This window comes from Cottoperca gobio, chromosome 18 (genome assembly GCF_900634415.1).
Source record: "Cottoperca gobio chromosome 18, fCotGob3.1, whole genome shotgun sequence".
Taxonomy (NCBI): domain Eukaryota; kingdom Metazoa; phylum Chordata; class Actinopteri; order Perciformes; family Bovichtidae; genus Cottoperca; species Cottoperca gobio.
In genome coordinates this window covers 8,908,785-9,032,070 of record NC_041372.1, presented here as the reverse complement: position 1 = coordinate 9,032,070, position 123,286 = coordinate 8,908,785, and the positions used below count along the sequence as shown (strand labels likewise).

Sequence of the window (123,286 nt, the reverse complement as noted above, 5' to 3'; positions counted from 1 at the left end):
CTCGAAACACCTGCAAGGGTTTCCTGAGCCTTGAAAAACACTCAGCTTGGTTCAGTAAACTAAATCACAAGTATGGGGAAGACTGCTGATCTGACTGCTGTCCAGAGGACCATCATTGACACCCTCCATCAGGAGGGTAAGACACAAAAAGAAATGTCTCAAAGAGCAAGCTGTTCACAGAGTGCAGTTTCAAAGCACATCCACAAAAAGTCTGTTGGAAGGGGGAAATGTGGCAGGAAACGCTGCACAACCAAGAGAGATGACCGCAGCCTTAACAGCATTGTGAAGAAGAGTCGCTTCCAGAATTTGGGGGAGCTTCAAAGACAGTGGACTGAAGCTGGAGTCCAGGTATCAAAAGCCACTGTTCACAGACGTGGAAATGGGCTACAATAGCCGTATTCCCATGGTCAAGCCACTTCTGAACTCAAGACAACGGAAGAAGCGTCTGACTTGGGCTATGGAAAAGAAGCACTGGACAGTTGCAGAGTGGTCCAAAGTCCTCTTTTCAGACGAAAGCAAGTTTTGTATTTCATTTGGAAGTCAAGGCGCCAGAGTCTGGAGAAAGGCTGGAGAGGAGCAAAATCCAAGTTGCTTGAAATCCAGTGTGAAGTTCCCACAGTCAGCGATGGTTTGGGGAGCCATGTCAGCTGCTGGTGTTGGTCAACTGTGTTTCATCAAGCCCAGAGTAAATGCAGCTGTGTACCAAGAGATTTTAGAGCACTACATGCTTCCGTCTGCTGAAAAGCTCTATGGAGATGAGGAATTCATTTTCCAGCATGATCTGGCACCTGCCCACAGTGCCAAAACCACCAGTAACTGGTGTACTGACCATGGCATTACTGTCCTCGATTGGCCTGCCAATTCCCGTGACCTGAACCCCATAGAGAATATGTGGGGTATTGTGAAGAAGAAGCTGAAAGACACCAGACCCAACAATGCTAATGAGCTAAAGGCCGCTATTGAAGCATCCTGGGCATCCATAACACCTCAGCAATGCCACAGGCTGATTGCCTCCATGCCACGCCGCATTGATGCAGTAATCCGTGCAAAAGGATTCCCAACCAAGTACTGAGTGCATTAATGGACATTTTCAAATGTTTGATTTTGTTTTGCTGTTATAAATCTTTTTTTTTTACTTGGTCTGAGGAACTATTCTAATTTTTTGAGATAGGATTTTTGAGTTTTCTTAAGCTGTAAGCCATAATCAGCAATATTAAAATAATAAAAGGCTTGCAATATTTCAGTTGATTTGTAATGAATCCAGAATGCATGACATTTTTGTTTTTTTAATTGCATTACAGAAAATAAAGAACTTTATCACAATATTCTAATTTTCTGAGACAGTCCTGTATATATATATATATGTGTATATATATATGTATATACATGTGTGTGTATATATATATGTGTGTATGTATATATATGTATGTGTGTATATATATGTGTGTATATATATGTGTATGCGTTAAGGTTTTGCTTCCTGCAAGCAGTTTGTTATTTTAAGCTTCATTTTGATGTAACACTACTGTTCTCCTTACAATACTCAGTAAAAATCAGTAACATCGGTGAGTGCCAGGTGCATTCATTTTACCATTTATTTTAGCATACTACATACACAATGTTCAATCGAACATTAGCATGCTAAAATAAATGGTAAAATAAATCAACATAACCAGGAAAACATGGGTGAGCATAGAAAGTCCAAGGCAGCTGAACTGGCCAACTCAGTAATGACCTGCACTGCCAGCAAGGAGAGGAAAACACAAGAAGGCCAAGCAAAGTAGACATACAGGAAGGGTCGTCACAACTAGGAAATGTTCTATTATATCTGAACTGTTGAGCAGGCAAGTGCCTTGTCCGGTAAGGTGGAAATGTGCACGATAAATGCAGTCCATTTACCAATAAAGCACACAGTCACTGAAAGACGTTTGTCAGGAGGTTTATTAATTTATTTACAAGCGTGTCTGTCACCAAGGCGGAGACTGTCTCAGATATACAACAGAGAAGAAAATGTATAAGGTGCATAAACAAATACTGATGCAGTCCCCCCACACAAAGCTAAGCTATGTACAGGAGGTTCACATTTACTAACATCAGACTCAGCTATAAGCCACACTGAGCCAACAGGGAATCCACATTTACTAAATACTTGTAGATGTAACTCCCCATATGTCCCTTTCTTCATGTTAACATGCTGACTACACTCTAGTTCACAGACTTGTGGGGTATCTGTTTGAAAACAGGAAGGGGATAGAACATATTTACATAGCGAGTAACAGTTGGCGCTGTATTTTGCATTGATTTCCAAACATTAGCAGTAACGCTACTTCTGTTAACAATCCCAATAAAGCAAATTAGCATCAACATGACAACGATCTTATCAGTAGAAAATAAAGCCATTTAAAAAGCAGCATAAAAATGTGACATTAATGAATGTTTGTGTGTGTGAAGTGGTCTGAAAATCAAAGTCACAGTCTTTCATTTAGCAGAACATATAGCAATTTGAGTTTCCTCTATTTCAGTCAGTGTAATGTTGATAGGTTTGAAATGTGCCTTGGAGGCATTTGGTGCAGACGGACTGATAACAGGAAGGGGATAGAACATATTTACATGAGCGAGCGGCAGTTGGCGCTGACAGATCCCAGGACTACAGTTAACCAGTGGCGTGATTAGAAGAGCTGGACCGAGGCTCTTGAATGAGGGAGAGTTAGCCACAGCGGTTGAGTTTCTTAGTTTTCCAACGATGAGTTTGAAATCTAAGGGCTGCCACGCCTCAACCTGACATTCCTGGTTTCTTAGTGCTAACACACGGGTGAGTCCTGCTACAGGCTAATGACAGCCATCAACATCACACTAAGGGGCTATTTAAAGAAGCATGACAACTCTATTAGCAAGATACTTCTGAAATAGCGCTTCATGGTTGGTTTGGTTAATTTTTCCAACCAGCAGGAAACAGACTTAGGTCTGGCCAACTGTGACCATATTTAGCATTTCCTTCACAACTATGCTACAAGCTGATCTCGTAGTTGTATTTCTATGAATACTGCGTATAAGCAGGAGCGAAATAATGGGATAATTTCTGTTCATATTAATACTCATAACATTTCAACAAAGAGTAAAACATTGACATATGACATGTCAACTTTACGCCTCCAGTACATGCAAAACATGTACTGGAAGTGTAAAATTTAACAGGTAGGTTCAAACAAAACATATTTCATAATTATTATTAAATAATTAACCCTTTTGTGTTTAAGAATGTCCTTAAACTAACTTTGTTAAAACAATGAATGGCATCTTTATTAATGATTTGAGACACTCTTATGTATAAGTCTCAAATTGTTTTTAATAAAAAGGTTTTCTCTGCAACTATACGGCTTTGCATAAATCAGGCGTCAACATGTCACACAGCCATACAGATCAACCTCCACAATTTTATAGAGTTAGGATGATCTTGAAAATAATTATACTACTTTAAATACCCCTTAGAGGATCTGAAATGTGACTCAGCTGGTGTGTGTTGCACTTTGTTTGCAGATGCTGATACCCATCTTTGTAGAGATGAGATTCTGTGTCGCGCTACAAAATCAACAAAAAAAACTTTAAATATATCAACATAAATAAACAAAGGGAAGCTAGTATTTTCTCTAAACATTTACAAATAAATACTTGGTTTTGACCTTTGACATTTTGAACCCACACTGTTACAGACTGCTGAAACAGATTTGAGTGAAAAAAGCAGAAGGCGGTTGCTTGAACAGAAAGTACAGTGGACAACACAAGTTGTACAATAAGCATGCTCAATGGTGAAACAGTTTAAAAAGGTTGCTACGTCTGTTTGTTGTGGTACTGACAGTATATTCAAAGCAGCAACTGGTTTTATTCATGCTTGTGTGTTCCTCAACACACTTATGTATGAACATTTTAAATAAATATATACACAATTTCTCAAAAAGAAAAAAAGAATAGAAAGTAAGACTGATGTGAAGGGTTGGGTGGTTTATGTGCCGGTCTTCTGCTCCCATTCCTGAAAAACAAACACAAATATCAGTTTTTCAGAATAGATACAATTGTCCTAATCAGCAGTATCATTACATGTTTATTAACATGTAAAATAAAATACAAATGTAATAAAATAATATAATATACAAAATGTATAATAAAAGGTCTATTTAAAAAGAATGTTTTTAACAAACAACATTTATAGTCTAATCTAGCATAAAGCCTTTAATTTAAATAAATGAAGAAAGACTAAACAAAACTTGTGTTGATGGTATATGTTTTTGCATGGTAAAAAGTAAATAAACAAATTCTTTAAAAGTTTTTTGTGTACTAAATATTCAAACTATCAACACCAACATACTTTTATTTTGTAAAGAAAAAGATAGAATTTCCTTAATTCTAGTTTCTGCTCTTTCTCCTCACCTCTTCATTACTGGCATTCTGAATCACAACATTACTGATATTCCTCATCCCCACTCCTTTTATGCTGTTCAATATAATCCTTTTTGTGAGCTACACAACGGTTTCCAAATCTACAGATCAAAGGTAGGAAAAGTAATTGTTTTAGAAGTACCAGGTCTATAATGTCCTGTTGTTTTTAGAACACAAGGACTTCAGTTATTGTTGTTTGTTTATTAACACCGTCAGCAGCAGCAGCAGTGTCTTTGACACACAGTTCATGGAGGCAATCGAGGTTCTTTGAACACTTTAGGCCACAACGTGTGTCAAACATCATACTCCTTGTCCAAGTCATAACAGTCAAATCTAAACACACAGACACGACACACATATTTTGAGATTTGTTGTGACTTCCACTTCTTATGGAAGTGACTCCATTCGCCAAAACATTATTATCATGAGATAGAAAAATCTCTGCTGAACACGTTGATTTAGATTTCATGTTGGTGGTGTCAAAAATGTGAGCGACTGAGCTAGTTAGGTAACTGCAACTTTCCCCTTCAGAAATTTCTTGTTTCAGTTAACATTGAGTTCAGTGCGGCAGTTGGTTGGAGTTACTGTCACTTTTAGGCTCCCCAAGTCAAACGTGTAAGTCCGTTTGATTCCATAGTTACATGTCTGCGATCGACACACATTTCCCTACGTTTATTACCTAAAATGATTTATGAAGAGTGAAAATTGTAAAGATTTTACAGGTCATGTCCATTGTAGCCGTGATGTCATCCACTCTAGCTCTGAAGATTATAAAATCTGAAACGGTCTGAAAATTTCAGGGAATGTAAACTGCAATATTTGGCAAAACCACTCTAGCTATCAAAATGACCTATTTAATCCAATAAAGTCCCAGTCTCTATAACCTTTTTTCTACGTTAAAGTTTGACAAATAGGTATGGCCCTGAAGTGGGATGGTTTTGAGCTTTGTCCCGAATCAGTCCGCACGTTTTGATGTGCATTTAATGTCAACGCGTCGCAACTAGTAGCACGGTGAAAATCCAAATAGAAGAATAAGAAAGGATAATAAGTATGCCGGATTTTAGGCTTTGCCAGGTACACATAACTATTATACGTTGCTAAAGCCCCTGTCCGCATTGTGAGCTCTGACCTTGGCCTTCCTGAGGACATGTCCCCGGACTGCTGAGGCCTTCTGGCCACCCTGCTGCCTCCGGATCAGTGAGGCACTGTTGACTGGCAGGGAGCAAGACTCTGTGTCGCTGGTGTCACAGCTGGAGAAGGGAGAAGACTCCTGGGTCCTTCGCAACATTGCCGGTGACTATACACACACACACAAAAACAAACACGCACACTAAATAGTTAATGGAGCCATAAGGTTTGTATCAAACAAGCAACATACAATTTCTGAACTGTGAAAGTATTAAAGCACCAAAGATTAACCATACAGGTGTTCCAACCTGGATTCCAGAGGAGCCATCTTTTGGTTCAATGGTGAGGCCCAGGGTGACCCCACCGCTCAGTGCTTTCTTCAGGCTCTCCTTCACCTCTGTCATCTCAAGTTCAAGGTTCACCCGCTCCTCCTCCCTCTGCCTGCAGTCGTCCTCCACCTTCTTTAGTCGCTCCGTCAGTGAGGCGTGTGAGCGTTTGCCTTATTAAGCAGGAGAGAGTAATTTCTCTGTGAATGTTTATCACTTTAGTAATCTTATACCTGCCAAGATGTAGAGAGGAGCATTTTTTTCCCAAAACACTTTACTTTCCTGCTACCTTTAATGACAAACTCTTATTACTCCTACCAGCAGCAGCTTCCACTGCAGTGCGCAGGTCTCTCCTGTCCTTCTTCAGCTGGGTCAGATGGTTCCTGATCTCCTGCCTCTTTTTTATCAGCTCTTCCTCCTTAGCCTGCAGCCGCTTGGCGTCAGCCTCCACACGGTTTTTCCCGTACTTACACTGCTCTGCATCTGCATAACAGAGATTGGGTGTGAAAAAGCTGGATCCAATAAGTTGAAGTCCTACAAGGCGTCCCATGAACAACAGTGGTAACCAAAGCTAGCACTTCTGCAGGCTGACAAGTTATCTCATTAATCACAGTGACTGTGGGTTTGCTGATGTTTCTTTCTGAGTTATTATATTTAAAAATATTTTTCCAGTTGACACATTTCAGTAGGATATGATGACTTTTTTACTACAGCTGTGTCATATTTCTTCTTTTTATTTAGTATTTCTTGAGTTTTAAATTGCAAATATGCAATCAAGCTGGTAAAACCATAGATTCTTAAAATGGTGGTATTTCGAACTTAATTGTTAAAGGTTTAACCTAAATAGATTCCACAAGGAATTCATTACTGGATTAGCATATGAATATAATGCCACTGAACCTCTGCTCTTAACTTTAAAGCTTTGTAATGTGGATGGTGCTTTGCCTATCTGAAAATAAGAGATTTTCTAGGACAAGACTAACACATGCAGGAAAAGGAGAGGATAGTCTTTATTATCTGACATTTTCCTGGATTCATCCATACTTTCTCTTTTTCAACACAACATAATTGTATTTGTACTATGTTGTTTATCCTGTACACACGACATCTATTGCACGTCTGTCCGTCCTGGGAGAGGGATCCCTCCTCAGTTGCTCTCCCTGAGGTTTCTTCCATTTTTCCCCCTTTAATTATGGGGTTTCTTTTAGGAAGCTTTTCCTTGTGTGATGCGAGGGTCTAAGGACAGAGGGTGTCGTAACCTGTACAGTCTTTAAAGCACACTGAGACAAATGTATAATTTGTGATATTGGGCTATATACGGTAAATACATTTGATTTGATTATCAGGGCACTGGTGCCCAGAAACCCATTGAGCTAACTGCCACAGCCTTAAGCAGTTATTCATTACACCAGAACAGTGCCTTCCCTTACTGGAAAATACACTGAGGGTAACCATTCAACATTTGTGTGTGTATGTGCATGCATGTGAGCTTTGCTTATGAGAAATCCCTTAAATCAAACCGCAGCTGAAATGTTCCAATTCCACTTATCTGACACTGGAAATATGAGAATTGTGTGTCATACTCCAACATGAGACATATTTGGTATTTCCATTCCGACATTTGGAGAAAGGACAAGCAACACAAGTGGTTACAACCCTCCTTGTTCACATATTAAGCTATCGCATCGGTTTGAACTGACTGGGAAAGGTGGACTATTAGCAGAAGTTATCATTTTATGATATTTTGATTTTGATTTTATAAGAAATTACAGAAACGTTAACTTTCTGTCTAACTTTTTACTTTGTATGTCGCTCTTCTGATACCGGTTTAGTGCCCAATGAAAAAAAAGTAAACTCTCTTTTGTTGCTACTTACTAGAGCTGTTGCGTTTCACAGAAGCTGTCCCATTTGTCCCATTGACTCCATTCTTCTTGGGTTGGTTCTTTGGCTCTGCCTTCTGTTTTGATGCCACTCCATTGGGCCCTGTTCCCTTCTTTCCCTTCAGCTGTTTGGAGAAAAACAAGATAGAGGGAGACTTTTCAAATATTGAAAATCAGTATCGAATCAGTAGCTCACACACTATAGCATACCTGTCAACCCTCCCGTATTTTTACTTCTCTGCCATTTAAATATTTTCCCGTTATTATCCCGTATTTTTAACCTTTCAAAAGAAAAAGAAAATAGGCCTAATTAATAAAAGTGTAAAGTGGCCTCCGGTAGAGCAGATGGTAGTATTATGTTTAACTTTAGCTGAAAAACGTTATCCGCCAGTAAACACACAGAAGAAGAAAACAGGAACAATAACACAGAAGACGAAAACATATGGATGAGAGTCACAGTGAACAGGAGATAGATGGAGACGCAGTTGTACCTGCCAAACAAGTTAAAACTTTATGTAAGTACCTGGCCAAATGGGAGGAGACCTTCCCTTATTTATTAAAAGCAGAGTGGGGCAAACTCTTGCTTTTTGTAAAGTGTGCCATTAAGATGTTAGTATCGCACACGACGGTATAAGCGATGTTCACCAGCAAGAAAAATCGTCCAAGCACAAGCACGCCAAGAGGCACAAAACATACACTGTCAATGACTTCATGTGTGACAAGAACTGTGTCGGAGGCAAACCAAGTGATCAAAGCTGAGGGAAAGGTGTCAATGCTTTGCGCTAAAAATAATATAGCCTTCAGCTTCTGCGTTGATTTCAGTCGCAGTGTAACGGACATGTTTCCCGACTCTGCCATCGCAAGGAAGTCCTCGTCGGGGGAAACAAAAGCCTCAACTCATCAATCATCAAATAAATTGATGATAATAACTCATCAATTAAAATACATAAATCTTATAAACATGTCTGTACAAGTAATACATACTTATAAACATGTATTTCCTGAATGTATATACCCGTCCCTTATGTGTTTACGTTTGCATTGGTGGCTGAGAGCTGTTAGAATATGGGCGGCAAAAAATGTCCCTTATTTTGAAATTCCAATGTTGACAGGTATGCACTATAGAGCTTCAATTTATTGCGCTATTGCATTATGTGACATTTCCAGTACAACTGCTCTTTACCAGACTAAAGTAGACACTGTGTAACGCCATCTTAGATAAACACTTAAAGCAGTGGCATTATACATCACGTGTGCTGGGGTATCTAAGTAGAGCTCAGCACCTGCCATATTAAGGTTGGATGTGCATGTACACTCCTTTTTAGACTTTTTAAATATCTTAGGAAATTTCACCACCGCCCCAAAAAATAATTTAAACCGTCCAGAAGTCTGTGTAAACCGTCAAAATGTGACTTTTACTTGGTTATTGTCATCTATAGTGGTTATTTGCAATAACGCAAAAATAAATTATAAATCAAATCAAATCAAATTCATTTGTATAGCCCAATATCACAAATTATACATTTGTCTCAGTGTGCTTTACAGACTGTACAGGTTAGGACACCCTCTGTCCTTAGACCCTCGCATCACACAAGGAAAAGCTTCCTAAAAGAAACCCCAAAATTAAAGGGGGAAAAATGGAAGAAACCTCAGGGAGAGCAACTGAGGAGGGATCCCTCTCCCAGGACGGACAGACGTGCAATAGATGTCGTGTGTAATATAGTTGTAATTATGTTATAGGGCTGCTAATAGCTAGTGTTAGGAAGTTACGGGTCATAATTCCCTCTGTAATACCTATTTTATATTGCTGTGAAAACATCTTCTTTAAACAACTTGTATTTATTGAAGAATCTCAGTTAACATTAGCTCCATTATCCACCTAAGACCTTTGCAAAAAAGTAATTACTGCAGCTTGAGGAACCTATCTTACATTTTAGCTTATAGAAAGTTGCTATGGCTAACATATTAGCAAACAGTTGCCAAAGGCCAATATTCATTCTCTTTTAGCTCTGTTTTGATCTCCACCAAGTCCTGATAAAATTCAAATAAACTCTTTAGCTGGTAAATGTCAAATATGTTCACCAGCTACTCTCTAACTGAGCGAGTCTGCTGTTTGGTACTGACCAGGTAGCGTATGGTGATTTTATCAGTTTTCTTTTTTGCTGAATTTTTGATTCTTGATTTTTTAAATTCTGTAATCATTGTATACAACATAAAATAGTTTTTTTAAGGAGGGGTTGTGTAACACTTTCTGTCTCGTATTTCTTTTTTTGCTTTATTATTTTGTCAGAAAGCAAAACCGGTGTATAAAATGTCTGGAGTACTAAACAGGTTGTGTTTGTGATGCCCTTAACCTGATTTGATTGCAATGATATGTGTGGCAATGGGCTTGTCTTGCTCAAAAGGATACAGTTATAGCAGGAAACTTAATAAAAATAATTATTCTAACCCAATTTATCCAAGCAACATTGGACTTTTAGGCTAGCAGTGCTGCCTGCAGTCTGTTGTACACCCAGTTGGATGAAAATCTACTTCTTATAGTGGAGTGGTAATTTGTGGTCTTAGAGGCGATGTTGCCACACGCAGCACACGCATCAAAGAGTTGGCGGGGAGGAGGCAGAGATCCACGTAACACAATGTGGAATTACACTATGTGGGACAACCACACACACACACAGTCTAAACATACACACAAGTACATATTCTGTACTCATACTGTACATATACTACACACTAAACAAAAATAAACGTAAGATCTGATCAAAACAAGTATTTCAGCTCAGAAGCCAATTGTTGTTGTATTTCAGCTATGAAATGGATATTAAATCAATATTCAGTATCAGCTCCTAAAATCTTGACTGGAAGTGCATGTTTCCAAAGACCGGATATGGGAATGATTTCAGGCTCAGTCAAGGGGATAATCTAATTACTAAGGACACAACCAGAGGGGGAACACGCTGATGAGAAAGAGATGTGGGCTTGTGGGTGGCCAACATCAACACTTTATCTATTGAGTCAAAGCATGCTCCTGCAGGAATAATCAGCAAAATTTCCTCTTTCACAATTTTAGTGAAGATATGCTCCTTAGCGATAATAAAGTATGTCATCATCAGGTGGACCCAAACATGACTCCAAATAAAGAAAATGTTGCTCTGCAGGCAACTATATTCTGACACGTTAAAAAGCTACAACTCTATAAAAAGGTAGAGTATATGACAATATTGTATTTACAGTAGTAGCCATCTAAAACTACCTCTCCCAGCTGGAGGCTCTTAGATGGTAGTTAGTTAGTAGTTGCTGGAACTTAGGTTGAGAATGGTTATTATTCACATTTTTAACATCATAAACCCTGATATATGATCACATTTCACTTTTCTGACTTTGAGGTAAAAAAATGTCTGACAGTATATCATGCTCCTGCTTTTATATCAGTATATCATGGTTATGTGTCACCTCTGAAACACTTATCTGACCATGTAATACCTTTTAACATTTTAGGCCTATCAGCTATAGTCCTACAAGTGTACACTGTGCTTTTAATGGAGAGGTAAAAAAAAATGTATTGCCTTTTCATGCAACTGAATGCAACTTAGACAGCCAACCTGGACAAACACACAATGAGTTTCATTTTGTGAAAGAAAAAAAACACCGGTATATCAAGATAAAGTAAAGTATAATAGCTGGCTGGAGGATGCCGCTCGGCGCAGGAGTGGGAGGTAATATAAATTACACACACCTTTACATTCTTGAAAATGGATTCATAGATAGTATTGTATACATACATAGTTTTAGATGGATAGTAAATAGTTGGTGGTGGTGGTCTGGTGGCTCGGCTTACAAATAGAACACCGGAAGGTTGTTAGTTCAATACCAGGGGCTTCCACCATTGTCCCCTTGAGCAAGGCACTTAACCCTGAGTTACTCCAGGGAGACTGTGAGACATTGAAATAACTACAGTGTAGTTAGTTCACTGTAAGTCTCTCTGGATAAGAGTGTCTGCTAAATGACATGTAATATAATTGACTAATAATATAATAATAGGCCTACATACACAGTATAGAATAACGTTCTCTGATTCTTCTTTGATATGTATGGCCATACAATTATATTTTCCATTAAAGAAAAATTACAATGTTTGTATATGCTGTCAGTTACAGTTCTTACAATGAAAGAAAATCCTAATCGGAAGGTCAGACTTAAAAAAAAATCGGACATTGGAATCAACCTAAAAAGGTCAAGTCATAATATTTTAGTGCTTCCATCAGAATCAAAGCACAGAGAAATATTGTTGTTAAAGGCCCTGTCACACATATCCATATGACAGAAACATATGCCGGCGCATACGAAAATGTCCAAAGAGTCCAAATACGTCCAACTTTTCATTGGATCGGAAAAGAGAACATATACAGATACGCATGTCTAACCTATTGATATCGTATGACTTACTTATACAAAATGTATCAGACGAATACCCAACAAATGCATAACGTATTCAAAAATATGGCGTATACAAAATATTGGCAATACGCTGGTTTACGTTGATATAAGGAAAGGCATAAGTAGTATTCGTTAAGAGCAGGCGGTGCTACGCTGGGGTACGTTGTTGAACGCTGATGTTTTGAGCATGTTCAAAATTACCGGACATACCCAGCGTGTGCTTCATATGATATGCAGACGCTACGTTACACATACGTGAAGACAGAATACGTACGTGAATATTTACCTACTTAAATACAGTACGTGAATACTTTCCTACGTAAATATAGTACGTAAATACCTATGTGACTATGTTAGAGGTACGTTAGATATAGGCTACGTCGGCTGACGGTGAATCCTACAGCCAATTTATTGATGTGTATGTGAGTGGATAACCTATTCCTACCCTATGTTAAGATTATGCCAGACGACGGAGTAACTTATTACCGTAATTTTCGGACTATAAGACGCACCTGAATATAAGCCGCAGAAGCTAAATTGACTGATTTGTACATATATAAGCCGCACTGGACTATAAGCCGCAGGTTTTTTAATATTTAATTACCATATGTAAGGGTTCGTGCACAGAGGGGATTCATTAATCCTCATCTTCGTCTTCTTCCTGCGTACTAAAACCACTAAAGTCCTCATCTTTGTGTCGGAAACGAACAGGCTCAGGGTGGCTTCGTCAGCAACTCTCCTTTCTCTTTCGATGTCGCTCTCAAAACCAACCAACTCCTCTTCATCACTGTCGGAATCGAACAGCCTCTGAAAGGCCTCAGCTGTGGCGGCGTCCTCCTCTTCATCACGCAGCATTCCAGCCTTTCGGAACCCGTTGGTGATCGTGGATGTTTTAACACTCCTCCACGCTGTCAGGATCCACTCGCAAACTTGAGCGAAAGTTGCTTTTCGCATGCGACCAGTTTTGGTAAATGATTTATCGCCACTAGTCTCGCTCTCGTAATATCCGTCTGTCTCTCGTACCACTCGCGGTTCCACTTTTACTTTTGCGCGCTCTTTTTCCGGCATCCGGTGGACTGTAACCTGTAAAATCCATAGATTTAGGAATTCCCCTAGTGGCCGTTAGCTGTAAAAATCCATAGATTAGCCGCACCGTTATATAAGCCGCAGGGTCGAAAAATGGGGAAAAAGTCGCGCCTTATAGTCCGGAAATTACGGTAAACGTGTTTCTACAGTACAGCTAGCGTTCAGCATTTTAGCCGTTCTCCAGCATCAGCATGACGTGACCCAAATGGCACTTTTCCAGCTCCGTTTGGCAGACGTTCTGTTACCTTTTAAATAAGTAAGTGATACGCTATCAATGTTTGACATACGTATAATAATTTGCTATGTATACGTCAGCTACAACACCGCTGTGGAAAAGTTGGACGTATTTGGACTCTGACACATTTTGAGCTAATTTTCATATACGCCGGTATATGTTTTTGACATACAGAACTGTGTGACAGGGCTGTATGTCTGGCGTGTTGTCTGCGTCCTTCAAACGATCACAATTTACCCTTAATTTATATCAACGTATTGCCGATATTTCGTATGCGCCGGCATACGTTTCTGTCATACGGATATGTGTGACAGGGCCTTAAGAACACTTTGTTTTTCAACAAATCCAATTTCCCATGAGTTAACACATCGGAAAAAGAAAAAAATTATAACTGAACATAATCTAATCATTAACTCTAAATTATACATTTAGATGTTGACAAGAAAAAAAAACTTAAAGTACACATTAATAAATGGTGAATTATAGACTGTTAAATTATAGGAAAACAGTAAGGGTTAAGGAGCAGAGAGTTATTCACCTGAGCAGAGGCTTTAGTTTTAGTATCAGCAGTGAGGAACTTAGAAGAGATTTTAGAAACAGGGGTTTTGTAGCGACTGGAAGAAGATGAAGTAGAAGAAGAGGAAGGCTTCATAGTATAGCGAGTGTCCAGCTTGGGCGAGGGCATGTTCTCATAGAGGTCAGAGTTCTCATAGTGCACCTCCTCCTTCAGCTGGCGCTTCCCTGTGCTGGGACTGGAGTACTGCACCTCTGGGTCCTTGGGTTAGCATGCAAGCAAGCAGAGAGAAGAGAGGAGGAGAGGAGAGATGAGAAGAGAGGAGAGGAGAGATGAGAAGAGAGGAGAGATGTGAGGAGAATTGAGGAGAGAGGAGAAGAGACATAATATATAACAGGAAGGAAATATCAAAGGAGAGATGATAGCAGTATAAAGCTAGTTACACTATTTTGACATAGCAAGGGTCATTGTAATATATGATATCATATAAAATGTGTAATTTTAACATGTAACAAATCATATTGCGGTGGGAGATATGGTGTTAAAGCAGTAAAAAAACACTCACGGACCACCTAACTCCCCAAATATCCAAAAACAATAGGCCGGCTTACCACTCCAACAGTATATTACAAATGACAGCCTAATAATGGCAGCTTTATGTGACCTTCTCTATATCGCTCATTTACACATTAAATAAACAATACAAATACAACTACGGATTCTATGCGTTCATATGCGATTTAAACGGTAAATGCTGATAGATTTTACACATTATATGAAACGTAAACTACATTTATTACTGAGTTTATGTCCGTACAGAGCCGCAACTTACCAACAGCAAGATTGTTTGCTACTGAGAGATACGCAAAATGCAAACTGTGAGGACGCCTTCGTCATGTGTTTCTTAAGTTCATCACGTTTTCTCTCAAAACATCCTGAAGGTTTCCCAAAGTAATCCTTGTGTTTACTCTCAAAATGTCGCTTGAGCTTGGCGGGTTTCATAGCCTCGTTCGCCAACGACTCGTAGCACAAAACACAGTGTGGATTGGGATCCCCTTCATCTCCAGTCCAAAACAATCCAGATTTGATGTAGCCGCTGTGATATTTTCTCTTCACTTTAGCGCTGGACTTTCCGCGTTCAAGCCGAGTTTCACAGCTTTCAGCCGGGTGGTAGTTGGACGGCGAACCGCTCTCCTGGGACTCAGTAACACAAAACCACTTGTTGTCGCTGCGGCTGAACCACTTGTAGCTGGTGAATCATCTGCATTAGGACGATGCACCTTCACTGTCGCGTCAGATCTTTGATTTCATTTTCTTTTAACTGACCCTGTCTTGAGCCATCATCCATTTTGCGGCTCAAATTGACCGCGCAGATAATTTATGACGTAAGATCGTAAAACTAACCTACGTAGCTACGCTACATCTATGCTACACTCAGGTCTATACTAGTCATTTTTAAACAGTTTGAGAAACACTTTAAAATGATTATATATTCATTTCAAATGTGACATTTTACCAATATACTCACAGACCACTAGCGGTCGCTCACGGACCACTTTGAAAAATATTGTGTTAAAGGAATATTCCAGTTTATTTCATCATGTCACATTTCCCATATATGTGGCCATTGTGACTCTCTGGATCATGCTAACTTTAAACTAACCACCTCCGTTGCAAAGATTCAGTCAAAATAGCCACATTTATGGTAAATAAGCTAGGTTAAAATAGATCAGCTTTTTCCTTCAAGATAATATTATGATTTTGCAGGGTATTTTTGTTATGATATATAATTGTTCTAACCTAATTTCAACTAGTATGGTCAAATGTATGCAGTCACTGTATTCAGTCTTTGTTTTTGAAAAGCAGACAGTCAAAGCTGTGACTCTGCTCTTATTTAAAACAACTGATGTAAACCGACCTTCTGTATGGTCATTAGTCAGCCGAGTCCAGCTGAACATATCTTTTTTAGAACTTTTTGCAAATGTTACTCAATGGAGCCACTATTGTTAAAATATGTGTCTAACAGGTGATTTTTTTGACTGGCAGCTCTGTCTGCTTTCCTGTGTGGGTCCAGGAAGTATTTTCTGGGACTGACAATGCCTTTTTCCTTCACTTTTCCTCAACTTGTAAAAAAAACTCTGTTTTCTGGTCATACAGGACTGTCTCAGAAAATTAGAATATTGTGATAAAGTTCTTTATTTTCTGTAATGCAATTAAAAAAACAAAAATGTCATGCATTCTGGATTCATTACAAATCAACTGAAATATTGCAAGCCTTTTATTATTTTAATATTGCTGATTATGGCTTACAGCTTAAGAAAACTCAAAAATCCTATCTCAAAAAATTAGAATAGTTCCTCAGACCAAGTAAAAAAAAAAGATTTATAACAGCAAAACAAAATCAAACATTTGAAAATGTCCATTAATGCACTCAGTACTTGGTTGGGAATCCTTTTGCACGGATTACTGCATCAATGCGGCGTGGCATGGAGGCAATCAGCCTGTGGCATTGCTGAGGTGTTATGGATGCCCAGGATGCTTCAATAGCGGCCTTTAGCTCATTAGCATTGTTGGGTCTGGTGTCTTTCAGCTTCTTCTTCACAATACCCCACATATTCTCTATGGGGTTCAGGTCAGGGGAATTGGCAGGCCAATCGAGGACAGTAATGCCATGGTCAGTACACCAGTTACTGGTGGTTTTGGCACTGTGGGCAGGTGCCAGATCATACTGGAAAATGAATTCCTCATCTCCATAGAGCTTTTCAGCAGACGGAAGCATGTAGTGCTCTAAAATCTCTTGGTACACAGCTGCATTTACTCTGGGCTTGATGAAACACAGTGGACCAACACCAGCAGCTGACATGGCTCCCCAAACCATCGCTGACTGTGGGAACTTCACACTGGATTTCAAGCAACTTGGATTTTGCTCCTCTCCAGCCTTTCTCCAGACTCTGGCGCCTTGACTTCCAAATGAAATACAAAACTTGCTTTCGTCTGAAAAGAGGACTTTGGACCACTCTGCAACTGTCCAGTGCTTCTTTTCCATAGCCCAAGTCAGACGCTTCTTCCGTTGTCTTGAGTTCAGAAGTGGCTTGACCATGGGAATACAGCTATTGTAGCCCATTTCCCGGACACGTCTGTGAACAGTGGCTTTTGATACCTGGACTCCAGCTTCAGTCCACTGTCTTTGAAGCTCCCCCAAATTCTGGAAGCGACTCTTCTTCACAATGCTGTTAAGGCTGCGGTCATCTCTCTTGGTTGTGCAGCGTTTCCTGCCACATTTCCCCCTTCCAACAGACTTTTTGTGGATGTGCTTTGAAACTGCACTCTGTGAACAGCTTGCTCTTTGAGACATTTCTTTTTGTGTCTTACCCTCCTGATGGAGGGTGTCAATGATGGTCCTCTGGACAGCAGTCAGATCAGCAGTCTTCCCCATACTTGTGATTTAGTTTACTGAACCAAGCTGAGTGTTTTTCAAGGCTCAGGAAACCCTTGCAGGTGTTTCGAGTTAATTAGACGATTCAAGTGATTCGTTGAACACCCTACTAGTATACTTTTTCATGATATTCTAATATTTAGAGATAGGATATTTGAGTTTTCTTAAGCTGTATGCCATAATCAGCAATATTAAAATAATAAAAGGCTTGCAATATTTCAGTTGATTTGTAATGAATCCAGAATGTATGACATTTTTGTTTTTTTTAATTGCATTACAGAAAATAAAGAACTTTATCACAATATTCTAATTTTCTGAGACAGTCCTGTAGGTCCAGAACAAGCTTCTCTGATTAATTACTATGAAGCAAACATGCATTGTGATGATAGATCAGTTATTGTAACATAAGCTGAATCCGATGCTGATGCAACTCATCTAGACAGAACATGATGTGGCCTTTGTTGTGCTCTTTTTCTCAGAAAGTTTATGTCATCAAACTTCCACTCCACACTGTCAAATTCACTTCTTTTTTGGAACTGACTTGTACATAATCTTAAAGTAAATATGTTAACAGATTGGTATATCATTAATATTGTTATATGACACATTAAGATTTATAATTTCTAAAGATAATATATGATGCACCAAAAAACAGTTAAAAATCTTAACTATCGTAAGTATCTTAATTACTTTTATGACATAAACCAACTTTATGTTAAAAAGTGCTCTTACCGTTCCGTTAATAGGCACATCATCATAGTGCAGAGCCATGCCAGTGGGGCAGGCATAGCTGTTGACTGGGTTGTCCAGGTACGGGTTAGGAGAGACAGCACGCTTACTGGTGAAACTGTGAGGAGAAAAAAAATATAAAAAATAGATATATTCACTCTAAATAATTGACATTTCTTGAAATACACTGTACATAGATAATAATCAGCGGTAGCATTTTGTTCAGTCGGCAGACACTTGCTCTACATTTAAGAGTAGGTTTAAGACTTTCCTCTTTGATAAAGTTCATAGATTGGGCTGGCTCAGGCTTGCCATGAACCAAGCCCCTGGTTATGCTGCTACAGGTTTAGACCATCGGGGGACTTACACCCAGCTCCTCTCTCTATCTGTATGCATTCATGTCCCATAAATGCATGTTACCTGGCATCCAGGGCATCATCCCCAGAGTTGTGTCTCTTCAAAGATTAAAGATTTTATTAAATAATCTAAGTTCCAGGCTCCTTCCTACAATACAACAGGCAGTATAATTAAGAAATAAAAAAATAAATATAGAAATTGAATAGTGCAAAAGACATAAATGGTGTAAGTAAAATGCAGGAATAAGTAAAATGTATACATATAGATTCTAATAAGATAAAACATAATATAACATTTTAAATACTGCACATTAAATTAAATAATATATACTGAAATAATATATAAATATGTGGATATGAGGAATCTTGTCTTGCAGGTTGCTATGTTTAATGATTGCTACTGGATTATGAATCGTGCTTGCACCTGTTGCTGTGTTATTGCCATGTTATTATTGTTGGCTAACAATAATGTATATGATAAAGATCGATCCAGGAGGGTGTTTGACATACTCCTGGATCGATCTTTATCATATACGTTGACATTTTTGTCTTATGGATTGTCTATGTCAGGGGTCGGGAACCTATGGCTCGTGAGCCATATATGGCTCTTTTGATGACGCGATATGGCTCGCAGACAATTTTGAGCTGACATTTTTTAACATGATTAACAAGTAATAAACAATTATACTGTGTCATTTTAGATCTCCCCTCTCCTTTCCTCCGCTCTGTCTCTGACTGCACAGCGCACACACGTGTGTGTGTGTGTGTGTGTGTGTGTATAGGTGTGTGTGTGTGTGTGTGTATGTGTATGTGTATAGGTGTGTGTGTGTAGGTGTAGGTGTGGGTGTAGGGGGCGGAGCTCCGCCGTCGCGAAACCGAGCAGAGGAGAAACTGCGCAAAGCAAGCAGTAGACCGGGGGGGTCAAACTCATTCACAGAGGGCCAACATTAAAAACTGGGACTACGTCGAGGGACAAACATGGTCCACATTTATTGAACAGGATACACATAAAGTGCAAAAAGATATGGAACATATTTAAGTCAACTGCAGACGGATTGCTGAGCAGTTCAGTTTTAATATGCTGCAAAGTCGGCAAATGCTCTCAGTTGATCAGCAGAATGCTGTCGGGAACACAGCGGTGGAGATGTTTGTCAGTGTTTGGAAACACGTAGTGACCAAAGTTTCCTTCTGCATCCGAGTCTCCCACAGGCAGCTTGGCATCATACATGTCCGTGATCACACGGCCCTGAAGCTGCAGGTTTAACAGTGAGATGCTTCGTTATGTCACACACACAGTCCGGCTCACATCGTCCCAGAGATCTGTGGTGTGTTTCCCTTTGCTTTCCAAAAACTTTCATTTCATTCACACATTTAGATTCTTCCTCAAATGTCTTTTCCCGTGGTTGTGCCATGCATTGATTTAATTACCAAAACCGGCGGGCCAGTTATGACAGACATATGATATTTTCTCGCTGGTCGGATATAATTGCCTTGAGTTTGACCCCCGTGCAGTAAACACTGACACGTGCACATAAATGACATAAATAACGTAAGAATTTAGTTTATTTACTAAAAGAGCACCTGTTCAATGAAACACTGATACCGCTATTAGTACTCGGAGACGTGTTATTCTTAAAAAATGCACGCATAAAGTTACATTCACATTTATATGGCTCTCAAGGAAATACATAAAAAAAATATTTGGCTTTTATGGCTCTCCCAGCCAAAAAGGTTCCCGACCCCTGGTCTATGTTGTAATTTTAATATGTTGTTTATTGTTTATTCTGTACACACGGCATCTATTGCATGACTGTCTGTCCTGGGAGAGGGATCCCTCCTCAGTTTCTCTCCTAGAGGTTTCATCCATTTTCCCCCGTTAATAGGGGTTTATTGGGAAGTTTTTCCTTGTATGTTGCAGGCAGTGGCGGGCTGTGCATTTCCCACCTAGGCCTTCAGTGATGTCCTACAGAGTCCTACCTGAATTATTCCACCTCTTAATACCATCATTATGACGCCATGGCTCTAACTATACATTTAGACAGAAACGCAGTATAACCGGGCGTTGCATCACCTTAACATAGTCAAGTACAACAGAGTTATATTAATATTTCCGAAGCATTTATAATCAATAAATCCGCATTTCCCTATTTTTGTTCACCCTTTCGTTGTGGGGCTCCGTTTCCCTGCGCACTTGTTCGTTGAGCTGTAGATCCACTCGGGTGTCCAAAGGTTTTCAAAAGCACCGTTGCTTGTAAGTGCCCAGCCGTGCTTTGGTGTCTCGTCGCTGCCTTGATTAGACAACTCAAGTTTCCAAACCCTGTGTGGCTCCAAACACCAAATCGATCAGTTGTAAATAGCAGGCATTCCCAGCAGTATAATTTGCAGTGCCTCTCGGAGGCTGTGAGCCAGGGGTACTGCTCGTAGTTAGTGATTTGAAAGTGGCGGACAAACCCTGTGATAGTCTCGCTAGCATCGGGGTTGGCTGTTCTCTTCTCACAATGTCTAGCTTTCTTGAAAAGTTCGTCTTGAAAATGGCGTTGTAATTATATCTGCGACCAAATCGATCTCTTGTCCTCCTTCAGCCATTGTGGGTTGAAAAAAAACAGCTTGTAGAAATCTAAATTGGCTCGTTCAAGTTCAGTTTGCTAGCTCTGCCTCTCAATAGTGCGTGTCCAATCAAAAGACGTGGACGTGCTGACGTTATCGTACGCCTGCTAGCTGGCCCCGGTGTCCCCAACTCGAAATCTGATAAGAGAAGGCCTTGCTGGCCCTGACGGCCCGCCACTGGTTGCAGGTGTCGTATGGTGTACACATTGTAAAGGCCCCTTAGGCAAATTTGTCATTTGTCATATAGGGCTATATAAATAAAATGTAATGGATTACAAAAAATGTGTGACCCTCACCAGAAGGACTGCTTGGCCAGCTGAATGACATTGGCGGTGGTCTCGACATCGATATAGTCGTAGTGCAGGGTGGCTGGGTCGGTGGTGGAGCCAGTCTCAGCCAATAAAATCCCCAACCAGCGACCCATCTCCTCAGAGGAGGAGGCCTGGTGGAAAAGGAAAGAGTTAAATTCTTATTGTTTCTTGCATCCTCAAGTTAAATTAAGACCTAAAATAACTTTCTGATAAGAATGCGGGACAGTTTGTACCTAGAACACTTTTGGTTTGTTGCAGGAACTGGCCACTTCTCACATTTGACCATCTATCAAAAACTTAGTAATGATATGGTTTTACAGGGAAAAGAAATGGAAGCAAATGTCTAGCAGAGGATGGCGTGCAAACTATGTGAGAAAATAGAATCAAAACAAACAGAATGGCAAATGGAGGATGTTCATATACACCAACACCATTAAACACACAGACACAAATCACTGGAGGGTGGAGGAGTCATTTTGCCACATGAGAACAACAAGAATATAGAGGAAAACATGATTGCGTTCGCTTGCACCAGTGCTTTAAATTATTCCCCAGCATTTCTGCTTCATTTAATGGTTGACAATGGAGTTCTAATAGCTGAATGTAACAAAAGAATACGGAATATAAACAGAATCAAATAGAGCATTTGATGGTTAACAGAATTCTTAGAACACAGCTCACCTCCAGTACAGCAACCTCCTGGCCGTTACGAAGCAGGCGGAAGGCAAAGGGGTGTTTGTGATCGAGGCCGGGACTGACCTCGCAGCCTCGAAGGGGCAGCGAGGCAATGTGGCTCTTTAGGTCATCACGGTCCTTATGGAGGAGCAGCTGGTTATCTTTCAGGCGGCACCAGCGCTCCCTCCATCGATTATTGGACAACACATTCAGGTAGCCTATCGAGCAAAACAAATACAGTGAGAAAAATAAAGTCATAAAGAACTAAACTGACTTTTTCACCCCCATCCAACCCCATTTATAATACTATTTATGGTTGCCGCTTTTTCAGCTGTCCAATGTATTTTTTTACAAGTCTACCTTTTCCTAACAGGATTCAAATGCAGTAAGTTCCAGGGAGGTTATGCATAAACATACTAAGAGTGATGTGGAAGACAAAAGCAGGTGGCACACATGTATTTCACAACAGCCTGTACAGGACATTGTTGTCTTCTTAAGTTCTTTTTTATTTCAAAGATTTAGTTCTAGAGTAGCCTCTAAAGGTGCGTTTGCTTCAAGAATATGTAGGTTTGTATATGGTAAATACAGAATTGTTCGCATTATCTTTGGAGTGAAGTCATATGAATACTTTGTCGGTTAACTTAACATCTTCTACATTAACAAGATGGTGAGATTTCAGTTTACCACGCTTCTCTAACTTTGTCTCATGCGGATTGAGTCTCAAACAGTTCGGTCTGTCAAATGCTCTGAAAGAATGTTGAAAGGATTTTTGTTTTACCATTTTGAGTTTGAGTAACTGTTACGTGTTGTCTCATGTGAGGCAGTTGTTTTTGTTTGAATAGGAGTTGCAAGTAAAAGAAGAAAATAAACAGAAACCACTTCTGTATTTTCGTATACAGTATATTGTATCTGTATTTCATTGTGGTGAAACAGATAAATAACTCAGCAACACTCGGGTAGTACATTCACACATATTTCATGAATTGATGAATACTGAAAAGGGTTGATGACAGACTGGTTATCCTCAGTACTGTTGAACTACTTTATTTCCAAATCAGTTTATTGTTGCTTGAATCTCTTACCACATGTGGGTACGTCTTCTTCTGCTGACGAGGTCTGCTCATCTGTGGACGGCTTCTTCTTACCCAGGCCGATGATCTTAGTGATCTTCTTCCCTGCTCCCTTCCCCACCGTCCCAGTCTTCTGCTCTGACTTTGAGTTCTTCTTGCCTTTTCCTTATAGAGGGAGAGAGAATAACTTTAAATGAAGGGCAAATAAGTAAAACACTGTAATGTCCTTCTTGAAGGTCTCCTGCATACTTAATGAGCTCTACTCTCATTATCTAAACATCTGAAATTACTAAGAGAGGGTTTTCATTTATGTTGATTCAATTATGCGTGGATGCTTTTGCAATACTGTAAGAATAAGAAAAGAAGAGAAAGAGCAACTGTAGGCTCTACAATAAACAATCATGAGTTCAGAATCAGTTGCATTCCATTTAATCAGACCCTTTTGGGTTCTAAAGCTCTTTATTGGTGAATTAGATTCAGTTTGCTATTCCAGCATTTTTTTTTCACATCGCTTTTTCCTCACTGGTATGGTGTGATAAATACCATGGCAACTGCCTTAATTAAATAGGAAAATGTCTGCACTCAAAATACAAAAAGTATACAATCACACAGAATGTGAAGGCAAGTCAAACCTTACTTATGGCCCTTACCCTGGCCCATGACTAATCCCGGTAAAGGCAATAGCTGAAGCCAAAAGCTTTTGTATTTAGAAAGATAGGCTCTCATATAGCATTGATGAAATGACCAGATTTATAGTATACGGAAACAAGGTAAACAATACCCACTCAGCAGCATTTCAGTAAAGTAGTGGAGCCAATGGAGCTTTTTACTTTATTACTATATAACTTATAACTGCTACATACTGAATAATGGTTGAATACTTTTCTACAGGTCATCCCTGGAGAACTAATCAACAATTTTATATGATTAAATTAAGCTCATCTGTGAGCTTGTGGCTGATCCAATTTCACATTCCCAATAGTTTCACAGCAATGATACATAAACATGACACAACCAAGTCCATGAATCACAGCTCTGTGCTGACTCAATAAAACCTCAACTGGATTTGGAAAATTAACTGCTAGTGGGAAATCTGTTTCAAACATTATGTTGGAAAAACAAACTAATATTTAAGAGGAAAAAAAGTAAGAATGTTAAATTTTAGTCGACAATCCAAATAACTGAGCAGACAAGTAAAATTAAATTTCACTCCAAGGAATTTTGCCTGCTGAGCAAACAAAAAGTATACAATTAGAGACTATTTCACGCATATCTCTTTGTTTCGGCATTGCCAAGTAAAACGAAAGTTACGGATGTAACCACGGTTCTATGAATCCTGGATGACTGCCAGAGGCAGTGTTTAACACTGGATATTTTCCATCTTGCGCATGCGCAGGTCGGGTATTCATATAAACAAAGTCATGTGTGACCTCGGATGACCCCGGTCAATGGTTAAGTTCCGGTGTCATCGACTAGATGAGTCCTACAGAATCTTCTTGCGAAATCACGAGATTCCGAGTAACTTAGAACTCTGGCGGTCATCCAGGATTTATATAACCGTAGTTACATCCGTAACTTTCGTTCTATTTCGAGAACTGCTGTCTGGTCTGACTAGGACAGTCCGCTGAGTAGGGCAGCTTTGCCGAAAAGCTCTCCTGGTTCCACTGGGACAGTACGAAGGGTCCTTCTACATGTCTCTGACAAGGGTGACTGCGCTGGCCAAACCTGGTGGCGAGTCTGAACCAAATTAGACATCAGGTGCCCAAGCTCCCTTGACATCATGGCAAATACCTGTAATGAAGCATCACTGAGGGTGGTGGAGAAAGCGCTGAAAGCATCATGTTGCAGGAGGATGAGAGGGCGAGCATGAGGTGGGAGAGGGAGTTAACAATACATCCCACGCGTGCATCAGAAAGCAGGTTATCAGTGATCCGACATTGGTGTCGAGGGCACATGGCATTTCGCTTCAGGCTTAATAGCTGGTCAGGGCAGAATTTTGCCGCATCCTGCATAGCTGCCAGGGTTCGGCCATCAATGTAAGACAGGAGAGAGACCTAGTGTCTCTCCAGCAAGCATGCAACTCCCTCGGATATTATCAGAGGGTAGAATAGAAAAGGTGGTGGGTGGTGGGTGCCGGAGTGCGCCTGAAGAAAGCACTAGCAGGCATGGATTCTGATTGCCATACATCCAGCTGCAGGCGAACCAGTGCCATGCAAATGCCCACTTGCAATGAGCTGAGGAACAGGAGCCAGGCCCGGAGGCACAGGAGGGCTCCTCCTCGTCCTGCTCATTAAATTGAGTTGCTAAAGCTGCCATTGAGACAATATCCTCCTCTGGGACCAAACCGACCATAGGTGGATTGGGTGCAGCAGCATTCTCTGTACCAGCACCAGAATGGAGAACCAGCTCTGAGGAGTGACTTCATCTGGGCCAGCTCAGCAGCTAACAGGTTCATCCTAGAAGACAGCTTGGAGCACCCACAGTCTCTGCGGTGCAACGCCTAGAATGGGTAGGATGGGCTGGCGTCATCTGCTCAGCACAATCCATGCACGGGTCCTCTGAGAGGCCCTCCCTCAGATGCTCGAGGCCAAGACAAGAAGGGCAAAGGGCATGGCCATCCTCCGGTTGAAGAGGAGCCATACAGATTTTAGAGCTAAATGTAGTGACAGCAGCAGATAAAACTCACCAGTTGCTGCGGGCTGCTATGTCAGTCTTGAGCGAGAGCACTGCTAAGAAAAAACAGGCCAGGAAGCAGTATATGCAGTGAGAGGGGAGCGTGGACGCTCTCTTCACTGGTACAGTCGTGGGTTAGCATGAGCGAGAGCACTCTGCTAATTTGTAGACAAACTAGGCCAGTAAACAGTATGTACAGTGAGAAGGGAGTGAGGACACTTTCTTCACTGGTGCAGTTGTGAGTTAGCGTGTACTATGCTAACTATAAAAACAGTAAATATTAGGCTATAGGATAAACTGTACAGCCTACAGTTTCTGTAGCGGTCCATCAGTTAGTTTGAGCGAGAGCACTCCACTAACTGCCAGGAAAAACAACAGTAATGGCAAATCATGCATACTGTAGCAGCTTACTTCTGTTAGCATCCTACCAAGTCAGCCTGAGCGAGAGCACTCTGCTAACCATGGAACATTCAAATTATAGAAAAGAATGTACAGTATCAGACAAATGTTTGGACACACCTTCTCATTCAATGAGAATGAAAAGGTGTGTCCAAACTTTTGAGTGGCACTGTACATTGTATAGCAAGCTTCTACTAGCGTCCCAACATGTTAGCCCAGGGGTCGGGAACCAATGGCTCGCAAGCCATATATTGCTCTTTCGATGAAGCCATATGGCTCGCAGAAGATTTTGAGCTCTGTTTCGCGAAGGGCGGGGCTTTGCTCCCGACACACAAACACATGTGCGCACTCACCTACAGTCAGAGACAGAGCGGAGGAAAGGAGAGGTGTGAACAAAATAATAATAATCCACACACGCATGCATGTCTAGTGTTAAGCACTGCCTCTGGCGGTCAATTGAAAATAATTCAAGAAACAATATTGATAATGTCCTACTCCTCATTCAAGTTAACTATAATCAAAAGAAGAATCTACAAAACTGATGTTAATTTCTAAGAAAATGTTACAGATTATGTGGTTATTGCTGCTGTAGACTCCTACCTTGGTCCTTGCAGTCGCTGTGTCCGTTCTCATGAGTGGCTTCACCATCGGAGCTTGGTCTGTCATATGATGCCTTCTGCCAGTAAGGAAGGAGAATGGATGCACAAAAGGTACAAAGTGAACAAAACTGCACTTTCCTAAAAGTATTTAATACACATAGCAGTCTAATTACATTGTTATGGCTGCGTTATATAATTACTGCTTTATTTAATTGCTTTTTGCTAATAAAAAGAATGGGGGGAAAAAGGATAAAATACTGCCAACATTGAATCAGCTATCGGAACCAAATCCTACTACAGAAATAGCCATTTATGGGAAACATAAGATTACAGCACTTCAGTGGATGGGTGTGTTTACCTTTTCCAGTTCGGGTTTGTGCACTGGTGACCCAGATCCAGCTCCATCCAAGTCTATACATCCATTAATACACACCTCTCTCATCACCTGAAAAACATAAAGAAATACAGCATTAGCTAATCAGGCTACCGTTAACATTAAACAAACGGAAAGTCCCCACTTGTACACATCGTGATCACCAGTTTAATATATACACTTGCGTGTCTAACTGGAACGGCGGAATGTTAGGTCCTAACCTGGATCAGAATACATGGGTGGAACCCTCATTTAAAGATACTAAAATATTTCATCACACCGTTGCCACATAATTAAGCAGCTCATTTCTTCAGCCTGGAAAGCATGCCTGGGGTAATGCAGGCCATATGTACGGTGAACTCCCTCCTCTCTCATATCCCATCATGCTACTGAATGGCAGCCAAGGGATCATAAAGCAATACAGACCATGCAGTATGAGGTAGAGAGTGTGCATGTAGGGTAGGAGTTGGTGGAGGGGTGGGGTGTCTGCTACACATATTAGACACCACAGAGTTTTACAATGTCTATGGAATCCTTATGCAATAAGCAGGGGTGAATGAGATCTGCAGGGCTCTGGACAGGGCGCCAGTGTGCACTGGCGTGACCATGTTGGACTTCAGATCTGGCAACCCAACATCAGATCTGCCAATCCTAGGCGTATGGTGGTGACAGCAGTGTGTGTAGATGAGCGTTGGGCAAGGGGAAATACGATTTCAGTCGTACCACTTTGTGCGCAAATCGGCTAATGCAAGCTCTGACACACATGCGCTTGCAGAGTACACACACACACACACACACACACACACACACACCATCTATGGCCGTGCAGAGCTCCTCAGCTCATTGGTTTTGGCTTGGAGGAAGCATAATTGGGTTTTGCGGGGGAAATGATGGACTGTGGCTCCATGGGTTTGGCTCAGAGAGCAGCTCAGAGGCCGGAGAGTGGAATAGACTGCAACATCATGTCTATCTTCTACTGGAAAGATAATTTGCCAGACTAGGGTGCTACGTAGGTCTGATGATGTACTACAAATCAAACTTGAGGAGGTAGTGGGACTTTGGGTGCTGAAACACTATTTTCAATTAAATAGGCTGGTGATTGACAGTTACTGCTGCATGCTTGAGGCATTGAAGTGGTTATTATACATATTCATGTCCCAAGACCCCACATTTTAAATTGTGTATGCTATAAAATTAGCTTGAAGCCTATATACACAAAACTTTAATGTATTCCAGTAACAGCAAATCTGCATTGTTTAAAAAAGTATTTTAGATATATTTGGCAAAACATCAAAAAACTCATTCAGTCTTTATAGTCAACCAATATTGAGAGCTTTAATCATGTGACTGCAAATAATATGGCTTTCTGTTAGAGGTTATTTTGATAAATTCCATAAGAATGCTCAAAAATCATTCTCCATGCTCTGTGGGCTTGAACCATTTGCCTTTGAATGAAAACTGATGGTCGTTCTTGAGTTATTGTAATTGCATCTTTATTGGTTTATTTTTCTAAGAATTCTGTCCATCATGGCTTACGTAATAAACCTGAATAACCAGGATCCTACAGTGCTCAGTGACATGTGGTTACCCCTCTGGGTTTCTGGCTCAGCGTGCATATATCAGGATCTGTAAAGTCCCCCTTGTAGAAATCTTCCTTTGGACAGATGTCTTTTTCTGTTTGGGGGATAAATATGTACAACTCCTGACCCACAAAACTTAAAAAATTGATCATGAGTGGGATTATTTTAAAGTTAAAACTGATTTTATAGAGGGATCAGTGAAGTAGTCATAAATTATATGGTGTTTGAGTGTGTTATTTTTGTAATACTAATGTATGGTTGTTTGTGATTTCTGCTGTACTGTATGCATTTTATTATTGAGTTTTTGTGTATCTTAAAAGTCCAACAAGGGACAGGCATTGGAAATGACATTAGACAATAAATGCTGCGCTATGTGGTATTGTTTATTGCTATATATGTGTCCCTATAACAATTAATATTAAATAAATACCGTGATTGGTAACAAATAAAGGATGGACATGTACTGGATAATAATGGTGCACTAGGGGTCACCGAAGAGGCGTTTGAAACCACACTTGAGCAGATAAACCAAACAATGAACATACAACTTACTTTCCCCAAAATTAGTGCAGAAAAAAAACAAGAAAAGAGAAGTTAGGAGGGGAGATATTACATCAGTCAGAGACAAAGAAAATTAAGTCATACTGTAGTAAATTAAAAAAAAGGAGATGAGGTTAAAGAAGATGGAAAGGGAGAAGAAGGGAGATAAATGCATACAGTACAATATTCAAAAAAAGGATTGGTAAGGTTTAGGAGAATGAAGGAATAAAACAATATGGACATAGGTATTCAATAAACACATCATTAGCAGACGTCTGGGAGAATCATTACTGTAACTAGCAGGCTATCTCAGCTTTCCCTTCCCACTTCTTTCTTCTCTTCCTTTCATTACTGTCTTTTTCCTTCTTTTTCTTCACCTTGCTTCATCTTCCCGCTCTTTACTCCTCACTCTTTACCAACTCTTCTTTCAGTCCCTCATCTACATTTACTAAATGCGATTTCACGTGGCTTCACTTTTGTCATGAGCAATTGGGTTTACATTCAACAAGTGTGGGCAACTACGTAAGAATGTTTTTTTTCCATTATTCGGTAATAAGGAATGAAAAATTACTATTATTGAAGTTGTATGCCTCTGGGTAGAAGATACATTGTGGAGAGGGAGATAAAAAATGTAAAAGCTGGAGAAAAACATTTTAAGAGACAAGAAAAAGTGAGGAGAATAATGAATTATGGTGTGACTACTAAAAAACCCAGTGGTCCTAGCAACACAATATCTGTGTCAAACACAGACACAAAGACACGCTACTACACACACCCTGAAAAAACGGACTGCCGTCGCTGTATATTTTCATGACTCTGGTTGCAGATACCTCTGCCCCGACCAGGTTACTAATAAATAAACAACTGCTAATTACCATGTGGAACAAACAATTGAATCAAGAAAGAAAACACAAACTGTTTGTTGACAGTAATAACAATAATAATAGCAATAGTTGAAATGAGAGAAAGACAAACGCAAACAATGCCAATAATAAGGTGTTTCCATAACAATGCCAATAATAAAGTGTTTCCATCATTGGTTTTGAGAGGCAAACTTGCGCCACATTTTATTGATTTTTTTTTTTAAAGACCCTTGTGAGTAATTAAAATAAAAAAATGTGTATCAAAGTGCGAGTCCAACATCCTGTTGCTAAAACTGCAGACTGAGTTGGCAGAGGCCATCAGACACAAATGATTACAAAAAACACCATTGCACAAATGGCTCTTAAAATAGCACATAGTCAAGGACAAATAAGGAATTTCAGGAGATTATCATGAGAGGGAAGAGGAGCAGATGTGAGGAGGAAGAGGGGGTTGTTGGGTTTCTTTTAAATCTAAAAACTCCTATGATTGAGATTGAAAGAGTCCAGAGGTGCTGGCACCCAGCTCACAACAAATGGACACAGGGGTTGAAAAGCAAAATACACCAGAGCTGGTGGGAGGGTGGGTTTGTTTTGCAGACTTGTCGAGCAGACAGAGGGAAAGATCAGGGAGTGAAAAAGAAGACGGGGGTGAGAGAAGCAGAGAAAAGTGTGATAGAAAGAGTGGGCTCAGAGGAAAACTACAAACCAAACATCTTCACATCCTAGAGAAACCAGCAGAACCACCAGTTCATTACAAACCACCGAGTCATACAATATCAGGAAAAGGCCCAACCTGAAGAACAAAAGCCAAGCTATTCTCATGCTGAGAGCTACACCCTTTATTATTTGATACAAGCAGCAAAATGTAAGTTACAGTGCATCTAATTTGACCTCATCCGAACAACATCTGAAATTAAACTTTCAGGCCGATCCCAGGAACTTAACCGAATGATTAAGAAACTGGCTAAGTGTCAAGTACCACTATGGTTAAATTAGTGACTTTTGAGTAATGTACAAAAAACGTGATGCAGTCATAGTTTTCAGTCACGTGACCAGGAAGGCTAACAATATGAAGTCCATAGAGCAACAATATAAGCCTGACAAATGTTCATCTTTTACAACCCACAAATGTTTAGATCACCAATCGAACGCTTAGAGGCCGGTCGCCATTTTAGAATGAAGCGCTCAGCGCTGCAGACACGGCAAATAACGTTTGTACCGAGTATAAACGAAAAATCACACACACAGTGTGTTAACAGTGTGGTAAAAGCAACACTGTCACTGCCCGCTGGCCAGGAGAACGTTCCCCTAGGGCTGGGAAATCACATGAAAACTATGAATTCTTCTAGTTTACAACACCACTGAATGAGATTTAACCAATTAGAACTAAGAATATTAATATTGTCTCAGAACTATTAAGCTGTTTAGAAATAATTAAAAGTAACTAAAATGTCCAACAATCTAACCAGGTTATGTTAACACCACTCTCTATGGTTAAATGGGTCTTAATGGTTAACTTAAAAATAATTTAAGAACTTGACAAAACAGACTCCACTTTTGACTGTAAATGTCACATCAGCAAATAAAGTCTGTTCAGTTGTCACAAAACTGTAAATGTTCAGCACTTTTTAGGGCTTCTCATCCATGTTGGTTCTTAGAATGTGCGTGCCCAGCAGGTGTTTTATTGTGCCTGTACATGGACATTTTTTAATTAAAAAAAAAAAAAAAAAACTTTTATATTTTTGGAAAGCTTAGAATCTCGTCTATTTTAATATGGAGATGAAAATCACAACAGCGGTACAATCAGCTCCTCAAACTAGCAAGCAAAATCAAAATCACAGCCAGACCCGTACCGTCGCCTCCTCCACCCAGTCAACATCACATGCCAGTGCACATCACTGGGAACAGCACGGCTGGACGGCTGAAGTGCAGGCGGTGTTGCGCAAAAACGCCAGTGAAGTGTGCCTCCTGTGATGTGGCTTTGTGCTTTGTAGCGGGGCGGGACTGCTACAATGCCTGGCATGTTGAAAACAACACTATATAGGTTGTCACACTACACAAACTAGGAATGTTCACTTTGTAAATAGTTTTTGTTAATTTTTCACATTTGCTGTGTTTATATATTCAATAAAACACAAAATATTTGTTCATACTTCACTTTCTCTGTGTCCATACAGTTAATATGGGTATATGTTAGGATAGCCCTGAGTGTCACCTTTCAGTAGAGCTTAAGATTATGCCTGTACGTTGAAGTGTTAAAAGGTTATGGACTTCTTACTCCAAGGTATGTGACCATGGTTATCAAAGGTCCTTTTGGGGTCTCCAAATGGTACAGTTTGGGAACGCCTGGTGTTACTCTTAGACAAACCTGTCTAATTAGTTAAGTTTTTATTCCTTCTTATCTGAAATTGGGTGGTGAACTTGATAACACTTCTATGTTCTATTGTGTATTTCAGCTCTGGACTACCAGCTATACCCATCTTCAGACATCTTTTTCAACAGCAAAACGTGTGTATTTTCTTTAAATTCAGTATATTCAGACCACTATTACTCAGTGCCAGAAGCACTTGGAGTGATTCTTCACTGTTTCGCAAGAACAATAAGAAAGTTATCTTTTGAATGAGACCAAATCATCATGCAGCTGTTGCAAATGGTTGAAGAGCAGCTTTCAATTTACTTTGGGTATGTCGTTTTTGGGTATTTTCGGGTAAATTCGCCCACTTCCTAAGAGGTTAAAGGTTCAGGTACACTGTCAAACATTTATCTGCTGCCCTGGTCCTGCTGGACACCGGGAAGCCTTTTTGACATTTTCCTGAATTCATCCATACTTTCTCTTTTTCAACACAACATCATTTCTGTCAAATGTTGTATTTGTACTATGTTGTTTATCCTGTACACACGACATCTATTGCACGTCTGTCTGTCCTGGGAGAGGGATCCCTCCTCAGTTGCTCTCCCTAAGGTTTCTTACATTTTTCCCCTTTTAATTATGGGGTTTCTTTTAGGAAGTTTTTCCTTGTGCGATGCGAGGGTCTAAGGACAAAGGGTGTCGTAACCTGTACAGTCTGTAAAACACACTGAGACAAATGTATAATTTGTGATATTGGGCTATATAAATACATTTGATTTGATAAAGACCAAGCAAGTCAACCTTGAGTGCAGATTTTTTGTCATGTGTTCAAATAGTTTTTTAAATTAAGCATTACCATGTTAAATAATGAACTGTCTGTTTGAGCACTGTCCTATTAAGCAGCATGCAACCACATCTCTCATCAGACTGCTGTTTTTCCTGCATTAATGCTATTTGGTAGGAAAAGTGGAAAGTATGTAATAGTGGTTTTGGGGTTCATTGCGTTACCTTAAGCCACTCCTCGGCTTGTTCTTTGCTCTGAACAGCCAGCACCAGCGCATCGGCCCCCTGGTGGAGGATCTTTAGTTCGTGCTTTTTCTTCTTGCCGTCTTTGGGGATGTGAGTGATGCTGCACCCTGACAAGGTCAGCTCCATCTGGGGGGCGTGGTCTTTGGAGGACTTGTAACACTGGAGGCAGAGAAAAGGGGCAAGGCTATGGGTAAGGTAACTGGATGAACCAAACATGATGTTGCTCTAATGTTTTCTCAGTCATCATTAGGCTTAGAACTTTTAAGCCATTTGCACACATGCATACATTCATAAGTATGCACATAGATCATCTGTGAGAACCCTCTAAAGCAGTGGTTCTTAAGGTGGGTTCGAGTCACTCTCAGGGGTTCAGCAGGGGTCTAGATTACAAATATTTAGTTGCTTAGTAAAAATACCGCTTCCATTTGAATTAAATCCGCTGTTTTCCGGCTCCATTTCTCCGCTGTGTTGTCTGTGTTTCTCCAGCGCTGTGTATGTGTATTCGCTCAAAACAAAGGCGCTGTTTCGCGGGCTTCCGGGAGAGCCGTAAGTGAAGTTACCATAATGAATCAATATTTGCTGTAAAGCGCAGAGTCTCAGTTTTCAGGAAACCATTGAATAGCGCAAACCATGACGTAGTTACGGTAATCCAAAGTTTCACTTGTGCAACGTGTCGTTTCAATCCCTTCATACTTACTATGTCGAGCAAAAAAAGAAAGTGGGTGGACGAATACGTACAATATGGATTCACGTGTATAAAGGTACGTGATGGGAGTCAGTGTCCTCAATGCCTGATTTGCAATGCCAAGTTGAGCAATTCTAGTCTAGCACCGGCAAAACTAAAGGAACACTTCCTAAAGCTGCATGGAGATGGGAAATACAAGAACACAACGCTCGCTGAATTCAAGGTCAAGAGAGCCAGATTCGATGAAAAGGCTACTCTGCCTGTTCTTGGCTTTGTACCCATCGACAAACCGATCCTCACAGCATCGTACGAAGTTGCGTACCTGATCGCAAAGCAGGGCAAACCACACACCATTGGTGAAACACTCGTAAAACTGTAAAAGCTGCGTTGAAGATGACGAATATCATGCTCGGAAAAGCTGCTGAAGATAAGTTATCCCAAATTCCTCTTTCAAATGACACTATCAGCAGCAGAATAGACAACATGAGCGATAACATCTTGGCTCAAGTAGTTGCAGATCTGATTTCAAGCCCAGCAAAATTCAGCCTCCAACTCGACGAGAACACCGACGTTTCCAATCTAAGCCAGCTTGTTGTATTCGTGCGAAAGACGACGTGATAAGATTTTTTATTTTGTAAGCCTCTTACAACAACAACCAAGGCAATCGATGTGAAGAAACTCGTGGATGACTTCTTCAGAGACAACGATCTTTCATGGAATATGGTTTCTGCAGTTTGTTCGGATGGAGCTCCAGCCATGCTGGGACGACACTCTGGTTTTGGAGCGCTGGTGAAATCCGATGCACACACATCATTGTTGCGCACTGTGTTCTGCACTGTTGGCAACAAAAACCTTGCCTCCAAAACTGGCAGAAGTAAAAATTGTAGTTGAATGTGTGAACTACGTGCGAAATAGTGCTATGAAGCACTGCAGCTTCAAAGAGCTGTATAAGGAAATGGGGTCTGAATTCGAGGTACTTCTGTACGATTCTAACGTTCGGTGGTTATCCCGGGGAAAGGTGCTGAATCGTGTTTTTGCCAAGCCCTGTTTTTGCGAGAGTACCAACATTGCCACGCAGATTGCTTCGAAAATTCTGAGTTCATTCTCATTTTGGCGTACATGGCCGATATTTTCGATGCTCTCAATCATGGAGTGAACATTATTGAAGCGGAAGAAAACCTGAAGGCGTTTAAAAAAAAGCTACCTTTATGGAAACGATGAACAGAGAATGATAACTTCGCAATCTTTCCCCTGCTGGACGACTGTGTAAGTAAGATCGAAGACGTGTCTGGAATTGGAGACATTTCTGTACCTGGGGAGCCGAAGCAAGCAATTGCCATGCACTTAGATGAGCTTGCAAAGTCTCTCGACGGATACTTCCCCACCAGAGAGTCATATCCAGCATGGGTGACACAGCCATTCACGTTTAGTGTTGCAACAGCAGATGTCAACGATGAATACCTCGACGAAATCATTGAACTTCAGCAGAGCCAGCTTCAACAGCAACTCTTCAGAACAACAACGCTCTCAACGTTTTGGTGTCACCAAATCGTACCATACCCTCTTATTGCTAAGCCCTTGAGATACTCACACCGTTTGTTACAACGTATCTTTGCGAGCAATCCTTTTCGAGGATGGTAGACATGAAAACTAAGAAAAGGAACAGACTTTGTTGCGAAAATGATATGAGAGTGGCACTTGCCAAGGTGAAGCCGCGCATTTCTGAACTTGTATCTGAAAGGCAACAGCAAAAGTCACATTGATTTGCAGTAAATATTCATTGAGTGAAATTCATGTTTTGTTGGTTTTGTTCTTTGAACACAGTGATTTTGTGTGCAACTGATGCATGGTTAATTTTGTGCACTAATATAAATATATGCCTATGTTTTGAAGAAATCATATTTTATTTTTCCAATTACGAAGGGTTCGGTGAATACACTGATGAAGCTTGCAGGGTTCAGTACCGCCCGTACCTTAATAAGGTTAAGAATCACTGCTCTAAAGTGTGCCTTGATGTGCTAACATGTACATAAGAGTCCCTCACCAGCAGTTTGTTATCTTTGATGACACATAGGAGTTTGGTCCACTGGCCAAAGCGCTTCTTACGCAGCAGGAATGCACAGATCCGAGCGTCCTTCACCAGATCCATGGATGCCTCTGCAGATGGCCACTGGTGACGCATCTTCAGGCCCTTCCCATCCTCCTCTTCTTCGTCGTACGACTCATAAGAGCTGCTCATGGCGTCCGAGTCATAGTCTGAGAGGGAGGTAGAGAAGGCAGAAGGAAATAGCTTACTGTTTTTCATATACTGCATTTTATTGTCAATCATTAAATTACAAGTAAACAAACTTAAGGGACAAAGAAGGCCAGGGAACTAAGGGGGTAGCTGGACGGGGAAGTCCGGGGAAGTCCGGGCAGGCCGGCGAGACAGTGCTGGAGGCCGGGGAGACGGGGCTGGAGGCTAGTGAAGCGGGCAGGACTGCTCTGGAGGCAGGCGGGGCCGCTCAGGAAGCCGGACTGGAGCCCCTCAGGAGGAAGCACTGGGGTCTGGAGAGGGTAAAACACTGGGGTCTGGAGAGGCGAAGGGAGCACTGGGGTCTGGAGAGGCAAAGAGAGCAATGGGGTCTGGAGAGGCAAAGGGAGCATTGGGGTCTGGAGAGGCGAAGGGAGCACAGGGGTCTCAAGAGTCGAGGGGAGCACAGGGGTCTCCGGCGGCAGCGGGGACTGGAGTCTGCAGAGGTCCGGCGGCAGCGGGTACTGGGGTCTACAGTGGCCCGGCAGAAAGAATGGGAGGCTGTCATAGCCTGGCAGCAGGAACGGGTGGCTGTCGCGGCCTGGCAGTAGGAACGGGGGCTGAGAGCAGACATGATGGTGGTTTGAATGGCCAGATCTCCTCCTCAGAGGCCTGGAAGCCCTCTTGACACTCAGAGGACCTCTAAGGCCCAGGCAAGTACCTAGAAATGGGTCAGGGGCTAGAGCAGGAGGAACGGCCGGCTAGCAAGCTAACAGGAAGGCAGACCGATTGCCAAGGTTGACAAAGTCCCTGATTTCCTCAGGCAGGAGACTCGTCAACCAGGGTTTCTCAGCCACCTTCCTGTGGGCCTTTTGAAGTAGTGCCTGTCGTTCCCACAAGTGGCTTCTTCCCATTTCCCAAAAAGACAGAATGTACCAGACATAAAAATCGTCGTCACAAACTGCTGGGTCCATACTTGGTCTGTTCGTACTGTTACGGTTAAGGACAGGGGAGGACCCAGACGCAGTAAACCAGACGATTTTAACAAAAACAGATACAAAAAGGTAAAAAGTTAAACTGAACAAAACCAACCAGGGAAGACACAAGGTAGCACGAAGGAAGCACAGGGAAGCACAGGGAAGCACAAGGAAGCACGAGGTAAGCACAAGGCAACAAGGATGACATCAACGTAACTTGGATGACGAACAGACAAGGAACAATGGGACAGAAAAGTATAGATAGACAGACACAAATCACAAGAACAAGACACAGTTGGGGGGGAAAAGGCAAAGACACAAGGGCAGGGTGAATCGATACAGGAGGATCAAATCAACAATCACAGAGGGAAAACATAAGGACAGGAAGTAAAACGAGACATGACACAAGGGGAAGGGAACATTTCAAAAATAAAACAGGAAACAGAAAACCAAGATCATGACAGTATTGCTATGAGTAAGTACATTATATACAGTAGTTGACTTGAATTGTAAATCAGTCTGCCACTCACTAGCAGTGATGTATTCAGGAGCCTTTCCAGGACTTAAAGGAACCGCTTCCTCATAGTATCCTTCTGGTAGAGAGGAGCTGGGCAGAGGAGGAGGGCCATTGTTTGGAGGCTACAGAGAGAACAGAAGCTTCCATTGATTAGTGCGAATTGAAGCACATAAAATAAAAATGACACTTCAATAGCTTTCATTATTTGAACTTCCATAAAACATTTCGCAAGCAAATAATTTTAATTTAAAAACATTTAATTTCATACAAGCAGACTAACATTTAATATCATCATATGCCCACAGGCTTGGGTAAATTACAATTTTGCAAATTACAGTTTGTCCTTACAGTTATTACAGTAAACATGCAGAAATATCCACCAAACATCCACCCATTCAGTCCTCCATCTGCATCTTCCACTGATGTCTATATTTTTTTTATGTTACAAAGCAGATTTTGGAATATACCACTGACTCATTTTTCAAAACTAAACCGAATTGAACTAACCGAAATAACTGAAGTTTGCCCTCCAGTATCCAAGCAGTGGTCTCAGCCCCACCTTTATCCAGCTGATGTGTTTGATGGTGATGGTGTGCTTTAATAATGTAGTTTATTGTTGTGGTGTTTGTAATTGTACGTCTTCTTTTTTTGGGGTTCACTGTATGTCTATATTAAATAATATGCATGACGTGATCCATCTTGGCCAGCACTATGCGCCATTTTGTCAAACAAACAAAAAGTAAATGCGATTTGAATAAATGACTGATTTCTAACCTTGCTTTATATGCACACATTTGACTCGCTGCAGCTAGCAAGCGACTTATGCTCCTAACTGAAACTGATCTCAAAACACACCAGATTTTCCCCAGATCCCTCTTTTTTTCTTCTCATTTTTGTATGTTCATGAAGTGCATTCATGAAAGCCTTGAAATAATCATGAATTTTTGCTGAAGTTTTATGTCACATATTTACCTTGTGAGGATGATACGTCTTTTGTTTTTTATTGTTTGTGCCCCATCTTCTCATTAATATAGTATTCAGTAGTGCTGATGTACTGCCTCAATATAGATTTTTTCCTTTATTTTTTGTTGGTGTTGTCAGCCGGTGGTATTGTTATTCTGCATGCATATGTTTATCCTTGTGTAATAATAATAATAATAATAATAATAATAAAAAAAACAAAAAAAACAATGGCTCCGTTCTAATCAAGTGCTGCAGTAGGACATGACAGTGTGAACGTGATCCAGCCATCATTTACTGTATTATTTACACACATGCTTTTCCTACTGTGACTCTTCAAAAAGTCATTAATTTTGTGTTTTGGTTTGTCCCAAGAAAAGACCATTTTTGATGTCCAGAAAAGTTGAAATAAGGATTTTTTTAATTAAGGCTTTTAAATCACTGTTTACAGGGGCCCATTGGAGTGTAGCAGTGACTATCAAAAGCAATGTTGCTTCTGGAGACCCATTACAAGTCAGTACCAGACAACCTCAAAGTGCATAAAATATTGTAAAGCTGTAAACACCTTATAAGACCTCTAAGTCTCTCTGAAAGGACCATGACCAAGCTGCAGCAGCTAAAGACGTTTTTCCTTTTATGGAAAACCCCTTTCATTTCTCTTTTTTTATTTTATTTACAGGTTGCATCACTGTTTTTCCGTTGCTGGTGGCCAGTTATAAAGGGGAGAAACTCCATAACTGTTATGAAACTCTGTGTTATATGGGCCAGTAGTTACAGTTGAACCAATTAGGCATCAGCGCTGCAGTGATGTCAGCATCCATTGCTGTAACAACGTGGAACATTCAGTTTGGCAGACATGCAGCCTCAATGGCTAACTTCTTCTGAGCGCAGAAAGTATGTGTCATGGCACCGTGACAGTGGACAGTCCAACATTACAGTCATTCTGTCATAATAAGGGCATGCAGTTGATAAATCTCTCTTTTTTCCATGTTAATTTTACAGTGTAAAACATGTGATTGGAAATAAGAGTCTGGAAACAACAACTTTCCCTGAGTAGCGGTTCCCCTCAGGACTGTCCAGAGTCCACTACTGTTTACTCTGTTGACCCATGACTGTTGTGCCAAGTTCGCCACGAATCACATTATTAAGTACATGGATGACACAACAGCAGTTGGCCTCTTCAGGGAGGACAAGGAGCTGGCTTACAGGGAGGAGGTGGAACTAGTGGACTGGTACAAAACCAACCATCTGTCCCTAAATGTCAACAAAACAAAGGAGATCATTCTTAACTACAGGAAGAACAGTCCAAATCACACTCCACTCAACATCAAGGGCACCACTGTGGAGCACATTTCCTCCCTCTTATCCTCACCACATTTTACGCTGGCAACATAGAGTGTACTTACCAGTTGCATCTCTATCTCGTATGGACATTGTAATGTAAACACTACTGTTATACTACTAACTATTTATCAGGAAGCATAGACGGGAATGATTGTTCTCTGCCATTCTTAGTAAGGTCCCACTCTATCAGGAGAGGAACACATATGTTCCGCTGCCTCATAGGCATCACCGAGCACATCCTCCAGATACTACAGGGTGGATGTGGCCACCCCTCATCCAGTGGCCGTGGTTCTCCGAGCCATCTGCTCCATCTTTGAGGTGGGTTAGGGTTGCTATAAGTCATCCTTTGTTAAGCACTGCCTCTGGTGGACAGTAAGGATGAAATAGAACAAAAGTTACAGATGTAACTTAATTTCTATGAATCCTTGATGAACACCATCCATCCATCCATCCATCGTCTACCGCTTATCCGGGGTCGGGTCGCGGGGGCAGTAGCTCCAGTAAGGAACCCCAAACTTCCCTTCTCCAGGCCACATCCGTCATCTCCAACTGGGGGATCCCGAGGCGTTCCCAGGCCAGTGAGGAGATATAATCTCTCCACCGAGTCCTGGGTATTCCCCGGGGTCTCTTCTCAGCTGGACGTGCCTGGAACACCTCCCTAGGGAGGCGGCCAGGTGGCATCCTTACTAGATGCTCGAACCACCTCAACTGGCTCCTTTCAACGCAAAGGAGCAGCGGCTCTACTCCGAGTCTCTCACGGATGGCTGAGCTTCTCACCCTATCTCTAAGGGAGACGCCAGCCACCCGTCTGAGAAAACCCATTTCGGCCGCTTGTACCTGTGATCTCGTTCTTTCGTTCATGACCCAGCCTTCATGACCATAGGTGAGGGTAGGAACGAAGATCGCCCGTAAGATCGAGAGCTTTGCCTTCTGGCTCAGCTCTCTTTTCGTCACAAAAGTAAAGTGAATGTAATACCGCCCCGGCTGCTCCAATTCTCCGGCCAATCTCTCGCTCTATCATGCCCTCACTCGCGAACAAGACCCCAAGGTACTTGAACTCCTTCACTTGGGGTAAGGGCTCATTCCCTACCCGGAGTAGACAATCCACCGGTTTCCTGCTGAGAGCCATGGCCTCAGATTTAGAGGTGCTGATCCTCATCCCAACTGCTTCACACTCGGCTGCGAACCGATCCAGTAACTGCTGAAGGTCACAGACCGATGACGCCATCAGGACCACATCATCTGCAAAGAGCAGCGATGAGATCCTCAGGCCACCGAACTGCAACCCCTCTCCTCCACGACTATGCCTCGATATCCTGTCCATGAAAATTACAAACAGAATTGGTGATAAAGCGCAGCCCTGGCGGATGCCAACATTCACGGGGAACGAGTCCGCCTTACTGCCGAGTATCCGGACACAACTCTCACTTTGGGCGTACTGGGATTGGATGGCCCTCTGTGTGACCCCCTCACCCCATAGTCCCACAGAACCTCCCACAGTATCACCCGGGATACTGTGGAAGGTGCTGCGGGAGTATGGGGTGAGGGAAACTTCAACTTATGACTGGCTTGATATCCTCAGAAAATACAAAACAGGAGAGGTTGCATGTGACCATGTTGTGAAATGTAGTCCCGGCATGACTCGGAATCTTGTGTTACCGACTCGCCGGAACTTATACCTGACCGGGGTCATCCGAGGTCCTACATGACTTTGTAGATATGAATACTCAAACTGCCCATACGCGACACAGAAGATATTTAGTGTTAAACACTGCCTCTGGCGGTCATCCAGGATTCATAGACATTCGTAACTTTTGTTTTATAGCCAGGATGTTAAACAGTGTAATTACATAAACCCTTTGTAAAAGAACATCCACAAGATCCTTACTTCTAAATTAAAAAAATCAAAAACCCATGAGCCTTAAACTTTAATGACTGAAAGGGCCACGAAATGATAAACATGAATTTCTACTGATGATAGTAAATGCTATTTGTGGTGTCAAATTATGTGTTATTTATGACACAATGATCGCAGTATTTAATAAATCATGATTTAGTATGTCGACCACCGATGTTTACATTGCCGCTACCGGAAACACCCGACGCCGTGTTCTGACGTCACAAGTAGAATACAGTCCACCAGTTGAATACACAGACAGCACGGAAGAAGCGGCAGACGTGGCGATGTCGGACTCTGGCTCGGATATTTCGACAGAATCGAGTGACAGTGAGTCGTCAATAGACTCGTTGCACCTTCAAGAAGAGGAGTTTATTGAAGAGGAGTTTAACGTGGTGGAAACAGAGCAGCTCGAGACACAGTATTCAAGATGGAGACACAGACAGGAGCGAACATGCGGATGATGGTGACGGTGATCCTGGATTTGGTGGGGATCCTGTGCGGCAACAGAACACAGACAGGTATATACATTTGACTATAGTTCATAGAACTTCTCAATATATAGTAAATACATCATAAAACTTAACAATATCCTCGATCATAAATAGATCGCAAGCTATCGATAGCTTGCTAGCGAGTCAAAAGCTTGGTTTCCTTGAATTGTTATGAACCCGACTAGTTGTCCGCAAATTGTTCGATCCCTAAATATTTAATTACTTCTCTACTTGGACACATCGACGTCTGTAAAGCTTGATAACTTGATTCTTTCTCGAAGTTTCTGCGGTTGAGGTTCTATCATTGTGTCTGATGTCAAACGTCATATATTACGAGGCTGTATATAAAGCATTAACTATTAGCTAAGAAACAGACCGGAGGACAGCGCTGTTTTATAAAGTATAGTCTGTATACTGACCGTCTCACCTATAGTGCTTATGAGCCTGTTGTCAAACACAGGCATATAAATAGTATGAAATTAAGATGACATTAATATTGGCCTTTTTTCTGGATATTGCATATTGTGTACATGTCCTTACCACGCTTTTTTTGTACATTTAGGTGTACGTGTGAAAACTGTACAATTATGGAAGCAATTGAAGAGCTGCTGCCAAGAAAAGGATGTCATGGAGGAATTCAATGAATGAAGGACATGGTGCAAACATAACCTGCATAACAGATCACCCAGGATTCAAATCAAAGTGTATGGATGTTTGGGTGTTGCAGACAGCTAAGACAGGTATGCGAAGAGGGACAGACAACAAGCAGGTGATCAGCCACGTAATGAGTAAGTTACTTGTGTGCACAAATGTGTAGAGCTCAGAAACTTTGTATTTATGGGGAGTCGAATGGTCACAGAATAAATAGATAAATAAGCAAATAAGGTTGAAGTGATTACCATTGACATGTATTATCTTGTATGTTACAGAATGTATCACTATATGGCATACCGCCAGCTGGTGAGATTCTGCTGGGGAATACTTGGTAAGAACCACAGAATGCCATCATGTGCCATTCAAAAGATCTCTGCTACGTTTCCATCTGACAACTACACGTCGTTCAGCACTTTATTAGAGTCAATAACAAAACACAATGTCAGTTCAGTGATTGAACCTGCTTCTATACAGCACAACAGCATCTCTCTTGTTTGGTTCTTCCACCGACTGCCGAGTGGAGATGGGACTTCGAAAGGTTCCTCATCAACATTGTCTTGGCACAAAGCACAAAGTCTCGGTCAAGAGTTCAGTAACATACTCTGAAAAAAAGACGTTTTATAATCAAGCATTATATATAATATGTATGTATGTATGTATGTATGCGTGTGTGTGTGTATGTATGTATGTATGTATGTATATGTGTGTGTATGTATATATATATATGTATATATATATATATACACATACATTTATTATGATGCTGACCTTTGGAACAACCAACTTGGATTGGAACTTGCAGTCCAGCTGACCTGACACGTGGTCGCGCCTGCATGGACTTGTGGTGTGTCCGTGGAGGGGGATCCGTCTGCACAGCAATTTCTTTCTGACATGTCTGAAATGTGCAAAACACAACTTTACCAATAAATCTTTCAAACCAGCTTGAAATTGTATTGCATGTTTATACATGTCTGCGTAAAGAAAATATCTAATAACATTCATAATGAAAGATGTGGTTGAATTGATTGAGAGAGCAATGATATCAAATTAAACAAATATATGAATTATGTACATGCATGTGGTGATTGTATTTTTAACACGTCATGTGCAGGTCTACTGGTACTACAACTGTAATGTACAGATGACGTACAGTCTGTATACTTACTGGTGTACACACAGCTTCCTCCCCAGTGTGGATGTCCAATAGATGGTCGCTGATCATACAGGTATCCTCAGTTCTGTCAGTGGCTTCATTCACCAATGTTTCAATACCTCTGTAATAATAGGGTGATAGTTAAAGTTAAATAGACTCACGCTTTTACTCAAACTACAGAATAAAATGGGGAAGCCTGTTATAAACATTGAATCTATACTTAATTAAGCTAATGAAGTGTAATTAGCTAAAGTTATTAATACTACAAACAATAATACACAGATATCGGCTAGGGCCTGGGGTAAACTCGTTACATACAGTAGGCCTAGACCGATTATGGCTTTATGCTTGAAACAATAAATACAGTAAACACGGCTTACCTTTGCTCTCTCCCTTTTGGCGAATGCATTTCGTCGTCTCTTTGGTGGAGGACTCTGCACCGGCGGAATTGGAGTGCTGGCTTGTGCTGGCTGGGGTCTCGGCAGTATTGTAGGCACAGCATCTGCGTTCATTTTTAAATTCTTTTTTAATCTCATTTCCTTGGCGAGCATAGTTTGTTCGAAACACGATCTCTCAAAGTGCTGCCCACAAATCACCGGTTTCATCGGCGCACTTGTCTTGTCCATAAACGATCGATTGTTGTCTATTCTTTCTCGTAATAATTGACAGCAGTCTTTGCTGGACGCTTCAACGCAGACAAACACTGGCGGCGGCTGTATTCTACTTGTGATGTCATTGCCCGAACATTGCCGAAGTGGATGCTCCCGGCGCAGCAATCAATTGTTGTTAGCAGAAGTCATTTTTATGCTATTATGATTGTGATTTATTACGAATACATCAATATTAAAAAAAATATATATATATGGCACATTTCACAATAGATATGCAACCTCTATCATATACCAAGCCCAATAACACTGACGAAATATCATTTCGTAGGCCCTTTAATGTAGCTAACCTAACTAAATTGTCATTTAAGGCATTTTTGGTTCACTGTGCCCAATGCAAAGTTGAGTTTCTTCTTCCTATATCTCTCGTCTTAGTCAATACATCTTCTCTCCTGCACTTCTGCTCCTTTTCATCATGGTCATGTTTCACTTTTTTCCTTTTTCTCCTTTGGGGGAAACACTGGTTCGGTGAACTAATTTCTTGGCAGGGGTATGCTGCCCTGCTAAACTCCAGCATTCTCCTCCCTACCCCAGCCCTAAAAACTAAAACTAAAAATCCCCAGGAAAGGAAACCAGAGGAAAAGAAAGGCAGAGAATTGAAAAGAACAAAAGCAATGCAATGCAAGGCACAATATCAGGTTTGAGAAGTGGATGTGAAAGTAGACCTGTTTGTTCTGGTGGAGGCGGATTGTTGATATGAGGTCTGCAACTTCATATCTCACATCACAATGACTTCCTTTCCAAGACTTTAAAGCAACACTACCATTAATAATCACGCAGATGCCAATTGTTTGGGTAAGCATTTTTTCCTGCGTGCAGCAGAATACATTACACTTCAGAGAAAGTGATCCCATTGCTCGGCTATTAAAAGCTAAGAGGCACTGGGGTGAGGAGAACATGTTTGCATACATGCACACTTGTATACAGACACATAAACACACAGTCTGACTTTTCCCTTTGCTTTTTCCTCGAAACGACAGCATGGCTCTATCACACAAGTGATCTGCAAATCAATTATGCTGCAACACTCTGAAACTAACAGGAGTTCACTTCAGTTACAATGTATACTGCCCCTCTGCTGATCTTTAACAGAAACTGCACTATGACTATCTTTATATGACAGTATCCAATCCAGTACCGATCAGAATTGGGTATCAGCAGTCAATCTTCACAAACTAGTTTCCATCATCTAATCCAAATTATATTATATTAGATGGATCTTTAATTATCCTTGTGGGAAAACATGGCCAACATAAACAGACACAGCTGACGATAACATAATAATTGTGTAATATAATAATAAAAGTGTCTTTACTGACAGATTTACAAGTTGAATAGAATATTTTGAACAACAAAAAAACAATCTGAATTTAAGTTTCACTTAAATTTCAATTTAATTGATCCTCTTTTACGCTGAACTCAATGGACAAGCGCTACAACAATGGAATTCTGTCTTTGCCAGGAAGCAACTGCTGCACTTTTTGCATTTTAGGTTCTGTCGCTTGCATGTTTGGTCTGACACCACAGTAAGACGATACAACATAAAGTATAGTAAAGTATTATGAAGTGTGACATGTAGCTGAATTATGTGGCACCTATTAGGGCTCAAACTTAAGACTGTATTTCATGCTCATGGTATTATCTCTTGTCCTAACAGCATACACAAGTCTAACAAGCTAGTCATAAGGCTATAGTTTTAGGTGACCAAACCATGATGTCAAATGAAAAGCTAGTACACTCTCAATCAGTGTGAATGAGTTTTGTAAACTATTTCTTCGATAGCCAGACTCACTCTGAAGTCATCAAGTCTTTTAATGGAAAATGGAACAGTTTATGTACTTGTATCTGCCTTCTTGAATTTTCTTGAGAATTATTCTTGTTAAAGTGCTGAAGGGAAAATAAAGAAAAACATATAAATAAAAAGTGCTAAAGGAACATTTCAAATTGGGACTCATTCATATTATTTATTTTTTTAATGAAACTAACCCACTAAAAGCAATTACATTAAGAGTTTCAAGGAAATTTTAATGCCATAGTCTGAAAGCTATTCCTTCCTTACAAGAATACATTTCTAGAGAAAGCACTGCAACAACCATAAGAACAGCAGCATTAACAGGTCATGTGCATGGATACATATCAGAAATATCAGAATTCCACAGTCATAATGTGTAATTAGGTAGTGGTAAAGGAGTCCTGACCTTGGTTTGGACTACTTTGAGTGGGAGGTATGTCTGCTGCTCCTGCCCTTCCCTAAAATGGGTGCCAAGTATCAATTTTTGACCTGCGTAGGAGGACTGGACCTGAATAAATGTTTCTGCTACGGTGCCAATGGGACACTGGAATGGATAAACTAAGCGGACACAGGAAAACCACTACCTTAGGAGTGGCTTTGGAAAGGGAAAACTGCCTTTTCAATGATTTTTGGGAATTTTCCGAATGTAGAAACACATGTGTTTCCAATTGCTGCCAATCCTGACCGATTTCTTACAATTTAATTGATGCAGAACAATGCTGAATAAAACCAGTCCAACTACTAACTGGTCAGTATTGTATTGGTGAATGACAACGTCAAAAAGAGAACTTTACATACCTAATGCATTTTTTAAATGTTTAGTTTGTAATATTGATGGCCAACAGAAGACAGATTACCCCACTAAGGATACACCCTAATACGTGAAAGTTATTTTGGGTGTTTAAGGGGCATAGACAATTATAAGCACATCCATGGCCTAGATGGGCCTTATATGGTCCTGGTTGAATAATCAGGAAGAAAGATGAATACCAAACTGGCCAAAAGTTGAAAAAGATTCAAACTGATGCCCATAATGTAACCCTTTAAGTATTGTTAGTATATTAATCATTCAAGCATTTCTACAGTACAACACATATACGCTCAATTACAAAACTGTGATCTTCAAGAAAGGTACATGCAGGTCCCTAACGGTTCCACAAAAGGCCACTTGGGAACTGGTGTTTGGGGGATATTTGGAGCTAGTGTACATTTTGGTAAGTAAATTACATTTCTGACAGTGAAATGTAAAATAATTTTTTCAGATTCTACATTCTATAGGTTCCTTTAATACCAAATTCCTTCATTTGTAGGACACTTTGCTGTCAATGACGCCTTTATAAACAGACCCTGTTACCTCAAGGTAAGGATTTTACTTATAACTTTATTTATCCTGAGGAGGGTTTTGCTGAAGCCTTTTCAATTTCCCAGCACCACCCTGCTTTACGGTTATACATAATTACATCTGGGAACAACACAGTTCAACCACAGTCTTCTACTGTTGGTCTCTGGTCACCTCTCTACTTGTACAACTGGAGGTTAAGTCGCATACTCAAAGTCACCTGGACTTATTTGACGGGGGATTACTTCTTCAATTTGCTTGACCTGCTACTCTAATTCCTAAATTACTGCCACACATACGTATCTATTCAAGCACAGTATCCATAAGTATGATCTTTGTCAAATCTTCAGCAAAACAGAAAGGCATAGAAGGGGCAGATGGGACAAAATGTGGAAAGATACCCATGTGCAAATACCCCTCCCCCATACATTCTTCAAAGCTTATGCATGAGGTCACGCTTAGACAACGAGTTATAAATTGATGCCAGACTATAGGAGAAGATAAAAGCACAAAGAGCAAACAGTATGTATACAATGCAGTATATGTACGTTTCCAGGTACTGTATATTATGGCCTATTATGGTCACTCATGTCGATGCCGCATGTATTGGGAAAAAGCAATTTTATGATGTCAGCTATTCATACACATTTCAGGAAAATCTTTGTTTATAAATCTGGGTTATCAGTTGGAATATTTAAGGGTCATTTGTGTTATAAATAAAATTAAAATAAATCCCATCTCTGCAGGAATCTAAGCCTAGTCCAAGCTCAAGATCTGCCAACCTCTGCAATACACATCCAAGTGTTCCACCTCTCTGTTTACATTATTACATTACAGGTCATTTAGCAGACTTACAGTGAACTTACAGGGACAGTCTCCCTGGACTGGGTCTCAGGGTTAAGCCAAACTCACAACCATCTGGCGTTGTATTTGGAAGTCGTACCACTGGACCACTAGGCCATCACCACCATACATGAACAACCCATGCTAGTGTTACCGGCGACGAAACAAAACGTCTCACAACTCTCATTTTAAACTAATTTCTTCACTTCCTGCCTTAGGCTGGCACGTTACATGTGTTTGTGATTTTTGAGGGACATCAGAGTGCTGTTATTGGCATATGTGCCAGCTTGCTGGCTGTACTGAAAAAATAACTGGAGAGGGAGATTGGGTTCAGTGTTTCCTGCATTTCTCTTACTTCACAATGAGGTATGTAAATATGGGTCAGCAGAAGTTGGTGGGAGCCGGTATGAGCTGTTAGTCCACAGCTTTGAAAATGCTTTGGAATTGAAGGTTCATATCTTAAATGAAACACGCCCATTGTACTAGAACTGAGAAAAACATCATATTAAGGGACTCATTCACCCACCCACAAACCCACCCCACACTACATCCACCCACCCACCTCCACTCCACACCCACTCACACACACAGCAATGATGTCCTTTTTGAGCCAATGGCAACTTATAGCAAGTTTATCTTCCAACAGTCAAATGTCCCACTCGGTACATATCTTGGTGAGTAATCTTTAATTACGGAAATACATTTATGGATTTTGATCTTCATGCAATCGCATAACCAATGTAGAAATATGGAGCTACAGAGGTACCGCAGAAATAGCTAAACTTTTTCCTCAGTGCTTTATTAAGTCACTGTGATCACATCATCAGGAAAAAAATCTTGGCATTGTAAAAAGCCTTTAAAAGCACTTGAGTGGGGGAAAAAGTTGTGAAATAGGTTTTCCATTCGTGGCCCAGTTTCTCAGTGGGGACTTTTTCCAAAGAGTGTTAGTATAAGTAGGCTGAAACAGTTCTGGCCATCATGATTAACCATGTTGAGGGCATGTATCACTTAGTTAAGTCCCACTGCTTAGCGCAGTTAAGACTTAATCAATCTCCAATTTGTCACTTATTTGGTTTACCCAATGACAAAGTGCGACCCATTTCAATACGATCTGTTAAACAACCTAATTTCCTGTCTCAAGTCAATGACACAATAGTACTGATGTCACTGACTGGTTTACTGTGGCTGAAAAAGCCACAAAGTAGGGGAACCCCACTGAGGAATTAAGTAAAACATGAACACAGATTATTTAGCAGCAAATGGAGACCAAAACATGCAACAAACTCCCAAAGGCAAATCATTCAAAAGCAGGACTGGTTCAACTGAAATTGTGTGATTCGGAGCCAACTGTTGCTGCACATTCAATCCGCAGCTTGACACAGCACAGTGACACATTTACTTGCTACAATGTGTTTCCCTTTCAGGCTAGAAAACATTTGGTTTGGCAAAATACAGCCGGCCTAGATTTATTCAACAAAGCTGCTGGTCTACGGCCACCAACATGGCAATGACTTGCAATGGGTAAAAGATTCTCTGAGAAGAATGTGTATTCAAATCACTCCAAACCACTAGCAACACCAAACAATATATAAGAGTGCATTTAGACTTTGTGAGTAGAGTATTGGCTACATTTGAATACAAAGCTTGAGCAGAGAGACATCTATTCTAGCAGATCTTCTAAAGGGCTTGGGGAGGAGGGGGTTGCCTGATTCAAAATGAGAAGGGGAGGAAATTAATTCCAAATGGGGCCCAGACTGCTACGGATAACGCAACCTGGCTATCCATCATATGAACACACTTCTGTACGCTGGTTGACTTGTGTAGCAAGGGAGGTTCTGTTTGGGGGAAGACGAGTGAGGAGAGTAGGAAGGGGTGGGGGGTGGCATCGCTCTCCAACATCAACACAGATGGAAATCATTTGTGTCTTAAGAGAACTGGTCCACGTTCACCTTTAGCAGGATTAGGGTTAGCTGAAGTAGAGCGTAGCACAGCCCATAGGATGCAACTGAGGATGTGATGGAATACTGACTTAAATGCAACTATTGCAGAAAGCATTATTGCTAAAAACAATTAGCAAAATCTCCAAACATTCGCTGGATGCAGCCTCTTAAATGTGAGGATTTGCTTCTTTTTTCTGGTGTGTGTGTGTGTGTGTGTGTGTGTGTATATATATATATATATATATACATATATACATATATACATATATATATATATATATACATATATACATATATATATATATATATATATATATATATATATACATATATACATATATACATATATATATATATATATATATATATATATATATATATATATATATATATATATATATACATATATACATATATACATATATATATATATATATATATATATATATATATACATACATATATATATATATATACATATATACATATACATATATATATATATATATATATATACATACATATATATATACATATATATATATATATATATATATATATCTCATTTTAAGTGGAATATTTTGGGGGATTTTGACTGGTCGGACAGCGGCCTCTACTCAAAGGCATCTATTGTGTTGCACTCAGTTGTTACATTACATTACATTACAGTTCATTTAGCTGACGCTTTTGCCCAAAGCGCAAACAATCATGACGATACAACTCCGAACAGCAAGAATCTTGCAAGTACATTAGCTTAGTATAGGTGCAAAACAATAGCTTCAAATAAGCCAAATAAAAGTGCAACATACAGAAACAACAGAATACAAATTCAACTATTAGCTATAAATAAGCCAAACAATATAAGTGCAACTGTTTTTTTTCCACTTGCCGAGGTGCAGTCGAAACAGGTGAGTTTTCAGTTTGCGACGGAAGGTGTGAAGCCTTTCTGCTATTCTAATATCAATGACGAGCTTGTTCCACCATTTTGGAGCCAGGATAGCAAACAGGCAGGTTTTGTTTGAGGGGAATCTGGGTCCCACTCGCAGTGAGGGAGTAGCAAACTGATTGGCCGATGCAGAGCGAAGTGAACACGCTGGGGTGTATGGTTTGACCATGGCCTGCTGGATGTAGGAAGGGGCTGATCCATTCACAGCTAGGTAGGCCAGCACCAGCGTTTTGAAGCAGATTGTTCTGTGTGAGAGTGAGTGAACGATCAAAATAAGAGAGCTTAAGAAATAAGTTGGAGCTGGGTTTGTCGAACTGTCGTTTCGGAAAGTTACAAAAATTGTTTCCAACCTCGAAAAGGGGTGTGTGTGGGGGGAACGGGGGTCCAATGGTATTCAATAATCTGACGAGTACTTTGAACTATACGGAAGCCATTTTCCATAAACTACAAGAAATGTCACATACTCCTGATGCTGCATTGTGTATTAAAACATATCACAATGGTAATTCCCTTGTTTTCATCTTGTGACAACATGAAGAATGAAAACTACAGAATAAACAACTAACCAGCAATCAACACTTTGTCAACTAATCAATACTTGAAAGATGCTTTCTTTTTTTCTGGTGAATGTAGTGACGCAGCTCCATTCTCCATCTGATATTGATTTGTTTGCTTCAATGCAGTTTAGTGGAAACACCCATAATTTACAGTTTATTTTTCTGGAATTTTGTTCAAACTACTTGACAGATGGATGGAAAACATTTATGTGGCTGAGGCAGTACGTTTGTTGATGACAGGAATGTATTTCATGCCAAAGATAAAAGTGCAATATTAGTGTAGCATAAATCTTGGATATGAAAAGAGACAGAAATAGAAAAGAGAGATTGTTCAAGTCACACTTAGTGCTCATTATGATGTAATTAAAGCCAGACTGTTTTTTGTGTGTTTTAATACATGTGTGTATGTGTTCAAGCGTGGCATTTGACACATTGTAAAATGGTGCAGTGATCCTTCCTTAGATCACTGAAGTGATTTATGAGTTGAGGGGTGTAATGTCTGTCTGTCTGTCTGTCTGTCTGTCTCAGGGGAAGACCAAACCAGACCAGATCGAACTTGATGAAACTGAAACAGGGCCCTATGGCTGTCTATTTGATTAGTGCTGGGCCTCCTGTTCCCTAATGACATTAGTGTGTGTGTGTGTGTGATGTCAATAACAAGTCTGCCCCTGGGAAACAAATCTGTGCGCTCAGTTAGTTCATACACATCATGTGTCTTTGTTTATTTTCAATAATAGTGAGGCTAACTAGTGTCACACATGTAACTAATACTAGCATGTCTTGAGCTAAATATCAGTTGACTGTCCTGAAGCAACACTGTCAAGGTATAGGAACACCAAAGCTGCTTTTACATGATCAGCAGTAAAACCCGCTCTGCGCTGCCTGTTCAGTTGTTTTCTAACGGAGAGAGCGGTGTCGCCCAACTAGGCAGAAGCGCTACCCTTGGCATGGCACACCATCAAGGTCAAAGTTGAAATAATTTGAATTTTGAGCGGTTAAACAGTGGTTATACAGCTGTTATCCCATTAGATAACAGCTGTATGAAGTGGTACAGGCAAGCAGGGTAACAATAGAAACTAGCTGACTTCACCGCTCTACCTTGCGGTGAGTGCAGAGAACATTTCCTATCATGTGAAGGCAGCTTAAGGATGTATTGCAATAATTACATTTCTTGAACAACAGGCAAATTGATCAAAACAACAAATCATGTGTTATTTTATAATGATATAAAAACAGCTAATGCATCTAAAATCATATATTTAGCTGGGATTTGGCTAACATCGCCTCTTAAAAATGTAAAATGTTATGCAATTTAAGTAATTTATGAAAATACAATAACATTGTGACAATACAATTTTTACATTTGCATTATAAATTCACAAGCCTACTCTAAACTAATTAGTTCATATATCAGTAATTACAATGGCTGCCACAGGTTTTGGGATGACATCATTGATTTCTAAAGCCGCAGGCCCTCAGTGTTGGTTTGGCTCCGCACTGAGCCTTGACGGGTCACAGACAGACTGTGGCCAAGGCCATCTCTTCCTCCTCCATACTCTTCCACCAGATCTCTTTTATTTTTTTACTTAAAGCATCTCATGCTTTATAAAATATTACATTCTGCTAATTAACTCCATTTGACCTGAGTAAACAGGGTTTGAGTGCTTCCAATCTGCACTCAATCTTGTTCTTTTTTGTTTCCTTTACTCCCTACCCTATTTACTCCTTTCTCTTTTGCAGTCTCCTCCCGTCTCATCCTTTTACACCATCTATCTTTTTGTCTATTGCCACAAGCTGAAATTTATACAACTTGAAGGAATGAGTGTGGAGAGAGGGAGTATAAGAGATTTCTTCTCTCTGCTTTGACAGCTTATCCAGAGGTCAGTGTGGAAATGTGATGAATGGTAATTTCAGAACAGACAGAGAGCAATAGAGAGACAAAGTGCTGTAAGAAAATAAAAGGCAGTAGCTGGGTATCCATCCAAGTATACGTATATATGAGACTAGTACTTCACTGCGCATTCACCAACTCAGTCAGTAACTTGGTGAGTAAAATTAAAAGTATATGGTTGGATGGATCGCAAACATGTTTCTACCCTATGTTATAGAAAACCATTTAGTTGCTGCTAGTTAGACCAACTAGGCTATTGAGCAGTTCAGTTTAGGGTTTCTAAACTGAACTGCTCAACAGCCTAGTTAGTTATCAACTGATCAGAATTGACCATTAAGAAAATAGTTTGACAAATTGATACCACTCACACATCTATCCACTAAATATGAAGCTACAACTTGCAGCCAGTCAGCACCTTGAGGTTATTTTATGGGGCTTCAACTATTGTCAATGAATCTGTTGATTATTTTTCCAATTATTCGATTTGTCTATTAAATAAAGGGCCCAAATGTCTCAAAAATGTGTTTGTTGTCTGGCCAACAGTGCTAAAGACAAGCAAATCTTCAAATTGGAGAAGGTGAAATCAGATAATAACTGGCAATTTAAAAAAAATGTAGGCTACATTTTCAAATGTTTAAAACGATTAATCAATTATTGAAATAGTTTTCAATTTCTGTCAAATAATCAACTAATCACTGCAGCGCTAGCTGTTTTTATATTCAGTTTTTCTATGGATTAAACTAACGAGAAATAACATGTCAATTAGGTGTATTTTCCAATATAGAGAATAGAGCCATGCTTGCAGTTTCCCCTCGTTTCTAGTCTTCCAGCTAAGCCAAGTTAATGGCTACCTATTTAAACAAAACTGAGAAACATGATTACAAATTTGAAATATGCGAAGTACTTTACTACACATTTCAGTCGGCACTCTTTGCTACAGAAGACTGTGAGATGCAGTTGAAAACTCTGTAAAAGCTAGAAAGTGGACCTTTGAGTTGAGATTTCTTTTCTTTTCTTTTTTTTTTCTTTTTTACACATACTGTTTGCAAGGTCAAGAATTAACTTCAATGCTCAGGTAATATACCTTAAACTTCCATACCTATCCCTATTGCCAAGTGAATTTATTTTCTCTGGTCACTGATGCTGACAACTTTGGGAGTTCTGATAGCTCAACTGGTCAAGCGGGCGAGTCCTTAGCAGGGGCACAGGTTTAATTCTGACCGGCCCTGTCTATCTTTGGCTCTACTATCTAATAAAAGGCAAAAAATTGCCCAAATAATCATCTTTAAGAAAGAAAAAAAACACTCTTGAGTAAATTCTAAAAATCTCTCTTTGCATTTTTCTGATTATAAAAGTGTGACTATGGAAAACATGGCTACAAAGACTAAGACTTAAAAACATGGCTACAAAGACAGGAACAAAAAGTAGATAGACCTCCTTCTTGAGTAGTTTTAAGGGAAAACCTCAGCTGAGATTTCCAGTCACACACTAGGGTCACTGGAGGAAGCTGGGCTGTGGACTGCTTCTCATTACAAACTGCACTGTAAGGCCACACACACACACGCACACACACACAGTAGAGATGTTACAGTCCTCACTGACTGTCAGGGTGATGAAAGGCGCTGTGAGAGACAGGACAACATATCGAAATGGCTTTGATATGTTTTCCAGTCTCACACAGCACCTTGCATCACTCTAGCCTTCCTACTGCTTAACAAGAGACTATAAAACACCCACAAACACATCGCACATAGCTTTCACGTCCTACTGTACTATTAAATCTGACATTTATATGGCTAAAAACCCCAGATGTGTGTTATAATTTGACCTTTGACCTAATGACCTTATACATAGTACTTAATTCTTGGGCTTGGTATTGAACCTCAACCTTTTTTGGTATTGAAACATGCCCGCATCACCAAGTATCAAAACATGTATCCAAATCTAGCATGAAATACTTGCTACATTTTTTACTCTTTTTTGATTAGATACTTTCTGATTTAAATCAGCTGCTTGTGTTGAGACAAGGAATGTCTGATCTGATATCATGGCTGATATTGAGCATATCGTCCAGAAGTGACCGATCCACATTGAAAAATACTCTCATATTTTCTTATAAATAACATAAGCATAAACATAATTTATTTAATAGAAGAAACAGAAGAAAGTGTTGTTGACAATGCTAATGGCACTAAAAGTTGATTCTAGCAACTTTGAGGATAGGGAGGGCCACAATAAATGTGTCCTCACGGCCAGAGGGCCACTTTGCACACCTCCCTCGCGGAGCTCCGACAGATTGATTTCTGGAAATTGACTCGCGTGCCACACAAAGTGAGGGCGAGGGCTGCCAGTTGCTAGACTCAAAACATTTCGAAAAAAATTCTAAAAAAACACACATTTTATTTAAATACAAACAGACTTAAGGCCCAACCCAATCTGTGGTCACACTATTAAAAAACTGCAGGATTTGACAAAAATAATCGTGATTCAAGGTCTAATTTCTAGCTTTTTATACAGACCATATAAGAGGACATTTGAAACTCGGCATGAAGGATTATGATGTTCCCTGTAGGACTAAATGTTGCCAGGTAACTCTTCAGCTTTTGAGAGAGGTATAGGTCATAGGTCATGGGGTCAGGATGAGGTCTTACTAGCCAGGGGTGAGGGATCTCTGGAAGGGGCATCTGAGGCGGGGTCGGCAGTCCACTGTGGATCTCTGACTTGAATGAAGGCTCTGTGAAAAAGGAGCAAGTTTCAGAAAATTAGAGAAAGTTCTTTACTAAAGTGTACATATACAGTATACATCTTTGGTAAAACGTAGTTTAACTTTCAGAGGTTGCACCTAGAGTTGGGTTGATCTGTGGTTTTGCCACGTCCGGTCCGGCTAAACCGGCATTTGTCATTATAACATGTTCTGGCAATTTAAAAAGAAGCCTTCATCAGCAAACTGTGCCAACTGCAACGGTGCATGTTGTCTTTGTTGACTAGAAAGTTCATGTGTTTTTTTGGGCTAACGAGACATACAGTATATCTCAAAAGTGAGTACACCCTTTAGATTTTTGCAAATATTCTGTTATATCCTTTCAGGGGATAACATTATCCTACTGAAACTTTGATATAACTTAAAGTAGTCAGTGTGCTGCTTGAATAACAGTATAGATTTATTGTCCTTTGAAAATTACTCAGTACACAGCTGTTAATGTCTAAACAGCTGGCAACAAAAGTGAGTACACCCCATAGTGAACATGTCCTAATTGTGCCCAATGATGTTGTTTTCCCGCCCTGGTGTCATGTGACTCGTTAGTGTTACAAGGATTCAGGTGTAAATGATAAGCAGGGCTGTTAAATTTGGTGTTTTGGGCACAATTCTCTCTGAATGCTGGACAACATGGCACCTCATGGCAAGGAACTCTCTGAGCGGCTGAAAAAAAGGATTATTGCGCTTCACAAAGATGGCCTTGGCTATAAGAAGATTGCCAACACCATGAAAATGAGTTGCAGCACAGTGGCTAAGATCATACAGCGGTTTTCCAGGACAGGTTCCACTCGGAACAGGCCTCGCCAGGGTCGACCAAAGAAGTTGAGTCCACGTGCTCAGCGTCATATCCAGAGGTTGGTTTCCAAAAATAGACGTGCGAGTGCTTCCAGCATTGCTGCAGAGGTTGCAGAAGTGGGATGTCAGCCTGTCAGTGCCCAGACCATACGCCGCACACTGCATCAAATCGGTTTGTATGGCCGTCGCCCCAGACAGAAGCCCCTTCTGAAACCGATGCATAAGAAAGCCCGCAAACAGTTTGCTGAAGACAATGAATCCAAGAACATGAGTTACTGGAACCATGTCCTGTGGTCTGATGAGACCAAAATAAACCTGTTTGGGTCAGATGGTGTCCGGCGTGTGTGGCGGCACCCTGGTGAGGAGTACCAAGACAAATGTGTTTTGCCTACAGTCAAGCATGGTGGTGGCAGCATCATGGTCTGGGGCTGCATGAGTGCTGCCGGCACTGGGGAGCTGCATTTCATTGAGGGACACATGAATTCCAATATATACTGTGACATCCTGCAGCAGAGCATGATCCCCTCTCTTCGGAAACTGGGCCGTAGGGCAGTTTTCCAACATGATAATGACCCTAAACACACCTCCAAGATGACAACGGCCTTGCTGAAGAAGCTGAAGGTTAAGGTGATGGACTGGCCAAGTATGTCTCCAGACCTAAACCCAATTGAGCACATGTGGGGCATCCTCAAGAGGAAGGTGGAGGAGTGCAAGGTGTCCAACATCCGTGCGCTCCGTGATGTCGTCGTGGAGGAGTGGAAGAAGATTCCAGAAGCAACCTGTGCAGCTCTGGTGAATTCCATGCCCAGGAGGGTTAAAGCAGTGCTAGATAACAATGGTGGTCACACAAAATATTGACACTTTGGGCACAATTTAGACATGTTCACTATGGGGTGTACTCACTTTTGTTGCCAGCTGTTTAGACATTAACAGCTGTGTACTGAGTAATTTTCAAAGGAGAATAAATCTATACTGTTATTCAAGCAGCACACTGACTACTTTAAGTTATATCAAAGTTTCAGTAGGATAATGTTATCCCCTGAAAGGATATAACAGAATATTTGCAAAAATCTAAAGGGTGTACTCACTTTTGAGATATACTGTATATAAAAACAAAGCTGCAAGCTCCAGCTGTATCCAAGCCACAAAATGTATATTATTAACCTCTCCTATTCAAATGTGGTTTAAGCTTGTACACCGCTTGTATTAACTTCAACAAATAAAACTACAATTGAAGGAAAGGGGGAGGAGGAAGGAGGGAAGGAAGGAAGTAAAGAAGGGAGGAAGGAGGGAAGGCAAGCAGGAAGGTAGGAAGGAAAATTGGATGGTAGGTAGGAAGGAAGAAAAGAGTGAACCCTCTCCAAAAGAAACCCACACTTGACACTTTTAAGGTGAACAACTACAGACCTGTCACCCTTCTTCCATTTCTTTCCAAAATACTTGAGCGTACGGTCTTTAAATCAACTCTCGATTTACCTTTACCAGAACAACCTTCTTGAAACCAATCTGGTTTCAAGGCAGGCCACTCAACTGAGACTGCCCTCCTTGCTGTCACTGAGGAACTAGAACTAGAGGAGCTAGAGCAGCCTCCCTTCCTCTTTTGTCAACCTTCTGGACCTTTCAGCTGTATTCGACACAGTGAACCTCCAGATCCTCCTTTACACCCTCTAAGAACTGGGAGTCTCAGGCTCTGCTCTCTCCCTGCTCAAATCCTACCTAAAGGATCGGACCTACAGGGTAACTTGGAGAGGGTAACTTGGAGAGGGTCTCCGTCGGACCCCTGTCAACTCACCACTGGGGTTCCTCAAGGCTTCGTCCTGGGTCCGCTCCTCTTTTCTCTGTACACCAATTCACTTGGCTCTGTCATTTACTCTCATGAATGGAGGAGGATACGTCCCCTACTGACCCAGAAGGTGACACAGGTTCTGGTCCAGGCTCTTGTCATCTCACACCTTAACTACTGCAACTCCCTCCAGGCTGGACTACCTACATGTGCCATTTGACCGCTACAGCTCATCCAGAATGCAGCAGCCCGTCTGGTCTTTAACCTACCCAAGTTCTCCCACACTACACTGCACCTCCGCTCCCTTCACTGGTTACCAGTGGCTGCCTGAATCTGCTTCAAGACTCTGGTGCTGGCCTACCGTGTTGTGAATGGATCAGGCCTTTTCTACATCCAGGCCATGTTCAAACCATACAGCCCAGCTTGCTCACTTCGCTCTGCATCGGCCAATCGGCTCGCTATTCCCTCACTGCGAATGGGATACCCCTCAAATAAAACCTGCCCGTTTGCTTTCCTGGCTCCAAAATGGTGGAACAAGCTCGTCATTGATATCAGAACAGCATAAAGTTATCACACCTTCCATCACAGGAATTATTTTGTATGTTGCACTTAAATTTGTTTGGCTTATTTGAAGCGATTGTACTGCACTTAAAATTATTTCACCTATTTGAAGCTAATGTAATTGCAAGATTCTTACCATTTGGAGTTACATCCTCATGATTGTTTGCACTTATTGTAAGTCGCTTTGGACAAAGGTGTCAGCTAAATGTAATGTACTTGCCAGCTCTAGGTATCTCCAAAATGTTTCTGAAGGGTTTTATTGTGCAGGGTAGCTTGTAATATCACCTTTATCTGAGAGGACTTTGTGGAGGATGTTGGAGAGGTGCATCTTTTTCTCTCGAACCCCTGCGCTCAGATACTCCCTGTCCAACAGGTCCAGGAACAGACGAAGCTCACACACCAGCTCCTCCATCGCTGCAGCACAAACACACACATAAACATTCACAATATATATTCAAAGATGCCATTTCACACATTGAAGACATTAATACATATTCTATAATATACACAACAACAATTGATAACTCATGAATAGGAGGAAGCATAAAAATATTTCTACAATAAAGTTCAACACGGCACAAGCAGGGCTGTGACGATCATGAACTTAAGGTAACAATTAATTGCAATTAACAAATAAATGTGTCTATTTCTGTTTATTGTAATGCTGTGCTGCTGTTTTTGGCTCTGCAACTTGACCTAAATCCATGTTGTTAAATTCTATGGCTGCTCATCGAAATATTGCGATCATTGGCCAAGGAATGTTAATTAATCTTCAAATAGTTTGCTGAAACCACATTTCATCTCTCTCTCTGCTACACAGATTCATTTTAAATAGCTTGTTCTAAAACTGTTTGGCTCACCCAATGTAACGGAAATGTGTAGACAGAATATGCAACAGGGAACACAAAGCCTGTGTGCTTCCAGACCGTGGTCGGGAAGCACAAGGGAGACTGTTTGCCTTGAGGGCCAGTTGATCCTTACTTCAGGGTTGCATATTGTTAACTTCACTGTTATATATTCTCTGCTCTGATTGCCAACACCAGTCTGCTCCAGTCAACCAAACAGTCAACACACAGTTGACTTTTTGTGATTATTTAAAATCGGTAAACTCACTATCAATGCATCTAGGGACACAGATTATTTTCTAGGTAACATTAACTGTTAGCCGTTAGTCGTTGGAGGTTGAAGCCAGAGACCATCAAGGGAAAAGCAAGAAATATACACAAATCTATTATAAATTGTATGCACGATGGTCAGATTAATATCAGGCAGTGGCTCGTCTGGCAGCAGAAGCCTCTGTATCTCTCAATTTACAGGTTCCATAAACTATATGAAGTGAATTGGGAACGTGAATATGAATCGTGTAGCCTAAATTGACCAGCATTTGACCAGTTTCGACCCCCTCAAAATAATCGGAATCTAAAATCATTAAGAACCTGTATTACTAAGAAAGAGCCGTGAAAAGTGAGTTATGAATATATATATAAAAATTTAAAAAACACTAGGTAGGGGAAACGGTGGAACAGTGGAACACGGTAACAATAATGGCATACCATTAGCCACTTTTTGACCTCGACGTCACTCAGATTTCTCTTGAGTTTTTTAAGGATTGGTAAATAAAATCCTACATCCAGAGTCTTACTAAACTTCTGACCACTTCCCTGGGAGAAAAGTTTCCTGACTTCAGAACTTTGGTTGAAGTGGCAATGCCAATTCAGTCTCCGGTGGATACGGTGTGGCAGCAGAGCGCTGCGTGTTAGCCTTCAGAACTAAATTAATACGACCATAACAAGTTGTCTGAAGCAAAGAAACAAAAACTACTTCTGTAAAATTGCATTGTTCATATTTGTCTGTTCAGGGAACAATGTTCGCAGTGTTTTTAGATGCCTCCACTGTCATTGCGGGGAAAATAATCTTTCATCTGCTTTGTGTGCGTTGACATGAAATATGACCACACAGTCGGTGTCTCTGTTCATCTTTGTTCTCCATACCCTTATAAATGCATAATCTAAAAGCTTGTTCTGTATATTAATTATTAAAAAAATGTAAATGAATGAACAGAAATGTAATGCTATTAAATATGCCTTATTATCATTAAAATCATTACGTTAATAATAGATTATGACGGACATTTTACGACCCTGTCCGTCAAAATTCTAACACAAGGAGCCGGTGGCAAGTAGAGACAACATGAGTTTTGAAGCCCTGAGACAATAGAAGGCAATCTAAAATATACTGAGAAGACGAGGTATTTGTGTGCAGTATTTGACTATGCTTTTGTCTATGCACCTCAGTGTTTCCCCTACCATTGTAGAACATTCTGAACATTTATTTTTGATTTATTTAACCTCTTTGATGTCAGGAATAGCTGACAGAGCTCCATTTTCTTTTCTAGCGATACCTTGAGTCACACTTATTTTACCCTGGCCCCAACTCTGGGCAGCTGGGGGATTTTAGGTTCAAGGATGACTTTGAGTGAAGTTGTTGAGGCAGGTTGAAAACCTGTCCAAACTTGGAAATTCACTGAACCAATGAGGTCAGGGAAGAGCTGGTTCAGTTTCTTGCTCAGGGACACTTTAGCAGGGGGATGCTCAAACATAAGGGCTTCAACTCCAACATTTAGCTGTAAAAGAGATCATGCTAGCAGGTGCTAGTTACGATTAATCGTATTCAGATTTCAAAGTTTGATTCATAACTCTACAGAATCTCATGGTAATAATATAATATTGTATCGTTACTATATTATCCATATTTGCATTAAGAGGGAGATTATTCATCCCAATTACTGTTGTGTAAAGTAATGAAAAACAGGGCCAGAAACAAGATCACTCAGTGAATTACAAAAGAGCAACAAAACAAGAACATTAAACAAATAAGTGAAGAAATGTATTCATTAAACTAAATTCTGACCAAAACAAAAAGGTGTAACATTCATTCGTACTAAAGGAACTAAATATAAGTCACAAACACAGTTTAGCACCAATTAATCAATTACTCTATAAACAGAAAATGCGTTGGTAACTATTTTGATTATTAAATTCAGTAATCTTTCACCATCCATCTGTTGTGAGGATTTGGTGCTTTTCTTTGTCTTTTGTGACAGTAAATTGATCATCTTTGGGTAATGGTCATCTGGTCTCTGGGAATTATTGAGGTTAATATTTCACTACAATTCTGTTATTTAGAGGCCAAATGATTGTTAAAATAATCAAGAAAGTAATCAGCACATCAATACATAATAAAAATAAATGCAAATTGCAGTCCAAACTGTTCAAAGCCAAAAAAAAAAAAAAAAAAAAGCACAGGCCATGATAACTACCAGTAAATCTGTAACTTGATCACACAAACAAATGTGAGTGCAACACCATACCTCAAAATATGTCATAGACACATGGGTTCCTTGAGGGCAGGCACACACCAGTATTTGGTGTATACGATGGGGCTGGTGTACTCAAGAGTTATGAGAGAAAATCTGTATCTTACTTCCGAGTAAACAAGTCACAAGTCCTTTTATCAAGAATTGTGCAGCTCCAATATTTAATCATAAATTGAGGTTCATTCCTCACGGACCCTATAGTCTAAAACTAACCAGCCCTCCACCCAAATGTTGGACTCATGTTAGGGATTAGAATGTACCAATAAGTCTTCTTGCTACTTTATGCCAGGTATCTGTGATGCTCTTATATCTTCTTCAAAACTTGTCATATTTCCCTCTGCCTATCGCACAGGCATCTACGGTTAACCAACAACAGGTGAGACTGCAGGTAGCTGCCACATGATTGAGAAGATTCATTCCAAAACTTTTCATCAGAGTATCTCAGTGTTATGAAAATTCATTCTGCCAGAGACATTATATAGGTTTCCAACCATAATTCAGCATCACAGCAGCAGGAGATGTTTTGGTACTGGACAGCAGCTTGGGCTGGATACACAGCCCACATTCACACATTCCTCCCATAATCTGATTATCCTACAGGAGAGAGAGGGAGGGAGTGAAAGCTAAACCAGCTATGAGAAAGAAATGTAAGGCTAAATGGAGTAAAAAGTGAGATAAAAAGAGTCAAAAAAAAGGTCAAGTTCATCGGTGGCGAGATAGTTAAGTTTTGCAACGAGCTACAAATGTATGTTTGCCAACTGGAGCGTGTCGCTCGGTGTTGGCTAACGCTAGTGGATCTAGCTACCAATATGTGGTGTACATTACTGTTGCCGCTGTTTTTTCATTTCAGTACGAGAATAGATGGAAGCTGTTTTCTGACTGGTGTACAGATCGAAACAGGGACCCAGTACGTTGCTCTGTGCTCTATCCTTGAGTTTCTGCAGTCTCTCCTAGACGGTGGCAGGTCTCCCGCTACTATTAGGGTGTATGTGGCTGCTATTCCTTGCAACATACTAAAGTTGACAACAACATAGTGGGGAGCCACAGGCTGGTATCCGTCTTCTTAAGGGAGCTCTGAGGTTGCGCCCCCCGAGGGCCCCAAGGGCTCCTACATGGGACCTGCCCCAGGTTTTGGACGCCCTATGTTTGCCTCCCTTTGAACCTTTGGAACAGGCAGAGCTGAGGTGGCCGTCGGCCAAGACTGCTTTTCTCCTTGCCATAATTTCAGCAAAGTGTGTAGGGGAGCTACAAACCTCGTCTGTGAACAATTCATGTTTAACCCTTTAACACCGAACGTGTCGTCGGCGACACGTTGCACAAGCGAAACTTTGAATTACCGTAATTACGTCGGGGTTTGCGATATCGAAAAAGTTTCAATGGTTTCTGAAAGCTGAGACTCTGCGCTTTACAGCATATTACGGCATATCACCTACGGCTCTCCCGGAAGCCCACGAAACAGCGCCTTTGTTTTGATTTCAAATGTAACATGTCAAATCTCTTATTCATGTACCATTGCAGCGTTTTTTGTTCACTAAACCACTAAACTCAAATTCCGCTTTTGTGTTTCTTTTCATTTTAAACTGTTATTACACTCTCATAACATGCAATAAATTGTAAATGACTGCTAGATATGGAAAGTTCCAGGTACTGTTGGAAAATGGGGAAAAGCACTTACTTACAGGACATTTTCTGACCTTTTTATAGTCAAAATAAGCAAAAAGGTCCAGGCGGAAATTTTGAGGCTTTATTTATTTATTTGGGCTTTTTCATGCCTTTATGATAGTGGGAAGTGCAAATGTAAAATGTGTGAATGAAATGAAAGTTTTTGGAAAGCAAAGGGAAAGACACTACAGATCTCTGGGACGAAAGTGACGATGTGAGCTGGACTGTTTGTGCGACATAACGAAGCATCTCACTGTTAAACCTCCAGCTTCAGGGCCGTGTGATCACGGACATGTATGATGCAGTGAGAGCTTTCTAAGCCGAGCTGCCTGTGAGACTCGGATGCAGCAAGGAAACTTTGGTCACTACGTGTTTCCAAACACTGACAAACCATCTCCACTGCTGTATTCCCGACCGCATTCTGCTAATCAACTGAGCGCATGTGCCGACTTTGCAGCTCAGAAATTTAAATTGAACTGCTCAGCAACCCGTTTGCAGTTGACTTTCCGGGCAGTCACTCACTCAAATCCCCATAGTGACTGTGTCTGCCCCACGACCACTGAAATTAATAAAATCTATGGTTAACAGAAGAGGAGTTATACATGAAAACCTAATTAAAATAAACACCACCGCTGCAAAAGTGCAACTAAATCAAAAAATTAAATGTGGGCTCTTAAACATCATATCTTTATCAACGAAAGCTGGATTGCTTAATGATTTATCCATTCATCCATCGTCTACCGCTTATCCGGGGTCGGGTCGCGGGGGCAGCAGCTCCAGTAAGGAACCCCAATCTTCCCTTCTCCGGGCCACATCCTCCAGCTTCGACTGGGGGATCCTGAGGCGTTCCCAGGCCAGTGAGGAGATATAATCTCGCCACCGAGTCCTGGGTCTTCCCCGGGGTCTCCTCCCAGCTGGACGTGCCTGGAACACCTCCCTTGGGAGGCGCCCAGGTGGCATCCTTACTAGATGCCCGAACCACCTCAACTGGCTCTACTTCTAGTCTCTCACGGATGGCTGAGCGTCTCACCCTATCTCTAAGGGAGACGCCAGACATTCGTCTGAGAAAACCCATTTAATGCTAAATGATTTAATATCAGATAATAATATATAATAATTTGTCTCACTGAAACCTGGCTGAGACATGAAGAATATGTCAGTCTAAATGAATCCACTCCACCTGGTCATTAATACTCACATTCCTCGAGGTACTGGCCGAGGAGGTGGAGTTGCGGCCATATTTGACTCAAACCTCTTGATCAATCCTAAACCTAAACTAAACTATAACTCTTTTGAAAGCCTTGTTCTTACGCTCTCAAACCCAACATGGAAAACAATAAAGCCAGTTTTATTTGTTACTGTGTACCGCCCTCCTGGTCCGTATTCTGAATTTCTATCTGATTTCTCAGAATTTTTATCAAGTTTAGTCCTTAAAACAGATAAATTAATTATTGTAGGTGACTTTAATATTCATGTGGATGTTGATAGTGATAGCCTTAATAATGCATTTATCTCAATATTAGATTCAATTGGGTTCAGTCAGAATGTACATGAACCAACTCACTGTTTAAACCACACTCTGGACCTTGTTCTGGGATATGGTGTTGAAATTGAAAGTTTATCAGTGTGTCCACATAATCCTCTTTTATCAGACCATTTTTTAATAACTTTTGAAGTCCTGTTACTGGATTATAAACCAGTAGGCAAAAGATCCTACGCCCGATGTCTATCTGAAAGTGCTGTGACTAAATTTAAGGAAGTGATTCCATCAGCACTTAATTCAATACCAGGACTCAATATCAATATAATGGAGGACTCCAATGCTAATTTTAGTCCCTCCCAAATTAATCATCTTGTTGATAGCGCTGCAGCCTCACTGCGAATAACACTCGACTGTCGCTACTCTAAAGACGAAGATCATAAAACAGAAAAAGAATGCTCCATGGCTTAAGTTGAGAAATCTTGAAAGTAAATGGCGTACCACTAAATTGGAAGAATCTCATTTAGTCTGATTAGATCATCTTAAAACCAGTGTTTCCCCCGCCAACTAAACCTAACCCTAACCTTCCCTTTCTCGCTAAGATCCTTGAGAAAGCAGTTGCAAAACAGTTATGTGATTTTTTACATCATAATAGTTTATTTGAGGTTTTTCAATCTGGATTTAGAGTTCATCATAGCACAGAGACGGCACTGGTGAAAGTTACCAATGCCCTTCTATTGGCATCAGACAGAGGACTTGTCTCTGTTCTTGTCTTGTTAGACCTCAGTGCTGCTTTCGACACTGTTGATCATGACATTCTACTACAGAGACTGGAACATTGTGTTGGCATATTAGGAACAGCACTAAGCTGGTTCAAGTCCTATTTATCTGAGCGATCTCAATTTGTACTCGTTAACGATAAATCCTCCATGACAGCCAAAGTCAGTCTTGGGTTCCGTAGGGTTCTGTACTTGGACCGATTCTATTCACCTTATATATGCTTCCTTTGGGCAATATTATAAGGAACCACTCTATAAACTTTCATTGTTATGCGGATGATACCCAATTATATCTATCAATTAAACCAGACGAACCCAATCAATTGGCTAAACTTCAAGCATGCCTTAAGGACATAACAACTTGGATGTCTAGCAACATTTTGATGTTAACCTCTTACCGTGTGGACGGCCCGCCGACGCGCCCACAGTGCATTTTCACAGAGGTTGTACAGTCCACCATGCCACATACTCTTAGCAAGCTTAGAGTCTCATCTATTTAGTGAGCAAAACACTTTTGGAGATCACATTCACAACAGCAAGTACAATAGGCATCTTACACTAGCAAGCAAACCCAAAATCTAAATAATAACTTTGAGCCAACTCACCTATGATGTCTCATAATAATCCTGTAATCAGTAATAATAAAATAAAAACCGGGATATCTCGTGCATTCAGCGCTGTTTAGACGCTTCTAAGATGCCGAACATTGAGCCAATCGGAGCTTCCATGCGTTATCTACAGTCAAAGAGCCAATGAGTGTCAACTTCATAAGGAAGTGCCAGCCCTCTTCTTTTGTTTACAGACGGAGCCAGCAGCAACTTTTAAGAGCTTAACTTTCAAACCTAAGAGTTTTAAATGTTGCTTTATATTTTACATAGATTGATTGTATAGATAATTTATACTTCATGTTACCTGCTTGGTTTTCTGACAGATACATATCACTTAAAAAGTCCAGTGCAATCGTTGGGATTAATTATACATATTTTATTATTTATAATATGTGTATTTATTTTGCAACTTAATCTGCTTTTGTTTAGTGGTGTATAGCTAAACTTGCTCTAACATTTTGTTTTGTTTTAGGGAAAAGGAGACAGAGGCAGAAGAAAGGAGAATAGGGAGAGGATGGACAGACTCTTCTCTGCTGGAGAAACTTGTTGACAAATGAAATGTAAATTAATTGAAATATATATATATATATATATATATATATATATATATATATATATATATATATATATATATATATATATAAATAAATATAAATATATAAAAAATGAATATATTGTGTATAAATGAAAATGATTCATTGATTTCAAGGTTCAAGAAGAATTTATGCTACATATGATCTATTAATTAGGAAATTACCTCAATTACCATCAATGAATGGAAATTAATGATCGAAAAATGATTGAATGATTATTATAAAACAATATAACAACATTTACAGTATATACAGATACAGTTTGCTCCGAAGGCTGCAGCCCCTGAATTGAGACACAGCTAGTCTTGTTGCTAACCCTAGTTAGACCTACTTATACTTCTAGGAATGATGGCCTTTTGGCAATCATCAAAATAACACCCAAGTTAGAACAAGCCAGAATGATCCTTTAGGGTCACCAAGTCATCTACAGTCATCAAACAATATTGCCTCAATAAGCAAAAATAAGAGCACACATAGCATCACCTCCATGGGGCTTTGGAAAACATCTTGAAACTTGACTTCACTGTCAGATGGAAGCATCATCAATCATGTCAACCAATCTGTCAGTCTCTATTTAAAGGAGAACAATTCCTCAAAGCATCCCCACTGTAAAGCTACTCTCTCACACACACCCTGGATCACTTTTACCATGCCTGTTTTTATATTATACAGAGAACAGTCAAGCTCTCTTTACTGCTCCATTTACTGTTTCACAGAGCTTTGTGCAACCTGTGCAATATTTTACCTCTACTGGGGTGGTCAAAAAACTGCGTGCGTGAGTGTGTGTGATTAAAACTTAAAACCTAAAGCAAGCTCTCTTAGATCACCTAAGACATGGAGGGAGAATGAAGTGGCATGGAGCGAGAAGGACCACTCCCATCTCTCTCCCTTTCTTTGTCATTCAACTCCCTGCTTTACTTACACTTTCTTTATTAGTTTACTCTTTTTGTCCATTGTACACACATTTGTGCATGCATATTTTGGACTGTGCAAATACATTTTTTTTTGATCAGTTGTCTGAAATTTGCAACTATGCGTGTAAATCCCTCAACCCACACCCACAAACCCACTAAAAACACCTAGACATGTAAGAGGGATGTTTCCACTGTGGAAAGGTATTCACACTTCCCGGAGCTCAAAACAAAAGGGGATTTCCTGGGTGAAGCGTGTGTGTGTGTGTTTGTGCCAAGCAACAGGATCATGTTTGGGTCTCGGAGAGAACTTCAGACCCTGTGGCTCCTTTGCTCTTGGTGCAAAAATGCTCAGCCAGGTTGGAGGGAGGAGAGTTTTCTACCTTCTTCCCAGAATACAGATGTGACTGAAAGCACACTGACAGACACTATCCCACTATGAGTGTGTGTGTGTGCGTTTCAGGTGTTTTTTTTTAACAAACAGCATCTTTAACACAAGCATTTGACAAGCTTTCAGGTCAGGATTTGTCGGCAAACACACGTACAAGGCTTAAGATACTTCGCCTCATAAATTAGGCATTAAATATCAGTGGTTCTACAGTAAAACACATGATGAAAGTAAATTCAGTTTATCTTGCTGTATAAAATGTGTCTTCCTAATTACAAACCATTATCATCACGAGTAGCCATGCTACTCTTGTCAGTCATCATCTGCTCTTAGTCAGTTTGCTTGGATAAGTGAGGGTTTACAAACATCATAAAAGGTCTAGGCCGGGATCACAAGCACACAATGCCAAAAGTAAACCAGATAATAATAATAATTATAGTTCACATAAAGAAAAAAGAATTCTGGCAGCATGGTGCCCCAATGCATTTTTGCTTATTTCAATATCACCACTTTGAGGCAAATCTCTACCATTCTTGTAACATGAAATTTGTCTGAATACAAATCTGTTAGTGGGTACGTATGTCCTTCACATTTCTCATGAACAGTTCATACGATCTACTTCACACTAGGCGGGTATATCGCTTGGGACCCAAGTACGTCCAGTGTACGAATCTGTTGCAATTTGGACACGCGACGAGTTCAATATTAATAAACGTGGAGCAAAGAAGTCCAAAATACAACTGGACTTTTCTACCCTGGAGTCAACAGGTGAAGAAAGCCTGCTGGAAGCAAAATTTTACCAGAATGTATTTCACCGGTGTATGCTCGAGTAAGTTAGCCGTGATGAAAAACACTGTATTCCTCCAATGTATGACTTGATACTAACTTATAACACTAATACCATCACCATCAGCTAAATAACTCCTCTAATTACATCCATCCTCTACTTTATAACCGTGAAACCATTGAAGCAAGCGACTAATACGCCTATTTGAAAATTACTTCAGCTAACAGTTGTTTCTGATGTCGAGTAAATGTCACTTGAGTGTGTTTTTCAGGGACGGATTTAGTGATTTGGGGTCAAACATTGTCTTCATTTTCTTTTCACCCTTTCTCTAACTGTTAATTTTTTTTTTCATTATTAATACTACGTAGTAAAAGTTCTGCATTAAAAAAAATATTAATTTTTTCAAGTGAAAAGTGAAAGAGAGGCATTGTCAGCACAATATAGGCATACAATTAGTTAATGTTTTTTCAAGGTGGAGCTTTCAATTCTAATATAATTCTGGAAAGTTGTTTGAGCATTTCTCAAGGAAGCTGCAAGCAGAAATACCACAAGCCAAGCATTCAGCCCGTTCTGAACAGGCTTTCAACAGCACTGCAATAGTACTAACAAAATATAGCACTCGACTCAATGGTCTGTTCAGACAGTTACTTTGGAATATAATTAGAAGCTGCAATTTGTTACAGTAAAGCTACAGAACATCTTAAAATCTCTTAAGAGGTGGACGGCCCGTATTGTATTTGGGACGCAGTAAACTCGCACCCTCATTTTTTTCATTATAATGTTACATTGTGAACAACAAATCTATGTTAAAATCGGCAAGAAAAGAGCTACTTAACGTTAGCAGTTAGGCCTTAGCAGCCGGTTGAGCGAGGTTCTTCAGAGTTGCTCTATGGCTCTATTCGGTAAAAATGTATCTTAGAAAAAAGGTAAATTCTAACATTATTATGATATGTTCATTGTCGTCTTGTAAAACATAATCTTTGGCATGAAACTTGAATAAATACAGTTTTCATAGTAATATAAAATAGATATTAGAGAGAATTTTGACCCGTTTAACCAGTACATGGCATTTATTCTTTTCTTTTTTTACTGTGATATCGAATTGGTATTGAGAGTCGTGGAGTTTCACTTGTATTGGTATCGACTATTAAACTTCTGGTATCATGACATCCCTAATGTAATGTGTCCATAGTCCAGCAAAATTTGAACTATGGCTGAAACAATTTGTCTATTAATAGATACATCGACCAACCTTTTTAGGATGACTTAAAAGCATCTAATTGTCTAAAAGGCTAAATATTCTATTCTATACAAAAGGCCTTATGTTAGGGTACGCTTCATCTGCACTGCTGGTGAAAAGCTGTGAAAATCATGCAATTTTCCAGTCATAAATGTTTCATAAAAGGTTTGTAAAGCCTTGACTATGAGGAGTGAGGGAGAGTTGTGTATACATCAGAGGATGGGCGATGCTGCGATTAGTTTATGATGAAAGACAAGCTGTCTCACTCTCTCCCCATTTCTCAGGTCTGTAATTATGAGGTTTTTGTGTTTTCTTCTTCCCATTGGACATGCCAAGCTAATATCACAAAGCAAGGCTGACTGCTATTGAACAGTACAGGTGGTTACCGTACAAGCAGATGTTTCCCTGACCGCAAATACACATCTGCAAAACCCTGATCTGAAGAAAGAGGGGGGAGATGAAAGGGTTAGAGATGAAGGGATAGGGTGCAGTGTTGACAGAGGTTTACAGAAGATAGAGAAGGAGGCAAAATAGGGGAAAGAGGGGCTTCTCAAATAGCAAGCTAAAGAGGAGAGCGATGATGCTTCCTTTGGTATCTCTTTTAAACAGATAATTAGAGGGTGCTCAGCTAAAAACCACAGACCAAGAAAAGGGAGATGGAGTAAAAGGGAGGAAGGGAACTGTATAGAAACTCTAGCTTTGGGATTTTATCTTCTGGTGGTAATAAAGGACATGTGGTTTCCTTGATTGGACTGGGAATGGTAGATGCCTGGGTGTGAGAAATAAGTGTCACATTGTACAGAACTTTTTCTAGTTTATATTTTACTGCTTAACCTCTTAAGGAGGCGGGGGAACCCAAAAATACCTACAAATGACATACCCAAAGTAAATTGAAAGCTGATCTTCAACCATTTGCACCAGCAGCATGATTTTGGTCTCATTCAAATGATAACTCTTATTGTTCTTGCAAAACATTGAAGAATCACTCCAAATGCTTCTGGCACTGAGTAATAGTGGTCTGAATATACTAAACTTGAAGAAAATAAACTCCGCCTGAAGTTTGTTGTTGAAAATGATGCCTGAAGATGGGTATAGGTGGTAGGTATAAACTGGAAAACACAATATAGCACCAAGTGTTACCAAGTTCAGGTTAAAACTTCAGATAAGGGATAAAAACTTAACTTATTAGACAGGTTTTTCTAAGAGTAACACCAGGCGTTCACAAGCATTTGGAGATATTATAATATTTATTGATAAAAAGGCCATAAACCATAACTATTGGCCTTTACTATAAACAACTATTATATACCCAATATTCCCTGTCAGTAGTAATGACACAAAGTAAGTGAAGTATAAACAATTTTTCTTTTTAATATTTTTGTATTTATTTTGTAATTAATAAATAAAATTATGAAAAAATAATAACATTTGTAAATATAAAACCAAGCTTGTCACATGTCTAAAGCTCCAGCAGTTATTGGCTACACGATATGTTAGTCACCAGGAGACTGGGCTGCTGCTGGCTCCATTTGTAAACAAAAGAAGAGGGCTGAAGAAGGCTCATTGGCTCTTGATTGCTGTAGAAAACGCATGGAAGCTCCCATTGGCTCAAATGAAGTGTCAATCGAAAGGTTAGAGTTCGGCATCCCGTTACAAAATAGCTCTAATGGCTTGCTACATGCCGTTTTTATCGATTATCATCGCGAAAATAAACACATCGACCAGCTGATTTCAAAGACTGCAACAGCTGTTCATGGGCTTTTATCAATGTTCAAGATAGATATTTTTTTAATCACATACCAAATTGTCTATCCAATGCATCTAACACCAGCCTATGTAAGCATATACACCAATGAGAAAGCCTGAGATGTGCAGGGAGGAGTCAATCTTAGCCCAGGCAGAATATAACTGGCTTAACACTTGTCTTCTGCTTTAATGGCTGTAGCATTTTAAATTTAGATGCTCAAAGTGTGTCCATTTGTCCAGAGCTAAGCCTTTCCTTTGTTGTAATTGTAGTCTCTATGGCAGGACCTTCCTTAATCTGAGAGGCCGCTTGCTGGGTTAACCCCCCACTTACTCCACATCACCCCCGCTACATTAGCTACACCACACAACATCCCATCATGGCACGCCACCAACACAGCTTTGCTCATGTAATCGCAAAAACTTTGTCCAAGACAGACAGCCTAACAAGCTAACAGGCTCATCCTAATACCATTAAGCCTATTAAAGAGACCTGGTGAGGTTAATCAGAAATTATCCTCTCTTCATGTATCTATTAGTTTTGCAATTGGTGGTAGGAATCCAAAGGTAAATGATCAAGGTGAAGGTAAATCAGTAGGATGGATGCCAGTTGTGTTTAAACCATATGAAACTGTCCTATATGGCATTTTTTTTCTGAATTGTGCTCAAGCTTGGCCCAAGATCACCCTCTTTCTCCCTGTGTATTTCAAGATGAATATTGACACAGGGGGAAGGCTGCCAAGGCTATGATTAGTCGTCTCGAAATTAAAGCCTCTGTTCCCACAATCCAGTTTACTGACAAAAAATGCCGGCCTGGCTTTTGAGGGATGGAGGGAGAGATTACAAACTCATTTCTCCCAATACCTCCTCTCCCATTCTACGATCAGTCTTCCCCACTACCACCAAAAATTAGGGGCTTGCACGTGAAAGCTTTTAAACTTCAATCATCATTGTGGTGAACGGGCTTTCAGAACAAGGCCGAGACGGAAAGCGACCCCCAATTCTAAAGCAGAACCAAATGGGCCAAGTGGGCCAGAACGGTGACACCATGTACTCATTCTACCCACATCACACACACCCCAATTATTTGCCTTTTTGACTTGGGGTTTCCATGAGGAAAGCTGCAGTAATAAATGGCAATAAACACTTTAACACTTGTGCATTTTTGCCCCCAAAACATGGCACCCTGTCAGGGTCCAAGAAACCAGTAGATTAATTGGCCTTCTTAGAGCTCAAACCCACCGGCTTTTGTTTGGACTGCAACTAATTCCATTGAAATAATGGAACCATTGAGATTGTGGAGTGAATGGCTGAATGTTTAAATGTGTTGTAAAGTGCTTTGAGTGGTCTGTAGACGAGGAAAGAGCTATATAAATGCAATTTCTGGGCTTTCAAAATTGTTTAAGGTAAAACTAGGTTGTGATTAGCTGCTTCAACATGTAAAGATTTGGGCTGTAACGGTTAATGTATTTGCGCTGAACCATCACCGTAAAGTAAGGTGCCCGTAGCCTCACGCAGTATACGTGGTATGTAGAACGATGCACGTAATGTGGAATTTGGAGTTCCGCCCAGAAAGCCATTTGCTGATAGCAACATTTAGCACGACAAGCTTATTGGTGTGCGAGTAAGTTGCACTGTATGGCTAACACACATTTGACAGTAACACCCAGATGTGCTAATCAACACTCTACACGCAACACTAAATTTCTATTATTCTATTTGTTTTGTATTTTTAATTTCATATCACAGGAGATACTTTTCAGTTGTATAGCCTAATATGACCTTTTGGGAAAATGTTTGTTCAGTGTTCCTAAAGTGTAATTCAGAAGTGTTTGAATTGTAACTTATTTTTATAATGAAAAAAGGTTGCCAATGTTGTTACTGTGTTCAAAATAAAATAGAAATGTATCATTATGGATTTGGGTTATTCTTTCCGCAGTGCCGATTTTGCACCGAATCGTGACTCAGAAAACTGGAGTATGAACCAAATCATGAGTTCCGTCTACCGTCACACCCCTATTGAAAAACAAGGCTATCTAAAACTCTAACATCAAAGCCTCAATCCCTACTCGACAAACTACCAATGTAAGCCAAAAGAAAAAGAGTAAAGCGTGGCTTCCTCCCTAAAAGGGATACCTCTGACCTCTGATAAATTTACCTCCAAGAAAATATTTTGGAAAATTGGTAACTGGCAGGGTTAACCATCTATTACATTCCTGAATATTAGTTGTCATACACACAAACTGGTTAAACCCTCGTCCACATGATCTGCTACATTCTTGTGTGCCGCTGAGATGTGATTACAACCTTGCCACACAATGGATGTCTGTCAGAACCATACCAAATGCCAAGCAGATAAGTGCTGCAGCTGCTAGCATAGTTCTTGTTATTTTAGGACTTTTCTGCTACAAGCAGGAGAAATTAGAGATATGGACCAAACCTCTTGCTGTGGTGTGAAGCTACCCCAATGTTGACCTGGATTTTGTAATACTGGACTGGGCACTGGCAGCTTTAGTTGACCTCTGAAATCTGATAGAAAATAAACTAAGTAGATGAAAAACAATGAGTTTAATACATTTCATTAATAGAGCTGTTGCGGTGGATGGAAATATAAGGGAAAATGGGTATGGGTAATATACATATGTGTTATATGTTTATGAATGCATATAATTTCAATAGCATTTAATTGAGACTAAAAATCTAAACCAAAACCAAAAAGGTAGTCAGACTCAGAAGGTGGTTAGACTGACTGAGGTTGGTTCATCTTTTTCCTGCTGTTGGGTACTAGCAAGTCTAGAAAGTCAATCTAGGCCATATGGGAACAAGGAGAACCCCCATATTTATATCTTACAGGTCAGCCAAGGCTAAAATGCAGCTCCAGCAGAAGCTAGCAACAGAGATTCTTAGCAATTTTGTTAGTAATTTAAAACACCCTACTGATCCCTTATTTTGTGTTTCAGGATGTAACATAGTAAGTGTTGTTGATGTATCTTGATCTTCTGTCTAGCAATGATGAGGTAATGAAAACCAGACTTGCTTTTAAGGTCACAATGCTAGAAAAACAGAATTAAGTTACAGACCAGTGGGCTATGTCAGAAAGCTGAAATGAAAAAAATAATAATATTAGCACCAGCTACATGCTTTAAAGTGAGGTGCTCCATAAAGGAGTATGTCAGGATATGACAATTTGAACACACGGAAACAGAAAACATCAGTTTAAACTTCGGGGTCAGTGTTGTTTTAAAGTGACATTCCAAGACGAAGTCTGTCTTGGGTAGCATCTAACACAGTATCTACTCTTCAATGTGGCCTACAAGTGTATGTAGCTCTTCTGTAAATCCTATGATCAATCCACCGAATTCCACTGTTGTAGGTAGCATCAACGAACAGCCTCAACTAAACCCAATCTCAGTGCTACATCCACGGCTCATAAAATAAGGTCAAGACCTTAACTCCTTGAGGAAAAAGGTATTGCTTCACATTTATGAGGCGTGCATAAAGGCCATATTGAATTGCCAGATGATTGAATGGATTGAACCCTAATGACACACACAGAGAGAGAGAGAGAGAGAGAGAGAGAGAGAGAGAGAGAGAGAGAGAGAGAGAGAGAGAGAGAGAGAGAGAGAGAGAGAGAGAGAGAGAGAGAGAGAGAGAGAGAGAGAGAGAGACTTATCTTTTCAGAACATCTTGGAGTTGCGTGGATGTGCTATTGAGAGTTATCCTAATGGAATATTGCATGCGTGCGTTTGTGCTTTGAGAGATGCAGAAAGCACAGATACAATAGCCTATTGCTAATCCAAGCATATTGTCAAATAAAGTGACCACATGGAAGCCAAACCTAATAGCCTAGCAAATTAGGTGGAATTATGCTATAATGTAGGCTACACATGGTCACTGCGTACTCGTCTAAATGCAAGCAGCTCATGAAAAAACAGACTTTCGTAGGTTTGTTATGGATATTAAGTAAATCCTCCTTGAGATACAGCGTAATAAAACGGTCCAGTGATTTCCTTGAGAAATAAAAAATACCCCAGGTTGAGCCACTCACCCCTGTTGGAAGTGAACAGAACAGGGTCGCTCCTCATCGTGAAGTCAAACTCATCTAATCCGCCCGACGACTCACACAGGAGTAGGCGCGTGCCCAGCGGCACCCCGGCAGCAGTAAAATCCACACACACACACAGACTTTAAGACGCTTTTGGCTCCCGTTTTGACCTCCACTTATTCCTTTACTGTCGAACCGACCACTGAAACGTCTCTGTATTCCTTTCAAACCTTTTCTCCGGATCTTTCTCCCCCTCCTCCTTCCTTTCCTCCTCCCCTCTGATTCTCCAAATGTGTCCAAACCCCTCTCACGCTCTCTCTCCAGCAAACTGCCTGCGTTGATACTTATGCTGCATTTAAAGACCATCGGACATTTCCATGCTTGCAATATGGATGTATCACGTATGGCAGAAACCAGTGACGTGCAGTGATTACTGGCTGGAGACGCAGAAATATATGAACCCAACTGAGTAGCTTATTCACCATTTTCTTGCGCACACACACACACACACACACACACACACACACACACACACACACACACACACACACACACACACACACACACACACACACACACACACACACACACACACACACACACACACACACACACACACACACACAACACACACACACACACACACACACACACACACACACACACACACACACACACAGGTCCAAAAAATAACTTTGCATTTATAGCAGTTGAGGGAGGTATTTGCTCTGCACTCTCCATAGCGTTTTTAGTCTGATGCTTTGATTAATTTTAATACAACTGCACTATTAACAAAATAATATTTTATTATAACATTGTGGTCTTACCTTGTAAAATCTTCCATTTTTGGCCGTCAGTCGGAGAAAGAAACTAAACTAAACTACGGTGCTACAGTGCACCTGACTCTGATGTTAGCTAGCAGTAGCTTGCTGTTACCGTCTCTGCGTAGAAGAAGAGTAGCAACACGAAGCCGTGGGCTCACGTGCGCCCTCTTCAGTGCGACAGAGTACTGTCTGCCTCACCTGGTGTTTTTTCACTGTGGCTTTATGTCACATCAGCAAGAATAATATGTTACACACATACATTACATACATTAACTGGACTATGGAAAGTCAGGACGCAAAATAAAAGTGTTTGTAAACATTATATTGGTGACATGCAGAGAGATAGCAATAGCGCCAAATGCATGCACTCAACCTAGTTTGTGAGGGATTGCGCAATCCGAGTGGAGGCTCAGCTCGTCGCTGCCTCAACTCGCATCTCTCCTGTATCTGAACAGAGAATACGCAAATTCAGCGATCTTGACTATAACAATTATCAAAATTATTGGAATCATACAGAAAATGCATTTATAGCACAGACCAGTGGACAAATATAAATGTATTGTTATTTGTTTTTTTACTTTTCATGATGACAGGGAGCCTCCTCTGGCAGTCCCTGGCAGAAACGTAAACCAGCGCATACGAAATATCGGCAATACGTTGATATAAATTAAGGGTAAATTGTGATCGTTTGAAGAACGCAGACGATACGCCGAACACGACAGCCCTGTCACACAGTTCCGTAAGGTAGAACATTTGTCAGAGTCCAAATACGTCCAACCTTTCCACAGCGGTGTTGTAGCTGACGTATACATAACAAATTATTATACGTATGTCAAACCTATTGATAGCGTATCACTTACTTATACAAAACGTATCAGAGCGTCTGGCCAACGGAGCTGGGAAAGTCCCATTTGGTTCACGTCATGCTGATGCTGGAGAACGGCTAGCATGTTCTCTTGTCGCAGCCTCTCAGCATCCTCCATGTTCTCTGATGATGGGTTGATGTATTCATCAAGACGTGCTGTGAAGAAGTGAGGATGAACTACCCACAGGGACCCTATATACCAGGGGTCACTAACAGGCGGACCGCGGTCCGAGTCTGGACCGCGTTTAATAACACGTTTAATAAATTACTCCGTCATCAGGCATAATGTTAACATAGGGTAAGAATAGGGTATCCACTCGTTATCAATAAATTGGCTGTAGGATTCACCGTCAGCCGACGTTGCCTTTATCTAACGTTCCTCTAACGTAGTCACGTAGGTATTCACGTATGTATGTACGTACTATATTTACGTAGGTAAGTATTCAACTATTCACAAATTCACGTATTCCGTATTCACAAATGTCTAACGTCACGTAACGTCTGCATATCTTATGAAGCACACATCGGTTACGTCCGGCACTTTTGAAAATGTCAAACTATGTCACACATATCCGTATGACAGAAACGTATGCCGGTGCATACGAAAATTTGTCAGAGTCCAAATACGTCCAACTTTTCATTGGATCGGATCGGAAAAGTGAACATATACAGATACGCATGTCTAACCTATTGATAGCGCATCACTTACTAATACAAAATGTATCAGACGAATGCCCAACAAATGCATAAGATATACAAAAATATGGCGTATACAAAATATTGGCAACACGCTGGTTTATGTTGATATAAGATAAGGTATAAGTAGTATTCGTTAAGAGCTCACTGTGTTACGCTGGGGTGCGTTGTTGAACACTGATGTTTTGAGCATGTTCAAAATTACCTGGACGTACCCGACGTGTGCTTCATAAGATATGCAGACGTTACGTGACGTTAGACATACGTGAATACGGAATACGTAGGTGAATACTTACCTACGTAAATACAGTACGTGAATACTTACCTACGTAAATATAGTACATAAATACCTACGTGACTACATTAGAGGTACGTTAGATATAGGCTACGTCGGCTGACGGTGAATCCTACAGCCAATTTATTGATAACGAGTGGATACCCTATTCCTACCCTATGTTAAGATTATTCCTGACGACGGAGTAACATATTAAACGTGTTTCTACAGTACAGCTAGCATTCAGCATTCTAGCCGTTCTCCAGCATCAGCATTGACGTGAACCAAATGACACTTTTCCAGCTCCGTTGGCCAGACGCTCTGATACGTTTTAAATAGGTAAGTGATAAGCTATCCGTGTTTGACATACGTATAATAATTTGTTATGTTTTCGTTATGTATACGTCAGCTACAACACCGCTGTGGAAAAGTTGGACGTATTTGGACTCTGACACATTTTGAGCTAATTTTCCTATACGCCGGCATGTTTCTGCCATACGGAACTGTGTATGTGTGGCGTGTTCGGCGTATCGTCTGCGTCCTTCAAACGATCAAAACTTACCCTTAATTTATATCAACCTATTGCCGATATTTCGTATGCGCCGGCATACGTTTCTGTCATACGGATATGTGTGACAGGGCCTTTACAGGCTATCCAGCTAAGTAAAGCACATGATTATTGTCCAAAACTCAAAGTCAGAATTATCTGAGTGCACTTGAAAGCAGCTTTTTGCTGTCATTCCGTCTCCTCTTCTTCTCTGTCTGCATGGATAGTCTATTACAGAAGCTCTACATTTGTTTATGCTCATTTTTCAAAATATACTTTATAAACATTTTTGAATATACTTTAAGGGAAATATGCTTTGGAAACAATGTTACATGTTCACCAGGACCAGAGGATGAACCATACGACAGTATAACAACACACAGATGTATAAAGAAATATTTAGAATAAAATGACAAATACTGAGATGAGAGTGAGTATTGTCCTTCACATTCCATTATTGGTGAGTGAGCAGGACTGTTAAAGTACTTTTGCCTTCATAAAATAATGTTTTCTAATAAATATCAGAGACCTGGGATTTCATACCCTCAGTGGTTTTGCTGGTACATTTTATTTATCTATTTAGTTTAGTCACATCAGGACACACATTCAGGATAAAAAAAATATTTAAAAAGGCAATGTTTTGTTAGTATATGTACACAGAAAAAACAGACAAATACCTAAACAGACACAGGGACACCCACACACACACACACACACACACACACACACACACACACACACACACACACACACAGAGAGAGAGAGGAACACACCGTTGTTGATGTGCCCACTGATGCAGAGAGAAGACCCATAACTTAGTAACACCTCTTTCATTTATGTTTACAGGGATATTGTAACTGCATGGCCATGACCTAAATATTTTATAAATTGCTTATATATATTTTAACAATCTACACATTGAAGCTTAGTGTACTCCTTTACTCCTTGGATGTTACTTTTGAAAAAGGTGTGTAAATGCAAATGATTATGCTCCTGTAAACCTCCTATGCAAAGTTGCATGTTGTGGCTATGGGCATTGTAGTCACATGTTTTTTTTACCCATTAAAACAAAAGATTAGGAGACAAACCGTTAGGGTTATGTATTATGTTTGGCATATTCTAGTTTCTTAAGGTGCTGGTTTCTGTTTTTTTTAACATAATCTTCAATTCATACAGAAAAATACATAATTATAAGCATCCAATTTATCCTTTACAGGACTGACCAATAGGGCATTAAATAAAAAACAGCTCAAATAAGTTATTTTGGAAGGCAATGGTAGACAGCCTGTTAATTTGGAGTCATGTCTCTGCCAACCTTCAGTGATCTTTTAGCTCTGGTTTGTTCTCCAGCAACTCCTGAAGGGAAATATAACTCTTCTAAATGCACCACTATGTTCACCAGCTGGTCTCTTACTGTGTCTGTATGGTGGTGCTTAGCAGGTAGTGGGTAGTGGGTTATACAAACCTTTTTTCACTAAAACCTGGAAAACCAGGTTGATGAGACTAAGTTTGCGAAACATAAAACCAAAACAAAGAGCTAAAAAGGCTCCATAGAACTGCATTGATAAGTGTCTTGGGTCTTTCACTATGAGTGCCAGCTTTCACATTACACAAAGTCATTTGTTCCATTGTTGATATAAAAATATTGATTGGTACAGCTTTAATTTAGCACTTTTGAAGGTACCTTTACTATAGCTCACAGTATGGCAGCCACTGAATTTGCTTGCTATTTCCTCAGCAACAAATTGACATGAGTTCAGCACAATACACCAAATGGTCACACACACACACACACAAAAGATTGTGGTCGGGAACAATTGTTTCAGACATGCCTATTAAAAGAAAGGGTGGATTTATCTGAACCCAAAAACCCTCCAGATTTAATCTCTATTAAAACTCACTTTTCCGGTCTGAAAATAATAGGCCAGACTGATTACATCTTACGTATATGCTTACATCTGTATTTTCTGCAACCCCCATGTTGTAGAACAAAGGAAAACTGACCTGGAAGCTCTTCATGGCTTCCTGTCTGTGAATATGTATATAAATTAGGGCTGAGAGAGTTGCTTCTCGGAGCAGCACAGCAGACCTTACAAACCTGTATTTATGTGAGTTTTATTGATCATCCTTTGTATGAAATAAAACTTGGCTTCTTTTTAAGAATATTGACCAAAACTTTTATTTGAATTGAATCCTGACTTCGTGGTGTTATTAAGAATATTTTTCTAACACAGACAAACAACACTGATCTTAAAACACAAGAGGCAGGTTGGGTTTGGGCTGTTTTTATGGGCAGAAGAAGGTGGCATTCCTGACAGCCCTGTTCATTGGATTGCACTGCAAGGCAGTATGCAGGCCAGATGACCCTAAAGTCAGTAAATTGCAGTGGAGAAATCCAGTGGGAGTATTTCTGCTTGAGCTATGAGACTCTTTATCAGAGTGAGATATGAAGGAGTGTGTGTGTGTGTTGAAATGATGTACGATAAAATAATGGATGGATTAGAGTGAAAAAGCATGTGTGTCGTAACTCTCATATTCTTTATTCAATTCACCTTCAAGTGTGTGAGTGCATCTCTCTCTCTCACAAATAATGTGTGTGTGTGTGTGTGTGTGTGTGTGTGTGTGTGTGTGTGTGTGTGTGTGTGTGTGTTCCCAGTGAAATCTCATACTGAATAGATGTTTGGCTCTGTTGTATAAAAGTCAAAAGTGACATCAGTGTTTGGCCCCCTTGACTGAGATTAAATCTGAATAGATTGAGATACTGTAATAACTTGGACCCTTCCATTAGCCATCAACCTGTCAAGTTATTCAGACACTCCACTAAGCAAACTATTGCTCTATACTAATTTTAATGAATATTACCCTTCCCTATGAGATGTTTTTGCTTTTTCATGTTCTTATTTCTGAGTTATTCACATTAACTAATCATGGCTTTATACTTCAAAATATCCAACATGCCTTAATATATATTATATTCTGACCATGACAGCCTTTACACAGGGGCATTGTCATCTTGGCCGCAGCTACCATTAAGCACATTGAGGTCAACGTTTGACTGAAATTAATAAATAAAATGGGGATTTTAACATATTCTATTTTTAAATACACAGTTTGTTTGGTCAGAAATTCAAGTTCAAGTTCCAAGTTCAAGTTTTTTATTTATCATATGTAGGTTAACACAGGGTCAACGGTACAATGAAATGTGTGCGAGAGAGACAGCATGTCAGCTCAGCAGTCAAAAAAAAAAATATATATATATACATATATACATAAAATATTTTTGAAATAGGAATACTATATACAATTTAGTATTATATACAATTTGAGTTCAAACAATAATAATAAAAAGCTTATGTACATATATGAAAAAAAGGGGGGTTGTGTAGTACAATAAATAATAATATTTACTGATATTTATTTAGTGCAGACAGCAAGTGAGTGAGTGTGTCTGTGGATCTGGAGGTTGAGAAGCCTGATGGCTTGGTGGTAAAAACTTTCTTTGAGTCTGGTGGTGCGTGCAGCCAGGCTCCTGTATCGTCTGACTGACGGTAACAAGGAGAACAGTCTGCGTGCTCGGTGACTGTGGTCCTTTATGATGCTATATGCCTTCCGGAGGCACCACTGGTGTAAAATGTCCTGAATGGCCGGGAGACTGTTGCCAATGGTGTGCTGTTCCTCCTCCACCACTCTGAAGCGGTTTGCGGCTGTGAGCAGAACAGTTCCCGTACCAGACCGTGATACAGCCCGTCAGCAAGCTCTCGATAGTTCCTCTGTAGAAGTTTGTGAGGATGCTGGTGTTCATGCCAAACTTCCTCAGTCTTCTTAGGAAATAGAGCCGCTGACGAGCTTTCTTGGTCACAGTGTTCGTGTGAAGTGTCCAGGAGAGATCCTCAGTGATGTGCACACCGAGGAACTTAAAGCTGCTGACCCTTTCAACCTCAGCATCACCGATATGGATGGGGAGGTGTCCACCCACCTTCTGTCTCCTGTAGTCCATAATCATCTCTTTAGTCTTGCTGACGTTAAGAGAGGTTATTTTCCTCACACCAGCTGTGCAGTATCTTCACCTCCTCTCTGTAGGCCGTCTCACCATTGTTCGTGATGAGGCCCATGATGGTCATATCGTCAGAAAACTTAAGGATGAGGTTTGAACTGTGCTTGGCAGTACAGTCGTAGGTGAACAGGGAGTACAGGAGGGGGCTGAGCACACAGCCTTGTGGTGCACCCGTGTTCAGTGTCAGCGAGGTAGAGGTGTGGCTGCCGATTCTCACACCACCTGGGGCCTGCCCGTCAGGAAGTTGAATATCCAGCTGCAGATGGAGGCCTCCAGTCCAAGATCAGCGAGCTTAGTGACGAGTTTAGAGGGAATAATAGGGTTAAATGCGGAGCTGTAGTCTAGTTGGCTGGAGTTTAGCTTGAGGGATTTGGACTTGTAACCACAGTGTTTCTAAAATTCTGGCTACAACCCTGATGGTAATGTTGAAAGAGGAACCTGTTGCCAAAGACTCAGAATGTCTGAAGTCTCACTTTCATTAAGCATTAAGATAAATTGAAAGCATTTATTGAAAAAAACGGCAAATCTGTAATGGTAGATACAGGTAATTATTGTTGCATAGCAATGCGGACAAAGCATAAGCAAGTTTCAAGAGTCTCAAAGGGATTGTCATAGCATAACAACATTAAGGTTTTTCCTTAATGACTTCCTCAGACTGCAGGAAAAATACATCACAAAAACCGCAAAAGCACAGATTGCATTCATAAATGGTCAACAAATGTTGTATATGTGATTTATGAATGAAATATGTGATCCAAAATGACCCTTTACACTTTACCGGACTAATGCAATGAAAAGGCATGGCTGTGTGTATGTGCTAGCTAGCCAGTTTTGATTCAGTGTGTTTCCCTCTTCCCAGAAAAAAGCTGGTATTCAAGGCATGTCTGTCAAAACAGGAGCCAAACTGCACACCTCACAGCACGCACAAAGACATTCCCTTCTCACACACACTGCTCTGTCAAGCAAAACAGGGTGGAGTGACTCATGAGGGAAGACTGTTCTGGATTTGGTTGTGTACATCCATGAGAATATAATGCACAGATGTGCAGTGTGTGTGTGTGTGTGTGTGTGTGTGTGTGTGTGTGTGTGTGTGTGTGTGTGTGTGTGTGTGTGTGTGTGTGTGTGTCTTGGTGTAGTTTGAGGGTATGCAAATATTGTTTAGAAGGTTGTGAAGTGTTGGAGTGACAGCTTCCATACAAAATGTAGTCTGTCTAGAGATCATGTAAAGCTAAGCCACTGTGGTGCAAGGTCAAATTAAAAAAAAAAAGGTACAAAGGTTGTCATTTTGCCAACCGTCTGTTTCAGATTCAGGAGCTGTCATTTTTACGTTGAACTTGCATGGTTCAAAGGTAATTAAAGTGAAAGCTACAAGAAGGTCAGGAACCTTCCGTTTCAGCTCATATGAGACCATAATTCTTGCTTTCCGATAAAAGATGATGAGAGAGAGGTGCGGATAACGGGTCTCTAATTATTATTACATTATTACAGTTCATTTAGCTGACGCTTTTGTCCAAAGCGACGTACAAAAAGTGCAAACAATCATGGAGATACAACTCCAAACAGCAAGAATCTTGTAAGTACAATAGCTTCAAATAGGTACAATCGTATAAGTGAACACTGTCTTCAAATAAGCCAGTTTGAAGTGCAACATACAGAAACAATAGAATACAAATTCAACTATTAGCTATAAATAAGCCAAACCAATAGAAGTGCAACATACAAAGAACAGTTATTTTGTTTTCTTCATTCACCGAGGTGCAGTCGAAACAGGTGAGTTTTCAGTCTGCGACGGAAGGTGTGAAGACTGTCTGCTGTCCTGACATCAATGGGGAGGTCGTTCCACCATTTTGGAGCCAGGATAGCAAACAGGCAGGTTTTGTTTGAGTGGAATCTGGGTCCCACTCGTAGTGAGGGAGTGGTGAGATGATTGGTCGACGCAGAGCCAAGTGAACGCGCTGGGGTGTATGGTTCGACCATGGCCTGGATGTAGGAAGGGGCTGATCCATTCACAGCACGGTAGGCCAGCACCAGAGTCTTGAAGCAGATTTGGGCCGCCACTGGTTGCCAATGAAGGGAGCGGAGAAGCTGTGTAGCGTAGGAGAACTTGGGTAGATTGAAGACCAGTCGGGCTGCTGCATTCTGGATGAGCTGTAGCGGTCGAATGACACATGCAGGCAGTGCAGCGAGGAGGGAGTTGCAGTAGTCAAGGCGTGAGATGACAAGAGCGGTCTTTTGGTGGCTAATTTCGTTACATTTAAACACAGATTACACATTCTGTGCAATATAATTGGACCAAACATCTGATTTAAGTAATATCCCCATACATCGTTATTTATTCGACAAACACATCGTCTATTTGTCACATGAGCTGACCTCAGTGTAAGTTTTTCAGTGTAATTGCGGAAGTTTTGTTGAATTTTCTAATTTTTTTAAATAATTCACTTAAAAATGTTTAGATGGAAACATGGCTTTGTGTTTGCATGTTCACCTTTGAAAAATAAAATCAAGCATCCTTCCACATGAATTTAATGTCGTGAACCACTTTTTCATTACATCCGGTCATCCTACACAGCGGTTTTAGAACAAGCTGTTTACAATATATCTATGTGCAGCAGAGTGAGAGTGCCAAAGTTAAGAATAACTCACATTTGACATAATATATTGTGACAGCAGTGTATTTCAATATGATTTCTTACTTAATGGTTTTAAATAGGTCACCAATACTGTCTGGTCTTTGACTTCAAAATAGAAGCTCTCTCACACACAGCTGACACATACACATTATACAGTCATGCACACACAATGATCCATGGCCATATGGACATGGCTGCAGTCATAAGACTACTCAAGACTGCCTTTAAGCGCACACACACACACACACACACACACACACACACACACACACACACACACACACACACACAGCTCACCTTTCTTAACAGGAAGCGTATAAGGGATGCTGACGTCAAGCTATTATAAATCCCAAGTCACACAGCGTCACAGTTGAGAAGCGAGCCAGCTCTAATGTCCAGGCCTGGAAGTCTCATCATCATTATTTTATCATCCTCACTAAAGTCAGTTAGCTTTGTGTGTGTGTGTGTGTGTGTGTGTGTGTGTGTGTGTGTGTGTGTTGACTTGACTAGTCTTATGACTACATCCATGTTCATATGGCCATGGATGATTGTGTGTGCATGGCTGTATATCATGTGTGTGTCCACTGTCGGGTATGTAGCAAGAGTTCATATTTTTAGAGAGCTGCTATTTTGAAGACAGACAGTACTAGCACCAGACAGTACTAGTGACCTATTTAAAACCATGAAGTAAAATTCCAAATGCAGCTTGTTAAAATGTAACATTAGCTGTCCTTTAGCTATTTGTTGTTTGTGTACAAACTCCTCAACTCCTGCAAATCATTTAACTGACAATAAATCATTCTTAGAACTGTTGATAATTTGTCTACTAGACTTAGTAAAATGTGATTTTTAAGTGTAAAACTCCAAAATCCTTGGATCCTAACTCAAGAGCTACCTGATGACCCTAATGACATCATTTTAACATAAGCAGGGTTATTTTTGAGCATTTTTTAGTAGTACTCTTCTTAATTGACTTTTGCAGAGGTTCTTAGTTGCCTTTACGCTGAAATTTGATGCATATTTGTTTTTTAGGAACAATGTCAGGATACCTTTTTATGCCTTGAAAACTCCATTAAAACTTATTTCCAAAATCCCTGGAATTGTCTCGTTCCCTCGTTTAGTGTTTGTGTGTATATATCTCTGTCTGTCCCAGTGTTCCGTGTCAGTTCGTCATCCATGTGTCACCCTTGTTTGTTGATGGTTCCTCGTGCCTCCTCGTGCTCCCCGTGTCATCCTGGTTTGTCTTTTCAGTTTACTTTTTACCTTGTGTATTTTTGTTATTTGTAAGCTTTTTGAATAAAGCCCTCTTTTTGTTTTCCCCACGTGACACTATCTAGATCTAGTGCATTTTATTTTTTAGTTCACCTGGTACAGTAGTTAATAGACTAGGCCTGCACTAGCCTTTGAGAGATAAGTTAAAAGTTTTTACATGCATTAACTATTTTTCATTGCCAATGGCGCAAATCAAAAGTGTATAGGCTAGTTTTCCACTAGTGAGCCATACCTTAGGGAAGTGAGGCGGAAAATGTGTCCCATTTACTTTTTCGAAAATTTGTTATTGGTATCTGACACAGATTTAACTTCCCTTGCAGAGCCCCCCCGAAGTCTTAAAAATAAGTGAGGGGTATGAGCGCATCCGGGGACTCGTCCTTGACCCCATGGGAGTTGTCTCCGGTCCCGGACCCCCTCCGACATAAAAATGTTTCTAACCTTTCTTTCTTCGTGCAATTTGCCTTTTTTCCACAGGGTGGAGCAGTGACTGGGGTATTGGCATTGGACATCCCATTACAAGTTATTGGCATTGGACAGCCCATTACAAGTTATTGGAATTGGACAGCCCATTACAAGTTATTGGCATTGGACAGCCCATTACAAGTTACTGCCATTGGACGGTCAACGGGAATCGAACCCCCGGGACCCCCCTGGTAAATGCTGCCTGTTGAGCTGGATCTACAGTTTCCAGCATTATTTTCTGTTTCATAAAATGTCAAAATACGGTGAAGATTTAAAATATGTAATGTTAAAATATTAATTTCTCATACTTATGAGCGTGCATCAACTTTATATCATCGTATCTCCATTTTTACTGGGTCGATTTGCATGAAACAAAGACTGGCATAGAGTTTCAAGCCAGTACTTTCCACAGAAGCAAGCCGGCAATGTTGGGTGGACTGTTTTTATGCGGCGCAGGCTTGAACAGGTCATGTGATCTGATCAGGCCGGCGTGACGGATGACTCCTAAGGGTTAAATAACCCTAGTTCCTTTTTAAAATAGCCTTAAGCTATTACCTCACCTTCAAATGACCTTAATTTTCCATACACTCCTGAATATTAGCTATAAAACTACATCTACACTGTCAAAAAAAACTTTAAATCCACCTCAAAACTACCCCGGGCCTCAAAATATGCCTTCAAAATACCCTTAAACCTTCAACCCCTCCCTAGACATTTCTTTTTTAAATCTGAACCCCACCTTAAAAACAAGCTGAACCGCTAACTAACCCAACAAAGTAACATTCAACCCCACAAAAACAACTCTACACCCCTCTCCCTCCTCAAAACAGCCAACAGCTCTCTGCACCCTCAGGACAAACCTGCTACCTACACTTCAAGAGACCTTTAACCCTCAACTCGCCCTCTCATCTCATAAAAAAAACTCTAGTCTAAAGAAACACCTCAAAGAAAATCTTGGTTGGTAGCTGAACTGCCTAACCAATCATTGTGCAGATTGTTGTAGTAATGGTGAAAACAGACATATATGGAGAAGATGGAGGAGTCTCTGATTCAGGCAGCAGAGGGGTATTTGGAGCTGTGAATGTGTGTGTATTTGTGTGAGTGTGTGCATGTCTAATTTTGGTTCCATATGACAAAGGTAGTTATCAATCAGCACAGAGGAAATGTAAACAAGCATTCTTCATTATAGAACAGTTTGACCGTCTGTTCATCACATGCAGTGACGAGTTTGTGTCCATTCAGACCACTATTCTGACTGCATTTCCAAGTGTAGACAACACACAGAATACTGAATGATGATAGGCGTACCAATATATAATAAAGCTTTTTGTCTCAATAGCTAACTAACCACAGTTTGTGCAGTTTAATGTTCATAAATCACTTCCTAGACGAACGCTTTTGAACTACGTTTATTAAAATAATCTAATCAAGTTGGAGCTGGATATTTAGTTCATTTAATGAATACTGGTAAAAAAAGAAAAAGAAATAGATGTGTGTTATATTATCCAAAATAATATCAGTGCACTGAAACAGTAAACTTTACTGGGAATTAGTAAATTATGAAAAAACAAATTCAAAAAGGGCTAGTCGTCAGAATGACAGAAAAGAGAAAATGAGCGATCTTTTACCAAGCGACAACCTTTGGTGCTGAAAAATGCCAATTGAGGTTGGCTCCAAAAGCAAAGTCCAATTACATTCGCGTTAAGCATCCCACGTGATGCTACGCAGCCAATCAAATCTGTGCATTCCAACCGGCAAACATTGCGAATCTAATTAATACAGACAAGCGAGAGGCGAGTGACAGACGGAAAGACGAGTTAGCGATACAGGGAGAGAAGACGGAGAAAGGGAGAGAAACACAGACGAAAGAGACGAGTGAGCGGCAGACAGGGAGAGAACAATAACTACTCATGGCGCTCTCCAAGAAGAGAAAAGTCAACAGAGCTTTCAACCCAGAATGGACTCATTCATGTTCATCCTTCCCACTGGGAGCACAACACCTGTGTCTCATATGCTCAGAGACCGTGGTGCTCATTAAAAGTGGTGATGTGAAACGCCACTATGAGACAAAGCACAACGTTTTTGACCAAACATACCCACTCAAGTCTGAACTGAGGGCACAGAAAATAATCTACAGTATTATATATATATCTGTATAGTTCAATGTTAAGTGACAATAAATATTGTCTAAATGTTTTTAAATTGTACTTTCTTTATTAGATTTGTCAGCTGTTGATGATGTGCAGATGTTGATACAGCTACTAGGCTACTTCAATATATATCACACAAATTCATAACGCAAGATAGACATTATGATGCTCCAGACCTTAGCTCACGGAAATTTTCTCTAACTGGACCTCTTAGAATTTTAGTTGAATACCCCTGTTCTAGCATATCATGTCACATCACTTTCAGGTGTCATATTCTTCTACTTCTATATATTCTTTAATTCTTATCAAATCAATAATTTCAGTTTATGAACTCGACATTTTTTAATTAGGGCCGCGATAATTTGGATCAAGAAGCTTTTGGAAAATAAAGTGTGCCACATTTAGTTTCTACACCAGTTGTTTCAAGGTGTTTTAGCCAACATCAGACAACAATTACTCAAATCGAGATCAGTCAAACAAACTTGATTAGGACCTACCTAGAGCGGATATTATAGGACCACTGTCCTCAATGGCAAAACTACTTACAAAGTTGTAAGAGGATTTGATTTACTGCATCGTTTGAAATTATTAACATAATGGATATTGGCTTAAAAATATCAACTATGACAAGCTTTATATCCCCTTTAAAATGTCTCCATACCTAAAACAATGTTTCTAGAGGAGTATTTTTGCTGGATACTAGCCACACTAGTCCTCAGTGCATTATGAAGTAAATTACTGTGAGAATTAGGGATGGGCAGTTTAAACCATTGACCAAGTCCATTGACTGATTCAAACAGATGGTCTATGGAAATGAATGAGCTACTCGGCACAGCAGGAAGTGACTTTATAAATCTTCCACTCACCATTTCCTCTCACCTGTGCCCCAAAACACTTCCATGATTGAAATGTTCCCTTTTTCCTTCTTTCCCTTCCTCACCCCTCTGTTACCTTTTTCATTTGAGAGTAGAAAGTTCAGTTTTCGTTTTAAAATGATAATCAATAGCTTTAAATTTCCATTATAATGCAAAAAATGACAAGTATCTGAAGTTTCCGGTCCCCCAAAAATTGAGAAATATAAAACAGACGAAAGGAAGCCTGAGGAACTTAATACCTGACCACACACACACACACACAAATCCAGACGAGGAATTTCATTCTTATAAAGAAATGGGCTGAAATACTTTTTGACCACAGCATAAATGTGCTTCATCACATTCCATCCAATCAGTGTAGCCACAGCCTTAAAAAAGACTTAGTTTGTCTTGTTCGACTTGCATTCTGGTGTGAAGGAATGCAGAGGCAATAGGTATGGGCTGGAATGTGCATTCATGCTACACATAGTGTGTGTGTCAAAGAGCATATTTCTTGTCCCGGGGTGAGTATGTGTTGCTTTGTTTCTCTCGATGTTATTAGTGTTAGGAGGCTGCTCTCTTCAAGGGGGATTGGTTTTTCGTGAATTTACCCTGCAGGTTTTTTAATAAACAGCTTTTATCTGTGATCAGACTATAACAACAAGGCAGATCCGGCCATATATCCTTCATACAGGAATTAGAATCCCACTGGCAGTGAAGCAGTGTTTTATGACAAAAAAGTTAAATATTCGGATGATAGATCTTAGTGAAGGAAAATTAAGAAAAAACTTCATAAACTTATAAAATACAGTATGTTGTAAAATGTAGAATGTGTGTGCTTTAGATATAAACATACAGTAGAGTAGATCGATAGATACTTTATTTATCCCGAGGGAAATTCAGGCATCCAGTAGCTTAAAACATGACATACAACCATTTTTTAAAATTCAAACTGTATTCACTTCTGATCATATACACTTCTTCTTCTCATTGCCAACAAATCAAAATCACCTGACTATAGCACATAACATACCTGCTGCAGCTTTGTGCTACTGCTGCTTCTCTCTGCCTCACCCTCTAAGTCAGTGATTTTCAACCAGTGTGCCGCGACACACTAGTGTGCCGTGAGAGATCATCAGGTGTGCCGCGGGAAATGATCTAATATCACCTAATTAACCATTGTCGGGTGTCTGTGCTGTAATAAAGTGTAACAGATAATGTAATACTCTTCTATTTCAGTGGGTGGCAGCAGAGGGCGATAAATGCCTGTAAAGACAATAGATTTAGTGCTGCACGACACGTGACAGTTTGGGATCTCAGCAAGACGAGCAAGTGACAGTGATGGAGAAGTTTTTGAGAAGGGAAATTGCAAATGCCGAACAGGGCCCTGGACAAAATTCTGACACAGATGAAGGCCCAAGTATGAGTGGTCAAAAGAAAAAAGACAAGACGGTGAGCTCGAGGCAATACAGCGAAAGCTATCTTTCATTTGGATTTACTTTCACCGGGAATGCGACAGCACCGACGCCGCTGTGCTTGGTGTGTGGTGAGAAGCTATCCAATAGCGCCATGGTGCCAAGCAAGCTTAAACGCCATCTCCAAACGAAACACCCTTCCGTTCAAAACAAGCCGATGGACTATTTTGTACGCTTACATACAAACAATGAGAAACAGGCAACTTTTTTTTAGAAAAACCACAAAGTTAAACGAGAGAGCCCTCAAAGCTAGCTACCTTGTTGCTGAACTCGTAGCTAAATCAAAAAAGTCCCACACGGTGGCAGAAACATTAATACTGCCAGCTTGTAAAGCCATTGTAAATGAGATGCTCGGCCCTGACGCGGCCAAAGAGATAGCTAAAGTGCCTCTCTCAGATAACACAATTGCCAGACGTATTGATGACATGTCTGCGGACATCGAAACTGCTGTTTTGGAAAAGATGCGCATCAGTAAGAAATTTGCCTTGCAACTTGATGAGTCGACGGATATTAGTGGACATTGTCAGCTCTTGGCCAACGTGCGTTTTGTGGATGGAGAAACCATTAGAGAAAACTTCCTATTTTGCAAGGCACTGCCAGAAAAATCATCAGGAGAGGAAATATTTCGGGTCACGTCGGAATATCTTGACAAAAGCGGGCTTACTTGGGAAAACTGCACAGGTGTTTGCACTGATGGAGCCGCAGCCATGGTCGGGCGCATCAAAGGCTTCGTAAGTAGGGTCAAAGAAAGAAACCCAGATGTTATTGTTACGCACTGTTTTTTGCACCGTGAGGCCCTCGTTGCAAAGACCTTACCAGCAGATCTAGCTCCTGTGTTGGATGATGTTGTGCGCATAGTGAACTTTGTGAAGACGCGACCTTTGAAATGTCGCTTATTTGTGTCTTTGTGTGAGGAAATGGGAGCGGAACATAAGGTCTTATTGCTCCAAACGGAGGTCCGGTGGCTGTCGTGCGGCAAAGTGCTGGCCCGTGTGTATGAGCTGCGAGAGGAACTTAAAGTATTTCTGACAAACGAGAGGTCCGATTACTCAAAGCTGCTTGCAAGTGATGAGTGGTGTGCAAAGCTGGCATACCTGGCTGATATATTTCATCATCTGAATGAACTGAACACACGGATGCAAGGCCGAAATGAAAACCTGCTTACAAGCACTGATAAAATGAACGGATTCCGTTTAAAGGTGCAGCTCTGGCAACAACATGTGCAGCGTGGCAACCTTGAGATGTTCCCGCTCACCGAGAAACGTCATGATGGCAACACTGCTGTAATGTGCGAGGTGATTGGCACACATTTGAAAACTCTCGAGGAGAAGTTGTCATTTTATTTCTCTTCAGCCTTCACAGAATGCCTTGACTGGGTTAGGGACCCATACAGCTCAGCATCCGTTGCTGGAAAGGACATGACTTTAAAGGAGCAAGAGGAACTCATTGAACTGAAACAAGATTGTGGTTTAAAGCTAAACTTTGCTGATCTTCCTTTGGACAGTTTTTGGTTATCTGTTGCCAAGGAGTTCCCCATTCTGGCCAACAAAGCTATTTTGACATTGCTCCCGTTTTCAACCACATATCTATGTGAGCTGAGCTTCTCAAGCTTGTCTGCGATAAAAACGAAAAACAGAGAGAGACTGAGAGCTGTTGAGGAAGAGCTTCATGTGTGTCTTTCTACCATTCCTGCCAGGATATCCATTTTGTGTTCATCGAAACAGGCCCAGGTTTCACACTAAGTGAGTATAAATACATTTAGAAACTATATTATTAACTACCGTAATTTCCGGACTATAAGCCGCGACTTTTTCCCCATTTTTCGACCCTGCGGCTTATATAACGGTGCGGCTTATCTATGGATTTTTACAGCTAACGGCCACTAGGGGAATTCCTAAATCTATGGATTTTACAGGTTACAGTCCACCGGATGCCGGGAAAGAGCGCGCAAAAGTAGCGAGTGGTACGAGAGACAGACGGACATTACGAGAGCGAGACAGTTTGTGAGACACCCTCAGATTGGGTGAACACACAGAGAACAGACGGCCGAGGTGTTTCCACCGTGCAGATCCGACTGAAGGCCAAAACAGTCGCCACCGAAATGAAAATTGAAAGTCTTATTTTGTTAAATATGCTTTTATGTTGATACTCCTGAAACCGGCACTTTCTGGGGGTTCGCGCCACTTTTTCGGGAGATGGAAAGAAGGATACGCTGAAGAGAGGGGTGCATGTCCAAAAACCCCGACTGTGGAGTTACCGTATGATGATGACTTTCTTGTGTTTCTTCTGTTTCAACGGTAATTTATGGACAAATTAAGGAAAACACCAACGGTCAGAGACAATAAATGCTGATTGAACAGGCAGAAATTCTCCATCGTTATTTCCTGGTTCTACACAACACAACGCATCGTGGTGTCAGCTACAGACCGGCTACATACACATCAGTCAATTTAGCGTCTGCGGCTTATAGTCAGGTGCGGTTTATATATGTACAAATTAGTCAATTTAGCGTCTGCGGCTTATAGTCAGGTGCGGTTTATAGTCCGAAAATTACGGTATATGTATTGTATGTACTGTGTTAGAGTGTCATTTTGGTTGGTGGTGTGCCCCAGAATTTTGTAAGTGTAAAACATGTGCCGCGGCTCAAAAAAGGTTGAAAATCACTGCTCTAAGTCTTGAGGCAGCTCCACCTCATCATCTGATCTCTGGTATGAAAGCAATCGCGTTATGATCATAATGAGCCTTTGGTGTGTGAGTCAGAGAGTCTGCTTGTCATACATTGCTGACAAGAAATATTAGGAGGCACTTCAGCAACTCAGTGAGTAACTGCCGGTAAATGCCAGTAGCATCAAGCTAGCAAATCCGGCATAGTCTACCATCAACAGGTGTAGACAGGAAATATGATTATCCTGAGCTACTTTACTGAATCAACCAACTCACATCTCCTTTTTTTCCCCCAAGCCATTAGAGTAATTTGCATGCGACATTTCTGGTCGCGTGCATGCGCGTCCACAGAGGCAGGCTGTGTATCCTGCTCTTCCGTGGCGATGACGGCTTGCGGTTAAAAAATAATAATAAACGAATTTGAAAGTGGGGGGGACATGTCCCCCCTGTCCCCAGTGGAAATGTATCCAAATCTAGTCAGATATAGAATATAACCGGCGACTGACTGTTTTTCCTGGCTAAATTCAGGGTTCTTGAACACAACACGAGCGGAACGTGTCATCACGTGATCACGTCATGTCAAAAACTTCAATATTAAACGAGACGGTCATTGACATCAGCGAATGCAGCATGGCGAGTGTAACAAAGAGAAAGGTGGATGCGGAATGTTCCAGGAGAAATTGACGAACCATTATTTCATTGAGGAAGTAAAAGGCCAGTGTTTGTGTGGACGCGCTTGCGGTCATGAAAAAGACTCTCGAGCTGCATTACAGCACGAAACATGCCAAACTGCAAGAGCTGAAAGGACGAGTCGAGTGCGTTTGAATAAAGTTAACTGTGTTTTTAGACTTTTATTTTTATTTTGCTGAGCGATAAAGTGCTGCTTGAAAAACAAAAACAAGCGCCGTCCCCCTCAGCCACCACTGCTCGAAAGCATTAATGTTATTCCAAAGATACACCATGAATAAAACTAATCTGAATGAATGTTAAAACACTAACACGGGACTTGGAGGTAGTCTTATGACTGCAGCCATGTCCATATGGCCATGGATCATTGTGTGTGCATGACTGTATAATGTGTATGTGTCAGCTGTGTGTGAGAGAGCTTCTATTTTGAAGTCAAAGACCAGACAGTATTGGTGACCTATTTAAAACCATTAAGTAAGAAATCATATTGAAATACACTGCTGTCACAATATATTATGTCAAATGTGAGTTATTCTTAACTTGGCCCTCTCACTCTGCTGCACATAGATTTATTGTAAACAGCTTGTTCTAAAACCGCTGTGTAGGATGACCGGATGTAATGAAAAAGTGGTTCACGACATTAAATTCATGTGGAAGGATGCTTGATTTTATTTTTCAAAGGTAAACATGCAAACACAAAGCCATGTTTCCATCTAAACATTTTTAAGTGAATTATTTAATTCGAAAATTCAACAAAACTTCCGCAATTACACTGAAAAACTTACACTGAGGTCAGCTCATGTGACAAATAGACGATGTGTTTGTCGAATAAATAACGATGTATGGGGATATTACTTAAATCAGATGTTTGGTCCAATTATATTGCACAGAATGTGTAATCTGTGTTTAAATTTACCGAAATTAGCCACCAAAAGACCGCTCTTGTCATCTCACGCCTTGACTACTGCAACTCCCTCCTCGCTGCACTGCCTGCATGTGCCATGTGCCGCTACAGCTCATCTAGAATGCAGCAGCCCGACTGGTCTTCAATCTACCCAAGTTCTCCTACGCTACACCGCTTCTCCGCTCCCTTCACTGGCAACCAGTGGCGGCCCGAATCTGCTTCAAGACTCTGGTGCTGGCCTACCGTGCCGTGAATGGATCAGCCCCTTCCTACATCCAGGCCATGGTCGAACCATACACCCCAGTGGCTCGCAACTCCCTCACTACGAGTGGGACCCAGATTCCACTCAAACAAAACCTGCCTATTTGCTATCCTCGCTCCAAAATGGTGAAACGACCTCCCCATTGATGTCAGGACAGCAGACAGTCTTCACACCTTCCGTCGCAGACTGAAAACTCACCTGTTTCGACTGCACCTCGGTGAATGAAGAAAACAAAATAACTGTTCTTTGTATGTTGCACTTCTATTGGTTTGGCTTATTTATAGCTAATAGTTGAATTTGTATTCTATTGTTTCTGTATGTTGCACTTCAAACTGGCTTATTTGAAGACAGTGTTCACTTATACGATTGTACCTATTTGAAGCTATTGTACTTACAAGATTCTTGCTGTTTGGAGTTGTATCTCCATGATTGTTTGCACTTTTTGTACGTCGCTTTGGACAAAAGCGTCAGCTAAATGAACTGTAATAATGTAATAATAATTAGAGACCCGTTATCCGCACCTCTCTCTCATCATCTTTTATCGGAAAGCAAGAATTATGGTCTCATATGAGCTGAAACGGAAGGTTCCTGACCTTCTTGTAGCTTTCACTTTAATTACCTTTGAACCATGCAAGTTCAACGTAAAAATGACAGCTCCTGAATCTGAAACAGACGGTTGGCAAAATGACAACCTTTGTACCTTTTTTTTAAAAAATTTGACCTTGCACCACAGTGGCTTAGCTTTACATGATCTCTAGACAGTATGGAAGCTGTCACTCCAACACTTCACAACCTTCTAAACAATATTTGCATAACCTCAAACTACACCAAGACACACACACACACACACACACACACACACACACACACACACACTGCACATCTGTGCATTCATGTGTGTGTGTGTGTGTGTGTGTGTGTGTGTGTGTGTGGACGGACATACTGCATATGCATGTGTACAAATGCATGCATGGATGTGCATGTTTGGATTCTTTAAAAGTATTTGTTTTCTTTAAAAGTATTTTGCAGTGGTAATAAGTGATGAGGTCTTACATGAATGCACAATTTTCTGCCAAAGATAGAACAATTTAGGTAATTTAAGAGATAGTGTTTTGGTCTGTTCTCTTCTTACTAATTTGGTTTACAAACTTAAATTATTTATATAATATGAATGAAAGTTGAACTTCAGAATGTGACTCCTGAAATGAATAATCTGCTAAAGACAAGATGTAGCACTCTGGAGTTGTTGGAACTACAGAAACACTCTGATTTTACAGTGGCTTTACAGATTGAAGCTACTTCCTTCACATATGATTTTTGGTGAGTACAGACACTAGCTGCTGGGAGCACTTTAACCATTTTTGCTAATATTAATAGGGTCAGAGTTTAGCAAATCCATCAGATTTGCCAACCTCAGTGTCTGAGCTCAAGAGTCACCAAATAATTCAACAATTCACACATATACAGCAAAATGTTGCACTGTCGACTGTTTTAAAAGGAGAGCTGCTGATAAATAAGAGTTATTTAAGTCTTACAACAACCTCTACACACTTGTAACCACTGTTGTGGCCATTTTTCTGTTGCTATATTTGTGGATATAGCTTGCTAGGTATGAAGTAACATGACGTCCCTATTCCTATTGCTGCCTAAAAATCTCTGAGTAGTCGATTGTTTTTCCAACCGTCAGAAACAGCCGTTAGTTAGCACACGCCATACCTATTTGACTTGTTGAATAAATTGGAGATGTGAACCAGGTTAGGGAGACACTCAAGTCAATCTCATTTAGTCAAACCACACCCACAGAGTCCTAATTAATCAATTAAGCCAAGCTTTTGGGGAATTTTAATGAATACTTCTTTCACTAAGAAATACTGCACAACACCATCTCAACTATAAATTGTCATTTTCACAGAGGCTTAACTATCCAAACACATTACTTGTAAACTGAAGATGCCGGTCGTGTACTGACTTGAAGTTCGAAACCTCGGCTTCATGGCACAGGCATTGCAATCATGCACTTAGTCTCTGTCTTCTCACAAGCACTGACAGGTAGAAAGACCGAGAACAGGACAGACAGAGATGTGTTCTGATAAATCCCTTCTGAGCCCTCCTCAGTGCAAAGAACATTTTTTAACTTATTATATAGGCCTACATGTTCATCAGAGGGTTATTAGCAATTGTTATTGGCAATTGCTTGTCACTTCTTCAGTAGTGCCTATGATCGTCAATGTCTGTGAATTCATGTGTGAGTTCATTATTTTCTCTTCTTTATCACTTCTGACTATGAGGGCAGAGTCATCACCTGCAGGCTAACACTTGGACTTGTGACGGTAGAGAGAGGTTTGCACACAGTGAGAGAGCGAGGGAGAGAGAGTGGGAGAGGATATTGGCTGGAGACAGACAGCAGGCTGGGAATGTTGGCCTAAAGCAAGGCACAGTGGGATACAAATACTGTATGAAGGAGAGGTGAGACAAAAAGAAAAGCTAAAGGGCTAAAGATTAAAGAAGAGACAAGGTGCAAAATGGAACAGATAAAGGGAGGTGATGAACAAAAGGGAGGACAAAGGGAAAGAGTGTAGAGATGATGAAGAGAAAAGAACAAAGGCTGAGTAATACCAATTATTTATGTTATGACTTTTACATAACACCAAAGTGCTACAAATTGAGTATCGTAAAAAAAATCCCCTCTAACTCATAATAAGAATATTTTGGCAGCAGCTGTAATGCTGGTAAAAAGAGGGATAAACTGAACACATCATGGGCTATACTGAGAGGGGGGCTGTGTATCAAATCTCAACTAACACTGTTACCATGACATCTCAGCACAAATACACACTGGACCCAGATGTCCAATAGTAATGATGTCATCAGCAAGACCAACAATATTGACAGGGCTAGGATAACGGAGCCAGCTGCTCAGAAAACTCAATGCTCATGTAATTTAGTCAAAGCCTGTGTGTATAAATACCTAGTTATGATCTTTATAATGTTATTAGAGATGCATGGATGAAATTTGTGGCTACACATAGTACCATTTCCCCCCCCAACTGAGCGTTGATATACCTAATTTTAACAGTGTGTCTGTGTGCGCTTGATGGCTGACAGAGAAAACAAACAAACAAACAAAAACCTAATTTCTGTACACAAGTTACTATTTAGTACTTGAACAGAAAATGACATTATACATTATAGGTAACATTTTGACAAATTAGCACAATGTTGTTTGACAGGCAGAAACTTAAGTATATGTACATACATACTGTTCAGAATCTAAACAAAAATGTATTCAACCCAAGCTGTCCATTTAGATTAGATTGTCTTGACAACTTTTTAAAGTTTGTTTTGCATTAATGTTAACACTCAATGTAAAGTTACTGTAACAGAAGCAACTGGAGTAAGTTTTTTTGGTAACTTCAGTCTGTTAGCCTGTCACTTTAGCAGCTGTGCTTTTGTATTTAGGTTCCTAAATACTGAATTAATTTCCATATATTAATGTTCTTATCACATTCATCACAGCAGAATTGGTAACCCTCTTATTTTACAGATGTGCTGCAATGTAGGTTGATAATGTTGATACATTTTAGGTTGGTCACGTCTGATCCACAGTAAATGAGCATGTTTAGATATTTGTTTTGTTTTTGGATGGAGAAATTTAGCCTGCTTACCTAAACAGATACAGACTGTTGCCTCTGTGTTCAGTGTCCTGTCTGTCTGTAACTTTGTATGGTACTGTTACCATCTGATCAGGTCTCTCTTGAGAATGAGACCCTGTGCAATGAGATTTTACCTGTATAAATAAAGGCTAAAAAAAAACAATGTTGTCTAATGTTAGATATCCCAAAATGTTAAATATCATACAATGTCAAAATGAGCTTCAGTTAATTGATGCTTTTTCTGCTATGATAAACATAAACAAAACTGTAACAGCCTTGACTATCACTATGTTCAGTAATGTTTATCTTCCAGTGTTGGCCAGAAAGTATTACATTATTTATTCAATTGATATATGCAAAGTTTGTGTACACATTGTGAAAATAGACTATATCACTAATCTCATTTTATTACGGTGAAGGATGGGGAAAACAAATCATCATGAGATACAAAGTCTCCATTGAAACTTCAGTCCTTTGTTTACTGTATGGCCTATGCTCCACTCTCCTCTGTGTCTGCAGGTTACAGTGTTGGCTCAGAGCTCCATTCTTTCTACAAGCCAGCAGGATGTATACAATTTGTCTGCCTGCTATTGTCTATTGTCACGTAGTGACGTTGTGGTAAAGTTGGACAGGACTTCCAAGCAACCAAGGAAATACCACACGCACACAATGCTGAACAAGTATAAAGAGTTCATGGAATTCAAATTCAGGAAAGAGCCAGGTCAGCTAAGGTAAGAAAAGTGGATACAATTCTAGCAGTCCAAAACGTATTCTACAGAACAAACTAATTACTCATCAAACTGTTATTTCCTTTTTGGTAATGACTGAAATGTAATCAAACAAACTAAACTCTTAAATATTGGTAAATCAGGTTTGTTAGAATCCCTTTTTTCTTCTTTTGCTGTGAAAAATACAAAGTTGTTGTGACCTGCAACTATTCTGATAATTTGTTATTCATTTTTTTAAGATAGTAAACTATATATTTTTGTTTTTTGACCATAACTCAAACAAAACATTTAATTATGTTAACCAAACGATTAACTGTATAATCATTAGAATAATTAGTTGCAGCACTAATTTTCAACAACACTTGAAAGCAGCCAGTTAAAAAAGAGAAGAAGCCCAAGTGTACATGTAAATATATTTTTGTTTTTTGACCATAACTCAAACAAAACATTTAATTATGTTAACCAAACGATTAACTGTATAATCATTAGAATAATTAGTTGCAGCACTAATTTTCAACAACACTTGAAAGCAGCCAGTTAAAAAAGAGAAGAAGCCCAAGTGTACATGTAAATAGATGGCTAATGATTGTAGCTAATTCTTTATCAGAAGTCATTTCCATTGTTGTAATTTGTTGAACCTATTAACAGTTCCAGCCCTATTACTCTACATCTCATGCTTTGTCTGTTGGGTTGCTCTGTTGTATTTAAATAATTGGATTTGTCCCACAGTATTGAGCTGCTGGAACGCCCTCCTCCATTCACAGTCTGTTGCATTAAATCAGGGGGGGGGCTCCGCTACAAATATTTGGCAAACCCTGACAAAATGTCTCAACATCCTAAAAATAAAGATGTCCATAATTATTAAAATGATAAATAGATGAAGTTTGCCCTTTTCCTAACAATAAAGACATTGGTAGCTGTGTCTTGATGTCACAGCATGAGGAGTTGACAGAGACCTAGGCTCCCAGCTGGCGCCCCCCTCCTCCTCCTGCTGCTGCAGGGCTGCTGATGCTGGAAGCAGCCTGCAGTCTCCAGCCCGGGTTTTGCACACCCTCAGCCAATTAATCACACTACTCCCTCCTCCACCTCTTCCTCCTCTCCTACCACATGGTCCTTTGTACCCATTACAGTCACATTCACAAAACTGAACCTCCTGTATTTTGTACTAACTTATCTGTGTACTCCAATACATCAGAATAACATAATTTCAGTTAACTGCAATTCTTTATACAGGCCTACCATAAAATATCATAACAATAACTATGCATTGTTAATAGGTGTTTATAGTAATACAATAACCAGAAATATTCTATTAAATTACTACTTAAGACAACTTCACTGACTTCATATAAGGCACGAATAAATACTACATCGACCATCTTACGACCTTTATTAATAGTGTAGGGTTGTAATGAGTCTAATAATAATACAACATTACACAAAGTTGACTGTAAACCACTGTAGGCTAGTCTACTTCTTAAGATATAAATTATCATAGGAACTCTGTGTCAATAGTCAATACGCACAAAGATACACCTTTTTATTATTTTTTTTTTCGACATGAAATAAAAGCCAACATACATCACTCTTCTCTGTTTGAATCCACTAAACACAGCGCCAGTGACCAAGCTAACAGCTCCCTAAAAACAAACCAAGCTAAAAGCTATCAAGCAGTGAACAACTTGTGAATAAAAGACCGATACAAAGTGTGTCAAAGCAGCAAGCAGCTCACCTTTGTCGTGTTTCTCCTTTTCCATGTTAAAAGTAAATATTCCTCTCGCACCGGTGACAATAGAGGCAGGGCGGGTGCGCCTGTCAACCCAAACAGTGACTGACAGCAGTGTCGGCCAATTGTAGGCTACGTTACAAAGAGGCGGGTCCTCTGTGGTTCTTAGCCATGTGGGACCTTGCTAGTTAAGTGAATGGGGAAAATATGGGGTTTAGCTTCTGGTCGTCTGTTGGTTTGTGACCTGTTGTTAAAGTACAAGCTCATGTAGCTCCAAATCAAATGATATTTTTCTGTAACAAAAAAGATAAATGACATTCCAGAACATATGAATTAATAGCAAAATACACTTGAACAATCCAAAGTAAAAGTATTCACTATTCCAAATGATCCCTTTCAGTATGTTATAAGGTATTAAGAAATACACAATAGAAACATAGAACCAAGTGTTATCAAGTTCACCACCAAATTTCAGATAAAAACTAACACCAGGCGTAACTGTGCAATATGTATGTACTGTACATATTATAATATTTATTAATAAATACTATTTTTATTTATTTATAAATAACAATTATATACCCATATTCCCTGTTAGTGTCACACAGAGTAAGTGAAGTATAAAGACATTTTTTACTAATATTTTTATGTTTTGTTTGTATTTATTTCTGTACAATAAATAATAAATATTATTTTGGAAATAAATGCTATTTTGAAAAAACAAACCATGGGAAGTGACACATCTAACGAAAGCGCTCATTTTCTATACATGGAATCGCAGTTTTGGGCTTCCGGTGGAATCGCAATGCATTCTGGGGTGGCAAGACTAGAAAAGTGAACACCAACTCCACAAGCGCCGCCATATTGGATTTATTCTCTACGTGTTTACATTTTACTTAGCTTATTCTTCAAGCATTTTTACATTGTATTTGGCTAGTTTTTAGTGTGTAAGCATCGCTCTTCTAGTTATGGGATTTGGACACCGGAATTGTGTGGTGAAAGGATGTTCGAGCAGTGGGAAAAAGCTAAATAAATGGGCAGAATCTCATTGTGAGCTTCATGATTGCAAAAATTGCGACTGCAAGCTTATTCTTCAAGCGTCTTGTAAACAAACCTACTACTCTACAATAAGTTCTGAACTCCTTTCTTATGATGAGGTTCAGATGTGGAAAGTCGAAGCTTTGAAAGTATTTTGCCGCAAGCGGAATTTAAAGGTTTCAGGAACAAACCTGGAGCTTATTGCCAGGGTATTTGCTGGGGTCAGTCTGTAACAAAAGAAGAGGGTGGGCACTTTCTTATCAAGTTGACACTCATTGGCTCATGAAGTTTGTAAAAAACCCATCGAAGCTCCGATTGGCTCAAATGAAGTGTCAATCTAATGCTGAGGATATTTATGAGGCTTTATAGGTAAGTGGGCTCAATGATGATGATTATGATTTTGATTTTGAATGTACTTGCTAGTTTGAGGAGCTGATTGTACCTGCTGTTGTGATTTTCATCTCAATATCTAAATTGATGAGATTCTAAGCTTTCCAAAAATCTAATTTTTTTTATTTTTTATTTTTTATTAGAAAATTCACATGTACAGGCACAATAAAACTCTTGCTGGGCCCGCCGGCGGGCCCGCACATGGTAAGAGGTTTTAAATAAATTATTAATTTATCTTCAGTTTCTGTTGCTGTCCTGTTGCTTTCTGCTTTTGGGCCCACCTGCCTACACAACCGTGATAGCTTCATTTGGTTTCTGCCATGTTTCACATAAACCAATCATATCCAGGCTATGCTGAAAAATCTTTTAATTTAGACAGATATTTATATCTTCCCCTAATCTCAACCAAGGTTTTTAATGTCCTAAAACTACATGATGCTCATTGTGTCATAAATGCAGTTAAATTATTAATTAAGAAAATGAAACTTATTCTCATTATGCTGGAGACCCATGGAGCTCCCCTTAGGAAACAGTGCATCTAATTTAGATTTAATTGGAGAACACATTCAATTAATGGAAATGTAAAAGATTAGGATCAGAGATGAGGAAAAAGGTTGAAAAAAACACAAGAAATACATCTAAAAAGATAAATAATCTTCTTGCCAGATTTGCACATGTCAACTTCAGCTAACCAGAATATATCACATAAGACTCAATACTGAATTTAACATTTATTGCAAGATGGACATCAGATAATTATTTTCAAATCAAAGCCAATTTGGAAACAAATCAGACAAAGAGATTCAACCATAACAAACCATACTCTATTTGACCTCTGATCAGACACTGCAATTTGTTTTTGTTGATAATGAATGCCAAATAATTACAAAAATCCAAATTTCAAGATAAACCAAAGAAAAAAACACAACTTTCATTAATATGACACAGGACATTCATTCTTTAGATATACATTTACATATGTTAATATTTCATGCACTCTGGACTATATTCAGAATGGTTGAACATAACTCTTTGCTGTTCAAATGGAGAAAAGACAAAATACAAACGATGAGGATCATTTCTTTTTCTAAATGTGAATCGTACAACACAGGCTCTGAGAAATGCCTACAGGGTGGTTTTCCCTAGGCCTGTTTGTTTAAAGACATAAAAGGTCTCTCTGCTTGTGTAATCCAGTCTGGGTGGGTTTTCCTCCACTCCCTATTTTGATGTAGCATCATTTTGAATGGCTACATTTGAAAATACTGCTCTTATTAGCCCATATTGAACAAATCATATATTTCATATTTTTCAGATGTAAACTGCAAATGAGAAAGATCTATTGTAGTTTCATCACAATTGGAAGCATTTGGAGCCATGTAACACCACCATTAGGTTAATCAGTGTAATCCTAAAGTTGTAGGATGCATCATCACTCCAAGTTTCATCAAAGTCAGACCAGGATAGTCTGAGATCCTGCCTGATGAATACCATCTAATCCATGGTTGGTTGACTTTTAAGTGAGTTGTGGGGAACATCTGTCTTTACAAAACACGACTTTAGCATTCTCTGCTGACAAATTTAAACATGTTTGAAAAAGCTCAAATAATGGTTGTAACTCTAAATGTAAACATACAGTGTAATACTTCTTGGGTTTTATTTTGTTGTCCTCACCATTGTTTCCATCAGTTGTAAATAACATTGTGCTCACCAAAGCAATTGCTGACATCTGAAAGCATGACTACATTGCTTAAAGTAGGTCTAAGGTCAGACAATCATATAAATTGCAAATAAGCCAGTGGTTTGGCCAGATTAGTTCTTCCTTTATTTAGAGGTTAAATGGCAAGTAGGGCACACTTGTAGTGTTGCTAATAATTCCTAATTTTACAGGAAAACTGAGTTGCACTTTCCACCCTGATTATAAGTCAGAAAAGTCAGAAATAGGACACTTTCTGCCGCAGTGTGCACATTGCTGGAACCTGTGCTTTATGCCACTGTCTAATGCTGAATTTTCTATTGCTGTATTGCTGACACTAAACCGCCCAGCCACAATGTTTCTATTCATCTTATTTTCTTCAATGTCCCTCTCTAGCTTAAGATAAACTTTCTCATCTTTCACTATTGGAACACCATGATAGAGTTAGATGCCTTACACTCAACTCAATTCTCCATCTTAAAAAACATCCAGACACCTATACATTACACACCTGAAGGTATTGTCATCCCATAACTAATAGATTTTTGCCATTCATGTAACTCAAACACTCCAACCCATAGGGACTCTGTAGTTTGGATAAAGCACTTTAATAGCAGATGAATATTATAAAGAGGACACAACGCTTTATGACAACAGTTAGTGTGTTACTTACAGGAGCAAAATTGATTTGACACTCAAATTAAACTAATAATTTGATAGGTTTCTCTTCCAAACCTCTCTTCTCTGTGATGCTAATCATTCAACACTACACCCTTAAGATTTAAAAATAAAATCCCTTCCTTAATGCAATTAAATACATATATAACACAGGCTAATGTAAGCAGCTGTCCCAGGCATTTAATTTAATGCAATTTAACCAGAAAATAATCAATCACTCAAAGCACATGATAATGTTTTCATACATCTCTAATCTGCAGTCAGTGGACAAACCCCATTCTCCCACCCTCATGCATGCCTGCAGAGTTATACACCATGGCTTGTACACATACAAATATAGCTCGTATATGTCCAGTATATGTTCAGATACATCTTAAAGTATGTAAATTAGCAAGTTGATTGATTTACGGTCCAGAAATCATCACGCAAAGCTGATGGACTTCACCTTAAATGTGGAGCTTTTACTGTATGCAACAATACTTTCAAACAACAAACATATAAAGAGTTAAATCTTTATCCCAGAAGACATAACACAGCGAGAGTATTCAGTTTTAAATCAAGCAAGACCCCACTTGTTATGCGTAAGTGCTGCTGCAGGTCTGTGAAGATTAACAAAGTCAGCATGGGCTTTTTTTTCTGGTAACAAAATCATGATTTCTCTCAGGTACGTCTCATGATTGGTGATACTTTCCAGAAGTCAAAAATAGCTTATAAAAATATTTTTATTTGTTTGTTGACACCTTTGCACACCCTGAAACTGTACTGTATGTTTTCTACAGGGCCCCTCCTTTGTCCTCCTCGTTTTTCAGCCCCCCCTTCTCTATCTGTGATTCACTGCCATGTTTTGGCCCCTATCCAGCCTCGGCTCTCCTATCTGTGCTGATTTACGGGATGCTTGTGTAAGATATGGGACCGCATATCAAAACTACCCTGCCAGGAAATTGAAAACAACAGTGGGTGGTTTTTGACAAAAAAAAAAGGGATCACAGAAGCTGGAGTAGTTTCTTATCCCCGTCTTTGGACTTGACATGCTTGAACAGTGAGTGTGTACAAATCTGCATTCTCCTCACTGTCTTAAAGTAACGACGGGGGTGTAAAATTGAACTGACTTGACAATGTAATGGTCACTCAGTGCAGGGAAAAAACTTAAAATGATAAAGAGACAGCAAGAGAGAAAAGGCAGAGTAGCAAACAGATGATATGTAGAGAAAGATGATGAAAACAAAGTAGTTACTGATGAAAAACTTGAGATATAAAAAAGTAAGGTGAGATAAGTCCAGATTGACAGAGTAGAAGAAGGCACACATAAAATAATCAGAACCAGAGAAACCTGGGGGAAGTCCTGCACAAGAATTAGTTTTTCAATAGTAAGTCATTATTTTGCCAGGGTGTATAGAAGCATTGAGATGTGTGGGGGAGGATAGAGAAACCACATGGAAGGCGAGGAGCATCAATACAGGCCATGCAAACGCAGCTCCTCTGTAAGGTTGTCAAACATTCGAACCACATTGCATACAAAAAGCTTTAGATGCTGCCTTAACATCGTGAAAATGTTGCCACACGAAGCGCCATCACAGGCATGGCGTTTTTCAGGTGGAAAGTAGGGGTAGCATGGGTGGCTTGATGATAGGCTTTTATTTTTTCATCTAAAAAAGGCGTGCCTTCTTCTTCAGATCATTCTTCTTCCAGAGGGCCAGGCGGTCAAACTGCTCCAGGGTCATGCAGAAAACATGTTGGAAGTCCTCAGGAGATAGGTGTCTCTGAAAAAGCAAAACACAACAGGAAAAATATGAAGAAACTGTCACTACTCATTTGGATAACTTTTAGACTGGAGACTGGGATTAGCGTACTGTTTTCTACCGACAGTCAACATTGGTGGCTTTTTACCCCAAAGGTGATCGATCTCTAAACTCAACTGAGAAGTTTCAGTTGCATAAACTTAAAAAATGCACTGCCACAGTGTCTTTACCCTACAGAAGGGGTGCCAGATCAGCAAAATGCTCACAATGGTCATTGTAAATGTATTGTTAAGCAACTATTTTGTTGTTTGTGTATGCTCCAGGAGGGCTAGTCGATTGTAAAATAACACTAGGTAACTTTTGCTGAATCCTGTGGATAAAAGTGGCAATAACTTCACAAAAATAGGCACTTACCTGTTGTGCCCTTTTACTTTTGTGATAAAACCATTGAAATGTATATTTGTGACAAGTACGTAAGAGTCTAAAAGTCAGTTAAATGACTCAATATCAGTTACACAGCAATATCTAGCTAAAGTTTTCAAACTAAGACAAAGTGGGCTGTAGCAGCAACATCTCTGAGTGTATTAAATTGTGAGTGTTTCATCGCTTGAGAATTCAACTTTTCATCTTTAAGAGGGAAATTGTGCTGTTACTTTTTCAAAAGAGATATAATCACTTTTAGGACAAGAAGATGGCTGGCTAGCTTGAAACACTACTTGTATATAGTATTCTGTATATGCTAGTATGGGTAGTATAAACTAAAACTCGTAGCTAGGCTAACTATATAACCTAGATCACTTTGTATGGCTACACAATTCAGTTTTTTGAGATAGTAACACTTTCTAAATGCCTGGTTACACCAAAAGATGGCATGGCAAAAATAATGTACCCATCCTACAGAAACAGGTGGTGCTTGGTAACTAAGTTGTACAGTGGCTAACATTGATTGTGGACAGATTTGGTTATGGCAAAAGGGATACAAAGAGAAAAACTCTAGTCTGTGTTGTTTCTCATTCGCAACACAGCTAATGTGATAACTTCTTCAGATTTGGTTCTCTGTGTTCCCTGAAAGAACAGCACTGAACAGAACAAATTTACTATGCAATCAAATCCTTAAATCACTGGTCCCTCGTTAGTATAGTGGACAGTGTCTCCGCCTGTCACTCGGAAGACTGGGGTTTGATTCCCTCAACTTCAACAGGAAGCTCTATGACTGTGTAGGAACCCACACACCTACCTGTGTAGATAGCATAACAACATTGGACATTTGCCATTATAATATATTATTAATATATATATGTTTAATGGCAGAAAAAAAGCCCTTAAATGATTTTTCAAAAAATGTGATCACTTTTCATAACACTAGAACAAGTGAGACATTGTCTTGTTTATATTTCCATGAAAGCTGTACAACAACAGGGTACAAAGATTGTCCTAGGGTCAATATTGTTTCCCTTCAGTTTTTTTTAACTGTAAAGAGGTTAAACCCAGATATTGACAAAGTTTGTGATGAATGAGGGGTTGTGTCTTCATGCAAAATAGATATGGGGTTTAAAATGTTATTAAACTGCTTTATTTTAGGAGTTTCACGACCCTTAGGACAAGGGAAATATACAGAATGTTAAGACTACTCAAGGGATAGTGGACCCTTTCCAATGCAGGAACCTTTCTTGCATTTCTGCCACATACATCTGGTTTCAATTTGGTAATTTGTGCCATATTATCCATATGTTCAGCTATTGATAATATTGATAACAAGAATAAATGTAACTGTTGTTACGTTCACCAATACTCACGCACACCACAGCAGGTAACAACTGTATAAACTTCAGTGAATGTATATGTTCACCACATTAGAATTAGGTGGTGTGTGGATTGATTAGCAGACACTAACATAGTCATCATAGACATCACACACACACACACACACACACACACACACACACACACACACACACACACACACACACACACACACACACACACTAAAGCTGTGCAGGTGCAGTATACAGTACAGTCTTTAAGCTGAGCCTAAACTACATCCTGACTCAGCTCTGTACCTAACACATTGTTAGAAATTGGCAGAAATCTTCTCATCTGACTCTCTGAAAGAAAGCAAACATGGGTATTTCCAATTCAATCCATTTCCTTTCTTGTCTAACTACTCCTTTGAATTATGCCTGTGCACTGTACACTAAAGCCTGCTTGATGGTCTTTTTGTGCATCTCCTCCCACAGCAGCCACCAGTAACGGGTAAAAAATGTCCCATTTGGTTGTATTGCATCATGATGGAGTGTCTCTGCCTTGACTCTGAGTTAAAGTTTTGATATGGGTTTAGCTGCTGATTATTTTGGGCAAACCAGCAGCACCCTGGGGTCAAGAATCAGTTGCAGTGGTGGGTGAAACAGAGGTTGTCTCTCCAAAGGCTCACAGAGAGCTCTCATATTAGAATTACTGAAGGTTTAAATATTGTAGAGGAAGTGTTTTGGGGGAAAAAAACTCTTCCTCTCAGAAGAGATTTCATGAAAAATGTTTCAATGCTGCACCAAAAGAAAAAACTATTTACAAATTTTAAGTTTTTGTTAATTGAGGTTTTAATCCTTTGTGGAACTTAATTTAAAACTACTTTATTGAAATTTTTCCTGTTTTCAACTCATGGAATCTGTAGCGTAAGAATAACAGCTGCAGGAAATTAGTTATTAAAGGACAAATTGTGCTTAATTGTTTATTTCAAAACATGAAACATGGTGTTACCCAAGTACTATGATACATCAGAAAGTAGAACCAATACTACTGCCAATTATGTTCACATTCAATAAAATCCCACAATGTATTGACTTTATTTAGCATGTCCCAGCTTGAACTTACAGAGTTTTCTTGCAGCAAACTAAACCACACGGTCAAAAGCATTACACCCATATGTCACTATTTAAAGCATCATTCCAAAACCATGGGTGCAATCTGGTGCTATAACAGCCTCCACTCTTCTAGTTTCAGGCTTTACACCAGATCAGCCACAAACACATCAGTTTGGTTGGGCACTCACTGACTGCAACTAATACCACAGAGTTGAAAGAATGCTATTGTCGAAACTATCTGTGTATACTGTAAAATTAAGATCATACCTAAATGAAATGCTTCAGTAATCATAAAAAAACTGGGCCTAAAGGCAAAAGTGTTTATACGTGTTTAAAATGGCCAAACCATAAAAACAACGGTATCATAAAATATGCCAGTGCCCCCATACACCCCTATTATCTAAGAAAACAACGTGAGCCTTGATGACAAAGTTACTAGCAATCCAAGACGGTTAGCCTTCTTCTAAAAGACACTAAAGATTCAAATAATCACTGCCTGTGTTTACTATTACTGAGGGCGATGTGGCAGTAGAAAAGATCTTCAAGCTCATTTTATTATAAGTACTTATACTTCCTTCGGGTTGATTTGACCTAATCGGGTCGATTTAACCTAATCCAATTCATTAACAATTGAAAAATGTATCAAATCTGAAATGAATAAATGTTATATCCCAGCTGAATCTATTGTATTGAATCAGCATTGAATTGAAATGTGTGTTACAAATGTATCTGTAGGTTTTGTGTATGTATCTGGATATTCATCATATCATTGAAGATATATGCACACAGGGTTATAGCCATATTTTAGAAATAAAGAGGTCCAAATTCCCAAAGTTCAACACCCTATGACATTTCTTTTACCAGCCACAAAATAAATCTGTAAAATTTTCATTTTCTTCTGCATGATTATTTATTTATTTAACTGATCAACTAATTTATCTGCCAATTGTATACTCTCAAATGATATTCTAAATGCAATTGCAAAGACTTCACCCCACTCTCAGAAATACAATTCTGGTAGAGAAACACTAAATCCATAACTTGTATTAAATTGAACCAAAATATGTTTTTTTTGTTAAAGTGTTAAAGTTAGAGATATTGAGACTAAAACCCCAATTTGCGCATAAGTCTAGCATGTGAAGTCGAGGACATGATCTAGCTGTAGCTGGTAGCGTTGAATATTTACCCCTTGCGGATTTCCTCTTTATTGCTACTACATACTGTATATATATTTTGTTACGACTCACTTTTGACTCAGAGCTGCTCTCTGACATGTCCTGAACAGCACTTTCTAGCTGTAGCACACTGAAGCCTTTATGGGCTTAGTCCAAATCATGACAACAGCTCTAGACATAAACAAAACAAAACAAAAGCAGAAAATATGGAACCACCTTTACAAGAATGCACTTCTCTAACCATTGGCTGTCTGGCTGCTTTACCCACACTACAAGTATGATTTTAAGTCATTCTTTAAACCACAATTTAACATTTTTTACAGCTTTTAAGTGACCTGTGGATAGAAGCTGGAAACGATAGAGTTAAGGAGAAGAAGATTAGAGCTCACCTCCAGTCTGGTACGATCTACTTCTCTGGGAAGCTTCACTTTCACTCTATGCGTCACTGCCAGAATTTCATAAGGGTAGATCTGGCACACACAAAGTAAGCATTGTGGGAGATTTATTAGGGAATACAATTATAATCCAGTGTCCAAAAAAAAGCAGCCAAGAATATAATTTGTAAAGTATTAACACATAAGGGAAATCTTACCTTGTATTCTGAGAGGGATGAGAAGAGAGAAAGAGAGAATTATTATGCTGGAACAATGAGTTTATTTGAATAACAGACCCATTATGAAAATTACCCTTATAGGGTGTGAAAATAAATGACACATTGTGGACTCAAATCTCCTTAGAAATATTGGGTTTTAAAGGTCAAAAGCATTACAAATGGTTGCTCTGCACACACCAACACACACAGTTATGAGGTTGGCATACTGTCAACTCAGTCTTTGCCTAAAATACAGCCAACATTTTACACACAAACACACACACACACACACACACACACACACACACACACACCCACACACACACACACCCACACACACACACACACACACACACACACACACACACACACACACACACACACACACACACACACACACACACTCTGCAGCTGGAAAACTGACATCACCTCTCTACATTGTTATCCCAGTAACTGATCTGGAGCCAGAGCTACAGGGCTCTGCATGATTGGTTTCAATGTCATCAGGGATTGTAAACTGACCTTAGATATATATTTAAAGAAAGATGACACAGGCTATTATCTGGGGGGGAAGGGTCTTTTTTGGGTCCTATCGCAACAATATAGTTGTGAAATTAGTCTAGGATTCGTGTGGCCAGACTGAAAAAAAAATCATAATGCGTCTCTGGTATTGTTCAGGGGGCCGGGCCAAATGTGGAAGCGGGCCGTATCCGGCCCGCGGGCCTTAGTTTGGGGACCACTGGTCTACGACATGTCAATTTTTTTTTTTTTAAAGGCCCGTCTCAATTTCCCAAAGCCCAATATGACAAATTGAAACAGCTTGTTTGTTTCACTAATAGTCCAAAACCCAAAGATTTATTTAATATGTGGTTGTAATCCTTTAGCAGCATCACTTCCTGATCATATCGGAGGCTCTTTGACTTCATTCTGGTCTTTAGCAGTGAACCACATGATCGTCTGGATTAAGGTTAGGTTTATGATATTCCACTGTTTTACAGTACAACCTACTTTGTATGTTTAAAAATCAGTGAATTGTCCAAAAAAGGGCTACTAGAGCTACACTGTTAGATATAACTGCGAATATCCTAAATCTGAAAGCTTAACTTTACCCTCAGATATTGTTTCAGTTCGAATCCAAAGTACTGGAGTAGAGCCAAAAGGATAATAAAAGTCTTACCATACAAATATATTGTGTATTGTATGTATTTTAGATTTAAACTGTCTATCAACACTGAAAAAAACTTGCAAACCACTAACAATAAGAGGAACAGAACAAAAAACAGGAGATAACAGTGTCAATTCATTCTCACGTTCACCTCTCATGCCTCCCCAGCTTTGGGAGTCTGGGTCCACTTCATCCTCCACCATCTCAGCAGCCTATAGGAACACACACATGTGTAAACATATACCGCGAGTCAATTTCCAGAAATCAATCAGGCGGAGCTCCATGAGGGGGGGTGCAAAGTGGCCCTCTGGCAGTGAGGACACAGTTTTTGTGGCACTCCCTATCCTCAAAGTTGTCCATCCCTGAGTTAGACCATCATTCAGATGTCCTGACCTGCTCCATGCTGCCAAGAACTTTGCTGGACTTAATCAAAGCCAGAGTGAATCTGAAAGCCATTTGCTCACTGCTTTTGCCCTTTATTCTCCCATTCTTTCAGTGTGACCAATAGGAAGTGAGTGTGACACATTATTTTGATTGCGATTACATCATTTAGTTTGGAGGGACTAAAAAGTGACTAAAAAGAGAGGTAAATAACTGATGTTAGACCAGCTATTTAAAACAATCTAAAATGTATATTTAAAATTCAAATCAGATATGAATTGAAAGCAGATTTTTGTTTTTAGTGTTAAAGTCAAACTCAAATCGGCCATCCCCTTTTTAGAATTATAGATAAGAAAAGAGGTAACATCAACAATGTTTCATTACTCAAAAAGCCTCAAAAGCTGTTGTAGTTGTTTGATTAACAGCTGAACTAGTAGTTGCATTGAGACACATTGTAAAAAACTTGCGCTGGTAACTGTAGCTAGCAAACCAAGGACAGCATTTCCAGATACAGCTGACTAGCTAATAAGCAATCTAACCTGCAGAGTATGGTGAGCAGTGCACTTTTCTCCTTGTGGATGTTTGTTTGGTAGCTCGTTCAAAAATCTATGACCTGCTAAAGACAGGCATCACATCACCAATGTCAATTGCCAAGGTGCCCTTTGCTGAAAAGCTGGTACACAGCCGGTTGTGAAACAAATAACGTTTGCCTTGATGTTTTGCGAAGTACCAGTATGTATCAGTCTAGTCTATGCTTGTAATTAAAAAGTCATTAGATATAAAGCTAATGTGGGTTGCAGAAAAGTGGGATATTTTGTATGTGTTGTGTTGCGGCTTAGCCAATAATTAGTTACTCAAAAATAGTAAAAATAGTCTCTCTACTAAGACGGAAAATCAGCAACATACTGACTGATTAATGAAGAGACAGGGTCAACAAAAATAAATAAATAAAACGTATAACTATTCTTGACAAAATACCGGCAAACCTTGTAGGATTCCAAAAAGCCTAAGCTCTTTGTTTTTAGTGCTTAATAGCAAATGTAAAAATTCTAACATGCTAAACTAAGATGGCGAACATGGTTAATGTTACTTGTGAAACAGGCATAATAACATTGACATTGTGAGATTGTTAGCACACTGATGTTAGCATTTTGCTCAAAGCACCACTGTGCCAGACTACAGCTTTACAGAGCCACTAAATGTTACTGTAAACACAAGTTGTAACACAATTATTATATTATAAAATAAATCACACAATTAAATGTGATTTAATTTCAATTCAAATTTCAATTGAGATAAGGCACTAGGTCATTCTTTATTTGAGCAATGTGCTTGCAAAAAAAGATACTGTATATTGCAAGTATAATATTACATAGCTCCATATTTAATAAAAAAATAAAATAAGGGTTAACTTCATTTTCCTTTCAACACACTAAATCCAACAACAACAACAACACTAAACCCTAACTACTAGTGTCAACAACACTAAGCAGTAATGTCAGCAAGTGAAACATAGTTTAATATACCTATTATATAATGAATCCGTCGTGGTTCCTGAGCTTTCATTTCCTTCTCTGTTCTGCTTTGTCCTCTATCCATCAACAACCACAGAGAGAGAGCTGCAATATTACATTAGTGGATGATAGACTAAATACCCCCCCTCATAATAAACCAGAGCCCATTCTGTGTGGAGTCAATGGTACTGACTGTGTAATCTGATACTAAAATTGTGAGAGAAAAGCTTGGCAAAGTTGTTTTTTTAGAAGGACTTTTAAATGGTCTTAAATGCTACTCTGAGGCTTCATGTGTTGATTAGGGAGGAGTGGGAGAATGTGCATGTGAGGAAAGTGTGATGTAAACATATAATGTAAAGAATGGAGACCTATGTGACTATTGTTACACACCTGGTGAGAGCTTGTATAAGAAACAGCACCACCTAGTGTTCTCAAACAAAGCAATATGAGATCCTACAAAAAATTCAGTCAATTACAGCTTGTTCTCTGATGAAGCAGCCACATATTTAAATGTCCTCTAATCACAAAACCTTGTGGCTCACCTCAGTCACACACCAGTTCCCATTATGAGTCACAAGGATAAGGGAAAAAGTCCCGGGGGGCATAATATAGATATAAGCCTATATTACTGATGTATGAGTATTGAGTAGTTACAGAACACTTTTTAAGTCTGACACCCAAGCCACAAGCCAGGATGAAGTAACTGAGGGGGCTGTTAAAAATGTATTTTTCATAAAATCTAATTAATAGATTTAAATAACAAAAACAACAACAACAACAACAACATAAGGCTACTGTTTCAATATCAAAGTATTTACTTGGAAGTAGGTGAAGTTGTGCCAAAAAGTCACAAGGGTAAGACAGCCAAAACAAATCAAGTGTACCCCTTGCTGTGGCTCGAGCCTTGCCAAGGCTTTGGGCTTGCCCTATATTATGCCAGACAGGGACAGGAACTAGGGACAGTAAGGCTGGCTAAGATTTAATTAGGGTTTGGATATTGTGTTATTTTGGCTCATTTGGAAATATGCATATCCTATTCCGAGTGGGGCGGTAAAGGGGGTAGATTACTATTTGTAAATTGGTTAAAAAAATGGGTTACGTTTATTACAATTTTGGTTTTATATTTGTTGCTCTGGCCAGTGTTTTCATCAGTTCTGATGATCACCAAAGTACTTCCTGAGATCTCAAAATGCGATAAAAATAGGTCCAAAAGGTCAGATGAACAGACAGATTGTAAACAAACCCAATTTAAAAGAGAAAAACTAAATGAAACGGTAATATTATTACCCATCTGTGTGCTGTTAGATGTTGTCAATTCGTGACCTTTTGCATTGATGTGCACTACTCTGTTTGTTCCTTAGGGATCCTGTTTGTTTGCCTACTAATTTCTTTCTTTCAATATTTAAAGCAATTTTGAAATGTCAGAATAGTGTTGCTAGCTGTGACTGAAGCAAGCACTTTTGCAATGACTCTTTGGTTGTCTAAATTACAGGAAACACCATGGATTGCTTAAAGTATGTCCTAATTTCCTACTATATTGTTCACACAGATTTGGCAGCTCACCTTGTAGATACCATTTCTTCCATAGCCCGGTAAGGATGCAGACTTATTATAGGGGAAATCTGCCAAGATAAACAAAAACAAATCTTTATTCATTCTTATGTTCTTGAGCTACATGTCGATATCTATATTGTTAAATTCATGTTGATCACACCAGGCTGAACTTGAGATTAGCTACTAACTAGGCTGGGAGGTATCAGTGGGCAGACTGGAGGTCGATTTGCAGGGGTCCAGGTCTTCTGGACCCATCTGTCCATCAATCTCACTCTTCAAGATCATCCAACTTGTCCTCTACAGAGGGAGAGAGAGAGAGAGAGAGAGAGAGAGAGAGAGAGAGAGAGAGAGAGAAGCGATGGATGATGGCAAAGTATGAGTTAATGAATTAGTAAATAGTACAGTATTTGTAAAGTTTAGGAAAATGAAGACACATAGACCCACCTTACTATCATCCCCATCTTGCCAGGATGTTCTAGAAGCTGTAAAAACAGTCAGATGTGAAATGTGCTGCATCATCTTTGTCTCAGCTGCTCTGTACTGTACTATTAAAAGTAAATCACTCCTGGACCATGACATCATCAGTTGTAGATACCAACTACATTGAGCTGGGTGGATAGCAGCCAGGATATCACCCAAGATATATTTAAATCGAATTAGTAAATTGCTATAAAATTTACTTTTTTAACACCATGGTTTAAAAGATTCTTATACTTATATTGTGGGGTGTAATAAGCATTCCAACTATAGGGACTGCTTGTCAGCCAATAGACTTTTAGCCTTGTGACTTTAGCTGTAGTGCTATAGCTTTAAGCTTTAAGGTTTAGTAAGTGTCATGAAAAAAACCCTATATAATAAACGCTTAATAACGCAATTAATAATAGAATAGAATAAACAAATTCAAGTAAGAACATTGTTAATATATCCATGGATCATGAACAATCTAAATAAAATTGCATTAAAGCCAGGTGCCTGTTTACAATTGTCCATGGTCGGAAAATGTAATGGATCTGAAACAATCAACTGTTACAGTAAGAAATTAAGTTACAAGGTTGTTGTAGCAACTCTGATCAGTTACCGAGGAGCAGCCAGAGTGTTAACGTTGTGTTATGTGAATTTGTGTGCATGAATCGACAACCTAAGAGCACAATTTAATTGGACAGCATGAATTAGTCATTTGTCTGAACAAATTAAGCTACTGACATTAAGGCACTGGTCTTGCCTTTCTTTGGGACAATGCTAAACACATATGATCACATAACATACTGCATGCTAAAGAATTATCATAAATGCTGCATAGAGTTATCTAGACTTTGGTAAAAACCCTCTTATCGTGTATCAGATAACAATGGGCCAAATCCATCACAAAAATAAGTGCAGTCCATTGTCCACGTAATGTCATTTTACACAGCTTCAAGGTTAAAACATTAGGAGCAGTCTTTACTTGGAACAAAGAAGATAAAGACTCTCCCCATTGTTTGTCAGACAGCACACACCTAGTCAGCGACCTTATGTTTGCCTGTATGCATACAATCAATCTGCTGAAAGCAATTTCATACATCTGTAGGACTATGCCATATGCAGCTGATTTACTTGCTATATTCAATAAAGATTAATGTTTTATTGGGTGATAGAGCTGATAAAAGTTCATTGGACTCCTATGTCAATGTGTTTTGAGTGACCCTGTCATGCGAACATATATCTTGAGGACAACTACATTGAAAACTGTACATCATAAATTAAAACACACAAACAATGGTTAGGGGAGAGACACAACTATTGAAACAGCACAACAACAATACAACACTAATGCCACCATACAAAGGGAATCATTTACCCAACTGCTCACAGTAGAAAACACAGTCACAGCATAACCGCTAAAACCAACAAATGAGCTGGTAAGATGAGTGCGGAGACATGCATGAACGAGGTGAGTAAATTAACACAGAGTCCTTATAATTAATCAGTCCCAAATGGTTATAATGATTATAAAAAATAATAATCAAAACGTCGCTGTGTTTCAATGTCAGATCAGATATTGATATTTAACCAGAGGTAAGAACTCTGGTCCCTCTAATTGGGATAAATATACACTTCATTACATGGAGCCAACAACTTTTGCTGCACTGCCCTCTAGAAGTTCAAACATTCAATCATGTTTAAGTCTGGCAACACACCAATTGGTGATGTCACAGAAGGTGTTTTGCATTTGCCAACTAATGAAAAACATCCCCACTGATTAGAATGTGGTTAGAATTGTAACATACAAAATGCTTCAACGTGTAGAGGCCAGGGTCAATGGTCTGTTTTCTTTCATCAAAACCTTTGGGTTGCAAAATATTTTGTTTTGTATTGTCATAACATTGCCTAAATTGGTTTTATAACATAGAATGGGTGCAGGACTCTTACACTGGCCCTATGCATGTAGATCCATGGAGTCTACCAGATGAGTGCATGCCTTAGAGAAAAGGGAGGAGAACTGGGATAAACAGATGACAAAGTGACATGCAACACATCGTGCAGAGACCAGACCAGAGAAGGAAGTGTTAGGAGGAAGTAGACTGTACCATGCTGTTTGTAGATAGGGGGTTTTCTATAGATATTATCTTTGACCAGAGTCTCTGAAGATGTGAACAGAGGAGAGATAATGGAAGAAACCAACATGGGAGGGAGAGGAAGAAAGAAAGAGAATGTAGAAAAAGAAGCATGAGTTTGCAGTTATTGAGGGATGAGGTAGTTTAAAGAGGCAAAGGGGGGGGGGGGCGCAGTATAGCTTGATTCAACACAAGACATTTGTCATTTTTATTATAGCACATCAGAAACATCAGCACTTTTTATATTACTCATGCAATATATTTAGAATATATCAATATATTGGTATTTGTTGAGTGGGAGGTTATTTGATGCAGACCAATTCAATGACACTCGAAGATAGTATCAGAAACCACATATGGTCCCCAGGCATCAAACAGTCTACTTGTATTAGCATTCTTTAAAGATTTTAGAACCAAAAAGGGCACTTAAATTGATGATATAAACATCACAACAATAGAGAAAAAGTTGAAAAGAATTTAAGTCTTGTTGCATTAACTGTACTGTTAAGCGAATTGCCTCTGAAGGACAATGTGGACAGAATGTTTTCCCTAAGGCTGATCTAATCTATTTTAGTGTCAGTCGACCCAGACTGGCCTCTGACAGAGAGAGAACATGAATGCCACAGCAGAGACATGACAAGACAATAAAACAACCCATGTGGGTGATTTCCCTGGCTTGTTTCAGTGCCTGCCAGTATCTGAAACAATATCCATATAAAAGCAATAAGGACGTTGACTATGAAATGGATAATCGGTCGCTGTTTTTTCCACTCACCTTGCTTCCAACATAGGAGGGGTTCTTTCTCTGCATGACTGAGACTGTAATACTTAATGTGAACAATATGTTGGATCAAATCAATTTTCCTCAGAGAGACATTGAAAATAATGAACTGTTCGTCAACTCATCTGCAAATGTTGTTAACATTTCATTTTAAATAATGCACTCTCATGTCAGATCATTGTTGTGTCAAACATAAATTGCTTATAAATTACCAAACAGTAGGGACACTGGGAATAAGAGTCCTAAAATATACGGAATACAATCCATAAACCAAAGGCAAGAAGTCAACTGTTCACTATACAGTACAAAGACATGGGACCTCATGCAAGAACCACTCCTACGACAGATCCAATCTTCGGAAGCACGAATGAGTGA

The 123,286-nt window shown here is 39.9% G+C and overlaps 2 protein-coding genes across 16 annotated transcripts in view; both read right to left on the bottom strand.

The window, feature by feature from the left end:
- Positions 1-1,923: 1,923 nt before the first annotated feature.
- Positions 1,924-78,985, bottom strand: afap1 (actin filament associated protein 1). 6 transcript variants are annotated; one of them, XM_029454712.1, is made up of 19 exons: positions 78,033-78,347; positions 76,425-76,513; positions 60,703-60,831; positions 57,172-57,254; positions 38,056-38,164; positions 36,360-36,571; positions 33,610-33,789; positions 27,254-27,340; positions 26,897-26,972; positions 23,237-23,389; positions 22,161-22,372; positions 21,465-21,610; positions 18,209-18,323; positions 14,065-14,301; positions 7,764-7,893; positions 6,207-6,371; positions 5,859-6,061; positions 5,564-5,731; positions 1,924-4,027 (listed from the first exon to the last, which is right to left on the bottom strand). In XM_029454712.1, the coding sequence occupies exons 3-19, from the start codon at positions 60,827-60,829 to the stop codon at positions 4,001-4,003; spliced, it is 2,430 nt and encodes an 809-aa protein (XP_029310572.1). In that variant the 5' UTR covers positions 60,830-60,831; positions 76,425-76,513; positions 78,033-78,347; the 3' UTR covers positions 1,924-4,000. The 6 variants fall into 6 exon arrangements, with proteins under 6 accessions (XP_029310572.1, XP_029310571.1, XP_029310569.1 ...); XM_029454711.1 differs by lacking the exons at positions 76,425-76,513; positions 78,033-78,347 and adding an exon at positions 78,857-78,985; XM_029454709.1 differs by lacking the exon at positions 76,425-76,513.
- A 27,918-nt stretch (positions 78,986-106,903) lies between these two features.
- ablim2 (actin binding LIM protein family, member 2) overlaps positions 106,904-123,286 on the bottom strand; it is a 101,371-nt gene continuing 84,988 nt past the window's right edge. For 7 of the 10 annotated variants that reach the window (XM_029454425.1, XM_029454423.1, XM_029454426.1 and 4 more), the window contains 8 exons: positions 122,104-122,157; positions 119,981-120,018; positions 119,725-119,833; positions 119,546-119,604; positions 116,239-116,299; positions 114,923-114,930; positions 114,720-114,800; positions 106,904-110,318 (listed from right to left, as the gene is read on the bottom strand). In XM_029454425.1, the coding sequence (XP_029310285.1) occupies positions 110,205-110,318; positions 114,720-114,800; positions 114,923-114,930; positions 116,239-116,299; positions 119,546-119,604; positions 119,725-119,833; positions 119,981-120,018; positions 122,104-122,157 (524 nt within the window). In that variant the 3' untranslated portion in view covers positions 106,904-110,204. The remainder of the gene's footprint in view (positions 110,319-114,719; positions 114,801-114,922; positions 114,931-116,238; positions 116,300-119,545; positions 119,605-119,724; positions 119,834-119,980; positions 120,019-122,103; positions 122,158-123,286) is intronic. The other 3 variants (XM_029454428.1, XM_029454433.1, XM_029454432.1) reach the window with 1 other exon arrangement.

Excerpts from the sequence above, each read along its gene's own strand:
- afap1 (XM_029454709.1), bottom strand. The coding sequence starts at position 78,069 with ATGAGGAGCGACCCTGTTCTGTTCACTTCCAACAGGG. Across the intron at positions 22,373-23,236 it reads AGAAGACGTACCCACATGTG|GCTACCTGAATGTGTTGTCC; the intron begins GTAAGAGATTCA and ends TTTGCTCGATAG. Across the intron at positions 5,732-5,858 it reads GAATCCAGGTTGGAACACCT|TCACCGGCAATGTTGCGAAG; the intron begins GTATGGTTAATC and ends GTGTGTGTATAG.